Source organism: Cervus canadensis, chromosome 15, assembly GCF_019320065.1.
Source record: "Cervus canadensis isolate Bull #8, Minnesota chromosome 15, ASM1932006v1, whole genome shotgun sequence".
Taxonomy (NCBI): Eukaryota; Metazoa; Chordata; class Mammalia; order Artiodactyla; family Cervidae; genus Cervus; species Cervus canadensis.
The window spans coordinates 43,932,105-44,076,283 of record NC_057400.1 but is presented as its reverse complement, the minus strand read 5'-3'; positions in this window follow the sequence as shown (position 1 = coordinate 44,076,283).

The window sequence follows — 144,179 nt, the reverse complement described above, 5'->3', positions numbered from 1 at the left end:
TGCAGTTCTTCAGGAATGGCCGAAGTCTTCAGGTGTAGCTTTCAAAACACTCTTTTAAAAAAAACTGTCAAAGATGCCTTAACAGCCTGAGTAATTTAGTTCAGATCCTCAGGGTTTTTTATTCCCATGAAATACAATCTTCTCTGGGAGACTTATCACACTGAAATCATTCCTATGAGAGAGAATCCCTTTCAAAATTTTTATTTATTTATTTATTTATTTTGATCTGAACTTCTTGCACAGAAAAGAAAGTGATTAAAAATAAGGTTCTGTGATAGATGTCAAAGTTCTTACTGTCCTTACATATGTATTTTCATGGAGTGATCAATCAGCCCAGAGCAGTCCCTGAAAAATATTTAACCCCTGAAATGACTCTTGAAAGTGCAAAAAGTAGTTGTTCAGTCGTCTCTGACTCTTTGCAACCCTTTGGACTGTAGCCCGCCAGGCCCCACTGTCCATGGGATTTCCCAGGCAAGAATACTGGAGTGGATTGCCATTTCCTTCTCCAGGGGATCTTCCCAGCGCAGGGATCAAACTCGTGTCTCCTGCGTTAGCAGGCAGCTTCTTTACGCTAAGCCACCTAGGAGAGTCCCACCCTGCAGAAATGAAAGCACCAGAACTGGTTATTACTAGATAAAGTTCAGATAAGGTATTCCTTTATTTAGCACTTGGTCACACTCTGCTGCCAGTTACTCTTAGTCAGTGACTCACGTACGAATTTTAGATGCCCATTTCAGAATGAGTGTATAGAGCTGTATGCCTCAGTTCCTGGTCACTACAATAGACCTAAGGTGCTGGTAAGAGATAGACATAAGACAGAATCCGTGGCATTCTACCCTGCTCATTATGGGAAACCAGAAAGTGCTACCTGATGTTGAAGTCTCCTTGCCCACAGGCATTAAAGCCAATCTATTGACATCAGATTTTGGTGAAGGAAAGTGCAGTGTTTATTGCCAGACTCTAAGCAAGGAGGCCAAGCAACTAGCACTCAAAAGGTTCAAACTCCCCTCAAGCTTTCAGGACAATGTTTTTAAATATCAGGTAAGGGAAAGTGTTGCAGCTGTGTGGTCAGCACATGGACATTCTTCTGATTGGTTGGTGGTGAGTAATCAGGAGGGGAAGTGACATTATCAACCTTCTGGTTATAACCTGTCTGAGTTCTACATGCCTGTGGTTCACATTCAGTCAGATTTTTCCACTGGTAAGGGTTTTGTTATCTGCAGAAGAGCTCAAAGGATATGGCTCAGAATATTATCTGTAGTCCTCAAGGAGGAAGTAAAGGTCCTTGACTTTGTTTACAGGCTAAACTATTATTATTTTGTCTTGCTTGCTTGTTTTCCTTGGTTTCTGCATTTTCCCACTTCTCTGATTATATTTATTTTTTGAAACTTGGGGAAGGCCTAGGAGGCTAAAGTTTTTCTACAAACCAGAGGAAGGTGGAAGACCTGGTGTGGGGTCTATCGCAGGAAGGCCTCATAGAACCCTGCTTGCTTACATTCTTTTTGTGGAAATAAAAGCAGGTATGTGAAATATCTCAGCAGATCGTTTAATTAACTCAAACTACAAAACAAGCCTAGCATGGTTGTTGGAAATCCTTCACAGTGAATAACTATCTAAGATGTAGTCTAAATAAAAGTGAAGACAATTTATTTTTAGTTCATGTGACATTTAAAATGTGTAAAACTTTCTAGGTAATGACTTGACCATGCTTCCACTCATGTGTGCTATTTCTCCTGGGCAAAAATTTCAGGAACAAGGGGAAGAAAGTAATTCTCCTAGTGGATCCCTCATTCACAACCCCTCTTTTCGAGACTGTACTGCCAAATTCAAAATCAAGCAGAGAAGTTGAATTTATTATATTTCCTAGCAACATGCAATAAATAATTATAGCAAATAATAAGCTAAAGAAGGTGACTTAAGTAATAGCTAAGAAGGCTTTACTGCTTTTATATATTCCTTCCATCACTAAGATAATTTCCTAGGCTTTCAAAATAGGGTGAGAACAATATCATAATTACTTTTATTTGGCTTGATTTAGATCTGGGGTCATGTAGAAAACTGTAAAAATTACATATATATAATACAAAATGTATATTTATCCACATGTATCAAAAAGAACCATTCACTAAAACATACAGCTTACAGAAAGATATAAAAAACAGTGGGATTTTTATTTTGTCAAAACCTTGTTAGTCATGTTTTGGTTTTGGATTTGCAGTCCATGGAGTATTTTATACTTCTCAAATTTCTTCTGTTCACTTGTGACTCTCAAACCTAATAGAAATCTCTTTTTCCCCTTCAAGTAATACTTGTCTGCTTCTAGAGCTACCAGGGGAATACTTTTTAAAAAATTGTTCAAACCAGCTAGAGCAGTGCACAAATACACACCGAATAGGAACATATTGAAAAACAGCCTTCGAAATAACCAAAATCATCTAAAGGCTCATTGTAAAAAAATACAGAGAACAAAGTAAAAGGAGTGCCTTAAGGGCTTAGTTTCAATTTCTGCTATAATCCACCATTTCAGATAGAGTTAATTCACTAGACTGTGTACATATGGATAATTTAATTCCACAGATAATCTCTAATATTTGTCTAGGGATAAAATGTCAAACTTTTCCCACTAAACCTTTTCACCTCACCTTTGGACAAGTGGTCAAATGGGGGAATTTGTGGTTGTCTTCTAGTTTGCCTAACTCTATGCCAAGGACAATGCAAACAGAGTATGAAGCAAATCTCCCCATCCCTCTCCTATATCAGTTATGTCTTGCCCAGGTTGGGGGAGGGAAGTAAATCATGAAATAGTAAAATGCAAAAGTCAGAGGTTTTTTTTTTAAAGACATTTAATTTATTTTAATAATAGAGGGATTGTTATAATATTTTAGTGTAATATAAATAAAATTAAACCCTTCACATTGAAAGTGGATACCTGGTTGCTCTGTTTAGAAAGGCAATATTGAAAAAAACTTAGGATTTTGAGGCAAAAGTCAGGTGATTCAATCATAGCTCCACCATTTGCTGAGTGACTCAGACAAAGTTATAAAAATCCATGAATCTTATATATTATCATATGTGAAATAGATCGCCAGTCCAGGTTCAATGCATGAGACAGGGTGCTCAAGGCTGGTGCACTGGGATGATCCTGAGGGATGGGATAGGGAGGGAGGTGGGAGAGGGGATTTCAGGATGGGGAACACATGTACACCCGTGGCTGATTCATGTCAATGTATGGCAAAAACCACTACAATATTGTGAAGTAATTAGCCTCCAATTAAAATAAATTAATTTTTTAAAAAACCCATGAATCTTAGTTTTGTTATCTATAAGATGGAAATAATAATAACCTTCTCAAAGTGTTGTTATAAGGATTAAGTAAGGTCACACACATGAAAAGTTGTTTTAAACCATAATTGCTGCATAGTTGTTATCAGTCCATCCTAAAGGAAATCAGTCCTGAATATTCACTGGAAGGACTGATGCTGAAGCTGCAACTCCAATACTTTGGCCACCTGTTGGGAAGAACTGACTCATCTGAAGACCCTGATGCTGGGAAAGATTAAAGGAGGGAGAAGGGGATGACAGAGGATGAGATGGTTGGATGGCATCACTGACTCAATGGATATGAATTTGAGTAGACTCAAGGAGTTGGTGATGAACAGGGAGGCTTGGCGTGCTACAGTCCATGGGGTCACAAAGAGTAACACACAACTGAGTGACTGAACTGACTGAACTGAAAGTATAGAATGTGAGAACTCTAATATTGGTTGTGCATGAGGCCAGGGTGTTTCAGAGTAACTGAACTTCAAGATATTACTGTCAGCAGCAGTCAGTGGAGCTCACTATAGGCTCCTATTTTTATAAACTCCATTATAATTCAACATGTTCTACACATAGTAGTTGCTCACAAAATCATTTCCTGTTAGACAGACTGAAATTCAGGACAGTAACCAAGCATCTTCAATGCATCCTGTTTTCTGGCTGGCTAGGAATGGATAACTAGACAAGAAAAAATAATTTCCTTTTGTAAAAAAAATATGATTTATATGTAAAGTATAAATATATTTATGAATAAATATGAATATATATTTCAAGTGTAAATATTATAATAAAAACAATGTTTAAGTAGTAGTAACTCACTTCTCAACAATCAAGATGCCAATTCTTTTACAAATATCATTTTCTGTGAATTGTTATATGTGGTGCATATACAGAGGCCAAAAGCTGTGGAGTTCTAACTTTATACTTTTCTTCAAAAACCTTTGTATACTCCTGAAATGTGTCCCTAAATTTGGAAGATATATATTTTCCTGGGCAATTTACTTGCTTTATATAAGAAGAGAAAATATGACAAAGTTTAATTTAAAAGAAATTACAAATGGTCTCTTTTTCATTTATTTTGTGCATATTCAAATAAAGGATTTACTTTTTACCTGCAATCAGCATCACCAAAGTGAATCACCTCCAAAGAGAGAGTTGCTAGACAAAAAAAATTCCACACCTGGCATAAATATCATAGAATTAACAAATTACTATTCCTTAGTGTGCTCATCAGATCACTTCCAGTTGCCAGTTGCAAGAATCTCAACTTCAGTGAGCTTAAGAAACAAAAGAAAAATTCATTGGCTGTTTCTACCTCTGTCTGTTTTCTCAGTGTTATTGTTGTTCAGTCCCTAAGTCCTGTCCAACTCTGCAACTGGACTACAGCACACTAGGTTTCCCTGCCCTTCACTATCTCCCAATGATTGCTCAAATTTATGTCCTTTGAGTCAATGATGTCATACAACCTCTGTCACCCCCTTCTTCTCCTGTCCTCAGTCTTTCCCAGCATCAGGGTTTTTTCCAATGAGTTGGCTCTTCCCATCTGGAGGCCAAAGCATTGGGGCTTCAGGATCTGTTCTTCCAATTAATATTCAGGGTCAATTTTCTTTAGGATTGACTGGTTTGATCTCCATGGTGTCCAAGCGACTCTCAAGTGTTTTCTCTAGCACCACAATTTGAAAGCATTCATTCTTTGGTGCTCACCCTTCTTTATGGTCCAACTCTCATATCTGTGCATAGCTGTTGGAAAAACCACAGCTTTGACTATATGGACCTTTGTCAGCAAAGTGATGTCTCTGATTTTTAGTATGCTTTCTACTTTTGTCATAGCTTCCTTTCCAAGGAGCAAGTTTTGGTTTTTTTTTTTTTCCTTTTTTTTTTTTTAATTTCATGACTGCAGTAACTGTCCACAGTGATTTTGGAGCCCCCCAAAATAAAATCTGTCACTGCTTTTTCCCATTCTATTTGCCATGAGGTGATGGGACCAGATGCCATGATCTTAGTGTTTCGAATGTTGAGTTTTAAGCCAGCTTTTTTCACTCTCCTCTTTCACCTTCATCAAGAGGCTCTTTAGTTCTTTGCTTTCTGTGGTTAGGGTGGTATCATCTGCATATGTGAGGTTGTTGGTATTTCTCCCATCAGTCTTCTTTTCTTGAATTAGAAGATACTTACAACATTTTGATGATTTTTGCCATATATCAACATGAACTGGCATTAGGTATACATATGTCCCCACCTGCTTGAGCCCCCACCCACCTCCCCCCCATCCCACCCCTCTAGCTTGTCACAGAGCAGTGACTTTGGGCTCCCTGTGTTATATATCAAACTTCCACTGGCTATCTGTTTTACATATGGTAATGTATATGTTTCAATGCTATTCTCTCATATCATACCACCCTCTCCTTCCCCCTCTATGTCTCCATTGCTGCCCTGCAAGTAGGCTCATCAGTACCATCTTTCTATATTCCATATATATGCATTAATATACCATATTTGCTTTTCTCTTTCTACTTACTTCACTCTGTATAATAGGCTCTAGAATCATTTACCTCATTAGAACTGACTCAAATGTGTTCCTTTTTATAGCTGAGTAATATTCCATTGTGAATATGTACCACAACCTCCTTATTCATTCATCTGTCAATGGACATCTAGGTTGCCTCCATGTCCTATGTATTGTCAATAGTGTTGCAATGAAGATTGGGGTACATGTATCTTTTAAGAAATATCCAAAGAATGAAACTAGAACACCTCTAACACCATACACAAAAATAAACTCAAAATGGATTAAAGATCTAAATGTAAGACCAGAAACTATAAAACTCCTAGAGGAGAACATAGGCAAAACACTCTCCGACATAAATCACAGCAGGATCCTCTATGACCCACCTCCCAGAATATTGGGAATAAGAGCAAAAATAAACAAATGGGAACTAATGAAACTTAAAAGCTTTTGCACAACAAAGGAAATGATAAGCAAGGTGAAAAGACAGCCCTCAGAATGGGAGAAAATAATAGCAAACGAAGCAACAGACAAAGGATTAATCTCAAAAATATACAAGCAGCTCCTGCAGCTCAATTCCAGAAAAATAAATGACCCAATCAAAAAATGGGTTAAAGAACTAAACAGACATTTCTCCAAAGAAGACATACAGATGGCTAACAAACACATGAAAAGGTGCTCAACATCACTCATTATCAGAGAAACGCAAATCAAAACCACAACGAGGTACCATTACATGCCAGTCAGAATGGCTGCTATCCAAAAGTCTACAAGCAATAAATCCTGGAGAGGGTGTGGAGGAAACGGAACCCTCTTACACTGTTGGTGGGAATGCAAACTAGTACAGCCGCTATGGAGAACAGTGTGGAGATTCCTTAAAAAACTGGAAATAGAACTGCCATATGACCCAGCAATCCCTCTGCTGGGCATACACACTGAGGAAACTAGATCTGAAAGAGACACGTGCACCCCAATGTTCATCGCAGCACTGTTTATAATAGCCAGGACATGGAAGCAACCTAGATGCCCATCAGCAGATGAATGGATAAGGAAGCTATGGTACATATACACAATGGAATATTACTCAGTCATTAAAAAGAATTCACTTGAATCAGTTCTAATGAGATGGATGAAACTGGAGCCCATTATACAGAGTGAAGTAAGCCAGAAAGATAAAGACCAATACAGTATACTAACACATATATATGGAATTTAGAAAGATGGTAACAATAACCCTATATTCAAAACAGAAAAAGAGACACAGATGTACAGAACAGACTTTTGGACTCAGTGGGAGAAGGTGAGGGTGGGATGTTCTGAGAGAACAGCATTGAAACAAGTATACTATCAAGGGTGAAACAGACCACCAGCCTAGGTTGGATGCATGAGACAAGTGCTCAGGGCTGGTACACTGGGAAGACCCAGAGGGATGGATAGGGAGGGAGGTGGGAGGGGGAATCGGGATGGGGAACACATGTAAATCCATGGCTGATTCATGTCAATGTATGGCAAAAACCACCACAATATTGTAAAGTAATTAGCTTCCAACTAATAAAAATAAATGAAAAATAAATAAATAAAACTTAAAAAAAATCAGTTATGTTTGATGATTGTAATGGAATCAAACTAGGAATCAATAAAAGAAAGACAATGAAACAAAAAAAAAGAAAAAGAAATATCCATACTAGTCACCAAAGTGTCTGTATCAACTTGCATTTCTACCAACAGTGTAAGAGGGTTCTCTTCTCCACAGCCTATTCTCCCAGCAGTCTTGATTCCAGCTTGTGATTCCTCCAGCCCAGCGTTTCTCATGATGTACTCTGCATAGAAATTAAATTAGCAGGGTGACAATATACAGCCTTGATGTACTCCTTTTCCAATTTTGAACCAGTCAGTTGTTCCATATTTGCTTCTAACTGTTGCTTCTTGACCTGCATACAAGTTTCTCAGGAGACTGGTATAGTGGACTGGTACTCCCATCTCTTGAAGAATTTTCCACAGTTTCTTGTGATCCATACAGTCAAAGGTTTTAGTTAGTCAATGAACCAGAAGTAGATATTTTTCTGGAATTCCCTTGCTTTCTCTATGATCCAACTAATGTTGGACGTTTAATCTCTGGTTCCCCTGTTTCTTTTAAACCCAGCTTGTACACCTGGAAGTTCTTGACTCCCACACTCCAGAAACCCACGCTGAAGGATTTTGAACATTATCTTACTGGCATGTGAAATGAGGATGATTGTACGGTAGTGTCAACATTCTTTGGCTTTACCCTTCTTTTTCTCATTGTATTTTACCCTGATTCTCTTTTGCTGCCATAATTCTGTCTTGGGGTAGGACTGTAACCAGCAGCAGCACAGGATCCACATACCAATACCTCTACTACCAGGAAAAAATAGAATATTCCCTTTCCAGTTATATTTTTACCCTGGAAAAACCTCTTGAAGCCTTAATAGGCACTCCTTGGGCCAGTCTTGGGGTCAAGTGTATATGTGTGTATATTGGGGGACAGAGTCTAAGACCAGAAGAAGTGTGGAAAGTAAAAGAATTCTGGAAAGACAGAATTAATAGCTTTGATATTTAGTATAAAAACAAATTATTTTCATTTGTAAAGACAATTTTAGAAATTCCATTAACTTCTATAATAATTTGAATGAGTATTTTTAGCTAAACAATATAAGAAGAGGAAATGCTTTGAGTTATTAAAACAACTATAATATCATTATAGAGGACAGTACAGCCTTACATATTACTTTAGATGAAGGAAAATTTTTATATATAATTACTGAATTTGAACAAATTCTCTAACAATGAAATCAAAATGTGATATTGAGGGTTATATAGTCCTTTGACATCTTAGAAGACAAACTCCATTACTCCTTCTGAGAAAATTAACTCACTAAAACATTTCAGCATCATATTCCTTAAACATCACATTTCATATCAGCAGGACTAGAAAGACATCCTGACCTCTAAAAAAATACTTCAAGTAAGTACTGTTTCTCCAGATTAAACCATCAAAATATCAAGGAGATGAATATATATCAAACAAAGCCTTGAAATAGAGCTGAGTTGCAACTGCCTCTCTATTTTGTTAGTGGTCAATGGTGGGTCTCTTCTACAGGTTAAGCAAATTGTATTAGTTTCATTACTGGAGAGTTTTTCAGAGACTTTGATGAGCTACCATGTAACATTTCCAAATCTATGTGATTCACAGAGCATTTTAAAAAATTGCCCCCACGCCCAGAATACTTATTATCCTCTTCCATAGAGTGATACTGTTTAGTAACAGGTTCCCATATATTTATGACCTGAAGCTTGCTCATTCTTACATATTTCTTTGACTTTTAAGTAGGACCAAATGTTTAATGAACTTTTATAATTAAGAAAGTCATCTTGTTGAGTCTTCTAAAAAATATTTATAAAATTCATGTGACATGTAATTTTTGAATTTTTAATTTGTGGTTTCAGAGGAGTATAATAGAATATTTAAAATTAGGGTGTGAATAATCTCTACTATTTAAATGGCTAGAAAATATATTGATAATGCTTTTCACCACAACACTCCTCTTTCAGTCCTCAAGTTTGCTGAAGATAAAAGAAAGCTAAGAATTACTATATCTTGCAAACTCTCCTATTCAGCCATCCTCTGGCACGCCCCACAACCAACACCAAAGATACAGTTGACCATAGCATTGCTCGGAGAAACAAGCAAAGAGTTAGAAATGCTAAAATGGTCTCAGACAAGTCAATTAAATCCTTGACTCTTGGTTTTCCACTATTTTAAAAAAGGGGGGGGGGGAGCTTAGAATATTATAGCATTTATTCATCATATTATTATATTATTGTGAAGAATCAATAGGTAACATACAGGAGGATAAACAAGTTATACTATATAGCTAATAATTTTTTATTACTTTGCTACAGTCTATGCAGACTCTCTAACCTTCAGTCATCCTATGCACTGGTGAAGACACACTTCGTAAATTGGATTACTTCTCTGTTGGGACGGCCTGTTGGATGTCTCTGCTTCCCCTCTAGGTTCCCTATCCGTTCTCTCTATCCTGTCCTTTGTCCCAGAGGCTGACCTGTATTGACTACATCAGACTTTTCCCCTGTCCTCTGGCTTCTAGCAGGGTTTGCCAATGGTGAGCACTGATATGGGATAACAGGGGAAGGAATTAGTCCTCTGCTGCTCTGTGCCACAGCCTGGCTGGCCACCCAGGGCACAGGTCCTACTCCACTAAGGTGTTCATGTCAACAGCACCCTCTCTCTCTTCACATTCCATTATCTGCTCACTTCTCAGGCTTGGTCAGTCCATTGGTTGCAATATTCAATGTAAGTGCATCTTTAGATGGAGGCCCAGGGACATCTGCCTTTGGCCTAATGCTCTCAAGAGCCCCACTCTGATTCTCCACATTGAAAGGAGTCTTCAGGGCTAAATAGATGTGGCCTGAGTGGCCTGCTCTTTCCCCAACAAAACCATATACAGAACCTCAGAATTTCCTGCCCACACTGACTTGTGACCATATTTATCCTTTTCCCCGGGTGATCTCTCCCAAAAGCAGACTATGCTGTGGATAAGTGTACCCTAGAGCAAGAGAAATAGCCAAAGGGTGCTGATTGTGAATTGTGGCGGGAGTTTAGACACAAAAGGTAGAGGTGCCACACCAAAGTATGAGCATCTTTTGCTAGTTCTTTAAGGTGCTGACATCTTGCCACGCTATGCATCTACAGGGCCGCATCCACCTAAAGAAAACACTTTCTTCTGATTTGCAGAACTGTGCCATATGAACCAGTAGTAGCCTTGGATCTATTTAAACTAAGATTTAAAAAAAAAAAATTGTGCTACCCTAAACCCTAGGGATTTCTTGCAGGTGTTTTGTGGGATACTGCCTGCTGGATAGAGTTTTCTTTAATCTGAGTGGTAAGGCTCTGATTACTTTTTTAAATTTTATTAGAATAGCTAGTTCTGTACTTAAACAAATTTTTAACAGTGTTATACTCTATAATCTAAAAGTACACCTAAACCTCAATGCCTCCCGTTTCATAAAATCTTGCACAATAGCTACAGAAGTGTCACATTTACAAAAACATTTCAGGTTTCTTGGCAAATTTTTATAATTATCAGAAATTTTAGTAGTCAAATGTAAAGAAGTCCCAACTTTGTAGGAGACATACAATAAAAAATACAAACTAATAAATAAACAAAAAATTTTTATTTTTTCTTTAACTTTAGCTTCAGAATAATCTTGTAAGGCATTACAAAACAAATAATCTGTTGATCTAATGCACCCTAGAAATGTCCAAATTCATTTTGCATCAAAAAGATACAGCCACTCTAAAAAAAGAAGTTTATCAGACCAAAATATTCTAAGGAAAGATAATAACAACTATAAGTGCTCAGGAGCTGTACTTAACAATTGTTTGAAAACTTATAGTTAACCTACTCTGTAACTCATCTCTGGTTCCAAATTGGGAAAGGAGTACATCAAGGCTGCATATTGTCACCCTGCTTATTTAACTTATATGCAGAGTATTTCATGTGAAATGCCAGGTTTGATGAAGCACAAGCTGGAATCAAGATTGCCTGCCAGGAGAAATATCAGTAACCTCAGATACACAGATGACACCACCCTTAGGGCAGAAAGAGAAGAACTAAAGAGCATCTTGATGAAAGTAAAAGAGACGAGTGAAAAAGTTGGGTTAAAACTCAGCATTCAGAAGACTAAGATCATGGCATCTGGTCCCATCACTTCATGGCAAATAGATGGGGAAACAGTGAAAACCATGACAGATTTTATTTTTGGTAGCTCCAAAATCACTGCAGATGGTGACTGCAGCCATGAAATTAAAAGACGCTTGCTCCTTGGAAGAAAAGTTATGACCAACCTAGATAGCATATTAAAAAGCAGAGACATTGCCAACAAAGGTCTGTTTAGTCCAAGCTGTGGTTTCTCCAGTAGTCATGTATGGATGTGAGAGTTGGACTATAAAGAAAGCTGAGCACAGAAGAATCGATACTTTTGAACTGTGGTTTTGGAGAAGACTCTTGAGAGTCCCTTGGACTGAAGGAGATCCAACCAGTCCATCCTAAAGGAAATCAGTCCTGGGTGTTCATTGGAAGGACTGATGTTGAAGGTGAAGCTCCAATACTTTGGCCACCTGATGCGAAGAGCTGACTCATTTGAAAAGACCCTGATGTTGGGAAAGATTGAGGGCAGGAGGAGAAGGGGATAACAGAGGATGAGATGTTTGTATGGCATCACCAAAACAATGGACATGAGTTTGAACAAGCTCGGGGAGTTGGTGATGGACAGGGAAGCCTGGCGTGCTGCAGTCCATGAGGTCACAAATAGTCGGACATGACTGAGTGACTGAACTGAACTGAAATCTCAGATGTTAATAAGATTATGATTTGATTAGACTACCCTTTTTATTATAATCATGTTTAACAAAATATGTTAATTTACAAAATGATAAAATATTTGATAGTAAAATATGTCATTTTACAGATAAGGGTATTAAATCTCAAAGATTTTCAGAATATTTCCTGAGGCCATACACTAAGTTATAAACGGCAAAGCTAATTTCAGCACTCAAATATTCCGACCATGAATTCATTAGATTCAGATCCCAGCTATGACATCCAAAAGCAAGATATCTAGTTGCTTTTCTTATCTTAGAATTGGTTATCAAATTTTACAAGTGGAAATTTATATTTTAATATTTGCATTGCCATTTATTTCAAGTTTTTGTTAAATGCCATAATAAATATGTGACATATTATTTTAAGCAACTTTAAAGAACTATAATATCAATGAATGACTTTACAGAAAGAATTATTGAATAGAATTTCCAATTAATGTTGAAGAAATACCTTGGTTCAGCAACATCCAGTAAGTGAGCACATAAATAATTGCTTATTAAAGACTTTATGTATGGAATATTACAACCTCTAAGTATTAGCAATTCTATAATGAAAACATTATGATTTACTTGCCACTACCATTAGTAATTGACACCATGGATTATATAATATTACTTCCTGCCAGTAATTTTGATTGAAGCCAAGGAGAAGTGGTCATGAAATATACATTTATAACTCTGTACGACTACAGTACAATTACTATGAATGGTTGATGAACTCTTTAACTTTCTGATACTCATTGACAAGCTGTATTAAATTTCATTCTATGGCACCTGTCAAGGGAAATACAAAACTCTATTTACTGGGCCAATTAGAAAGAGAAAGAATGTTCAATCAAATTTATGAGAGGTCTGAATAAGTTATATCAGATTTATCCTTGGATAGGGGAAGAACATGTTCTTAGACTTTTGCACTTTTGATATAGGAAAGAAATTGATTGGGACTTCATGGTAATAGTAATTTTTGCAAGGTCATAACATATTTGGGGCTCCTCCAATGTAGACAACCTGAAGGTCTGACCCCTTGAGGACCACAGGAGCATACGATGGTATTGCAAAGCCAAGGTGATAGAGCCCCGTTTCTTTCATGTTCATGTGAGGACAAGGCTGTCCAGATAAATTTATCCATTAAGGATTCTTATTCATAAATAAACTCTGAAAGCAGAAAATCTATCTCCAATCTAGAATTGTCTAGGTTAGAAACATATCTCTCTCACATGCAAGAAAACAAAAATCTGGCAAATCAACAAACCAAGTGCCATTGCTGAAACTTCTGATATCTCTTACAGAAATACTACTCTCTGGATTATGTATGGTCACTTATTATTGTCTGAACACACACATTTTTAAGAAGGAGGGAGGGGGAATCTATAGCCTCTAAGCACAAACAGAGGTAGAATCCAAGGTATTTCTGAAAATGACCTAAGAAACTAATAGGTAAGTCAAAGAACTGAAAAAAAAATTTTTTTTTGGCCCATGGCCCCTTTAAATTTCTTCCTCAGCTAAACAGACATCTAGTAATTTAGAAAAGAACCCACCCCCTTGTTAGACTAGCTGAGGGACAATCCCCTGTTGTCATTTTTATTGTCTGCCCTGGAGAAGGAGGCAGCTTGGGATGCCTAATGGAATCTTGATTCTATTTCACAGCTACAGAGCACAGCCAGAGGCCCGTGGTGCTTTTGTGAGCCAGAATCCACGGAGGCTAATTTTGGCTGAATAGAGGCTAAAGAGAATTCATTTTTCCTTGTTACATTTATTTCACTAAAATTGTTCAAACTCACGAGATATTGCTGGAAGGACACCAGCAAGCACTTCTTAATTGGGGCCCCCATTCAGCAGCAAAAGTGACTTTGCAGGGACCAGCCACAGAGGTGATGAGAATTTCAGGAGCCCTAAATGCATGGAAATTAACCTGAACACAGGAGACATCAACATTATCTCTGCTTAGATGTGGAATATAATCTCAAGGCTTCTGTTTCACATTCATGCTGGAAACTGTAACCATGGCTCTCCTCTTTCAGTTGCTACATATGAAAGATTTCATGTCTGGAGATCACCAGTAGCTCCTGCTGGGCATGCTCAGGGAGGTAATTTCTATTTGCACCCCCCACCCCCCAACACTGAGAGTCTCCAGAGATAACTAGCAGCAACTGAGTATTAACCAGTTTGCAGTAAACCAAATGGACAACAGAGATACAAGAAGAATCATTTTGCCTTTCTCTCCTACTTCAAATTTTAATGAGTAAGAAAAATCTTACATTTATGTGTTTAAATGTGTGCAGTATTCCAGTCCTACAAATTATCTCAGTGTTATTAGCACAGAATCCTATCCTGAATTTTAATTTTGCACACATCCCGATTACTACTTATATTTCTAACTTTACATGCATTTTTAGCTCAATAATTAATAAGGATAGCCATTAAAGTTGCTAAAATCTTGCAGAACAAAATTCTATAAGAGCTTGCTAACAGTTGGTATTATTCTTGCTATTTTTTACCGGTTCCAGCATCTTTGTTTAAAGGCAGCAGATTCCTCAGAAGGTACCCGAGGAAAAGTATTATAATACACACTTTACAGGTGGAAAAATTAAAGCTTATGAGACACTGATGCAATCAACTGATAGAGGAATTTCTATCTTCTATTTCAAAACTCACTCTTTTGGAATCAGCAACAGAAAATAAACCTAATGTGTCTTTTTCCCAAAATGAATTTGAAACAGAAGTTGAACATGGAAAGCCATATTTCACAAAGGAAACTTGGGGAGAAATGAATCTCCCTGTAACAGGTACTCCACGTTGTTTGTTGTCCAGAGGGTTCTGAGGGTAGTTAACCTAAGTTCACCTGCATTAAATATTGACCCTGAGGGGCAATTTGAGGCCTTGCTAATGGGGCAATTTGGGGCCTTAATGATGCAGACAAAAAGGTCCACAATCCTACTTGATGAAGTGAAGAGGCTCATTAGCATGATTTTCAAGGGTGGTGCTCAAAGAATTAGCTTGCCATCCAAAGCCATGTCTAAACTGGTCAGATAAAGAGCTCTTCATTTAGCTAGAGTGCTGCATTTGACCAGTGCCTCCAAGTTCCAATGCATTTGCCATTCTTTCTTTTTAGAGGAGTTAGTTTTTTTACCTCTACCTAAATGGGCAGATTTTTTTTGTTTTGTTTTGCAAAACTCTTAGAGCGTAAAAAGTGTGCTTTTTAAGCAATACAAAATAAAAGAAGAGTTAATGTAAACTTACCCCAAATGACCAATTATCCCCTCTAAAGCAAAGTTCTGTGGTGAAAACAATGGGATTTTGCTTAAGCTCCTGGATTTGTGGAAAAGATGCCAATTTTCAATACACAGTGAAGGCACATTTAGGAAATAAGGCAAGCCAAATCATTTTTAAATATAAAGCAACTGACCAACAAATACCATCACATACTAATTTCACTGACATGCATGGAACTTTCACAAGTGCTCAGTGAATTTAAATATATAATGTCCTAAGTTGCACACTAAAATACATACCACACACACACACACACACACATCCCTAGAATGCAAACCCACATGTCAATATTAACTTAGTCAAATAGAAAAGCCAACTGTACATAAACTTAGTTCTTCATCATTAGAAATCCACATTCATTGAACAAATATACAGTAAGAATTATCAACAGGGCTGGAGAATTTTCCTTGTTCATAGAAAATGTGTTTAAAAATTCTAAGAAATAGAGTATTCAATGAATAATGGAAAATACCTTACAAATATTTAAGTTCATCAAATAAATATATAGCTGTTTTATTCTTGTATAATTGTCTGTAATATATTGGCACACTGTCTAATTCAATTACCAAATACAAGGATAGGCTGTTCTTTGACTTATTCTTTACTGCTAGACTAGATAGACTGAAACACTCTCAGCTGTGCCCTAGGCTCTTACTGCCTCAAGCTACTGCTTTAGTGATGGATACGAGGGAAAAGTAAAAGAATGAAAATTCAAAATGTGACACTTTTAACTAATCAGCTGCAAGATAATTTCTTTTCAGCACTGGTAAAAGTACCCTCTTCCTATATGTGGGCTCTGTATTTGGCTATAATCTTTAGAACCAGCATGTTTAAAAAATGGAATAATGTAATTATTATCAAAACTAATTTGTACCTCAAACAGCCCAAATTAGATTCAATAAGCGCAGAAGAAATTACAGTGATTTAAGTTCCGCTGTTTCATCCTACTAAATTTTTAATTGTGGCAAATATGTTCTGCTTCTGCGATGTAGAATAAAGAGGGAGGGGGAGTTGGCATATATGCCTGACATTCCTCCATATAAAAATGTTTTTGTAATCACTTTATTTAAATAGTAACATTTTATTTTTTTAAGCACTTAGTTTCTTGATCAGGATCCATATTCATGGGATCTCGCTATAATCCACTTTACCACTTAATGTTGCAATTCAAATGTTCAGTCAGAAGCAAAGCCCTCCAGAATAAAGCATGAATATTACCGTGTGGGGCTGTAAAGAGAAGACTATTAGAATATATCACCAACACACTAGGGGACCATTTAGTCCACTGCTCTAAATACATCATTTAATTACAATGGAGACATTACTTCATGTTTCTACTGATGTAAGTATTATTAGAATTCATGATATTCGCAGGCTACTGTGGGCCATTACATTGGCCATAAGCTATTCCATAAGATTTACTACTAAAGGCCCGCAAGGGTATTTGAGCATTCATGGATTCTGTGGCAGTAGGCTTTTATCTAAGACACATAAGTGAGGGACAACCAAGTTATTATCTCTAAGAAACATAGCTTAATATTTTGGATTCTAAAGGTTAAGGTACCATAAATCCTGAATTACTCTGAGATATCACATAAAAAGACATTTTTATTTTATTTTACTCTATTCTGCCTCTTAAAATATTTTACGATGGCAGTTCCTAGAGCTGTACCATGTTGTTTGCATTCAGTCCCTGGATGCATCAAAGCAGACACAGCAATTCTTCTCAACTGTAGTAATGAAAGCAAAAATATATTTGGGGGAGGGTATGTGTGGGTGTATGTCAAGTTTCTGGCCTAGAAGGAAGGGAGAGGGAGAGGTTAACAGAATACTTCATTTTTTAAAAGACATACCCAATTTCCATTTGGGGAGACCTGCTTTGATTGGTCCTTTTCATGATGGGTGTCCTTGTGTTGGGCTGAGCAGAGCTGATCTGCCTTTGAATGCAAAGCTGGGATCCTCTTCGGCAAGAGAGCTTAAGGAACTATACAGGGAAGACAGGGATGTGCAGAATCCACTCCAAGAAGCAGATTCAGAAGGCTGCCTGCTTTTTAAACAATGAACATTGCAACCAGGAGACTCAGGAAAGACTGATGAAGGGCTTAGTAAGTTTTGTCACAAAAATAAGCAGAGAAGAAAAACTTTCCTTTCTCAAAAAATAGAAACTTATAGATAACTTCCCGACAAATCAAAGATCAGAGGTTTGGGAAAGTAGTGCTTTGAAAAGGCAAGTGAAACATAAAACTCAGCCAAACAATTCAATTTGCCTATGTCATGACAATGCTAGCTTCATGTTTCACATGTTTTTCTTGGTATTGTAAGGCATCTGTTAGGTTTCTGAATCTGAACGCATGAAGTACAACATAGTTGTTTTGTGTTTTCCAGGAAAACTGTTAGATTCGGAAGCAGTGGTAGCCTCATTGAGACATGGTTCTAAAATGACAGAGCAGCAAACAGCTAGAAGGGTCTATTGAGGGTAGAGAATTTGTGTTACTGAGAGACTGGAGGAACCGTTGGTTTGACCGCCAAAGCCAACTGAAAAGGTGGGCAGACAAGTCAGATGTCAGACCAGACATTACAAGACCTGACTTGTAATATAGATGCCTCTCTTCTGGGGCAGATTTTTTAATCATCTACCTTTCTCCCTAACCTCCTTTTCATGCCAAACCAGTCAAGTTCCAGAAGGCCCTTTAAGTCCCATTCTCGGTCCTTAGGATTTCTCCCAATAGAAGGATTTCTACCACTGCTACATAAACTGTCACCAGAAGAGCTACTCACTGGTCCAGAAAAAGTTTCAATTTCTCCAGAAAAAGTTTCAATTTTACCATTCATCATTCTTTTTGCTTTATATGAATTACAAAAGTACTAAAATGTTATGTTTAAGACAATGAAGTAAATAAAATAAGCAGTACTACATTGGACAAAATGGACTATTTTTCAGTTCAGTTCAGTTCAGTTCAGTTCTGTCTCTCAGTTGTGTTGGACTCTTTGTGACCCCACAGACTGCAGCACACCAAGCTTCCCTGTCCATCACCAACTCCTGGAGCTTACTCAAACTCATGTCCATTGAGTCGGTGATGCCAGCCAACCATCTCGTTTTCTGTCGTCTCCTTCTCCTGCCCTCAATCTTTTAGAGCATCAGGGTCTTTTCCAATGAGTCAGTTCTTCGCATCAGGTGGTCAAAGTATTGGAGCTTCAGCTTCAGCTTCAGTCCTTCAGATGAATATTCAGGACTGATTTCCTTTAGGATTAACTAAATTAACAAATAAGGAGTTTGATCTCCTTACAGTCCAAGGGATGCTCAAGAGTCTTTTCCAACACCACAATTCAAAAGCATCAATTCTTTGGTGCTCAGCTTTCTCTATCTTTCATTAAAATCTAAAATATTTAATTAGTTCAATTAAATAAAAAGGCATCAAATATATGCACTAGTATTATTTATAATAGTCACATTTCTACCTTTTTCACCCTGCTGCTGCTGCTGCTGCTAAGTCGCTTCAGTCGTGTCTGACTCTGTGTGACCCCATAGACGGCAGCCCACCAGGCTCCCCCGTCCCCAGGATTCCCCAGGCAGGAACACTGGAGTGGGTCTTTTTCACCCTAGAATGTACTAAAATATTGCCCTTTTTGAACCAAACTTCTAGATTTAAATACTTCCTATTTTCTATAAAATGTATAATGCATAGATTTTAATCTAAAACATATTAAATACAAATGGTACTTTAAAAGCTGAGTATTTGAATTCACAGGTTTATGAGAATAAATAAGTTTTTAAGAAAATCAATGCTATTTTTCAATGAAATTGCCATACTGTGAAGACCATGCACAATTTCTAAATATGCAAATATTAGCCTTTGATATATAGCTATTGATAATAGTCTAGTATTATATGAGTTCTGTGCCCAACTAACATAATAATTAGACTCAGTATGAATCTGCAGGACTCTCTGTGCATTATGAGTATTATGTCATTTAATCCTCAGAATAACTCCATTACACAGATATTATGATCTTGCTGATTTTATGGATGGGAAAAGTGAGGTAGTGAGGGTTTAAGCAACTTGCCCACGGTAACATAACCAATGAGCACCAAAGCAGAGGTTGAACTTGGCCAACTGCCTCTCCAGCCCCATTCTTAACAAAGGTGCTGTACCTCTCACACTCAACTGCATGATCACACGAATGGATAGATGTTAAGGTAAGAAAAGGCAAGAAACACACCATGTTGAGGTCTTCATAGAAATGTTTCTACACATGCTATGCTTTTTTCAATTACACCATTAACATATCTGACCTGTATATGATTCACTGATTTTCTTTTCTGAAGCCATATTTTTCCCTACAGCGTTTTCCAGCTATACACATTCACCAACAATAGGTGATAGTTTTTTATTATCCTTAAACAAATTTCAGTCCCTCTCTTTGTGATGTGTGTGTGAGTGCTCAGTTGTTTCCAACCCTGTGTGACCCCATGGACTGTAGCCTGCCAGGATCCTCTGTCCATGGGATTTCCCAGGCAAGAATACTGGAGTGGATTGCCTTTTCCTCCTCTAGGGGATCTTTCTGACCCAGAGATCAAATCTGCATCTCGCACATCTCCTGCATTGGCAGGAGAGTTCTTTACCACTGAACTACCTCAATCCCTCCTTTTAGAAAGTAGTAAAAATCACCATGATCATAACTTTATCCAGATATTATTCTTATTAAAAAATATTATGGTCTAGGGAGCTGCCTGGGTGTTCATTGGAAGGACTGATGCTGAAACTGAAACTCCAGTACTTTGGCCACCTCATGCGAAGAGTTGACTCATTGGAAAAGATCCTGATGCTGGGAGGGATTGGGGGCAGGAGGAGAAGGGGACGACAGAGGATGAGATGGCTGGATGGCATCACCGACTCAGTGGGCATGGGTTTGGGTAGACTCCGGGAGTTGGTGATGGACAGGGAGGCCTGGCGTGCTGCTATTCATGGGGTCGCAAAGAGTCGGACACGACTGAATGACTGAACTGACTGAGGGAGCTGCTGCCCCTCTTCCTAATTTCAATCCAAGTACCTCCTTTTAGGACCCAGCAGCACCTGTAGAATGGGAGCTTGGGCTCAGGGGAGGGGGTATGAGCACAATTCCAATGGAGAGAGCCAGCACAGGTTTTTGGCAGCCTCTAGGCCAGAGATACTGGCAGCCAAAAGACCAGGGCTGAGGATCAGGGCTCCAAGATTTCTCGGGCTCCAAGATTTCTGATTGGAGAAAATTTCACCCCTGGTGACCTGGGGACATTCAATAGAAGCAGGCTGGGAAGATTTAGGGCTGACCTGGTTCTTAAAGAGTGGGCTGAAGAGGTAGACTGATGCTTCAGTTCAGTTACTCAGTCGTATCTGACTCTTTGCTACCCCATGGACTGCAGCACACCAGGCTTCCCTGTCCATCACCAACTCCTGGAGTTTGCTCAAACTCATGTCCATCAAGTCAGTGATGCCATCCACCCGTTTCATCCTCTGTTGTCCCCTTCTCCTCCTGCCTTCAATCTTTCCCAGCATCAGGGTCTTTTCCAATGAATCAGTTCTTCACATCAGGTGGCTAAAATATTGGAGCTTCAGCATCAGCATCAGTCCTTTCAATGAATATTTAGGACTGATTTCTTTTAAGATTGACTGGTTTGATCTCCTTGCAGTCCAAGGAACTCTAAAGGGTCTTCTCCAACACCACAGTTCAAAAACATCAATTCTTTTGCACTCAGCTTTCTTTATGGTCCAACTCTCCCATCAAACATACATACATGACTACTGGAAAAACCATAGCTGGTGCTTAGAAAGGGTCTGTGTTAGACTGATGCTTACATTAGGCTAGACTAGATTAGATTAGACTGAAGGTTAGAATGGGTCATGTGTGTGTGTGTGTGTGTGTGTGTGTGTGCTCAGTCACATCCAAATCTTTGTGTCTCCATGGGCTATAGCCTGCGAATCTCCTCTGTCATGAAATTTTCCAAGCAAGAATACTGGAGTGGGTTGCCATTTCCTCCTTCAGGAGATCTTCACAATCCATATCTCTTGTGTCTTCTGCATTGGCAGGCAGAGTCTTTATCACTGCAACACATAGGAAGCCCTTATAAAGGGTTAGGATTCCATTAATTTCTTCATCCCATTTATTGAGCAACTGCTATGTGCAAAGGTCTGCTTCAAGTGTCTGGGATACCAGAATGAAACAAAAAAGGCAGAAATCACAGGCCTTTGGGGTCTACAATTGTGGTGGGAGTGGTTAAAACCAAAGTTCATAGCAAGTGCCCACAAAACATATCTCATTGTTCCTGGAAGTATGACTTACTCCCAACTCAGCCCTCCCACCAGATTTTGTCTCCAAAAAGAGCAGCTCCAGTTTTACAGCCTCACAACTTTAGACATTGCCCCAACCCATTCAGACTGAACCCAACCCAGACTGAAGTCCTGGGTCCCCGTATTTAGCTTGCTAAGCTGTCTCTTTGAAGCCACTCTGTCTTTGCTCAAGGTAACGAAAAAGCCCCTCCTATCTCTCACCCTCAGGGACAGGGATGGGAGCTCTGCATAGAAGCTTTTCTTCTCAGCTCTAAAGGGTCCTCTCTTTTCTGGCTGATGACAGCCTAATACCAGAAGGAATGATTTTAACATTCTCTTTGCCTGGAAAGATGTGTTTAGATAGTCTAAAACAGTGCCTTTTGTTTTCTTTCATGTAACCTTAAATTTTTAAATTAGGTAACTTCATGCCTATTTTTAGGTTGATAATTAAATTTTTATCCTATATTTAAATAGCTACAAAGAATGTAATTACTGGCATTAGAACAAAACCTGTTTCATTACTCTTTTAATGCATCCCATGAAATCTGTCACAGCAATTTGATACCCATCACAATCCTTTTAAAATACATGAACAAGTTCTTCTCTAACAGTTAGAAAATTTACATCACTCTTTTTACTCTTTGAATTTAAAGTCCTATCCTAATTCATTCCACAAGAATTTTGACTAATGTATTATATTGCTATGCTTCAAATTATTTTTGCAGTCACTCCAGTGTACTTCTATGGGTCTAAAATAAGTATATAAATAAACAAATTTAACTTTTGTGATCACAAGTTTTCAAATATTTTTAAAAATTATTCTGATCGAGCCCTCATTGCCATTACTGTTACTATGTAATTGATCAAAATAACTTGGATATATTACAAATTTTGTTAAATAAATTTCAAAGATAAAATTATAATTTTATTGGAAGAAATAGTTTGATGAGAGTATTTGGCTATTATTTTCAGATAATTCATGGGTCCCTGGGTGAATATTTCAGCTGGAATGACACAGGATTTAACATCAAATCTATCTATATATTATACATATAAAAATAAGAAAACCTATTCACATAAGCAAGATGATGGTAATGCAAAGACTTTTACAATAGTAATGTTTTTAGTTCTTACAACTCTTAAATTAAAAGTCAGAAGTCTTATGGCAAGCATAACAAATCTATTCTGAATTACAATTTGATTAGTCCCTTCTTCAATTTTATTCAAAAAATAAAATAAAAAGAAATCATCTGTTTTCAAAGGGTGAATTATTTCATTGTTGGAGTAATTCATTTCCTTATTTCTAATAAGTAAACCAAAATTTATTAAATGACAGTCATCCCATTCTTCTTCCACTTAGAGGCATCTGGTTTAATTTCAGATACTCTGAAACAGTTAGAAAAAAGAAAAATACAGTTTATTACATTCCCAAAGTAATTATTTTTGGTGGAAAAGTATTTTTATATTTTTTACATATTTTTATCAAAACCATGTACCTATTGATTTTACTTATTGTCCCTTTGGAAAATAATTGTTTTAAAACTAGTGGCAAAGTGAGTATTTATTTTCAAATCAATCAGACTGACTTTCTATTAAAATATCTGACTTCATTTTTTTATTTCAAATAAATGTGCTAATTTGTGCCACTGTGGAAACCATCTTTCTTTTGAATTCTAAGACAGATGATGGGTAGGTAGGTAGGTAGATAGATATAAATGAATGACAGATAGTAGATAACTAGATAGTATAGTGATTTGAATGGTAGACCCCTAAAGATACCTATGTCAAAACTCTGGAGTCTGTAAATGTAACTTTATTGGGAAACGGGGTCTTGGAAGAAGCAATACAGTTAAAGATTTTGAAATGAGAAAATTATCATCAATTATCCAGGAAGACCCTAAATCCAGTGACAAGCATTGTTGTTATTGTTCAGTTACTGAGTCGGGTACAACTCTGTGCGACCCTATGGACTATAGTCCACCAGGCTCCTCTGTCCATGGGATTTCCCAGGCAAGAATACTGGCATGGGGCACCTTCTCTAGCACCTTCTCCAGAGGATCTCCCTGATTCAGGGATAAAACCTGAATCACATGCATTGGCAGGCAGATTCTTTACCACTCAGTCACCAGGGAACCACCTTATAAGGAATACACGAAGGAAATCCACATAGAAAGACAAGGAGGTCATTACAGACAGCCACCAGAAGCTGAAAGAGAAAAGGAATTGATTTTTTCCTAGAGTCTCTGAAAGGAGTAAAGCCATGCCAACACCTTAATTTTAGACTTCTGCTTTCAGAACTGTGAGAGAAGAAATTTCCTTTATTTTAAGTCACCATGTTTATAGCAGTTTTTTAATAACAGTGATAGAAGATTGATAAAGATAGATAGATAGACAGACAGACAGACAAGTCAAAGAGATTGCTGTATGGATGAAATAAGGCACTTCACTTTCACCTTTTTTGTTTTGTCCTTATTGGATTCTTCATAGTCTTCCTATTCTTTATCAATATTCAGTGGACGGAAGGGGCAATGAATCTAAATGAAAATAATTATCTAAATTTGGAGCCTGCCAACATGGCCAAAATATTCCACTTCTTATGTCATGTGTCACTCCTAATAGAAACTGGCAGGTAATGATGTTAGGAAACATCTAGATTAGAGGATCTTCTCCGAGAGCAGTATTTTATGAAATTTCTTTGTTTGGAACCTGAATATTTTTAAACCCAGAGGGAAAAAATGTCACCACATTAAGATTCAGAACCAGTTATGAGTTTCTTTAGTAAAGAAGGAGAATGAGGATTGCAAAGGAGAAAATGGAAAAGAAAAACCAGCATGACACTTGGGCCACAGTGTATTTTTAGGTAAAATCAATCCACTAAAATAACACACACAGAAGCTGAAGATATGGAGACCGATACTCTTAAAATGATCTACGCTACATAAATACCTCTTGGAAAGTGTTGGTAAAACACATTTAAACTCCTGTGTGAAAACCTCTGGTCTGCAGTAAATGATCCAAAATTTGCACTGCCTAAGCTTAAACAATTCTAGGAGCCCTCTTGAAAGGAAAAGTACAAAGTTTTAGTATCTGTTTAAATATAGGGTCTTGGGAGGTGCTCCTGAGAAACCCTGAAGCTCAAGTTTCTTTAACTTCATGGTAACTCCACCTCCAGACATGTGGCTTCTTAGCACTTATTGTATAGTTGGCCTCTGGGACCTCAGCTCAGACACAAAGCATCCTATTTTAACATTCACTTAGAATTTTATTTCTTTTGTCATTTTTGATATTTCTTTGTGCAGACCTGTATCTCTCCTCTCTTAGATCACAAGCCATTAAGAGTCATTTTTCTACTGCTGAACGTTCTCCAGAAGCCTGAATAACGGACATGCTGAAAATGTTGGTGACCAAATAAACTGACTCCAGCCTTTAAACCTGTAGCCAGGAAGAGCAGTCTGGAGCTATTTCTCTGTCCATATTTTCCAAACATGTCTTGATACTGTGAATGTCCAAAAGACATCCAAGTACATTGTCTCAGATGTGTTCCAGGGATGCATTGCTTGTTCCAGAACCTCAAGGAGAGCACGAGGGCAAGAGAAGGATAAGATGGAGCCTGGACAAGACACGCTGACAGCCCAGAAGCAAAATCAAGTTTTTAACTCGAAGAGTGACCAGGGTATCCTGCAGAGACCTCAGAGGGAATTTCTGGAATCTTGGCAGGTTCTGACATAGAAGTTAGGTGGAGAACATGGTAGCTGGCACTATGCTCTGTATTTTCTCTATCATGATCTTTCTCACAGGTGCTTCTGTTCCCAGGCATAGTCACTCCCAAGGCCTCAAGCCTGGATCCAGAAAGAAACCCTTCTATGAATAAGAGGCTGCTTCTCCTTTTGTTGTTGTTGTTTTTAGTCACTCAGTCTTGCCCAACTCTTTTGTGACCCCATAGCCCACCAGGCTTCTCTGTCCGTGGGATTTCCCAGGCAAGAATACGGGAGTGGGTTGCCATTTTCTCCTCCAGGAAATCTTCCTAACCCAGGGATGGAACTCGTGTCTCCTGCTTTGGTGTGTTTTTTAGTGGGGCTACCTTCAGTGGTCCTATGAGACTTTTCCTTCATCAATGTATACTTTAACATTATGCTATACTATAACTAGGCATAACACTCTATTGGCATTTTATCATCCATCTCCTCTTTTACATGTATTTATGTTCAAATTGTGTCTTTTTCCCTACAGCCTCCTTAAGGGCGTAAATTATATCAGAGCATTTCTGTGTAAACCAATAGCTCTTTGGATGATTCTGGACAAGAAACTTAATTGTCTCCAGGACAGAATTTAGTTACAAGTAGCAATTCCCTAACTAATTAAACCTTCCTTCTTACAAATACATGTTTCTGTTTGCGACACTGAGGAAGCCAAAATGAATATGAGCACTCTGACTCCTCAGCAACATGTCCCTCAGCTTGTATCATATTCCTTCCCGCACTTCCTGACTTAAACTCTTAAGCACAGCAGAGTGGGCACCTCATTGTTAGAGCTTTTATGAATTATGTGTTTTTCAAGTAGATATAGAATTAACAGGTATATCCCCACTTCATCATTTTGGTGGCCCTAAAAGAATTACTGCGTCTTTCACCTTGTGGTTCAAATGAGTTCAAAAGAGGAAGACAGCATTATATGATGGAAACGGCCTCACGATCTCAATTAGATTAATAGACACTCACCTTAATCCAGTCCCGCAGTACCTAACAAGGACTAAGTCTTGCTGTATAAATAATAAAATAGTAAACACAGATCATGCAATAGCCAGAATACATTTTTATTTGTCATGTAAATTCTCAGCTAAAACTGGGTGAAGACAAAAATAGGAATTTTTATTGAATATTTAATAAACATCAGATTCTAGAAATGGATTATCTCATGCTGACATCATTCCTATGAGTTAGATATGCTAATGGTTTCATTTCTTAAAAAAGGGAAAATAAATGTACTGTCTAAAGTTGTATAGGTACATTGATGAAGGAAATGGTAACCCACTTCAGTATTCTTGCCTGGAAAATCTCATGGACAGAGAAGCCTGGTGGACTATAGTCCATAGGGTTGCAAAGAATTGGACATGACTAAGCAACTTAGCTTAAGCAACTTAAGCACACACATATAGGTAGATGGTAAAGGAAGCAGGATTTGTGCCCCTTAAATGTTCCATATTGGTAACTATGACCATTACAGAAGGTTCTGAAAAATCTTCCCAGTTCTGTTTACTCAAGGCTAATTTCTATGATAGATGTGCTCAGTTGTGTCTGACTCTTTGTGACTCCTTGGACTGTAGTCCACCAGTCTCCTCTGTCTGTGGGATTTTTCAGACAAAAATGCTGCAGTGGGTTGCCATTTCTTCCTCTAGTGAATTTTCTTGACCCAGGGATCAAACCTGCATCTCTTGCATGTCCTACATTACAGGAGGATTCTTTACCTCTGAGCCATCAGGGAATGAGGAAGTGACAGAGGGCAAGTGAGAAATCTGGTGATTTCTATTGGCTGTTATCTTCCTGTATAAGACATAATAACAACATCTACGAAGTTCTTATCAACATACAGTATAAGCTTAACTGAGGATCCATGGTAAACCTTGCATCAGAAAGAATATTACACTGTCATTTTTAGTTGGATTTAAGTGCCTCCTCTGGGCTATTGTGGCTATAGTTGGAGTAGAATGCTTTAAAGAAGGCCTTACACAGAAATGTATATATTTCTCTTTCTTTTTGGGGCCTGCAAAAATCAATATCCATGATATATGCAGGCTTTTTGAATATTCCCATTTCCATGGAAAAAGTGGGTGCCTTTGGTAGATTATGCATAGTGAACTGATGGTCTTTTCAATATCTAAATCAATTCAAGGTCACTAGACACAACTCTTAGTAACCATCTCCATGAAAATGATTCCAAAATCCATTGCACAAAGCTTAGCCAAGATAACAGGATGGCTGTCATTTGAAAGAGCAATATAATTTCCATAGGAAAAAATATCATTTGTGGCAGATAACTTTTGTTACTGTTTTGTGAAATGCTTGAATTCCTCAGGAAACTCTCTTACTTCTATTTATACTTTAAAACAAGGTAGACTGAACTAGTCTAAGAAGTAAACCAACATGTTCTTCCAGCATAAATATTTTTCATGATGGTGGCATATCTGTTCTGAGATCGGCAGTACACAGTCATTCAGGACATCATATAATATTTAAGCCAAAATGAAGACATACAAATAATTGTAAACACTTAACAAAAATATCCAGATAGTATACAGGTGTCATTACTAACACAGGAGTCAAATTACATAAATACCGTAGAAGTAGTTTGTTTTCACTTGAACAAATTTGTAATGCTTGTAAAAACAGAGTTGTAGGTTAGTTAAATTTGAAAATTTATATCTACTTCATTTCTTTTTTAAAAATTGATCATATTTCTGATATATATGAAATCTCAAACTATGCTTATGTGATGCGTTAGTTTTTTATTGCTACTGTAACAATTTACCATGAACTTAATGACTTAAAACAACACAAATTTATTACCCTACCATTCTGGGGGCCAGAAATCCAAGATGGGTCATAAACATGGTTAAAATTAAGGTGTCAGTAGAGCTGAGTTACTTCTAGAGGCTCCAAGTGAGGATCTGCTCATGGTGGAAACTTCTACAACTTCTAGAGCATGACTGCATTCCTTGGCTCAAGGCTGCATCACTTTGATATACTTCTATTACCTCAGCCCCTTCTCTTACTCTGACCCTGCTGTCTTCTTCTTACAAGCCTTGTAGGGCCCACCTGGATAATCCAAGATAATCTCCCCATCTCAAGATCTTTAACTTAGTCACATCCTCAAATAAGGTGGCGTATACCATATGCCATATTAGGTAATATACTCACAGGTTCTAGGAATTAATATGCTTACATCTTTTGAGGGAGAGCATGATTTGACTAAAAGTGAAATTCAGGTCTTGGATTGAATCCCAATTCCTTACAACTAGGCTTTGATTTCTGGAAAGTGGTTACTCCTCAGAGTCCTCATGGAAAAGTTCAGTGGAGCTTTAAAATAATTCCTCAAAGTACTTCTCTTCATTCTCATTGGCTAGAGTTGTATGTCATGTCAAACCTAGAACCAACCAGGACTTTTGAGCAAGTGTATCAAATTGGTCTACACAGGAATGAATAAATGAATGAGGGTTCACTTCTAGGCTTGAAGGTATACTGATCCACAAGCTGAAGGAAGAAAGATGAATGACTAAAAAAATTTTTAATTAAAATAAAAATAGGAAAAATAGGGTTTTCTTAAGAAAGAGGAAGTGAGGATAAATGCTGAATAGGAAACTAACAATATCCATTGCTGAGCTTTCAAAACTTAGCCTAAGTAATAATAACAATGAAGAATAACTCTAAACACACAATTGCCTTTATTCTGTTGATACTTAGCATATTTCCTGGCACACAATAAATATGTATCAGCTACAATTACTATTCAATGACTTTATTAGACAGGTTTTTATACATGCTGTGTACAAGTATAAAATAGTTAAAATTTTTAAAAATAAGGACTTAAATAATCCCAAAATATGATAACTGACACTTCAGTTTTGTAAAAGCTGGGAGTCTAGCAAACAGGATTGTCTGCTGGTCATATTATGCCACATGTTGCTCCTTACCCCACGATTCCATGAGCAGTCTCATGGAATTTTTTTTTTTTTTTTCTAAAATAAATTTTTTTTTATTTTAGATTTTTATTTCTATTTGCCCATCAGTTTGTTCACATTAATTTTCAAACTCCCTCTGCATTTATTTCATGCGACAACAGGCTCTTGTTCACAATTGCTTCTCTGTTCTGTATCTCTCAGTGCTCTCCTTGCTACCTGACACATGTAATTCTCCCAGTTTTCTGCTGTTATTTTGCCTTTCTTGGGTGATAAATGTCACAGATAGAAATGCTTGTGGGGCTTCCCCAGTGGCTCAGCTGCTAAAGAACCCAACTGTCAGTGCAAAAGACACAAGAGGCATGAGTTTGATCCCTTGGTTGGGAAGATCCCCTGGAAAAGGAAATGGCAACCCACTCCAGTATTCTTGCCTGGGAAATCCCATGGACAGAGGAGCCTGGCAGGCTGCAGTCCATGGGGTCACAAAGAGTCGGACACCACTGAGCGACTGAACAACAACAAAGAAATGCTTTGTGGCCCACTTGCTCCTGGGATGCTCCTTTTTGCTGCCCTCATTGGCCACTCTCTGTCACTGCAGGAAACCTGCCAGGTCCATGTGAGTTTTCCCAAGAGCAGGCAAACTCTTACGTGCTGTTTAGTATATGAAACTGAAATTCCCAAGCATGAACTCATAATGCAGAAAAGAAGGTCTTCTTCTCAATGTAATGCCACCAAACAGCCTGGTCTTAGTAAAGCAAGAGTGCTGAAAGACCTTAACCCAGCATGTTTTGAACCAGAGTCAGTTCATTTCAGTTGCTCAGTCAGGTCCAACTCTTTGCGACCCCATGGACTGCAGCACTCCAGGCCTCCCTGTCCATCACCAACTCCCAAAGCTTGCTCAAACTCATGTCCATTGAGTTGGTGATGCCATCCAACCATCTCATCCTCTGTCATCCCCTTTTTCTCCTGCCTTCAATCTTTCCCAGCATCAGGGTCTTTTCCAATAAGTCGGTTCTTTGCATCAGGTGGCCAAAGTATTGGAGTTTCAGTTTCAGCATCAGTAATTCCAATGAATATTCAGGACTGCTGTCCTTTAGGATGGACAGGTTTGACCTCCTTGTAGTCCAAGGGACTCTCAAGAGTCTTCTCCAACACCACAATTCAAAAGCATCAATTCTTCAGTGCTCAGCTTTCTTTATATTCCAACTGTCACATCCATACATGACTACTGGAAAAACCATTGAAGGTGGAAGGAGAAGGGGATGACAGAGGTTGAGATGGTTGGATGGCATCACCGACTCAATGAGTTTGAATAAACTCCGGGAGTTGGTGATGGACAGGGAGGCCCAATGTGTTGCAGTCCTCGGGGTCACAATGAGTCAGACATGACTGAGTGACTGAATTGAACTGAGCTGAACTGATAACCATAGCTTTGACTAGACAGACCTTAGTCAGCAAGTAATGTCTCTGCTTTTTCATATGCCATCTAGGCTGGCCATAACTTTTCTTCCAAGGAGCACTCATCTTTTAATTTCATGGCTGCAGTCACCATCTGCAGTGATTTTGGAGTCCCTGAAAATAAACTCTCTCACTGTTTCCACTGTTTCCCCATCTATTTGGCATGAAGTGATGGCACCGTGTGCCATGATCTTAGTTTTCTGAATGTTGAGTTTTAAGCCAGGTTTTTCACTCTCCTCCATCACTTTCATCAAGATGCTCTTTAGTTCTTCTTCGTTTTCTGCCATAAGGGTAGTGTCATCTGCATATCTGAGGTTATTGATATTTCTCCTGGCAATCTTGATTCCAGCTTGTGCTTCATCCAGCCCAGCATTTTGCATGATACACTCTGCATATAAGCTAAATAATCAGGGTGACAATATACAACCTTGATGTACTCCTTTCCTTATTTCTTGTGTTCAGGTTTCACGTCATGTTTGCTTTCAGCCAGTTAGTCTCTTATAATAGGAGTCTCAAAATCAGTAGAATCAACATCAAGCTCTTCAATATGTGAGTGTTTCAGCCATTTTAAAAGAAGCAGAATATTCTCAAAGTTTGGAGTCTAAGTGTGGTTTCACTGGAACCCTTGTGAATATCCTCCATTACAGCCAAACTAGATTTTTTTGTTTCTGTTATTTTTTTAACTGAATTACCAAAGTGCTGAGTTTAAGATGAAGCAACTAGGCAGAGTTTGAGCACTAACTTTATTATGTCTACAAATCTGATAATAAACCCCTTCTATTTCCTGTAGCCTATTAATAGCTGGATCTATACAGAAAACTGAAATAGGTTTCCTAGTCCATTGGATTTCACACAATAGCACTGTGGACAAATGAGTTCTTAATAAATACTTTTGGGGGAATGATGATTTGCTAGTAGGTGTTATGCCACTTTAAAGGGATAGCAACTTGAAAAAGTCAATGCATCTTCTAGTGACTTGCAAGGAAATCTCTAAGCAATGTTGTACTGTATCCATTAAGCATATTATATCCCTGGATGTTTTCCATTCAGAATCTGTAAAATTGTTCTTCACAGTAGGTAAAATCCCCTTTCGTGATCCTCCCACACCATTCTGTTTGGCTGTCCCATGCTCTTATTCAAAACTCCCCCAGCATCTCTGTGATGCCCTCACACTTTCTACCATCCAGTCTAAGCTTACTTTCTTCTCAATTCATCCCTTCACTTCTCTTCTTTTCTGTACATTACCCCCACCTCAATCCAAAAACCTGTTTCTCTAAGGCATTAGTTTCAGATGTTCAAAAAGCACAGTGATGTCTTATGTTTGTAACATGACCTTCTAAAAAAGCATTTCTACATAAAGTTTCCTTATTTGATACTCACAATAATTCTTTTTTTTATTGGTTATGAGTTTGATACTCATAACCAATCCATATTGGTAGACTTGACATTTTCATTCCTTTTACAAATGAGAAAATTGAGGGTCATGGGAATTAAATGAATTAAACTAGGCCAGAAAACAAACAAAGGAGGAGAGGTCTGCTTTGAGACATTTACGTGTGTTTTATGCTTCTAACTTTACTACTCCTTCACTGATCATTCTAAACTCCTACTAAAATACTTAGTTTGCACAGGCATTGTTCAAAACAAAGCCCTGCCTGTGCTTGCATGTTCAGTCATATCCAACTCTTTGCAACCCATGGACAGTAGCCCACCAGGCTCTCCTGTCCATGGGATTTTCTAGGAAAGACTATTGGAATGAGTTGCCATTTCCTCCTCCAGGGGAAATTCCCAGCCCAGGGACCAAACCCTGGTCTCCCATGTCTCCTGCATTATTAAGTGGATTCTTTACCACTGAGCCACCTGGGAAGATCCCCAAAAGAAATGGATTTCCCCCCAAAATGCAAGTCAAGTCACTTTTCCTTTCATGGATGAGTATGGCAATCAGAGTTTTTATTGGCTTGATTACAACTCCTGGGACGCGTAGTCAAAGCAGACGTTTTTGAACCAGATTATTCAGATAATTATCCATATTTGTATGTACATGCCTCTCCCCTTTCCTCCCATCTACACAGGTAAAAATGGGTAGAAATATAAAATGCACTATATGCTTTCACTCAAACAACCAAAATTTGAGGTGTGGTAATTTGGAGAAATCTTCTCTTAAGACTCAAGGGTCTCAAGAGAATTGGTTATATTTGGTGACCTTTAGTTGCAGTGTGTCCTCCTTGGAGAATTGAAATTGATTTCTCCATGTTGATGAGTGAGAACCCAGAGCCGGCAGCCCCTGACCCACACATCGCCCAGGAGTACGCCGTGGCCTCACACGGACGCATGTGAGCACCACGTTTGGGAGTCAAAAACGGTAGCAGCAGGGCTCTCATCCTGCTGCATTGTTTTGAAGTTATTCTTCCAGATTGTGCTTTCATTTCAGTTCATTCTTCTTCGCTGTGTGCTGCAGTATGTGCGGCTCAATTCTACACTTACTTTTTTTAGTTTCTGAGAAACAAAAGTTGGTTATCTACTACCTGATCTTAATGTTATTATAAAAGTCTTAGGACTGAATTTTGAAGCAAATCTGAAGTCTGTGCGGTCCACACTATATTCATTATCCAGTATAAAGTGATTGAAAACATCTGAAGTTGAAGAGCCCTCCCTCCCCCAAGCTTTTGGCCAGCCAAGCTTTTGGAGCAATCAATGGCAACAGAAGCCAGTTTTATACAGGAAGCAGAGAGGAAACTGTGAAACTAATGAAGCTTAAGCGGCAGAGCCTTCCCTTTGCACAAGTGCCTGGGCTTCCCTGGTAGCTCAGATGGTAAAGAGTCTGCCTGTAATACAGGAGACCTGGGTTTAACCCCTGGGAAGAGAAGATCCCCTGGAGAAGGGAATGGCTACCCACTCCAATATTCTTGCCTGGAGAATCCCATGGACAGAGGAGCCTAGTGGGTCACACTCCACAGAATCACAGAGTCAGACACAACTGAATAACTAACACTTTCACTTTCTACCAAGACCCAGATAGAGGAGCCTAGCAGTGTGTGCATATGGTCACATATTATCTCTGAACTTGAAAAACGAAGGCATGTAACTACAATTATTTACGAGTCAGATTTCTCTCCAGTCTCAGTTGGGTATCTGGGTGGCATTGGAAAAGCAATGGGCATTTGATGGCCCGGGATTAAAAGAGGGTGACTTGGAGATACACTTAGTTTGAGCTTACTGGAATACATATGTATATATACATAAAATATATATAATTCTCAGGCATGTCTGTGGTGGAGGTAAGTTTTTGTTGGTGTCCATTTCAACACAGGCATGGCCTCTAGGTGTCCTCCTATGGTCCATGGGCCAGTGCACCTAGTGTTGTGACAGCAAATGTAATGCCAGAGGTTGTATTATGATTGGAAAGTGCCCTTGTGTCTAGCTATGACCAACCTAGACAGCATATTAAAAGGCAGAGACATTACTCTGCCGACAAAGGTCCATCTAGTAAAAGCTATGGTTTTTCCAGTAATCATGTATGGATGTGAGAATTGGAATATAAAGAAAGTTGAGTGCCAAAGAATTGATGCTTTTGAACTGTGGTGTTAGAGAAGACTCTTGAGAGTCCCTTGGACTGCAAGGAAATCAAACCAGTCAATCCTAAAGGAAATCAGTCCTGACTTTCATTGGAAGGACTGATGCTGAAGCTGAAACTCCAATACTTTGGCCACCTGATGTGAAGAACTGACTTATTGAAAAAGACCCTGATGCTGGGAAAGACTGAAGGCAGGAGGAGAAGGGGATGACAGAGGATGAGATGGTTGGATGGCATCACCAACTCAATGGATATGAATTTGAGCAAGCGTCAGGAGTCGGTGGTGGACAGGGAAGCCTGGCATGCTGCAGTCCATGGGGTCACAAAGATTTGGACATGACTGAGTGACTGAACTGAAACTGAATATATATATATAATTTTAGGCATGTCTGTGGTGGAGGTAAGTTGTTGGTGTCCATTTCAACACAGGCATGGCCTCTAGGTGTCCTCCTATGGTCCTTGGGCCAGTGCACCTGGTGTTGTGACAGCAAATGCAATGCCAGAGGCTGTGTTATGATCGGAAAGTGTCCTTGTGCAAAACTGTTATAGTCATAAGATTTATAAATTTGTCACTGAAGAATTAGAATCTCATCAACACACAGTAAATATAAAAGCTATCTCCTGTCAGGAACAGACTTGATGACATTTATTGGGTTCTAAACACAACCTCTATAGAGCTCCTCCCACTTCTTTTGGTGGGAACAACACAAAATAGAATTTATCAGAATTCTTTTGTTTATAGGACACAAACTATAGCAGTGACAACAGAGAGAGTATAAAAATTCACATATGAAAAATACTTGATAACACGTCTTCTTGGTTCCAGAATATTACAAATAATGACTTGTGAGAACAAAATATTTTCCAAACTATTAATATTATGAAAAATTTTTGAATGTTCATGCTATAAGAAACACTAAATAACACTAATAGTTTCTCTATTAAAGTATAAAAGTTTTTTTCAAATGAAGAGGCAATCAAAGAGTATTTATTCAATAACTAAAGGGAAAAACATAGCTGTTGTTGTTGTTCAGTCACTAAGTCATATCCAACTCTTTGAGATTGCATGGACTGCACCAAGCCAAGCTTCCCTGTTCTTCATGGTCACTCAATAAACCAGTGTAAAAAAAGAATATTGTGACTATTTTTCTGGAATTGTGGAAATGTGTATATGACCATTTTTTGAATTTGTAAATTGTTCTAAATTTTCTTTCTCATTTTAAGTAATTTTTTCATTTTTCCATCACTCTTAACTTTCTTGAGAACTAGGGAAGTGTGCAACAAAAATGTGTCTATACCATATTCTAATTATCTAAGTTTTAAACATTCAAACGACTATAAAAAAAATATATTCTCCAAACTTGACGACTCTACCTCCATAATGATAAAGTAACAAAAAATGTAAAAAACATACTGTTTTTAGGTGACTGTAAAGTAATCAACTTTCAATAACTGAAATTAACTATTGTACACGGCTGAGTATTCTACTAAAGAAATGATGTGTGTGTTTGTGTTAATCACTCAGTCATGTCTGACTCTGTGACCCCATGAACTGTAGCCCTCCAGGCTCCTCTGTCCATGGAATTCTTCAGGCAAGAAAACTAGAGTGGGTTACCATCTCCTTCTCCAGTAGAAACATAAAGATGTATACAATTAATGTTATAGGATTTATTGCCTTAATTCTTTTCTTTTATCAAAAGCACTATACATAACAATCAAGTGTTTCAGATGTTTATTTTATTGATAATGATGCCACATTATCAACTTTTTTCCTGTATATAATTTTTGCTGTTGTTCAGTCGCTGTCATGTCTGACTCTGCAGCCCCATGGACTGCAGCACGCCAGGCTTCCCAGTTCTTCACCATCTCCCGGAGTTTTCTCAAACTCATGTCCATGAGACCCCTCTTATCCTGGTTTAAGGGCAACACTGCTATGGTATCTAATTTTGTATTTGTTTATTTTTTTTTAAGTGGGCTCTGAAAATGTCTAAGCTTCAGCCTCCACGAAGTTTGGATTTACCCCTGGAGAGAACTTCTGGACAAATATTGCAGGCTATATATATGTGGTTCCTGCAACTCCTTTCCACTAAAATTCCTAACTAGTGATCTTTTTAAAGCTATAAACCCCTGAGAGAAAATACTAAAAAGGATCAAACAGCAACAAAGTTTAGAAAGCTTAAGAAACAAACAAACAAAAAAACCAGATGCGTGAGTGGTAACTGAATTAACAGACTAGGGAAAATTAAAACTTCAGGTGTCAGCCAACCTTGGAGCCTTTCTCTTTTTAATATCCAGCATCTGTGCCATCCCTTGGGTTTCCCTGGTGGCTCAGAGGGTAAAGTGTCTGCCTGCAACGCGGGAGACCTGGGTTCAATCCCTGGGTTCAATCCCTGGGTCGGAAGATCCCCTGGTGAAGGAAACGGCAACCCACTCCAGTACTCTTGCTTGGAAAATTCCACATACGAAGGATCCTGGTAGGCTACAGTCCACAGGATCGCAAAGAGTCGCACACGACTAAGCAATTTCGTTTTTTCTGTGTCCTCAGACAATTCTGCTGGCTCTACCTTCAAATACACCGAATCTCGTCGCTTCAGACCATCTCTCTGAGTACTACCCATTGTTATATGTCCCCCAAATATATGTTAAATTGTGCTTCCCCAAAAGATACCTTGAAGCCCTAAACTCTGATACCTATACATGTGACCTTATTTGGAAATGAAGTCTTTATAGGTGTGATAAAATTAAAATGCGGTCATACTGGATGTTTTGTAGCAACATGCTGGATTAGGCTGGGCCTTAAATCCAAGGACCGGTGTCTTTTTAAGGAAAAAAAAATGGAGATACAGACACATGGAGAGGGAAGACAACTAAGTAAAGACAAAGGCAGAGATTGGAGTTGTGATGCCACAAGACAAGGAATGCCAAGGACTGCTGGCAAACAAAGATTGTTGGAAGCTGGAAGATGCAAGAAAGAATTTTTCCCTTAGGCCCTCAGAGGGAGCATAGCTTTGCTGACTGACAGCTTGATTTCACCCTCTAGTTTTCAGACCGTGAGAGAATAAATTCTTGTTTAAGCAACCTAGTTTGTAGTCATGTGTTATGGCAGCCCCAGGAAAACAAGTACACCTACTATTATTTCTTGCTTGAATAAATGAAACAATTCTTAACTAAGTATTTTGTTTCTATCCTGGCTCCTCATTCAATGTATTCACAATCCAGCACCAGTGATATTCCTAAAATCTGAATCAGGTCACATCATTTCTCTGATTAACACCCTGTTGTTTTTGTTGCTCAGTGGTATCCAACTCTTTGCAACCCCATGGACTGCAAAACTCTTGGCTTCCCTGTTCTTCACTTTTTCCTGGAGTTGGCTCAAACTCCTGTTCTTTGAGTTGATGTTGATATCCAGCCATCTTGTCCTCCATTGCCCCCTTCTCCTCCTGTCCTCAATCTTTCCCAGCATGAGGGTCTTTTCCAGTGAGTCAGCTCTTTGTATCAGGAAGCCAAGTTATTGGAGCTTCACACATCAGTCCTACCAATGAATATTCAGGGTTGTTTTCCTTTAGAATTGACTGGTTTGATCTCCCTGCTGTCCAAGGGACTCTCAAGAGTCTTCTCCAACACCACAATTCAAAAGCATCAATTCTTCAGCACTCAGCCTTGTTTATGGTCCAATTCTCATATCCATACATGGCTAATGGAAAAATCATAGCTTTGACTATATGGACCTTTGTCAATAAAGCCGTCTCTGCTTTTTAACATCCTGTGCTGGCCTGCTATTTCCTTTGGAATAAAAGCCATTGTTGACACTACAAGCAGAGCATGCCTCCAGCTCCCAACCCTGCCCCGTCTCTGCCTTCCTCGTCACCCCCACAGTCTTCTCTTCACTCATTCTACTCTGGCCACACTGGCCTCTTTGCTGGTCGTCAAACACTACATTCTCACCTCAGAACATAGGCGCTGGAATTTCCCTCTTTTGGCCACACATTTCCCCAGGTATTTCCTCAGATAACTTTTTTGCTTCTATCAAATCTTAATCAAAATTCACACTCTCACTAAAAATATGACTACCTTCTCAAAAAATTGTTACTTACCTGCCCTTTATCTCCTGACACCCCCAGGTCCTTTCAGCCAGTTTAGTTCAGTTGCTCAGTCATGTCCAACTCATTGTGACCCCATGGACTGCAGCTCACCAGGCCTCTCTGTTCATCACCAACCCCCAGAGCTTGCTCAAATGCATGTCCATCGAGCTGGTGATGCCATCCAACCATCTCATCCTCTGTTGTCCCCTTCTCCTCCTGCCTTCAATCTTGCTCAGCATCAGGGTCTTTTCCAATGAGTCAGTTCTTTGCTTCAGGTGGCTAAAATATTGGAGCTTCAGCATCAGTCCTTCCAATGAATATTCAGGACTGATTTCCTTTAGGATTGACTGGTTGGATCTCCTTGCAGTCCAAGGGACCCTCAAGGGTCTTCTCCAGCACCACAGTTCAAAAGCATCAGCTCTTCAGTGTTCAGCTTTCTTTATGGTCTAACTCTCACATCCATACATGACTACTGGAAAAGCCATAACTTTGGCTAGACGGACCTTTGTCAGCAAAGCAATCTCTGCTTTTTTAATATGCTGTCTAGGTTGGTCCTTTACCCTAACTTTTTTTCATGCCTCTTAATGGTCCCCAGAATATTAAACAATTTATTCAGTTAGTATGTGTCTTGTTTATTGACTATTTCTTATATTCTGTAAACTCTTTGAGAAGAGGGAGTTTTGTTTTCTTTACTGTTATATCCCAAGTGCCTAATCCCTGCCTGGCACATGACAATATTGATACATATTTGTTGAATAAATTTGTTGTATTGATTGAAGTATCTCAAACACATGTTAATCTCTATCAGAGAACCCTAGAAATACTAAGGAATTCCTGAATAATGGAACTTCTGGAATAGGAAGCATTTGGGACTGAGACCGGAAAATTATTTGAAAAGTTATGTAAACAGTTAATGGGTATCTGGTTCTTTTTTCTGCCTCCTGAAAAAAAGACAATAGGCTTACTCTCTTTTTTTAATTTTTTAATTTTTTTCCCATTTATTTTTATTAGTTGGAGGCTAATTACTTTACAGTATTGTAGTGGTTTTTGCCATACATTGACATGAATCAGTCATGGATTTACATGTATTCCCCATCCCGATCCCCCCTCCCACCTCCCTCTCCACCCGATCCCTCTGGGTCTTCCCAGTACACCGGGCCCGAGCACTTGTCTCATGCATCTAACCTGGGCTGGTGATCTGTTTCACCATAGATAATATACATGTTTCGATGCTGTTCTCTTGAAACATCCCACCCTCGCCTTCTCCCACAGAGTCCAAAAGTCTGTTCTGTACATCTGTGTCTCTTTTTCTGTTTTGCATATAGGGTTATCGCTACCATATTTCTAAATTCCATATATATGTGTTAGTATATTGTAATGTTCTTTATCTTTCTGGCTTACTTCACTCTGTATAATGGGCTCCAGTTTCATCCATCTCATTAGAACTGATTCAAGTGAATTCTTTTAATGGCTGAGTAATATTCTATGGTGTATATGTACCACAGCTTCCTTATCCATTTGTCTGCTGATGGGCATCTAGGTTGCTTCCATGTCCTGACTATTATAAAGAGTGCTGCGATGAATATTGGGGTGCACATGTCTCTTTCAGATCTGGTTTCCTCAGTGTGTATGCCCAGAAGTGGGATTGCTGGGTCATATGGCAGTTCTATTTCCAGTTTTTTAAGAAATCTCCACACTGTTTTCCATAGCGGCTGTACTAGTTTGCATTGCCACCAACAGTGTAAGAGGGTTCCCTTTTCTCCACACCCTCTCCAGCATTTATTGCTTGGTGACTTTTCGATAGCATAGGCTTACTCTCTTGAAAGAGCCTCCAAGACACTCTGGGGGTGAGAGAAAGATTTCAGGGATATCACAAAAATTTGTTCCATGAACAAGGAAATCCCCAATTCTCTTCTGTTACTTGACTCTAAAAACACTGGCATTCAAGCTCATGAATCGTGGATAGGGGTTTGCAAGATTTCTCTCTTTAAAAAACAAGCCCCAAAGTAAATATTTACTGATATAAAGAGTTGAGGGTGTTCCTAAAGAAATGTCACCTCACCCTGGATGGTGTGAAGCTGCCCATTCATGCTGGGTGTTGAGAAGCTTTATGGCCTCATCCTAAAAGATGAAATGATCATCTTCATGAAAGCCTCTAACTTGAAAGGCTCTACTTGCTGGCTATGGAGTAAGGCAAGTCTATGTATCTCTTAAAAAATATATATAACTTTATATAAGAGCACTAACAAAAATGAAATATTTTATTACAAGGAATATTCTCAATTAAATATATCTGTTGTAAGCCTTAAAATATCAAAAACTTAAGACAATTATATTCTGGTATGTTTCAGAAACCAGACCAATGAATTGTTTCCCAGGCAAGCATTTGAAACCATAATTGATATCAGGCAAAATAAAGTACTTTTCCATGTAGATTTGCCCAGTCAGCAATCTAGTTGTCTGTTTAGACCCTTTTTGTCTAGACCCTAAATCCAAACTACTTTGCACTATTTTTCAATTATTTATCAAGTGCCTACTGTGGGCAAGTCCTTTTTGAGTGCTGGGAGAATATATAATGTCATTATTATTGCTACACTATCACTCTTGAGATATCTAGAACAGGAATCTGTACTTTTGTTTCATGGCCAGAGAGAATTGAAACAAAGAGATTATGTGGTTTAGACAAAATCAAACCACTAGCTTAAAAATCCCACTGTGGCAAGTCTTCCTAAGTGAGTGTGAAAGTCACTCAGTCGTGCCCGACTCTTTGCGACCCCACGGACTATACAGTCCTTGGAATTCTCCAGGCCAGAGTACTGGAGTGGGTAGCCATTCCCTTCTCAAGAGGGTCTTCCCAACGCAGGGATTGAACCCAGGTCTCCCACATTGTAGATGGATTCTTTACCAGCTGAGCCAACAGGGAAGCACTCTTCCTAAGTGGCAGGACACAAATTCATCCTGGAATTTGGCTTTGAAGTTTCTGGTCTTATTGTCATCCAATCAAGCACCTACCTAGAAATTCCCATGGGTTATTACATCAAATAAGACAGATTACATCTGACATTTTTTCAAAGCATTTTGAAATTTCCCTTCCTGCCTCCACCCATATATTTTATCTTCACCTAGTGAAAGGGGGTCCATCAGTTTAAAAGATGACTCCAAAAAGCCCACTGACTTGGGCAATTACTTTATTTCTTCTCCTTGAAAATGTCATGCACACTTTAAGCGAATTGACAAGCAAGCTTGAAATCCTTGTCACATTTAGAGATGCTACAGAATACAGCTTGCAAGGATAAATGGATCTTTGGATTAAAAGCTGTTATTAAGTACAATCTTTGTGACATTTTTTTCAATCTCCAATATAGAAACAACACTCTCCTTTCCTATTCTCCTCTCCCCAAAGTTTTCTGATATTCATTGTAATATTAAAATTTTCTCAACTGCAAGCAGCAGAAACCCATATTAAAATTGTCTTAAACATTATGGACATGAATATTTTCACTTTACTAGAAACCCAGTGGGTTCCAAGAAAGTGAAGTGATATGCCCAAAGACATTATCATCTCTCTGCTTTTCCATTTTTGAAGGTATCACCTTCCTTTTATTACTGGCAAGATGGCTACAGCAATTCTAAAGAGGCACATATAGGCATAAGAACAACCAGAGAAAGAAAAGACATAGAGATTACTTCCTCTTTGACATCCTTAGGAGAAAAACAAAATTTCCCAGAGGCCTCTCTAGTCAGCTTCAGTTTGCATAGAATTATAGGATCACAAGTTAATTTATAAATAGATAAGTATAGATTACATGATATTAAAATCTGGGATGAAACAGATGAAATAGATGTTGGGGAGTCAACCACACTGTATTCTTTTTTGCCTTTCAACTGTTTCTGACTGGTCACATATTTTTTTCTTTGGTTTGGTACTTCTACATTATGGATTAAATTAATTTAATGATTCAGAATGTATCAATACTTGTTCTAAGTCATAGCACCAAATACATGAATTTATTGTTTCATCTTTATTAATTTAAATGCAATGATAAGGGACTTCCTTGGTGGTCCAGTGGTTGAGACTCTATGCTTCCACTGCAGGGACCTGGGTTCGATACCTGGTCCAGGAACTGAGATGCTATGGAACACTGCCAAAATAAAAATGCAGTGATAATCACAAAGTTATTACTGTGTATTATCAATTCTTGCATTCTACCACAAAAATCTTCATTCATAGCTAATTCAGGATGAATAGAGTAACAAAATTTGAGTTTTGGTCTTCTCTTTTTCATTTACAAAGAGTTTGTCATTAGACAGATTACAATATCTGCTTATCTCAATTCCTGCATCAGTCAGTTGAGTTCAGTCGCTCAGTTGTGTCCAACTCTTTGTGACCCCATGGACTCCAGAACGCCAGGCTTCCCTGTCCATCACCAACTCCTGGAGCTTGCACAAACTCATGTCCATCAAGTCGATGATGCCATCCAACAATCTCATCCTCTTGTTTACCCCTTCTCCTCTTGCTTTCAATCTTTCCCAGGATCAGGGTCTTTTCCAATGAGTCAGTTCTTTGCCATCAGGTAGCCAAAGTATTGGAGCTTTAGCTTCAGCATCAGTCCTTCCAATGAATATTCAGGACTGATTTCCTTTAGGATTGACTCTCAAGAGTTGTCTCCAACACCACAATTCAAAAGCATCAATTCTTTGAGAACAAAGGTCCATCTAGTGAAAGCTATGGTGTCTCCAGTAGTCATGTATGGATGTGAGAGTTGGACTATAAATATAGCTAAGTGCCAAAGAATTGATACTTTTGAACTGTGGTGTTAGAGAAGACTCTTGAGGTTGGTCATAGCTTTTCTTCCAAGGAGCAAGTGTCTTTTAATTTCATGGCTACAGTCAGCATCTGCAGTGATTTTGGAGCCCAAGAAAATAAGTGAAAATATTGACTTCCTTTATATTATTGAGGTCTGGTGGTTTTTTTAGGAATTGTATTCTAAAGCCATGCTGAAATATTAAAGATTATACAAAGCTACCATTATTGAAATTTTTAAATGTTTCATATTAATTACTTTAATAAACATTTCATTTCACCTGTATAATACTTTTATGAAGACATTATTATTATTCCTTTTTTATATATGAAAAAAATTGAGACTCAGAGCTTAAGTGACTTGACCCAGTAAGGTGCAGAGTTGGTATTTTAACTAAACCTATGCTTGTATGACCCCAAAACTCATGCACTCAGCTGCCACATGCTACAATATGCAGCATTGTTATTATTATTTCTGAAAATTCACTCATACATAGCTCTATTACTTCCTCAGTTATGGGCCTACAGTACATTAATCAATGAATATTTATTGAGCACATACTGTGTGTTGGATATTAGGCCAGCAGAAAGAAGGAGCTAGATAATTATTTGGCATGCTTCCTGTTTCAAGATTACAATCTAACCAGAGAAACTAAAATAATGGACTATTCAAAGCATATGCTGTAAGTATGAACAGACCAGCATGGGAAAAGGCTACTGCAGAAATATATGTCCCATGAAAGAAGTGGAAGGGTCAAGAAAGTGGGTAGACTTGAGACTTCAAAGAGAAGTGGGCTTTATCTGGTCAGGTAGAAATAACGTAGCTATTGAGGATGAGGAAAGATATTCCAAGCCATTCAGTATGGACCATGATAACACATAGACTAGTGAAAACTTGTGGGTTTCAATAGATACAGACTACTATACACATGCAACAAGATATATGGCATAGCATAAGGAATTGTTATCTTGTAATAACCCATAATGGAGTATAATCTGCAAAAACTGAATTACTATGCTGTATGCCTGAAATTAACATAATATTGTAAGTCAATTATGCTTCAATAAAAAGAGAAGAAAAAAAAGAACTTATAGGAAGAATTAAACTAAACCATCTGCCCAGTACTAAAGGGTCTGTGTAAAGAAACCTGAAGGTGGATGTTGATGAAGAAAGATTGTAGTAATTCTGCACCTAGGAAGAAGTTATTTTCTCAGGTTGAAGAGTTGGGGTGGGAGAGACTGAGCCAGGTAATGAGTAACAACTCTCCTGACAGGGAAATGGTGGGGTCAGATTTTATCATTTTCAGATTCGATGAGAGTGTTTCTCTAAGCTTATTCTCTGTCCCTAAAAGTCTCTTTGTTCCCACATATTTTAATACTTGCCAAAGGAATCTTTATGGAAAACATTCGGGCTTTCTTGAAAAGCAAAATTTTAGAAGTTATAAAAGAAAATCCTTTCCCCTAAAAGTGTCTTCTCTTAAAAAAGAGCCTGTGGGACCTTTTCTCTCTTCCACAGTCTCTTCCACCCTTTTGTGTGCAGGGATTTATCTCAGTGTCCTTGAACTTTCCTGGATTAAATAAAGAATCTTTTACAACTAGAAGCTCAGTTCTATCTGTCAGGATATTTAAGATTCTCCTCCTCCCTCTATCCTATCCCCACCTCTACCACCATCCCCACCTTCATCAAGCATGCGTGCGCGTGCACACACACACACACAAAATGTTCAAGGATAGGAAATAATTATCCCTCACCTCATATTTTGCCTTGGAAGTCTCTTTTTAGACATCTACTACAAGTCATATGACTAGTAAGTCACATTAGAATTCCTTTTTAATTTTTAGCAACTTTGTTGAGCTATAATTTATATACAATAAATAACATATATTAAAAGTGTTCAATTAGATGAGTTTGGCCCATGAAACTACCACTGCAATCAAAATACTGAATGTTTCCACTATGTCACAAGGTTTCATTATGCTTCTTTTGCAATCCATCCTTCTTTATACTCCTGTCCCCAAACAACCTCTAATCTCTTTCTATCACTCTAGATTAGTTTACCTGTGCATTTTGGGTCTGAATTCCTTCACCCAGCATAATGATTCTTTGGGTTTATCCATGGTGTCACACGCATCTGTATTTGCTTCTTTTTACTAGTGAAGAGCATCTTGTTGTATTGTTATAACACCATCTATTGACCCATTCACCTATTGCTCTACTTTTGGTTTATTTCCAGTTTTTGGCTATTACATTTGAATCTGCTATGAACATCTGTGTACAAGCTTTTGCATGGGTATATGTTTCTAATCCTTTACATAAAAACCTAGGAATGAAGTGACTAAACTTTGTGGTATTATTCTAAGAAACATGTAAAGAAAACTGTCAAACTATTCTCCAATGTGGTTTTTCTATTTTACATTTCCACCAGCAAGGTATCAAAATTTCCATTTTTCCACATTTTTACTATGTTTTTCATGGTTAGTCTTCTTTATTCTAGCAACTTTCTTGAAAGGGTAACTTGGTTGCAGCTTTAAGTTGCATTACCTGATGAATAATACTGCTAAGTATGTCTGTATTTATTTTCCATCATATACTTTTACTGGTGAAATATATGATCAAATGTCTTGCCCATTGATTCTTGTTGGGTTATTTATCTTATCATCGAGTTGTAAGAGTATTTTGTATAATTTGGATACAAATCCTTTCTCTAATATTTTTGTTGCAAATATTCTCCCAGTTTTCATGTCCTTTCATGTTTTCTTTGTAGAGAAATAAAAGGCCATTTTAGCATTGATAAAATTTAATTATTTTATTTTTTGTGCCCTAAACAAGAAATCCTTGCTTAATCCAAGGTCATAAAGTCCTTTTCTTTTGTTTTCTCCTAAAAGATTTTATGGGTTTTGGTGTTATCTTTAGATTTACCAGAGCCATTTGTAAAGAAGACTTGTCTTTCTCTCTGGAATTGCCTAGGCAACTTTATTGACAATCAATTGACCATACATGTGTAGGTTTATTTTTAGATTACTTACTGAGTCCCTTTGATCAACATGCTCATCTGTTAGCAAATCAGAAACTACCTTGATTATTGTAGCTTTAAAAGTTTTAAAATCAAGCAGTGTTAGTCCTTCATCTTGTTTTTTTTCCTTCCAAACATTATTAGTTGTTTGGGATAATTTTCATTTCTATATAACTTTTAAAATCATTTGCCAATTTTTACATATTTTATTGGGGTTGTGTTGAGTCAATCACCATCTTAGTAATATTCAGTCTTCCAATCCATCTCCATTTACTTGGTCTTATTTAGCCTCTCTCTGCAGTAATTTAAAGCTTTCCTAATAGTGGTTTCTTGCATGTCTTTTGTTAGAGTTATTCCACTGTATTTTATGTAGCTGGGTACTATTTAAAATGAAATCTTATTTTTAAATTCATTTCCAATTGTTTGTTGCTAATACTAAAAAAAAAAAAAAAAAAAAAAGATGCATTTTTGACCAAACTGAGTATACTTATGTGACATAGAATTTCTAACTTGTCAATCAAATCTAGTTCTAGACTCAAATTAATTTACCTCATATTAAGTTATACTAAGTAAAAGCAGTAAATGTTAACCCACCAAAGACTGTTACAGTACTTTACATAGAACTATTTTTTAGTCTTCCAACAATTTTGTTTTAGATATTGCTTAATCCCCATTTTACAGTTATAGAAATTGGAGTAGTAATTAAGGAACCATATCACCTTCCCTAATCAAATAATCTTCAGAGACTATACTTAACCAGTTTTTCTTAATACTTCTTGAAAAATCTTGTTAAAATCTCTACTCTTGAGTTGAAACTAGCAAATTTATGTGTTCTCTTTTGTGAAATATCCTAGGGTAAAGCTTAAATACCCTCTAATGAGAACAGCATTTCAAGAGTTTGTTCTTGGAGAATGCTTTTCAAGAGGAAAAATATATTGTAGAAAACGGAATGTTGGAAAGGATCCTGGGCTAAGACCTGATGGAGGTTAAAGCTAAGTAAATTTTGAGGTAAAGTGAAGGGAAGTACTAGAGGGAAGGACCTCAGATTTATTTAAGATGAAATGAAAAAGATGCCTAGGATTTTATTCTCACTGCTCCTCTGGGAGAAGCAATGAGATCACCATTACTTCTTTTTTATTTTATTGCCCAGAATACTGTGACACTCAGAGGGTAAGTGATTTGTCCAAAGTCTCCTGGTTAAACAGTGTTTTAGGAGTGGGAGTTCAAATCCAGGACAATTTAATTCCAAAGCTCAAACTCTTTCCACAATACAATTCCTCCTTCTCCCCATTCTCAACAACTCCCATCTCCTTTCAAGGATTATCTTTGGAAATGAAACTGACTAGGGTGAAAAGAAGGATGAGCAGAGACAGAAAAGATTCATCTTAGAAGTGCAAAATCAATTGAACAATGAAGTTTGGGACCTGCCCCTGAAAGGTTGGCGTAAATGAAGGGAGAAGAATAATATTCCCAGAGTTGAGAAGACAGAGTCGAGATTACCTTTTTCTTAGATGTTTGGAGGTCACTGGGACTTTTGATGATGGAAACAGAAAAAATATCAGGGTAGGTCTCAAGGATACCAAGTTCTCAGAACTTGAAAGAAAAAAGAAAAAGCCTCAAAAAGTACTAAAGGGAGTCTCCAGTTCTTTTACTAGTGCTTTACCTAGGTTTTTTTATCCAATTAAGTAGGGAAATAGAAATTCATGGCTCCCTTCCCCCTCAAAGTCTAAACCAACTTATTAATTTATAGCAAAAATTTAGGGGTTCTGAAGTAGCATTTTAAATCTATTTGCATTTTTTGAAAGTAAATGATTTGCCTACCATTAAATTTCAAACATTCTGAAAGAGTTACAAGAGGAATCTGGGGGTTTTCTTTTCCCAGGAATCAATGTGGAAGACCACATTTTTTTTTTTTTTTTTTTTTGGAGTAAAGCTGCTTTAAACCTAAGGGATATTAAATTTATTCACTCATTGGCAGTTAAAAGAGATACTTAATAGAGTTCTCCCTATCTAGTCAGAGAGCATGAAGTGGTTCTAACTTAGAATTAAGGGGCTGTTGGCATTTCTACTTCATGGTCCTATTTGCTTTACACTGTTAGGAACAGTTTCTATTAATGAACTGAAGCAGATGGACCTTGGCAACCAAGAAAAGCTTTGTTTTCAAAACGCTAGAAAAAAATATATTGACTAAAAACATCATCCAGAATTTTAACTAAGTACAAGCCTTCTTCTTGGCCATTTAACATTCTAAGTATATACTTTAGTGAAACAGGTTTTGTTGATACCGTTAAGTGCTAACTTAGGAAAGCAAGGAAAATGAGATCATGCGTCTATATTTTTTTTGTGGTAAGAGTATTATGGTAGCTAGTTTTCAGTCCACTTTGCTTCCGTGTTTACACAGAGCAATTAAGGAAGTTAGAATGCTATGCAGTTTTCTCATAAGCTCATGTTGTTCACATTAATTTAAAAAGTGATGCTGAGGATGAAAGGAGGAAAACAATTTTTAAATGTATAGGAGATTCTACCAGCTTTTTCACTCTATAAGTTCATGTAGTCCCTGCTATACTCTCAGTCTTGAGAGCGTTGAAAATAATTCTGAAATATCCATATATTCCTTAGAAATTATCCACATAACAACTATTTTATATATACACGAAGCCATGTGCACTCTATTTTACAGATAATTAAAGGTATTTTCAAAGCAATGTTTACTTTAACTGATTTTGCCTAGATATTAACTCATCAGTTCCCATGTGAATACTGGTTGAAGTGAACATGTTAATCACTCAGTCGTGTTCAACTTTGCAACCCCGTGGACTATACCCCAACAGGCTCCTCTGGAATTTTTCATGGCAAGAATACTGGAATGGGTTGCCGTTTCCTCCTCCAGGGGATCTTTCAGACGCGGGGATCAAACTCACATCTCCTGCATCTCCTGCATTAGCAAGCAGATTCTTCATTACTGAATGACTTGGGAAGCCCTCATTTGACACATATTTACTCTTAAAAGCAGGATATTGTTTATGTGAATTCCAACCTAGTTAAACATTAGAATCACACACAAACTGCTAAACATGCCCGTGCAAAGGGCTGTTTGTCAGAGACTGTGACTTAATTTGGTCTGTGATGGACCTTGATCATTGCAGAATAACTTAAGCATCCCAGATAATTCCAGTGTACAGCCAAGTGGAAATCTACCGCAAGATCTCAATATTAGTTCCGGACACTAATAGAAGCTACCATATAAAATTAAGCATGAGGAGGCAGAGAAATGTAACATAGATTTAGTATTGTTGTCTGTATGACTTTATAAGTATCAGATGCCTTGATACACAGGCTTTAAACAATGGCTTTAAAATATACATATTAATTGGTTAAACTCTACAGATCTACAACTACATAAAAATAAGCATAGCAATATTAACAATATTCACTGAGCATCTAAGATGGACAAAGAACATGAAAACAGATTTATACTAAAATTATACAAATGATTACCTGAAGCTTGGTATAAACTTTCAGTAAAGTCATTACACAATAATGCTAAAAGTGATTCATAGCAATAACATGAAATATGCCTTATGCTTCATTGCAACCTCTTTATGGGTTACACTACAGCCCTAAGAAATGACATATATCTATATGTAATATATATTATATTACAATACTATGTTGGCTGAAGCTTAGATATTACATAATTACTTAATATGCTTTCTCATGGTAATTGACTAAGGTGCACAATTATCTATGCAAAATTAATATCAATTAAAATTATCAATATTTTCTTTTCACACCCTGAAACATTTATTTCAAACTAATATTTTTTGCCACTATATATTTTGTGTGTTTTTTGATGATTTTAAGTGATCCACTGCTAAAGAGTTTTAGACAGCTAAAAATGCTAAGCACTTAATTTTCCGATTTTATGTTGAATGATTGGATGAACGGAGAGCATAAGGACTGCTTTTTTTATTTTTTATACATGAAAACGGAGATTTGTTTCATCACTACACTATGTAAGTGACAGAGAAGCATCTGAAAGTAAATTCATTAATGTAGCAAGAACTTAAGCAAATCTACTCTAGTCTTTTTACACCTTGTTCTATTTCCCATGTCCTATGAGGGACTAAAAGTCATCTAATAATACTAGTAAACACATGTCATGCTATGTGCCAGACACTATTCTAAGCATGTTGCATATATTAGTTCATTTAAGAACCCCACGAGTAATGAGGCTTCAGTTTATTTTATATGGATCATCATTAGTTGTAAATTCTAAAGAAAATGTTTTTAGGCAGAGCTTATTAGATCCAATTGGCTTCTAGGAAATGTATATCAAAAAACTGAATCACTAATTGCATTTTAAATATTCAGAAGTGGTTTGTTGAACAAAAGTAGCTCCAAAGATGTTATTCATAATGATGCTAACCCTTTTGATGAATTCAAGAATGACTCTGCATTCTAATCTTTGATCTCTGGATTTTTCTCATTCTCCTAGTGTTTTTACCACCTACTTCAATGATTAATTTTCAATAATGAGGCCAAAGTTGACTTTTTATACCTGTTGGCTTTGGCTAAACCACCTACTTTCTACAGTCTCAATGGTGTCTTGGATCAGAACCCAATTACCATGCAGTTGATTCTAAGCTTTTCTAAAGACTGTCCTGGCCAACTTCGTGTGCTTTCGTTACTTCATATCCTCTTTATTGACTATCCCTTTCTTCTATCATCACATCCCATTTTTCTGACTTTCCTCCAGACTGTCCAATGAGGCTAGTTATCTAACTACTTCCTTCTTTAGCTTAGATAAAAAGGCTGATGAAAGTCTTCCTTAGTATTAATAGGAGAGCTATGTTTATTTCCTTTAGCTTCTTTCTTACCAGAGAAACTGTTATGGGTTGAAATATGTCTCATGCAAAATTCCTATGTTGAAGTCTTAGCCCCCCAGGACCTCAAAATGTGACCTTTCTAAACACAGGGTTGTAGTTGTTATAACTGATTAAGTTGAGGTCATACTGGGATAGTGTGGACACCTCCCAATCAATATGATTGGGACACATACATGCACACAATGATACACCTACAGAGAGAAAACATCTTGTGAACATGAAGGCAGAGATCAGGGCAATGTATCTACAAACCAAAGAATGCCAAAGACGACCATCAAATCACTAGAAGCTACAGAAGAGGCATAGAACAGTCTCCCTTACAGCCTGCAGAAGAAACCAACCCTGCTGACTCCTTAAGCTCAGAAAAATGAGACAATAAATTTCTATTGTTTAAGACACTCAATTTGTGGTAGTTTGTTATGGCAACCCTACTAAGCCAATATGAAACTAAATACACAGTTGACTTTGCTACTGTACCTGATACTTTTCCATCTCTCTACATTGCACGGGGCTTTGGACCAACACTCTTCAGAATTGAGTATAATGAGAACACTCCATAACCTACTGCTTTGGAGCTGAATAGTTGGATGGACAGAACACTAGATCAAATGGCAGAGAAAAGTAGCATCAAGCTTTCTTTCCCCTGACTTCTTGCCATGTTAATTTTGAAGATCTTTTTTTTTTATTATTATTTTTATTAGTTGGAAGCTAATTACTTTACAATATTGTAGTGGTTTTTGTCATACATTGACATGAATCAGCCATGGATTTACATGTATTCCCCATCCCGATCCCCCCTCCCACCTCCCTCTCTACCCGATCCCTCTGGGTCTTCCCAGTGCACCAGCCCTGAGCACTTGTCTCATGCCTCCAACCTGGGCTGGTGATCTGTTTCACCCTAGATAACATACATGTTTCGATGCTGTTCTCTTGAAACATCCCACCCTCGCCTTCTCCCACAGAGTCCAAAAGTCTGTTCTGTACATCTGTGTCTCTTTTTCTGTTTTGCATATAGGGTTATCATTACCATCTTTCTAAATTCCATATATATGTGTTAGTATACTGTAATGGTCTTTATCTTTCTGGCTTACTTCACTCTGTATAATGGGCTCCAGTTTCATCCATCTCATTAGAACTGATTCAAATGAATTCTTTTTAATGGCTGAGTAATATTCCATGGTGTATATGTACCACAGCTTCCTTATCCATTCATCTGCTGATGGGCATCTAGGTTGCTTCCATGTCCTGGCTATTATAAACAGTGCTGCGATGAACATTGGGGTGCACGTGTCTCTTTCAGATCTGGTTTCCTCAGTGTGTATGCCCAGAAGTGGGATTGCTGGGTCATATGGCAGTTCTATTTCCAGTTTTTTAAGAAATCTCCACACTGTTTTCCATAGCGGCTGTACTAGTTTGCATTCCCACCAACAGTGTAAGAGGGTTCCCTTTTCTCCACACCCTCTCCAGCATTTATTGCTTGTAGACTTTTGGATAGCAGCCATCCTGACTCGCGTGTAATGGTACCTCATTGTGGTTTTGATTTGCATTTCTCTGATAATGGTGATGTTGAGCACCTTTTCATGTGTTTGTTAGCCATCTGTATGTCTTCTTTGGAGAAATGTCTGTTTAGTTCTTTGGCCCATTTTTTGATTGGGTCATTTATTTTTCTGGAATTGAGCTGCAGGAGTTGCTTGTATATTTTTTGAGATTAATCCTTTGTCTGTTGCTTCGTTTGCTATTATTTTCTCCCAATCTGAGGGCTGTCTTTTCACCTTGCTTATAGTTTCCTTTGTCGTACAAAAGCTTCTAAGTTTCATTAGGTCCCATTTGTCTATACTACCCAAAGCAATCTATAGATTCAAAGCAATCCCTATTAAGCTACCAATGGTATTTTTCACAGAACTAGAACAAATAATTTCACAATTTGTATGGAAATACAAAAAACCTCGAATAGCCAAAGTAATCTTGAGAAAGAAGAATGGAACTGGAGGAATCAACCTGCCTGACTTCAGACTCTACTACAAAGCCACAGTCATCAAGACAGTATGGTACTGGCACAAAGACAGAAATATAGATCAATGGAACAGAATAGAAAGCCCAGAGATAAATCCACGAACCTATGGACACCTTATCTTTGACAAAGGAGGCAAGGATATACAATGGAAAAAAAGACAACCTCTTTAACAAGTGGTGCTGGGAAAACTGGTCAACCACTTGTAAAAGAATGAAACTAGAACACTTTCTAACACCATACACAAAAATAAACTCAAAATGGATTAAAGATCTAAATGTAAGACCAGAAACTATAAAACTCCTAGAGGAGAAAATAGGCAAAACACTCTCCGACATAAATCACAGCAGGATCCTCTATGACCCACCTCCCAGAATATTGGAAATAAAAGCAAAAATAAACAAATGGGACCTTTGAAGATCTTTTGACTTCACTGTGTTGATTCTCCCATTTGTAAAATGAGATAGCAATACGAATAGATAAGGGAAGAGTCTGGACCTTGGAAGTGCTTGGTTCCTAGTCAGCTCCTCTATTCACTGCAGGTGTAACCTCAGGAAAGTCTTGAGATGGTCAACTCTTTCTGCAACAGAATTCAGTCCCTTGACTGTGGGTCTGAGCACTAGACTTAGCCATAGTAGTTGGCTCACTGATGAGCATGAGTCCCAAGCTAGGCCAATAGTTAGTAGTATATATGGAGCAATTATTAGAGGGAGGGTGCCTTTTTTCACTCTTTCTTAGTTGGAAAGACAGCACAACCATCTTGAACTATTGGATCTTGAACGAGTTCTCTCACCTCTCTAAGCCTGTTTTCTTTTTTTGTTAAAAAATAATGGAGATAAAAATAACTAGCTCTGGATTCCCCTGGTAGCCTAATGGTTAAGAATCTGACTTGCAATGCATGGGACACCAGTTCAATCGCTGGTCTGAGAAGATTCCACATGGCACAAGGCAGCTAAACCCATGTGCTACAACTACTGAGCAGCTCTACAGCTCTTGCTCTGCAACAAGAGAAGCCACCGCACAAGGCCACAGACCGCAACAGTAGCCCCTGCTTGCCGCAACTAGAGAAACCCTGTGAGCAGCAATATAGACACAGTGTAGCCATAAATGACACCACATTTATGGCAGAAAGTGAAGAGGAACTAAAGAGCCTCTTGATGAAAGTGAAAGAGGAGAGTGAAAAAGTTGGCTTAAAGCTCAACATTCAGAAAACTAAGATCATGGAATCTGGTCCCATCACTTCATGGCAAATAGATGGGGAAACAGTGGAAACAGTGGCTGACTTTATTTTTGGAGGCTCCAAAATCACTGCAGATGGTGATTGAAGCCATGAAATTAAAGGACACTTACTCCTGGAAGGAAAGTTATGACCAACCTAGACAGCATATTAAAAAGCAGAGACATTACTTTGCCAACAAAGGTCCGTCTAGTCAAGACTATGGTTTTTCCAGTGGTCATGTATGGATCTGAGAGTTGGACTATGAAGAAAGCTGAGCCCCCCAAAATTGATGCTTTTAAACTGTGGTGTTGGAGAAGACTCTTGAGAGTCCCTTGGACTGCAAGGAGATCCAACCAGTCCATCCTAAAGGAGATCAGTCCTGAATGTTCATTGAAAGGATTGATGGTGAAGCTGAAACTCCAATACTTTGGCCACTTCATGCGAAGAGTTGACTCTTTGGAAAAGACCCTGATGCTGGGAGGGATTGGGGGCAGGAGGAGAAGGGGACGACAGAGGATGAGATGGCTGGATGGCATCATTGACTCTATGGACATTAGTTTGAGTAGACTCCAGGAGTTGGTGATGGACAGGGAGGCCTGGCATGTTGCAATTCATGGGGTCACAAACAGTCGGACACGACTGAGCAACTGAACTGAACTGAACTGAACTGAATAGCCATAAATAAATAATTTTTTAAAAATTAACTAGCTCTTAGGAACTTTGTAAAGTTCTTAGCACACATAGTGCCTAAAATAAACTATTAGTTATGTTGTTATTTTGTGTCTTCCGAAGGTTGCATGTTGGAGATGGCAGGAAAAATCTTTCTCTCAGATTAGAGAACTATTAGGACATGACTCCAGAGATGCCAGTGACCATGACACTAGCACCCAGAGATAGGCAGAAACAGAAAGAATAGGAGACAGCTGACAGGAGGATCCTGGCAGTGGCCCATCCTCCATTACAGTCCCTAAGGTCCTCTTGCTTCAAATCTGTGAACTCTTCTGGTGTCTGCTAATAATTCTCAAAGTTAATATATGTTCATATAATCAGCTCATGACATTGGCCTCTGTATACCCAAGTTACCTGGGAGCTGAAAGTCTGAACACACTACTCTCTGGGCAGTGAGTTTGGGTAGGTTATTTCTTGAAGCTGAACCCATGTTTTTCAGCTAGGTTAGCATATTTATTCTCAGTTTTCCTGTGACCATGAATAAGAAATACAAAAATGCAATAAAAGTTTCATCTCAAGAAACATTGCTAGCAAACCTCACTAGGAACACTAAATGAGGCATTTCTAGTTGGGGAGCAAATCAATGAGTAGAGAAAGGACTGCACTGGATGGAAAAAACAAAAATCCTACTTCATGTTCTGTGTTCAAATAGAATGAAAGTTATCAATAATAATCTTTTCTTTTCTTATAAAACCTAGGACTTTCTCAATAGGTGAATATATAGATGATGGCACTTAAAGGTTTCTGTCTAAGTGTACAGCTCAGTGATTGTCAAAAGAAAAAGTTACTTTAAAATGGAACACTGTTCACATTTTCTGAAGAAGACACTATCTAGCAAAGAGCTCAGGTCATCACTTTTGTCCTGAATTTCAACAGTTAGTGTGAACATGAATTCCCCCCTCCCATTTTTTTTTCCTCTCAGGTAATTGAATATATCACCCTGCCCTTTTCTATTATTTTTTTCCTTTTGAATTTAAAAGTATGTTAGTTAAATATAATGTCAAAAATGGAAATTGAATTCAGGCCATTACTGTTACTTTCTAAAGAATTATAAAAATCTATTTGACTTTATAAGGTTAAAAAGTAGTAGTATGGATAATTAGAAAAGCTGAAAATAAAAGTTTACATTAATCTCTAGGTTCAGAAAAGTACTTAGAGAAGCAGTGTAGTGATTAATGTTATTTAAAATACTTAGGATATTTAACTTTATTTTGTTGTGAAAATATGATCAAGAAACTGAAAGTTTATAGCATTCTTCTTGGTAATACCATGCTTAATTTTTGTAAACTGCTTTATTCCTATCTTACATGTTAATGTTAATTTTTCTGTTGGTAAATAATACATTTGTTTGGTTTATCCCTTCTGTTCTTCTATGTGTATGGTTGTTTTAAAATATTTTATTTTTTGCCTATATGTTTCTGTGAATACTGTGATTTAAAATTCCCAAAACAAAGAAATATTTTCTTTATTATATGACCCAGAAATCCCACTACTGGGCATACATCCTGAGGAAACCACAATTCTAAAAGACTCAGGTAACCCAACGTGCATTGCAGCACTACTTACAGGAGCTAGGACATGGAAGCAACCTAGATGTCCATCAACAGATGAATGGATAAGGCAGCTGCAGTTCATATATACAATAGAATATTACTCAGCCATAAAAAGGAAGGCATTTGAGCCTGTCTAGTGAGGTGGATGAACCTAGAGTCTGTTATACAGAGTTAAAAGTCAGAAAAAGAAGGATACAAGTGTTGTATATTTAATGCATATATAAAAAATGGTACTGATGAACACATTTGTAGGGCAGGATAGAGATGTAAACACAAAGAACAGACTTGTGGACACAGCGAGGGGAGAAGAGGGCGGGATTAACTGAGAGATTGACATTGAAACATATACATTACCATATGCAAAATAGCTAGTGTGAAGTTGAGCTAGTTGAGTGGAAGCTCAGCCAGGTGCTCTGTGACAATCTGAGGGGAGATGGGGTGGGGGAAAGAGATTCAAAAGGGAGTGGACATATGTATGTTTATGGCTGATTCACATTGTTGGATGGCAGAAACCAATAGAACATTTGGTAAAGCAATTATCCTCCAATTAAAAATACATTTAAAAAGAAAGAAAAGCTGAAAAGGAAAATGCAACACACAGTTACTTTTGGAAGTATCTTTCATATTTAGATGTGTGTGCCACTGCAAGTGGTCTTTTCAGATCAAAGCAGAACCTATACCATCAAACACTTTCTGAAGAGTAAGAACCCTTGTGAATCCAAGAGAACCCAGATAAAACTCACCAAGGTGTGGTCCATACTATCTCTTCAGTACTAGAGTTGCTAATTCTCTTTACTCGAGACTTTGAACTCATGGTAGATTCCTAAAGCAATAAAGATCCCCACTCCAGTTGCTACAGCCAAAAGATTTGAGAGGAACAGAGGAGTGTGATGTTGGGAGACCAATTTATCATTAACTTTCTTTTAATACTATACAAGGATCTGGGAACAAATAACATTCTCAAACAGAAAAAAATATTGAATTTAAGGTGAGAATGAGTTAAACTCTCTTACTGTAATTTGCAGTTATGGTACTGAAAAAGATAATATGTATTTTAAACTTAACAAATGCATTAAAAGAGAAGAGTTGATAAAACACAACTTCAGCCACAAAGGATAAAGGTTAGGATAAATAGCACAACAAAGGCTGAGGTTATACCTATAGATGTATAATTAAATGAGCCTGGAGAATGTGACAAAATATCAGGACATTCTCTCTAATCCTTGTTCATTGTTCTTGTCTTCAAAATTAAGTATCTGATATAAATTCAGCTGTTCACATTTCAAGCATTTTGGAGACATGAAACTGACAAGAACATTTTGAAAAAATAAAAACTTAGGAAACCTTATGTTTGTAGCTCCACAACATTGTAAATAGGCATATGGTTGGCAGCAGTGTAATTAAAACTTTGTAACAATAAAAAGTGAATCAACTCATACCCAACATTCTCAGCTCTAAGATCACAGAAATCCCAAAGGTAAGAACTAACAACAACTTAAAAACCTTAAGTAAATCTTGTACTTAATGGAAGGAAAAATAAGTTTTATTTAAAACAATAATTGTTTTCCAGTGGGGTAGAGGTCTATTAAATAGGAGATATTCTGATCTTACACAGCATATTAATGAATTGGGTTATGCAATGATCAGAGTGGAAACAGCCACTAAAGGTTGTTTAGTTGCTGTGCATACTGAGATAAATTTGATGCTTGAGGGAAGCATATGAGGAGGAGGAAAGATGAGAGGAAACGTGGAAATAGACCAACCAGTCACTTCTTTCTTGAGTCCCAGTCAGTGTGAATTATCACAGGACAAACTTTAGTCATAAAATAACCTAAAGAAACAAAAAAGTCTAATATTCAATTGGAAATTCTTTAATCTATGAAGTGAATGTGGTTTTCAGAAAACCTTGGGTACTTAACACATAGGTCTTTCCACAAGATTGCCTTGGGAAATTGTATCTGATCATATAAGTGATCTAAGAACAAGGTCCCTTCCTGGTCATGCCTTCAGATGAGACCACAACCCTGCTGACAGGCTGCAGATTCATCAGAGAGCTTGAGCCAGAAACACCCAGGTGATCTATGCCCATAGGAATTGAAAGATTTTTTTAAAATGGTGTTTTAAGTTGCAGAGAAATTTATTGCACCATGCATATGTTAGCATGTGCATAGGTAACTCATACTCCAACAGAAAGTAAAAGAGATGGGGTGGAAGAGAGGCTCCAGAGAGAGGGAATACACACACACACACACACACACACACACATATATATAGATACACACACACACACACACACACACACACACACACACACTTATGGTTGATTCATGTGGTTGTACAGTAGAAACTAATAAAACATTGTAAAACAATTATTCTCCAACTAAAAATAAATTTAAAAAAAATAAATAGAAAGAGAGTTTTGGAGTGTGGGGCATTACTCAGAAATCCTCCAGTCGTGTGTATCCTCAAAATGCTAAATCCTGCATAAAATAACTATCATATCTCTAGTGTTAAACCTATCTCTTTCAAGTTTCCAGGGTGACACACAATTGATTAACTTCTTCAAACATTTGGAAGATGACACCTTCGGGCTTCCCAGGTCTCTCAGTGGTAAGGAATCTGCCTGCAAATGCAGGAGACACAGGAGAGGCTGGTTTAATCCCCAAGTCAGGAAGATCCTCTGGAGGAAGAAATGGCAACCCACTCCAGTATTCTTGCCTGAGAAATCCCATAGACACAGGAGCCTGGAGGGCTACAGTCCAGAGTCGCAAAGAGACATGACTGAGCGAGCACGCACCTATATGCACATGACACCTTCCAAAATTATATGAAGCATCTAGAAGTGTGAGGCCAGGACGTGGAAGGAAAAGTTGGAGTAGTAAGCAAAACTGTGATTAGTATGCACCAGACATTGTTCTCAGTGCTTTACGGACTAATGCATTTAATCCCCACAGCAATCACTGAGTAGGTGTTTTTATAACCCTCATTTCACAGATGCAAAAACTGAGGCAACATGAAAACCAAGTAATTTGCCAAGGTTATACAATTAGTAAGTGGTGAAGCTAAAACCATATAAGAAACTACATTCTCTTCACGAAGATAAAAGGAATGTGATACTCCTGTTTAATCTTTTGTTCCCATGGTTATATTTAAGAATATTTTACCGTTTGTGGTACTAGTTACTAAGAATAGATCTTTATTTAAATTCTTTCTTATGGTATGCTGGTGTCCTTCCTTGGCTTTAGGTGAATGATCAGTCTATTCCATTTTTCTGAAAAACTCATGAAAGTTCTTTTCTGCTATTGTCTAAAAGGAGAATTATGACATCAAAGATGGAAGGAGTGGTAAGACTTCTGATATTTTGCTAATTAGTATGGACAAGTATATGGATACAAAAAAAACCCTGCAGTAACAGTATTTCTCACTCTATCCAAAGAATATAATACTTCAAGGGCTCACAGTTAGTAAGAAAACCTGACTTGTTGACAGCTGGAAATATCCGTGAATGTCATTCCTATATTCTTTCTACTGCGTAGATAGTGTTTTTTTTAACACTTAAATGTCAACAAGTCTGATTCAGTGTAAATAGGTTACCTCCACATCAGTCAGTAACAGCAAAACCTCACGATGTTAGAAGAAAGAGACAAAAGTTGGAAACTTTTTCATGTTTTTGCCAAAAGCTCATTTTTTCATTGTTCATTGCTAATAACTCACAACAAATATCTCATAAATGCCAGAAGGATTAGTAAGATGCCTCATAATTACTTTTACCCCAGTGATAAAAGATTTACTAATAACATGGAGCCTCCCATCTAATAGCCCTCAGACTCCATAACCTGAATTGTTCTTAGAAATGAGACCAGTGTATATTGACATCCTTCTGTTTGTCTTCAACGAACTCCTACTGGAAAAACCAAAGCCATGGACACATCCAAGGCTGAATTCTGACTTTTAACAAATTGCATTATAAGGAGATGAAACTAAAAACAGTGACATTGTATGTGGGCGGACTAGCCATGTCCGACTCTTGAGACCCTGTGGACTGTAGCCCACCAGGCTCCTCTGTCCAAGGGATCCTGCACAATTATGAGTACTGTTACCAAAAACAGCAATAGCACTATGATGTTTGAAACATTTAGCTTTGTTGCATTTTCAAGAGAAATCTGAATCAGCTTTGGAATATTTCCAATATGAACAAAGGAGCCGGAAGCAGAATCCCTGTCTACCGTGAACCACAGCAGTTCTTTGGCCCCTGGAGACGATTCCTTTCCAGTCCACAGCACTGGACATGTAAATAAAAGAAAAATAATGCAGGTCAAGCTTTTCAGTTATTCTTTCTTTTAAATATTGATTTATTTTTGGCTGTGCTGGGTCTTCGTTGCTGCACAAGGGTTTTCTCTAGTTGTGGCGAGTGGGGGCTTCTCTTTAGTTGCAGTGAGGCTTTTAATTGCCGTGGCTTCTCCTGTTGCCGAGCACAGGCTTTAGGCACACAGGCTTCAGTAGATGCAGCACGTGGATTCAGTCATTGTAGCGCGCAGGCCTAGTTGCCCCTAACATGTGAGATCTTCCCGGACCAGGGATCAAACCTGTGTCCCCTGAGCTGTCAGGTGGATTCTCAACCACCAGAACACCAGGGAGGGAAGTCCCAAGGCTACTAAGCTCTTACAGAAGTCTTAAAATAAGAGCCTGCTAACAAAATTCTCTATGCCAAACTTTTCTTTGTTCATCTCATCATATTTACTTTTCTCCATCTGTCACCTTTATACATGACCCAATGGTTTGGCTTCCCTGGTGGCTCAGATGGTAAAGAATCTGCCTGCAATGCGGGAGACCTGTGTTCCATCCCTGGGTTGGGAAGACACCCTGGAGGAGGGTATGGCAACCCACTCCAGTATTCTTACCTGGAGAATCCCACGGACAGAGGATCCTGGCGGGCTATGTCCATGGAGTCACAGAGAGTCAGACACGACTGAATGACTAAGCACAATGGTTTATCAATCAACTCATCCTGCTAAGTTGTTGTCTTAAAACATTTATTAATGTCTTTCAGTTCATGTTTTTCTTTTCTTGATGTATCTGAGAGAATTGTTTTTAGCAGATGATATAATTTTTCAACATAGAATATGTATCTATGCATATTTTTTTGTGGTTGACTAGAGGAGACATCCTAGAATGTGAAGTCAAGTGGGCCTTAGAAAGCATCACTACGAACAAAGCTAGTGGAGGTGATGGAATTCCAGTTGAGCTATTTCAAATCCTAAAGGATGATGCTGTGAAAGTGCTGCACTCAATATGCCAGCAAATTTGGAAAACTCAGCAGTGGCCACAGGACTGGAAAAGGTCAGTTTTCATTCCAATCCCAAAGAATGCTCAAACTACCACACAATTGCACTCATCTCACACGCTAGTAAAGTAATGTTCAAAATTCTCCAAGCCAGGCTTCAGCAATATGTGAACCATGAACTTCTAGATGTTCAAGCTGGTTTTAGGAAAGGCAGAAGAACCAGAGATCAAATTGCCAACATTCGCTGAATCATCGAAAAAGCAAGAGAGTTCCAGAAAAACATCTATTTCTGCTTTATTGACTATGCCAAAGCCTTTGACTGTGTGGGTCACAATAAACTGGAAAATTCTGAAAGAGATGGGCATACCAGACCATCTGACCTGCCTCTTGAGAAACCTATATGCAGGTCAGGAAGCAGCAGTTAATACTGGACATGGAACAACAGACTGGTTCCAAATAGGAAAAGGCTGTATATTGTCACCCTGCTTATTTAACTTATATGCAGAGTACATCATGAGAAACGCTGGGCTAGATGAAGCACAAGCTGGAATCAAGATTGCCGGGAGAAATGTCAATAACCTCAGATATGCAGATGACACCACCCTTATGGCAGAAAGTGAAGAGGAACTAAAAAGCCTCTTGATGAAATGAAAGAGGAAAGTGAAAAAATTGGCTTAAAGCTCAACATTCAGAAAACTAAGATCATGGAATCTGGTCCCATCACTTCATGGGAAATAGATGGGGAAACAGTGGAAACCGTGTCAGACTTTATTTTTTGGGGCTCCAGAATCACTGCAGATGGTGACTGCAGCCATGAAATTAAAAGACGCTTACTCCTTGGAAGGAACGTTATGACCAACCTAGATAGCATATCAAAAAGCAGAGACATTACTTTGCCAACAAAGGTCCGTCTAGTCAAGGCTATGGTTTTTCCAGTGGTCATGTATGGATCTGAGAGTTGGACTATGAAGAAAGCTGAGCGCCAAAGAGTTGATGCTTTTGAACTGTGGTGTTGGAGAAGATTCTTGAGAGTCCCTTGGACTGAAAGAGATCCAACCAGTCCATCCTAAAGCAGATCAGTCCTGGGTCTTCTTTGGAAGGACTGATGGTGAAGCTGAAACTCCAATACTTTGGCCACCTCATGTGAAGAGTTGACTCATTGGAAAAGACTCTGATGCTGGGGGGGATTGGGGGCAGGAGGAGAAGGGGACGACAGAGGATGAGATGGCTGGATGGTATCACCGACTCGATGGACATGAGTTTGAGTAAACTCCAGGAGTTTGTGATGGACAGCGAGGCCTGGTGTGGTGTGATTCATGTGGTCGCAAAGAGTCGGACATAACTGAGCGACTGAACTGAACTGAACTGAACTGAGAGGAATGAATAGACAGATAGCACCAAATAATTGGTTTACCAAAGTAAAATGCTAATTGTCAGAAACGCAAATAAGAATAAATATTTCTATTATCTTCTTAATCAGAAGAATAACCCGTTGAATATCTACATTTCTTGACAGAGCTTGTCAAGAGAGCTCATTCTAGGTATGGTTTACTATGGGGTAATTTTTTGTAGCTTTTCTGAGGTTAAATTAACAACTAATCTTGCAATATATTCAAAGCATGTAATATGACCATACTAGATATGTATGCATTGTGAAAGAAAGCTTATACAAACAACATATTCATCACCTCAAGTATTTATTATCTTAATCTGTTGAGAAAACTTGAACTCTTCTTTCAGGGAATTTCAGGTATCCAATTCAGTGTTATCAATGGTAATCACCATGCTATACATTAGATTCTCAGACCTTTATTCAACTTATAACTGAGAGTTTGTACCTTTTACCAACAACTTTGCATTCTCCATGCTACCATCCCTTGGCAACCGTCCATTATCCTGCTCTTTGTTTCTATGAATTTGCCTCTTCCTTCCTCCCTCCCTCCTTCCCTCTCTCCCTTACTTTCTTTTTTTTCAGTCTTTCTTTCTGCCTCTTTCTTTCTTTTAAATTATCCATTTAAATGATAGAATGAAGTATTTGTCTTTTTCTGTCTGGCTTATTTCGTTTAGCATGACATCCTACAGGTTGAGTTCATCCATGTTATCACAAATAGCAGAATCTCCTTTTTTAAACTGGAATAATATTCTATTATATATGCTTACATATAATACCACATTTTCTTTTTCTATTCATCTGTCCATGGGTGTTGTTTCAGTACCTTGATTATAGTGAATAATGGTGCAATGAATATGGGAGTAAAGATATCTCTTCAGATATTTACTTTATTTCCTTTGGATATATACCCAGAAAGGATTCCAAGAACATATACCCAGAAAGGCTAGTGGTAAAGGATCGGCCTGCCAGTGCAGGAGATGCAAGAGATGTGGATTTGATCCCTGGGTTGGAAAGAGCCCCTGGAGTAGGGAATGCAACCCACTCCAGTATTCTTGTCTGGAAAATTCCATGGACAGAGGAGCCTGGTGGGCTACAGTTCATGGGGCCACAAAGAGTCAGTCACATGACTGAGCAACTGAGTACACACATACCCAGAAGTGGGACTGCTGGATCATATGGTAGTTCTATCTTTAATTTCTGGAGGAACATACATTCTGCTTTTCACAGTAGCTGCACAAATTTACATTCCCACTAACAGGGCACAAGGGTTCCCTTTCCCCCGTATCATCACCAGCATTTATCTCTTGTCATTTTGATACTAGACATTCTAACAGGTGTGAGGTGATATCTCATTGCAGCTTTTATTTGCATTTCCCTGATGGATACTGATGTCAAGCAATTTCTCATGTACCAGTTGCCCATCCATTTTTTTGTTTTGTTTTGTTTGGGGATCAAATCACTTTATTAAGGGGCTTGAGTGAGGGGACAAAGAGTTGAGAGGACAATGAAATCTGATGTCCTCAGCTGGGCCAGGATCTCCCTCACCTCAGTTCAGTTCAGTTGCTCAGTCATGTTTAACCCTTTCCGACCCCATGAACTACAGCACGCCAGGCTTCCCTGTCCATCACCAACTCCCGGAGCTTGCTCAAACTCATGTCCATCAAGTCAGTGATGCCATCCAACCATCTCATCCTCTGTCGGCCCCTTCTCCTCCTGCCTTCAATCTTTCCTAGCATCAGGTTCTTTTCTAAAGAGACATTTCTTCAAATCAGGTGGCCAAAGTATTGGAGCTTCAGCTTCATCATCAGTCCTTCTAATGATTTCCTTTAGGATTTCCTTTAGCGTTGACCGGTTTGATCTTGCACTCAGGGACTCTCAAGAGTCTTCTCCAACACCACAGTTCAAAAGCATCAACTCTTTGGTGCTCAGCTTTCTTTATGGTTCAACTCCCACATCCACACATGACTACTGGAAAAACCATAGCTTGGACTAGACGGACATTTGTTGGCAAAGTAATGTCTCTGCTTTGTAATTTGCTATCTAGGTTGGTCATAGCTTTTCTTCCAAGGAGCAAGCATCTTTTAATTTCATGACTGCAGTTACCTCACTTAAAAAGTCACCAGAAACCCTGCTAGCCTTTTGAATGTCTTCTTTGGAAAACTGCCTAATTTAAGTCCTCGCCCATTTTTAAACTGAATTGTTTGCGGGGTTTTTTGCTTGCTTGTTAGTTTTTGCTATTAAGTTGTATGAATTCTTTGTACAATTTGGATTTTTTATGGTTTTATGATTTCTGATCTCATGTCCAAGTCTTTAATCCATTTTGACTTGATTTTTGTGTACAGTGTAAGCTAAGGGTCCAGCTTCATTCTTTTGCATGTGGATATTCAGTTTTCCCAATACCATTTATTGAAGAGATTATCCTTTCTTCATTTTATATTCTTGGTGCTTTTGTCAAAAATTAATTGAGCATGTAGTGTGAGTTTATTTCTGGGATGTCTATTCTGTTTCATTGATCTATGTGTCTGTTTTTATTCCAGTTTCATACTGTTCTAGCTATCAGAGCTTTGCAACATGGTTTGAAATCAGGAAGCCTGATATTGATAGCTTTGTTCCTTCTTCTCAAAATTGCTTTGGCAAAAACCTCTTTGGGGTCTTTTTTGATGCCATATGAATGTTATACTCTGGAGTATTTAATTGTGCCCCATGATCCGGGAACATTTTCCATGCATTTCTCTAACTAAGATTTCCAAACACTTACTTGTGCCAGATCTTGCTAATAAGAACCCCATACTCTGTCCACATGGTCACCACTTCCTGACTTTCTCTTTCTTGTTAGGGTTGACTGTAGGACTATTCTCTCAAAATATCCTTTACTGGATGCACTTTGTAGGGAGAAATGTCAGAGTTACTCCAGTTCTGGGGCTGCCTCTCACCCCACAGTTCCCCAGTTCTGTCAGCACCTTGATTGTGTTTCAACACAGCAGGAATAGGTAGGATTACTATTTAGCATCATAGATTTACCAGTTAACACGTGTTAAATCTGCTACTCTCCACCTTCTATCTTGGAATACTTCTTGACAGTGAGAAGCATTTAGACCAGAGAAAAGTGAGAAAGAATTACATCCTTGCATATTTGATAGGGGAATCCTTGGTGGCTCAGATGTAGAAATCTGCCTACAACGTGGGAGACCTGGTTCCATCCCTGGGTCAGGAAGATCTCCTGGAGGAGGACATGGCAACCCACTCCAGTATTCTTGCCTGGAGAATCCCCATGGACAGAGGAGCCTGGCGAGCTACAGTCCATCGGGTTGTAAAGAGTCAGAAGTGACTGAGCAACTAAGCACAATTTGATTGAAATATGATTTTCTTAATTACATACCAAGATATCAAATATGTATAAATAAAAATATTTTATAATTTGATTTTAGCATTAAATTTATTTTGGTGAATGACACAAGACAGATCTTAGATGCTGGTGTTGAGACGACCAATGAACCTTGGAAGTGACCTACCTTTAGGAATTTTGGAATGTGAAATAATATATGTCCTTGTTGATTAAGCCACTTTTAGTTGTATTTTCCATTACTTTATGGTGAAAACAGCCTAGAAAATGCAGAGATATTATCATATTCACGCCTTTATTATAGTGATTTAGTTAACTGAACAAATGGGGAAGACAGAGGTGGGGAAGTAGGAAAGCATCAGGAAGTGTCTGTGAAAAGGACTACTTAGGGGAATTTAGAGGACTGCTGACTGTAATAATCCCCAGCTCCATAATTTGGCCTAGGATTAGTTTTATTATAAATTTCTGATTCTACAGTGAATTAATGGATGTTAATGGATTGCAAACATCTGTTCCTCCAACAAGGTGATATTTTACCCCCCCCCCCTTTTTATTAATTGCTAAAAGATAGGATTACTGTCACTGTCCTCAAAGTTATATTAGAGAGCTGATAAAGAGCTAACATTTTAGGATAATATCAATTACTGCTAAAAAACTGGAAATTTTAGGCACTGATTTTTTTTCTCAAGATATTCCAGGTAATAAGCAAATCCAAAACTAAAATTTGTCTGATTTATAAAAACTCTCGATTGTTGATTCTATCTGATACTAGAATATGATTTCATTGGACACATATAACTGCCTTAAAGAAAAATAAAACATTTTTTTTTTACTTAAGAAACAAGTTATTGTGGTTTCCTAAAACTGCAATGCAATTTGCAGCTCATAAAATTCTAGTGTGTGTACATGTGTGTGTATATGTGTATACATGTATAAACATATATAAGTATATGTAAGAAACACATAAACACATCTTAAATTACATTTATTTAAAAACAAATCTTATTAGAGTTTTTCTATATGTATATCTGAAAAATAATCCACCTAATACCTAGAACTGATCTTATCCCCAGTTAATACAAATAAGCAAGTTTACTTACATGACATATAGATGGGCAAACAAAATGATTTAAGGTTAAAAACAACCATCTCAAAGATAGAAAGAGCCCATTCTGGGAATGAAATACCGGACCTATCAATCTACAAAGTTAACTTTTCCTTCCAACTGATTGATTTTCTCTTAGTATATCATGGTCAGTCACAGCCTTTGGGTTTTTTTTCCCCTATTTTTTTCCCTATAGGAGTGGCTTCTCAGACGATTGTCTGGCTCCCCTTTTCCTAAGTTTCCCATCCTTTTCAGAATTGTTGCTACATACTTTAGCTCTTAACAACAATAACAGCAACAACAAAATTGAAGCTAAAGTGTTCTTTAGGCAAATGAGACAATTCAAAAGAGTCTATAATATGAATGCCCTGTCCATTCCCGCATCATTTGTTAATATGTGTTGGGCTCAAATGTTCAAATTTGCCAGGTCAGTGTTCCACATGCTGATTGGAAATATCATCTAATGTGCATTATATACAATAAAGTCACACTTCAATTTCAACACAGGTTTTACGTTTTTATGTTTTTTGTTCCCGCTCATAATCTAAATAAACATAGTGTTTCTCAGCTTACATTTATTTCAGGCATGCTTTCTCCAAAGGATTTAACATTTTAAATGCCTTCATGGCAGAATGGGAATGTTTATGCACTTTGAGATGCTTAGGAATATAAGGAGTAATCATCTTTCTTTTCTGTGCAATACAGTTTTTGAATAACAGAAGATCAGATGATGAACAGAGAAGATCATTTTGAACTATATTTAACAAGTAGCTTGTTTCAGCTTCGATATTAGCTTGATTTACCATCTGCAGAATTACCAATAACATGATGCATTTATTACCCGTAAAAGCTATTAGCAGGTCATTTTGTTCAGTTCATCATATGTGTCTTGAGACACAATCTGGCGTCTAACAGATTTTCATACATTGATGTCGCAGAGAATCAGACTGTTCTTTAATTGATTGTTTCTTACTAGACTCCTTTTGATTAAAACAGGTTATGCTAGTTGCTTTTAGTTCCACATTTCTCCACTTCAAAGTCTAGCTACAGAAAGCAGAAATTATTCTCATTTCTCTGGATTCTTTTAATTCAAAGTGAATGTATATATTTAAAAGTCTGCTATAATCAAGGGTTTTAAAAATGGCTTCAGTTTTTCCAATCTGTAAGTCCGTCAACAAGAATACAATCCTCACCATGCCTTTAAAAAACGGATTTATCTTTTCCTGCCAAGTCATCAAATTTTGCACCTCAGAACCTCAAGTGAGTACAGATCACAGGGACCAAAGGGACCGGGAAGGGCTCCCTCAAAGCACTCTTTCCCTTACAATTTGCAAAGACCCCGATGAGCAAAGCTGAATCGTGGTGATAATGTTGTGTCCTTCTCCAGAGGGAAAAGAAAAAAAAGAGTCTTTTGCTAAACTGGTTTCAGAAGGACTAACTCATATTGTTCATTTAAGCAAAGAAATTGGCAAGCTCCTGAGACACTCCCCATCCCCCCGAAAAAGGAAAAATCCAAAAGCTATGTGAACTCTGGGAGGATAAGGTCGGTGGTCTGGTCTCAGGCCTTCTACCCACATTTGCAGGCACAGTTAACACCATAAAAATAAAAGGGCTGCAATAAGATCAGTCCTCATCAATAGGAATGAGTAGCAGCTTGCAGGCTCAAAACAAGAGCCTAATTCAGCATTCAAAAGGTTTTTGTTTGCCTAATGTCAGAAACAAACATAAAACTTTCTATCATGTGACATTCATGACACTAGAAGAGAGCAGTCACCCTGCCCTCAGGCTTCTGTCTGCCACAGACAAAAGCCGTCAATAGCTCCTTTGTGGACTACCTCAGCTCTCTGTCTTCATGGAGTTGGCCACTCACTCCCAATTGTCATCTGCTCTTTCCAGGTGAAATTCCCAAGTTCCCAGTCACAAAATCCCATGTCCCAAGGATGCACCAGTTCACATAATACCCTAGCCAGTAATATTCTTAGCAGATCAAAAGTTATATCAGGATACAGGAATAATCCTAATTCTTACCAGAAAATTTTTGAGTGTTTTACTTGTTTTTTATACAATATTGTGAAATACCTGCTAGTTTAAATTATTTGCAGCAACCAGAAACATGTAAGTATACCAAACTTATTTTGTCCTTTTTAGCACCAATTAACTCCTTTGAATTTACACCATATTTATATACAAAGTGTAGCCGCCTGAGGATTCTAAAAGATTTTTAATGATTTAAACTTGAAAGCCACTATTCAGAACCAATGATGCATTGAGGAAAATTATGTAAGTTATGTCTTAGAAATTACTTTTACTCTAAAATTTATTTAAAATCGAGTTGTGCTGATCATTTAAAATATTGCACTAAATTTAATAGAAAATCTCTTGGTGGATGTTTAGGGTAAATTGAAAAGCTTAAATGGCTTAAAAATAGCTTTGAAACATTATGTAGACAGATGAGGCAGTTATCATGTTTAAATGATGGGAGTTTAATGGTCTTCTCATACATTAACCCTCCACTCTGACCGTGAGAAATGCCTTCATCTTACTCTAGAAATGGATAAAAATAAACATTTAGATTTAGTAAATCTAACAATTTATTTAGAATCCCCTTACCTATTTATAATATTTTTGAAATTCAGTGAGGTGAAGTTTTATGGCTCAGGGTTCATTAGCTACAATGGAACCTTCAAATATATAATAAATAGTATTCATTTGGGACAACTTACTGAGGTATAGGTCTGTTTCCTTTCATGATATGCACCAGTCTGTATTAAGTATGAAACTAAAAAACAGCAATGCAACAACAACAATAGTATTTTACTTGATGGAATACTTTTTAAAATTAACACCAAGAAATACTATTCAACTAAAGTGCTATTTGTTAGTCAACTCCTAAGGAATAAATAAATGTATCCTATTGATGGAACTATACCCACCTCAAAGGCAACAGAAATGGTTAAAATGTACCATTGTTTGATCTAGAATGTAAAATAAGTCACATCTTTTCAATGAATCTATTATGATGAAGTATATTACAGACACATCATTGGCTTTAGAAAGAATTGTATGAAAGTTTGTATTTAACACAAATGTGGGCAGCTAACTAATGGGTTTAAAATATATTTATAAAATATAAAATATATATTTATATTAAATGGTGAGCTTCTCTAGATGAAAATATGAACCTTTGCCAGAATCCTTTTGAGAGAGAGAGGGAAAAAAAATAAAAGCAATGTTCTTTGAAGTACTCTTGAATGTTATCTGTTCTAATCTGAACTTTAAAGTTATAAAATCTGTAGATTTCATTTACCAGTTCTGTACCAGTCATTCAAGCTGATAAAAAGGATTGGCTAAGGATATTAAAATAATAGTTGTATCCTGAATTGTTCCCTCTAACATGTGAAGCAATAGATCCTTTTATTAGTATTAATAGCATCTTGAACAGAATTCCTATGCAGGTAAACGTAGATATGGCATGAAAGGTAATGCACTGCAATTTTATTTCATTCTAAGGCTTCCCTAGTAGTGAAAATTGAGACCAAGTAAGTTGTCTTAAATCCTAAATAATTTTACTTTGAATAGACTTCTATCTCTAGCTTTGGTAGGATATTCAATCATAAATACTTTCTAGGGATATTAACATTATTTTACAGAGTTTTATTACTATTTCCACGTGTATATAAAGAAACTGAGCCTTGAAGATGTAGCTAATCTTTTCTCTTTTTTCATCAAAAAAGTCAGACCTTTTTCTTTTTACACTGATTTGCTTTATTCTCCTGGTAGGAATAAAGTCTGTTCCGTTTTATGAATACAGGTGATTGTGGAGTAGATGAGTAAAACTTGGCATGATTTCTTACTTCTCTTCTTTGGAAGTGATGTTCTTCTAGCAGTAAACTGAGGTAGACATCACTCTTCCTCTTATCTGCTGCTTACATTGCTTTTTCTTCAACACTGTATTCTATGCTATGAAAGCATACCCTGGGGGTTGAATGCATGAGACAGGTGCTCGGGGCTCATGCACTGGGATGACCCAGAGGGATGGGATGGGGAGGGAGATGGGAGGGGGGATCGGGATGGGGAACACATGTAAATCCACGGCTGATTCATGTCAACGTATGGCAAAAACCACTACAATATTGTAAAGTAATTAGCCTCCAACTAATGAAAAATAAAGGGAAAAAATAAAGCATACCCTGGGAACACAGACCTCGCCATGCCAACCATCGTGATAGCATCTAGAGGTCAGGCAGCACAAACGGTCTCTCAATGGCCCCAGAATGGCGCAGTGGAAAAAATATTAAGCTGGGGACAAGAGGACATGGCGACTAGTTTCCATCAGCAAGATTCTAAGTAAATGCAAGCCTGGACTCTGCATACTCATAATTACATCATTAACTGAATGTTTTAATGTATGACACACTCATCTACAATCTTTGATTTCTTATCATATTTAATTACTACAAACCTATGAAACATATTATTATACACACCTCACAGATAATGAAATGAGAAGTTAAGAGAACCCAGAAGATAACCCAGAAGATAAGACAGTGAGAACTGAGATTTGAATGGGATGCCAGAGTTTTACTTTCTTTGGGGGGAGGGGTGTGTACCACCAGAAGTGCAGGATCTTAGTTCCTCAACCACGGCTTAATCCCAGGCCCCTGCAGAGGAAACAGAGTCAACCACTGGACCACCAGGAGAGTTCCCCAGAGTCTTACTTTTGGCTACTATGCCTGTCTCCACATCCCCTTTCTGCATTATAAAAGAGTTAAACAGGCATATGGTCAAAGTTCTGTCTTTGTTGTACAGTCTGTGATTAACTCAGTCTTTTTCCACTGTGAATTAAACACCTACCTGTTCATTTAATCATGTTACTTTTTATTTATACGCTTTAATTTGGCCTCCAGATAAGCTATCCACACTTGATCTAAGACATAGCTCTTTCATTCACTTTTTCTCTCTGTCTCTGTTTCTCTATATGTATGCAAATATTACCACTGATAATAAGAATCAACTATACACACACACATGGTTGATTCTTATTATTCACAATAGTTATGTTTATAAAGCCACTGCAGAACTGAACTAGGAAATACTGAGTCAATGCTATCAAGAGATATACAGGGCTCAGTTCCTGTGAGCCTCTGGTTGCAATACTTTTGTCAATACATCAACACATAATCTATCTTATGTGTGTTAGTCTTTATAGATGCCTGATTCAATACAGACTGTTGATTCATTAACATCGAATTCATAACCTACAGCTTATAACTCATGCTTAAGTGGAATATCTCATGTTCATATTTTCTCTGTGAGGCACATCACCCCCTTCCTGCTCTTAGGAACACTAGACAGCACTCCAGTGCTATGCCTGTGGGCCATTATAAATAGTTAATCACAAACAAAAAGTACAAAAATATACCACTAAATATACCACAAATAGGACACTTGTTTACAATATGACAACTGAAACAAGAAGGCAGAACATCACCTGTTTAGCCTTTTCTGGGAATGTGAGTGTCCAGCAACTCAAATTTTTCACTGTTCTTACGTATATACTTGAAAATGATCATAAAATTGCCCAGAATGTTGATTTTGGAGTTACAAAGAAATTTTAGTAAGTAGGCAAATTCACAAACACAGAATCCATAAATAATGAGGATGGATTATGTGTGTGTGCATCTCATCTTTGATCTCTGTTTTTCTGCCCATCTCCTTTCCCACTTCCCCATGGTCCTGTCTTTAATCTTCTCTAGATAAAAATACAAGTAAAATTTTTTTTAAATTATTTTCTACATTGTTTCTGCAGTGTTTGTTTTCTTCTGCTTTTCAAAAACTTTAGGGCTACTTTACACATACACACACACAATCTTTGATTCCAGATCAATTCAGCACACATCTATGTTCACAACAATGTAGTGGCTGCTTATAAAGTATAATTGTTCTATATAACATGATGTCTGGTTGACAAATGGTCTTTAAAATGTACCTAATATCTCAACAGAGACTCAAGGACAGGTCCAGGAATTTTTTACTTTTTCTTTTCTTTCCCTGACCTTTGTATCACCTCATACGATACGGGGCAAGAATGTCTATATTCCTGATTTTTTTTAAGCTCCAAATTATTTGCGTTTAATTTACCAATCAGTTCTTCACTGGAGACTGGTTGAATTTACAAAAGCAATTACACCCGTTTCCTGTGACTTTGACGGATATATATAGTTGTGTTAATTAAGCAGAAGAAGAGAATGTGGATTGCTGGTGATTTTCCACTGGAAAAAACAATTGTCATCATCTGTGCAGCATTAATTGCTACATAGGGTAGGAGATTAATATTTTTTAACATTTTAAGTGGTTTTGCATAAATGTTAGCAATAAGCAAGCCATTTCATGTCTTATTGGTTTGCATTTTTAATAATATTGGAATGTTAGCCTTCCCATAAAGGGAAGATTGCAACAAAACTGAAATAGTGTTAAAACCTCGCTCCTTATGTGCCAACTGACCCTATGTACCTCCATTGGGGAACACTCAAAGACAAGGGTAATGTTGAAAACATAAAAAGAGGAGGAGGTAATTTGTTTTTAATTTTTCTTACATTTGTGAATTTAGTGCCACAAAAGACCAACAGCACTGGCCAAGGGCTCCAAGGAATAGACACCATGAACACTTCCCATATCTTTTTGTGTATTTATTTTTTTACGTTAGATTTGTCCGTCTTTTAAAAGCTCATCATTATGTTGGTAAAATTATACCAAAATGTAAATTGGTATACTTATTTGTACAAAGAAAACTCAACCAGATTCTTCACTATTATTTAAAATGGAAAAAGAATCTGAAAATGTAGAGATCGGGAGGGATTTCCAGCGGTGGTAAGGTAGCTGCCAGAGTCTGCTGCAGGTTTGGGATTCCACTGATAGAATAGCCTGGCTGGGACAGAGCAGGCACCCAGGGAAGATGAGGCTGGAACAAACAGCCAAAGCCAGATGGTGGAGGGCCTTGCATGCCACGGAGAGGACACTGGATCTTACTCTAGGTGCCACGGGAAGCCACGAGACAATGTAAGCCGGGAAGCGCATAATCTCATATTCATTCATGAAATCTCACAGCGAGGAGAAAGAAAAGGGGGAGGGCGGTGAGAGGAACGGGCAAATGAGTTGGTAAAACTTTATTCACTCTTTTAAGCCCAGCTTAAACAGAGGCAGAGACATTTGGTCCTTTCCCTATGCTCTCAGAGGTTTTTTTAATTAAAAATTTTTTTAATTTTTTATTTTATATTGGAGTATGACTGATTAACAATGTTGTGATGGTTTCAGGCACACAGCGGTGACTCAGCCATCCCCATGTGCATATCCATCCTCCGCCTAACTCCCCTCCCATCCAGGCTGCCACATTGAACAGAGTTCCTTGTGTTGAACAGTGCTGTACCGTAGGTCTTTGTTGGTTATCCATTTTATTTTTTTAACTTTTTATTTTGTATTGGGATATAGCTGATTAATAATGTTGTCACAGCTTCAAGTGAACAGGGATTCAGCCATACACATATGCGTATCAAGTCTCCCTAAAACCCGCCTCCCATCCACACAGCCACATAACCTTGAGCAGAGTTCCCTGTGCAATACAGTAGATCCTTGTTGGTTACCCATTTTAAATATAGCAATGTGTACATGTCCATCCCAAACTCCCCATCACTTCCCCCATCCTTTCCCCCTGGTAACTCTAAGTTTGTTCTATAAGTCTGTTTCTGCTTTGCAAATGAAGTTCATTTGTATCATTTCTTTTTCAATTCCACATACAAAGGCGATCATATGATAGCCATTCTCTTTTTCTGCCAGTTTTGTTTTTTTAATTGCACTTTCACCAGGCATGAACAGAAGTTTATCACTCCCATGCGGAACTGAGGAAAGACTAGACTCAAAGCCCTTATTTTTGGCACAGACCTCAGAGCATAGCTGATGCTCAAGTGTACTTGCTGAACTGAAGTCAACCAGATGAAGGCAGTGACTCACTTCAGTCTGAACGTATGAAAGACAGGTTCTTAATACTAAGACAACAGGCAAGAAACTGATGGCTGAAGGTAAAGAGAAATCTCCCCAGATGTAGATGAAACTTCATAATATCAATAGTATTGAAAGTCATCTAATTGTTGTCTTAAATGCAGAATCTCAACATGTTGAGGAAAAATACCAGATTCTTTATTTTTTTATTCCTATTAAGAACTTGTTTGAAATAAACTCTCTATTGATGTATATTTAGACAATAGGAGTACCTTTCTTGAACTACACATCAATAAATGTTAGGGCTCACTCATCGTTGACTTTCAAATTTTAAAAAAAGTTTAGTGATTTTTTTTTACATCACAAAAGGAAATTTTGTTCATCAAATCTAGAGAAGTAACTTTGTGCAGAGCTTGGTTTGAGCATCATATTATTTTAGGGACCCTCACCAACACACAGAAATCACTTTCTGGGCCCAAATTTATTAACTCATTTTTTATCTCTGAAATAAAAAATTCATAAGTCCAAGTGTTAGAAATCACTCTAGAGTTATTTCAACAAAGATCCTTCTATTTTTATGTTTTTGAAAATTTAAAATAAAAATCACACTCCTTTGATGTCTCACTAATGGAATGCCTTTTGTTTTTTAAAGTCCAGGTAGTTGAAACCCACCTTTTTGGTTTGTACAGGCACAATCAAAGGTTCAGGTGTGACCAAGTTCTGTGGCATAACCTGATGTCTACTAAGAGGTGAGGTGGACCAACACCCTCTTTAAAAATATAATTAAATTGATAGTGATGACATCTAATTATAATTTTTCCTATTCTTTGGGGCACTAAGAAACACACCTCTAATAGAAATACTATCAAGTATATTGCATGCATAACTCCTCCAGATTGAAATATAAAATATTTCTATTCTGTAAACTATTCCTTGTTTACACTCTTTCCTGTGGTGTAATTTGTAACAAATTACTCAGGTTCTTGAAGGACTATACTGTAGAAGTCCCATGGTCATTTTATCCACCTCATCACCTCCTAGTGTAGAAAAATTATCATATGAATAAAGGCCAAGAGCTCCCTCTCCAAATTAGTTTTCTATTTAGAGTTTCTCCCAACCAAGGTTTTTCAGTAAAAGGAAGGAAATACAGTATACAAGACATGACATCTGATCTTATGAAGGGCAGTTCAGCTATGAATATCTCCTTTTAATATGCTTGCTTATCAGTTACCTTATAAAAATGCAGCATTACTCTGTTAACTTGAAATCATAAATGACTCACAAAAACTTCAGTACATCATCTCTGTTGAAATATCTTGGGCATAATTTCTATCCTGAAGCTGCTCATAGACCATAGTTGGACTAGTTATTTTAGTACCCAGTTTTTACCAAGGTTATAAGGGGAGGTAGAGCTTTTCTGAGTGTTAATTAGTGCTACACGTATGAAAATGAACAATAGACTTAACAAATAGGTCACTTTTTTTGCCTCTGAGGAAAGATGAGCTGATACCAAGTTTCTGGGGAATTCTAATATTGATGCTATGAAGTTCCTCTATTTGTCAGTGCAAAATCTAAGAGGAATCAAAAAGAAACTTCCTCATTTTGTACTTAGAGAATACACAGTACTAGAAGCAGAATCAGATTGAGTAGGCTACTTAAAGAATAATTAATTCTGTATTTAAGGAATATAAAGTATTCTCAAGTCCATGATACTGTTGTACACTAATTAACACAGTCCTTGTGACCAGTGACAACTCCAGAAATTTTGTGCAGAAGGACTTTTGAAGCTGCATTTAAATTGCAAGAACTGTGCCTTTTAGCTGGCTAATTTAGAGCTGGCTGGTAAGTGGAGGTGGGTGGGGATACCCATCAGGGTCTTTCAGAGAAACAGATTCAATAGGAACTATATAGGTATGTAGAGAGACACATACACACACACACACACACACACACACACACACACATATGTATGCATCCATGTATGTGTGTGCTTGTGTGTGTATGTAGAAATTTCCTGTAAGGAACTGGCTCACATTATAGGAGCTAAGAAGCCCCAAGATCCACAGTTGGCAGTCCAGAGACCCAGGAGAGCTGATGACAGAGTTTGAGCCCAAACCTGAAGGGCTGTGAAGCAGGAAAGTAATGGTTCCAATCCAAGACTGGAGTCTGAAGGCAGGAGAAGACCAACGTCCCAGTTTGAAGACAGTCGGGCAGTGAATGAATTCTCCCTTCATCAGCCTTTTCGTTCTAATTAGACCTTCAATGGATAAGCTGAGCACCGAAGAATTGATGCTTTTGAACTGTGGTGTTGAAGACTCTTGAGAGTCTCTTGGACTGCAAGGAGATCCAACCAGTCAATCCTAAAGGAAATCAGTCCTGAATATACATTGGAAGGACTGATGCTGAAGCTGAAACTCCAATACTTTGGCCACCTGATGCTAAGAACTGACTCCTTGGAAAAGACCTTGATGTTGGGAAAGATTGAAGGCAGGAGGAGAAGGGGACAACAGAGGATGAGATGGTTAGATAGCATCATGAACTTGATGTTTATGAGTTTCAGCAAGCTCCAGGAGTTGGTGGTGGGCAGGGAAGCCTGGCGTGCTGCAGTCCATGGGGTCGCAAAGAGTCGGACATGACTGAGGAACTGAGTTGAACTGACTGGATTGAATGCCTACTCACCTTGGGGAAGGCAACCGGCTTTACTTGGGTATGATTGAAATGTTGATCTCAGTCAGAAACAGTCACAGATGCACCCAGAATAATACTCAACCTGGGCACCCCATGGCCCAGTCAAGGTGACACACCATTTCTCAGTATCTGACATAATTAATGTCTTTTCGATAGTCTCATGACTGTGATAGCTGGAATCATTTAATATCTGAACTGTACCTTCTCATCTGTAAAGTGGGGATAATACAGTAAGCCCTGTTCTCTACCATTACAAAGTTTATGAAGTGACTACTGAGCCAAATCAGTTAACCTGGAATTTCTGGGTCTAGGAATCTACAGTCAATCATATTATATATGAATTTGTGGTATCATGAAATTTTACTGTAAAAGTACTTGCTTCATTAAATTGTTTGGAAGACCAGATGGAATGATGCATATAAAGCAGGGGTCCTCAACCCTCTGGGATCTAATGCCTAATTATCTGAAGTGGAACTGATATTAGAATAATAATAGAAGTAAAGTGAACAATAAATGTAATGTGCTTGAATCATCCTGAAACCATCCTTCCCACCCTGGTTCGTGGAAAAATTATCCTACATAGAGCTGGTCCCTGGTGCCAAAAATGTTGGGGACTGCTGAAAAGTACTTAACTGAATAATACAAATTGTTCTTTTTCTTTCTTTATTCCCTGCCTCCTCCTCTTCCTTCTCTTCTTCCTCATCCTTGATCTTCTCCTCTTTTAATTCTTATTCTTCTACCACGCATATCTAATACTCTTGATCATTAATCATTCTGGAAACATCTTATCACATTTTCCGTAACACCACATTCTGATCAATCTTATTTTACCTGTCTGACATTTCCTTCTCTGTCTCTTTAGAGTACTTCTATACTTGATGCTGTTCTTCAGTAGATAATATTGCTCAGGACCTGATTCTTGGCCCACTGTTTATGTTACTCCATACACACTCCTCAGGCAAATTCTCAATGGTCCTGGTTTCACACTGCACTGTGAATATGAGATGCAGGAATAAAAATGTTTTGGCTGAGTTAATGAAATCAAGGCAAAATGAATCCTGAAGAGATCAATAGTTCCTCTCAATTTATGAAGCATAACAAAATCAGCAAAAAGATCTTTCTAAGTTTTCATATTTTTCATCAATATTCTCAGAAACTTAAAAGATTTGCAAAAAAACAAAGCAGAAGCCACAACTCAAAACTATGTATGTTTAATAAACATTTGTTTATGCAAGTAAATGAACAAATTATACACTGAGTGGTTTCCAAATAATGTCCTATAATTATTATGAGATTGCTATTTTGTGCATGTTCAGAAGATAAGAAATTAATTTCTTCTTAATCTCCTAAGGACATCTCTGACAATTTAGTTCATCATTCAGACTTAAAGCTTAAAGGCTATGAAATGTGGCACTCAATTCATTTTTACTCAATTCAATTCATTTCAAGAAATATTTATGAAATGTCTTTTCTGTGTAAGAGCTGAGTTAGATCTCTTTTTTGACATCATGATGATTAAAATATAGTTTCTGGCCTTGAGGGGTGTACATTATTGGAGGGATGTTTAAACAAATGTGCACATATCTATCGTGTAAAGCACAGCAAGCTAAAATCTACAGAAGTGTCATAGAGAATCTGAGGGAGTATACTGAATTAGTAGGGTTAGAAAGGACTTAAAGGAGGAGCTAAAATGAATCCTTAAAACCGAAATATAACAAAAGAATATTTACTACTTTGAGTTTCATTTTAGGTTATTATATATGAAGTCATCAACAAAATACACCTTAATTTTGTGCAGTAATAACAAACACACTTTAACACTATTTTTGTACTTAACAGTTGTATCATTTGAGAAGAAAACTCTCTAAGTTTCAGTTTTTCAAATGATGAAAATAACATCTGCCTTATACTCGTCATTGTAATGGGACACCAAACGAATATGTTTAGTACTTAGGAGACATGAGGATTAAATGATAGGTATTTCAGTGATTGGTTGAACAACTGTACCTCAGTTGTTATTTAATGGACGGTTATTTAATGGTTATCTAATGGATTGAAATCACTCTGCAACAAAGTATCTAACAATCTGCCACATTTGGGTTTATATTGTTCTACCACTATTTGGATTGGAGACACAGAAATCACTATTAGGAAGTTTAATGACAACAAAGGTGATTACTACCAAATCATTTCCAGTAATTTTAGAATCAGAAAAGATCTTATAAACCATCTTGTTCAGCATCCTTATTTTACAGCTAAAAAACTGAGTTTATTATAAAGTGGTTATATCGTTTACATAAGTTTTATATGATCCAACAACAAAGCTTCACATTTGTTTTGTATTCATTATAAAATGTAGTTATCTCTGCTCAGCAACATCTACACTACCACCTCATCTTCAGAAGGAACTGACAAGCCCAAGGTACAAATCAGAAGCTATCATGATGGAAGAGGGCATGGAAAATGATCATTGACCCTGTTGAAGGCATTGGAGTTGTTCAGTGTGAAGAAAAAAATTCATGTAGACATAATACGTATTCTTATTAACTTTAATGGAAATTATGTGGCAAATCTACATTGTTTCAGAAGAAGCAGTGGACCTATGGGAAGACATTACAAACGGGAGAATTTTAGTTTGAAAACAGGAGAAATCTTTTAAACATTAGAGCAGCCCCAAAATATCTGTCTTGTAAAATCATTGTACTAGACTGTCTTGTAAAATACCTTCTAATTTCTCAATATCCTAAATTCCTCTGGATTTGCAAAAAATGATAAGTATGGGATTAACTATTCTTGATGCAAAAGGATTTAATTTCTTTATTTTTCTCATTTCTTACATCACTAATATGATTTGATAACATAAATATGACTTATGAATTATCTTTAAAGAATTTGTTATCTCACAAATTTCTTTTAAGGCTCCATTTTACTTGAATTAGATTGTCTTCTCAACAACCACCAGCTATCCTTTTATTCTTTTTAAGTCTGAATATAGGTAATCTTTTATTTTCTGGGCTGTAATATCATACTGTGGAAGGGGAAAATGTAAGCATCAACACTCCCCCTTCCAAGTTAACATAAAATATGAAGAATTTTAGAAATTGCATGCCATTTATATTTTAAAAATAGAAATTATTTTACTTGGGTTACCAGTGAAATAAATGGATAAGAGGTGTCAGGAAATAGATTAGAAATCATCCAAGATATAAAATATAGTTTTATAACTATATAAGTTATATGAAGATAAGTGAAGAAGACCAGATGGAGATCTTAGGAAGAAATTTTATGGAAGAAAACTGAGAAGTCTGACAGTATTTCCCAATATTGGTCCATCTCAGAGAATCAGAAAATTTTGAGTTCTGACTTTAATACCATAAATTATAGGGTGACCATGGATAACTGGATAAATATTTCTAAACATTTTCTTTAAGTTTAAAGTGAGGGAAATATGTAACCCAGTGTTATCTGGGGGCTCACAAATAATTTTGGCAGGTATTTTATCAACAATACATATATATCTTACCCTATAATAATTTTTTTTTCTTTTGCAGAGAAGGGATTTTATATTTTAAAAAGAAAGAAAAATCTAGGCTTTTCTACAAGTGCTTCATTTTACACTGTCAGTTTGATTTGGCTATTTGTCAGAGAATCTTTGAGACATTATATCTTATATCAGAACTGTCTTGGAGAATAATTGTTTGCTTTGGGGTCTCATGGCAGTAATTTTAAAATCTCTGGAGGCAAGGTTATTTACAGAATAAGGTGAGAAAATTTGGGACATTGCTAAAAACAAACACTATATCTTTAAGTAACTTTGGCAAGCACATCTAATATTTGCTACAAAATGTATAATCAGTATTGAGAACTGTCATTATATATACTTACATTACTGAGAGTCAGTTGCACTGAGAAAGAAGAAACAGAGGAAATATTTACAATAGTGCTCCAAAGACATTGCAGTTTGAACTTGGTATGTACCTTAAAATCAGAATAAAATGGCATCTTTAATACAGCACCTAGCACAAAACCAAGCACTCTTCTAGTACTCAATAAATGTTTGTTGAATGAAGATCCCATATGATCAATCATACCAAGAGTTGAGAAATAGAACAAATTTAGAACAATAATACACATATATTCTAATTATTTGGGAATGGTAAACAGAAGCTTTGAAGATTTCATTTGGTGATCAGAAATGTATAATATAGTCAGAAAAAAATGTACATTTTATCATCAATAATAAGCTGTAAAGCAAAAAAAGTTTATTACCATTTAGAGAAACCAGTATTACTAATAAATATTTACTGTGCAATGTTAATCTCTGTTTGAAACACTCAGGAAATCTTTTAAAGTACAAGGAAATCGAAGATATGTTCAAATTGTTGCACTGATAATTAGACAAGCATGATTTACAATCAGGTTTCAAGACAAACAAAAAATCTGCTCAGTTTTGCCATATTTCAGCCCCACGTAAGCCCCATGTAAGAAGAGGCTGCCTCTGAAACATGAACAGATACTCTACTTAGTGAAAATCAAAAGAATGTACCGTATGTATCACAGACTCTTTAATAGATAAAACTGGCCTTATAAGGAGAGTTTATATATATATATAAATCTATATATTTATATATATAATTGACTAAATTTAAGATGATTAAATAAAAATGAGTTAGAAATCCCCTTTAAATTTAGAGTTTGGCTCCACCCCATCCCTACCCAATAAAAGTCCCTGGACTTTTATTTCAGATGAGCTGAACAGAGCTTTCAAAGACAGAAGATACACAAAAGCACAATCTTTTAACATAAGCTTCTGCACTTACTAATGCAGGTTCAGCCACCTATTTTACAAGATACTTATTAATGAATGTAGAAGAGCAGGATAAAGTGATGAGAGTTTAATTTATTTTGGAAGTAATGGTTTGTACAGTAATTATCGAGAAGCAGCCACTTGTCAAATGGAATCAGTAACAAGTGCAGTTGAGAGAGCTTTTCTGGTACACAGGCATTGTGAAATGTTTTACTTTGCAATGAGAATGGACTCCCTGACAATAGTTTATTTTGCTTTAAAAAAAAAACCTGTAAACCAATTGTATTTAAGAAACTATATATGCTAGCATGTTTATGAAGATTAATTCATTCTAATCTGTTTCTCTTTGTTTATTAAAAAACACATAGAAGTTTTCAGTGATAGGTAGTATCATTGATTTAATATTTAACTTTAACTTTATATTTAATATTTAACATTATCCAATATTCCATTAGGACTTCCTTGCTAGCTCAGATGGTAAAGAGCCTGCCTGCAACACAGGAGACCTAGGTTCGATCCCTGGGTCAGGAAAATCTCCTGGAGAAGAAAATGGCAACCCACTCCAGTATTCTTGCCTGGGAAATCCCATGGACAGACGAGCCTGGTGAGCTACACTTCATGGGGTTGCAAAGAGTCAGACACAACTTTTAGCACGAATTTAGCAATTAAATAACAACACCAATGTTCCATTAACCTTTATTAATTCTCACAGGAATTGACGTTGATCCAGAAACACTGATTCAGGTCTGTGGGCAGGAAAGATGAAAGGTCGCAGAGTTCATGGGGCAGGCACATCCAGAGGATGAGGAAACTTGAGGAACAGTCTAATAAAAATTTAAGCAGATTACCAAGAATATATAATCCCCCGGTGGCACATAGTGGGAGGCATTCATTCCAGAGAAATCCTTGGGATAAGTGATGAGGAAGGATGTAATCCATAAAGGAAGATCTTAGGAGTAGTTACTGGCTAATCAGGATGCTGGAATATTTTACATGGGCAATCATGACCCACAGTTTAACAAGGATGAAGCAGATAAAAACATCAATGGAAAATATACCCTGAAGTAAATTTTTAGCTGCTAAGAAAAAGACTAAACAAAAAATGGTACTTTATATTCCCTTCAGAAAATGAAAGAAAAGTAATAATTTGGACTTAGAATTTTTTGGGCCTCCACTAATATACTGCCTTTGATAATTCTTCAGGATTCACCAAGCTCTGTATTTTTGCTTATATAAAGTGTATACTAAAAAGACCAGTGGGTTCTTAAGAAACTAATCAGTGGCTCAGTCAAAGCAATCAATTATTCCATCTTGAAAATGAATACAAGTTACTCTCTTGTCACCTTGTCTATGTCACATTTGCATTCAAGTTAACATTCAGTTCAGTTGACATAGTTTAAGAAGTTTGTAGTAATAAATCATAAAGAAGATCTAAATACACCTATCTCTGGTTGTTGAGGCATCTAAATTAATTGATTAAATATCAAGTTGTAAGATATAATGCTCAGGGAGTTAGTGAACATGAACCCATTTTTAATTTATACCTCAGTTCAGTCCAGTTCAGTTGCTCAGTCATGTCTGACTCCATGGACTATAGCACGCCTATCCAACACCGACTCTCAGAGCTTGCTCAAACTCATGCCCATCGAGTCAGTGATGCCATCCAACCATCTCATCCTCTGTCATCCCTGTTCTCCTCCTGCCTTCAATCTTTCCCAGCATCAGGTTCTTTTCCAAAGAGTCATTTCTTCAAATCAGGTGGCCAAAGTATTGGAGCTTCAGCTTCAGCCTCAGTCCTTCCAATGAATATTCAGGACTGATTTCCTTTAAGATGCACTGGTTTGATCTATTTGTAGTCCAAAGGACTCTCAAGTGTCTTTTCCAACACCACAGTTCAAAAGCATCAGTTCTTTGGTGCTCAGCTTTGATATGATCCAACTCTCACATCCATACATGACTACTGGAAAAACCATAGCTTTGACGAGAGAGACCTTTGTTGAAGTAATGTCTCTGCTTTTTAATATGCTGTGTAGGTTGGTCATAACTCTTCTTCCAAGAAGCAAGTGTCTTAATTCCATGGTTGCAGTCACCATCTGCAATGGTTTTGGAGCCCAATAAATTGAAGTCTTTCACTGTTTCCACTGTTTTCCCATCTATTTGCCATGAAGGGATGGGACCAGATGCCATGATATTAGTTTTCTGAATGTTGAGTTTTAAACCAACTTTTTCACTCTCCTCTTTCACTTTCATCAAGAGGCTCTTTAGTTTTTCACTTTCTGCCATAAAGGTGGTGTCATCTGCATATCTGAGGTTACTGATATTTCTTCTGGCATGCAATCTTAATTCCAGCTTTTGCTTCATCCAGCCCAGCATGTCGCATGATATACTCTGCATATAAGTTAAATAAGCAGGGTGACAATATACAGCCTTGATGTACTCCTTTTCCAATTTGGAACCAATCTGTTGTTCCATGTCCAGTTCTAACTGTTGCTTTTTGACCTGCATACAGATTTCTCAGGAGGCAGGTAAGGTATTATCATCTCTTTAAGAATTTTCCAGTTTGTTGTGATTCACACAATCAAAGTCTTTGGCATAGTCAGTAAAGCAGAAATAGACATTTTTCTGGAATTCTCTTGCTTTTTTGATGATCCAATGGATGTTGGCAATTTAATCCCTGGTTCCTCTGCCTTTTCTAAATCCAGCTTGAATATCTGGAAATTCTCTGTACACATACTGTTGAAGCCTTGCTTGGAGAATTTTGAGCATTAATTTGCTAGCGTGTGAGATGAGTGCAATTGTGTGGTAGTTTGAGCATTCTTTGGCATTGCCTTTCTTTGGGATTGGAATGAAAACTGACCTTTTCTAGTCCTGTGGCCACTGCTGAGTTTTCCAAATTTGCTGGCATATTGCAGGCAGCACTTTCACAGCATCATCCTTTAGGATTTGAAATAGCTCAACTGGAATTCCATCACCTCCACTAGCTTTGTTCACAGTGATGCTTCCTAAGGCCTACTTGACTTAACATTCCAGGATGTCTGGTTCTAGGTGAGTGATCACACCATTGTGGTTATCTGGGTCATGAGGATCTTTTTTTGTTCAGTTCTTCTGTGTATTCTTGCCACCTCTTCTTAATATCTTCTGTTTCTGTTAGGTCCATATCATTTCTGTTCTTTAGTGTGCCCATCTCTCAGAAAACATACAAAACTTAACTCTAAATGGGTCATATACCTAAATGTAAAATCTAAAATAACAAAATATTTAAAAGATAACATAGGAAAAATCTCATGGCCTTTGGTACAAAAATTTGTTAGCTGTGACACCAAAAGCACAATCTGTAACAGAAAATGTTGATAATCTGATTTTATTAAAAGTTAAACTTTTATTTTATTAAAATGTTTATTTTATTTATTTATATTTTATTTTATTAAAATTAAAATTGCTTTAAAATTTCTTCATAATGATTTTAAGTACTTTAAAATATACTTTTTGAAGTTAAATAACAGGAAGGGTGGAAAAATTGCAAATCATACACCTGATAAAAAACTTGTATCTAGAATATGTAAAGAATTCCCAAAATTCAATGATATGAAAACAAGTTAATTTTCAAAATAAAGGCAAATTATGTGAAACATTATTTCACCAAGGAAGATATATTGGTGGCAAATAAACTCATGTAAATTTGCTCAGCATCACAAATCTTTAAGAAATTGCAAATTAAAACTACCATAACATGCCACAGTACATCTGTCAGAATGGCTAAAATTTTAAATCCTGATCATATCAAGGGGTGTCCAGAATATGAAGCAATAGGTACTCACACTTCTAGTACAGCCACTTTGAAAACCAGGTAGACAGATTCTTAAAAAATGAGAAACCTATAACAATGACCCCATAAGACCTGAACAGCCCACTCCTAGTTATCGACCCTAGTGACAGTAAAGCATACGTCCGTTCAAAGACAAACACCTGAACACTTATAGCAGCTATTATTTCAATGGCCCAAACTGGGCGGGGCCGGGGGCGGGGAATGCAAAATTTCCTTCAGCAGGTTAATGAATAAGACAATTGTAGTATACCCAAATAATAGAACAGTATTCAGCAGTACACAAGAAAGAACTCCTGATACATGCAACATGTTTGACTTCCAAACTAATTATGCTGAGTCAAAGAAGCCAGATCACTAAGAATCCATACTGTATAACTCTGTTTACGTAAAATTCTAGAAAAGATGAGCTACAGCTGACCTTGAACAACTCAGAGTGTAGGGGTGCCAATCCCCCTACACAATTGAGTATCACATTAAGAATCCGACATCTGTATCCGAGATTCTGCAGATTCAGGTTTAACCAACTGTGGATCATGAAGTACTCTCAGTACGCATTTACTGCAAAAAATCCTCCTATAAGTGGATCCCCACAGTTCAAACATGTGTTGTTCAAGGGCCAACTATAATCGGTAATAAGAGTGGATATGCAAGGGAATGCAAAGCATCAGAAGGAGGCCTCCAAGGGTGGTAGATATGGTCCCTATCTTGATTGTAGAGATGGTTTCATGGGTGTATTTACTTATTTCAAAATTTTTCAGATTTTACATTTTAAATTGTGGTTTATTTTATGCCAATTATATACCAATAAAACTTTTTTTTTTTTTTAAGAATTAGCTTTTGGAAAATCACTGCTATAGTTGCTCTAATTTAGAAAATCTTTTATTTGGTTATTGCTAGGTACAATCTACCGACCATTGAGTTTGTCCTTCACAGTTGTCAAAATTTAATTTGTGATTCTACTTGGCCTCCATCCTTCTCATGCCTGTTCTTTGTTGAGCTTTGCCCAGAAAATTGTCCATGCCAGGAAAATTGTCACAGTCTGGTCCTCTAGCTATAACTCCCCCTCCAGGCAATTTAGCTGTTATATCTTTCCCTTGTTTCCTTCTTATTGAATGAAGACAGGTGATATTACACTCTCTCACTCAGCCTACCAGTCTCTCAAGTTATATATCAATTTCAATCCATGTTACATAAACCATACATATACCCAAGTTCATTAGAGAAAACGCATAGAAAATGAAAGTTTAATAATGCTCACTAAAGAGTAGGGTCCCAGAAAGGTCTGCCACTGGTGCATCTCAACTTGGTTTTAAGATATTGAATATTACTTGTTTCACGGTGTAGTTAAAACCAATCTCTTCAGACCACGTTTATCTACCTTCTAGCAGCCCTGATTCTGAAGCATTCCCAGTAGGAGAGTGATTTGTCTCCTGGAAAGAATTCACAGAAATTTCTGAGATTTCTATTCATCCTACCAAGAGTCAAAGGAGAAACAACAGCTGTGTTAAAATTCATCTGAAGCATTGGTATTTAAATACTGGTATTTCTTCTAACCGTATAAAATATATATATTTCACCATTCCCTTAGGAAACATATCTTAAATAGGTCAATCGCCTGATGAGTTGCCTGGCTTCAAGTTCCTTATTCCTTAATTTTTTTGTTTTCTTTCTTTAAATAGATATTAAAATGTTGAATTAGTTAATTTAAGCATGCACCATTAAATTAGCTGATAATGTTTAATTAGGTAATTATGAATTTTACATAGCATCTAATTTTTTATATCATGTTTTTGCAAAATTGTAAGAATGGGGCAAGTTAATTATAAATCTAAAAATTCATAGGATTTCAAAGTTAAAGTATTAAAGATTACCTAGTTCAACTGAATATGTGCTTATGACTTAATTCATGTGAGATTCAGTTTCTCCCTATCAATAATAATAACTCCTGCTTGCTAAAACTTGACATGCATCTGGTAATATGCTAATGCTCTTCTAATATTATATTTAATCTTATAAGAACATGGTGAGAAAAAAAAAAAAGAACACTCTGAGGTGACTCTTACTATGATTGTTTTGCAAACTAAGAAAGTGACATCTAAGTAGTTAGGGACATTTCTCTCAGTTGTGCAGCTGATAAGGGGCAGACTTGAGATTCAAGCTCAGCTCCATGTGATGACCCAATCTATGTTCTTACCCACTATCAACCATTTTGCGTGCCTATAAAGTAAGTATGAAAATTGAACGCAACTAAAGGTGAAAGTGGATAGTACAGTGCCTAAGAAACAGACTCTCAGAAAATGATAGTTTTCTAATGCTATTTGAGCATCCCTCAACAGGTTGTCAATTTATTCTCCATTGGAATCCTTTTGGTGACAGAAGGTTGACTATTTTACATTCTGTTCCATTTCTGGATAATTCTAACTCATAGAAGATGCTTTCTTATAGTGAGCTGAAAACTGCTCCCCTATAGCTATCACCTCCTTGACCTATTTTTGCCCTCCAGTTGGAATATTGATCGCAATTTCATTAAATTTAGAGCTTAATTTAGGGAGAATTGGCATCCTTACAATATCGAGTCTCCTCCTATTCCAGAATAATTTGAAGCTCTGATTAATTCAAGTTTTCTTCAAAGATGTCCTGTGCAGGTGATTTTGAATAGTCTATACATTTTGGTGGTACTATAGCATAATGGAAAAAGAGTGCCTTTCATTTCAAAATTGTTCAGGTTTAAACTCTGGATCCAATGTTTATTTAAGGAGTATTTGACTTTTCTAAGCCTGTTTCTTAATTGATAAAATGGAAATAAAAATCATCTACCTCATATAGTTGTATGCAAAATGCTTTGCACAGTGTCTGGAACATAATTGATATTCATTAATGTTAGCTACTATAATTAATATTGATCACCCAGCCAATTTTCTCACATTTTAAGAAAAGATTTGACATACTCTTTTGGAAATCTATACTAACATGTCATAGACTTCATTATGAAAACATTCTTCTCAAAATATTGATAATAGACTAAGTATTTTGCATTATCATAGTTTTCTTTCAGAAGATAAAATATACTTAGGATAAGGATTTTGAAAGTGCAGGATTTTGAAACAGACATACCTGGGCTTCAATACTCACTTGTACACTTATTAGCTGCATATCCTTGGGGGAGTATTATCAGTGGTTAGGCTGAGTTTCCTTGCCTATTAAAATCAGAGGGAAAATACAGTACCTGCCAATAGAGCTCTTTGAGGGTTAACTGAGACTGACATGCTAATTCTTGCTCTGTGAGTTAAATGAGATAATGTACATTAAAAGTACATAGTAATCGATATGTAACCAGAACTACTGAAAATTGTTATACCAAGTCAAATTTGTAATAGGATATGTAAAACAGATTTGTGGAACCTACACGACAATGGCTTGCTCCCTTGGTGTAGTCTGCTCATTAGGAAAGTCTACTAAACCCCATGACTGAGTTTCTCAAGAGTACTGTCACCCGCTTTTTAAAGTCCATTTCAAGATAAATGTATGGATGTGAAAGTTGGATGATAAAGAAAGCTGAGCACCGAAGAATTGATGCTTTTGAACTGTAGTGTTGGAGAAGACTCTTGAGAGTCCCTTAGACTGAAGGAGATCAAGCCAGTCAATCCTAAATGAAATCAGTACTGAATAGTCATTGGATGGACTGATATTGAAGCTGAAGTTTCAATACTTGGACCACCTGATGTGAAGAACTGACTCCTTGGAAAAGATCCTGATGCTGGGAAAGATTGAAGGCATGAGAAGAAAGGGACGACAGAGGATGAGATGGTTGGTTGGCATCACCAACTCGATGGACACGAGTTTGAGCAAGTTCCGGGAGTTGGTGATGGACAAGGAAGCCTGGCGTGCTGCAGTCCATGGGGTCACAAAGAGCTGGACACAACTGAGCAACTGAACTGAATTGAACAAGATAAATGTGTTTTTTTTTTTCTCTATAAGTCAGAACTGGAAGAAGGCAGAGAAACACATCAAGAATCTCATCTTTCTACCAGAAATAGAAATTAAAAATCAACCCCATTTACCATTGCAGCAAAAAGAATAAAGTACCTAGGCATATAACTGCCAAGGAGACAAAAAGGTTGTATACAGAAAACTATAAGACACTGATGAAAGAAATCAAAAAGATGACATAAATAGATGAAGAGATATACCATGTTCCTGGATTGCAAGAATCAATATTGTGAAAAAGACTATACTATCCAATAGAGTCTACAAGTTCAATACTGTTCCTATCAAACTATCAATGGTATTTTTCACAGAACTAGAATAAAAAATTTCACAATTTGTATGGAAACACAAAAAACCTCAAATAGCCAAAACAATTTTGAGAAAGAAGAATGGAGCTAGAGCAATCAATCTTCATGACTTCAGTCTATACTACAAAGCTAATCATCAAGACAGTATGGTACTGGCACAAAAACAGAAATATAGACCAAGGGAACAAGATAGAAAGCCCAGAGATAAACACATACACCTATGAGCACCTTATCTTTGACAAAGGAGGCAAGAATATACAATGGAGAAAAGATAGTCTCTTCGATAAGTGGTGCTGGCAAAACTGGACAGATACATGTAAAGAATGAAATCAGAACACTTCCCAACACCATATAAAAATATAAGTTCAAAATGGATTAAAGGCCTGAATGTAAGACCAGAAACTATGAAACTCTTAGAGGAAAACATAGGCAGAACACACTGACTTCAATCACAGTAAGACCCTCTATGACTCACCTTCTAGAGTAATGGAAATAAAAACAAAAAATTGAAAGTGGGATCTAATCAAACTTAAAACCTTTTGCACAGCAAAGGAAATCACAAACAAGATGAAAAGACAGCTTTCAGAATGGGAGAAAATAATTGCAAGTGATGCAACTGACAAAGGATTAATCTCCAAAATATACAAGCAATTCCATAACAGAAAAACAAACAACCCAATAAAAAAAAATGGAGAGAAGATCTAGATAGACATTTCTCCAAAGACACATAGATAGCTAATAAACACATGAAAAAATGCTCAGCACTGCTTATTATTAGAGAAACACAAATCAAAACTACAATGAGGTATGATCTCACACTGGCCATCATCAAAAAGTCTACAAACAATAAATGCTTGAGAGGATGTGGAGAAAAGAGAACCCTCCTGCACTGTTGGTGGAAATGTAAATTGATACAGCCACTATGTAGAACCGTATGGAGATTTCTTTTAAAAACTAGCAATAAAGCTATCCAACAATCCTACTACTGGGCATATACTCTGAGAAAATGACAATTCTAAAAGACGCATGTACCCCAGTGTTCATTGCAGCACTGTTTACAATAGCCAGGACTTGCAAGCCACCTAGACATCCATTGACAGATAAATGGATAAAGATGTGATACAGATATACAATTGAATATTACTCAGCCATTAAAAGGTATGAACTTGAGCCAGTTCTAGTAAGGTGGATGAACCCAGAGCCTGTTATACAGAGTGATATGTCAGAAAAAGAAAAACAAATATCCCATATTAACAGATATACATGGAGTCTAGAAAAATGGTACTGATGAACCTATTTGTAGGGCAGCAACAGAGAGGCAGACATGGAGAACAGACTCGTGAACACAGCAGGGGAACAAGAGGGTGGGATGAACTGAGAGAGTGACATTGAAATATATACGCTGCCATATGTAAAATAGATAGCCAGTGGGAATTTGCTGTATGATGCGGGAGCTCAACATGGTGCTCTGTGACAACCTAGAGGGCTGGGCTTGGGTGCGAGTTGGGAGGGAGCTTCAAGAGGGAAGGGACGTGTGCATATCTATGGCTGATTCAGGTTGACGTATGGCAGAAACCAACATAACATTGTAAAACAATTATCCTCCATCTAAAAATGAATTTTAAAAAAGTTTTCTTAAAAAAGGAATCTCATTTTTCCAGCAACATAAGGGCGTTATTTCCTGGGATGAGTCTAAGCAAAAAATTATAAAGCAGATGATGGCTCAATCCCATCTTCTGCGTCCCTTCATGCTTATTTTATTGTCTCTTTTTTTGTGCTGTGTGCTAAGTGACTTCAGTTGTGTCCAACTCTTTGTGACCCTATGGACCACAGTTCACCAGTCTCCTCTGTCCATAGGATTCTCTAGGCAAGAATACTGGAGTGGGTGGCCATGCCCTCCTCCAGGGAATCTTTCCAACCCAGAATCAAATCTGCATCTCTTGTCTCCTGCATTGACAGGTGGGTTCTTTACCACTAGAGCCACCTGGGAAGCCCTCTCTCTCCTTTCTCCCATATTATATCCCTTATGACCCTATATTCATACTTCATCTGTCTGAGTACTGTATCAATGCCATTCTTTCTTTTCAAAAAACTCTAAGCGATTATTATTTTTTTTTTTTGCAGAGAAGAAAGCACTTAAATGAGAAATTAATATCAAAGATACATTAAAAACTACATGTATTTGGAAATTAAGTGTCCACTTTTAAATGATGGGTGTATCTAAGAAGCCATAATAAGGAAAATTAGAATATGTTTGTAGCTGGATAAAAATGAGAGAATTTACCAAAATTTGTTTCATGCAGCTGAAGCTGCTCAATGCAATTAAATACAATGTGAAATTGTGAGCTACAATTCCATTTTGAAATCAATGATTTGATAAATGAGCAATCATCAGAATGTCTATAAATATTTAGGACTTCTTTCATTTAGAAAAATAAGGAGAAACAAGAGTATTGCTTAGTCAAAGCCTTGATTCAATAATATGAATGTTTTAGAAGTTGCAATAAGAAAGATAATTTTGGATGGCAGCATTTTAATCTTATTCTTCAGGGTAGCTCTGGACTTAGTGGCTTGGATGATAAAGAATTTGCCTGCACAGCAGGAGAGCCAGGTTTGATTCCTGGGTTGGGAAGATTCCCTGGAGAAGGGAATGGCTACTCACTCCAGTATTGCCTGAGAATCGCATGGAAAGAGGAGCCTGGCAGGCTACAGTCCACCGGGTTGCAGAGTCGGACATGACTGAGCAACTAACACTTCCACTCTTCACATCTTCTGGCAATTTGCCAGAGATCATTCCTGCAGAATGTAAAAGTGAAAGTCTTTCATACCACAGAAGTAAAATAGTTTACTTTTTCAGCAAATGTGGGCCTACGCGATGCTCCTTTTCTTTTATGTTCAGTGAATACTTTACTTGAAAATGGGGAAATTTCAAATGATTAGTTATTAAGTACCAGTCTTTGTAAGATAGGGACAAATGGCTATTATTTTATTTTTTATGTATGAGAGAAACCTTTAAAAATATCATTGTAGCTACATTAATTTGTTAAATATAGTTATTCCAAGCTATTTTCCAGAGCTCCAATCTCTGTTTCCAGTTGCAGGTTGTTTGTTCCTTATTGTAGTTCATTTGAATGTTAGAATGGGCTTGCAGTCATTTCTCTTTGTGATAAAGGAAATATTTCAGAATTCAGAACACAATGAAATATGCAGAGCCAAATAACCAGAATATAATTAGTATCTTTTGTGTTTTTATTCTAATAATTATTAAATGCCTACATGGTTACTTTAAAAAATAGCTTCGTTCAGATTTGATATTTACTGAAACAACTTATTGGAAGCTGTGGGAAATTCAATTATTTTCTTTTTAAATTAATTTATTTTTTTAATTGAAGGATAAATGCTTTACAGAATTGTGTTGGTTTCAGGGAGGGAACACATGTATACCTATGGTTGATTCATGTTGATGTTTGGCCGAACTCAATTTTTCTGACTGAGAAAGAATACACGGAAAAGATTTTCTTGTTTTTTCTTGTTTGTTAGTTTTAAATATTTATCCTCAAGGAAACAAACAAGTAGAGGAGAGTAGGTTATTGAAAGAAATGAGTAGCTCTAATGACAAGTTATTTGTGGTTTTCCCTGTATTATTCCATAAATTGTGAATTTGGCTAATGTGGAACAAAGTTACAAGTTTCTCCTCTTCATCAGTAAAAAATAGAGAACTTCATTCATCTACTGGTGGGACTCTCCCTTAGCTGGTTCCCAACCCCGAATCTTAACTTGTTCTCAATCTGAATAAATAATAAGATCTGAGTCCAATCCTCTCCTTATACACAAGTAGTGAATTATATACAGATTTGAAAAGTGAAAGGCAATCCACTCCGGTATGCTTATCTGGCGAATTCCATGGGCAGAGGAGACTTGTGGTCTACTGTCCATGGGATTGCAAAGAATCAAGCAACATTGAGCAACTAACAGTTGAGTAACAACAAAAACAAATGATTGTAGTTTAGAAGCAGTTAACAATATCTTTTTTATTTCAAAGTAGAAATCAAATTGTCAAAAATTCACAGTTAACTGGCACAAATTTGAGAGCACATCTATCACTTTCCTTTTTACAATTTTTAATAGGTGAAATTTATTACTAAACAATTTTGTGCAGAATACAAATTTAGTAGGTATTTTTTTCCTCAATAAAAGTCACAGTTTATATATTGATAAAAATCTTTAGAATTCCATGAAAAGGTTGTGCTTACAAATAGCTAAATTAAAATCAGGCTTTGAATTAAATACTGAGTAGAAATTCAAGGTCTTATTCAAACGCATGGTGATATGTTGCCTGTACAAAAAACAGGGAGGGTCCGGTGAACATAGCTAATAAGCTACATACCAGGTTTCAAGTACTATACTAGATAATTTATTAATTCTATTTCATTATATTCAAATAATGTCTCCTTATGATTAACATCATTTTACAAATGAGGAGATTAAGGCTTAGAGATCAGCAATATGCCCAAATTCATAATGTTAGCAATAGGTAAATTTGAAGAAGTAGATAATGCATATGGTTTGGTCTGACTCTGATGATGTTGTGTATTCCAAAATTGCTCATTTATTCAGCAAGCATATGATGAGTGCTTACTATGGATCAGCACTCTACTGTTAATATTAAGCCATGAAGATTTTTGGTTTCTTTTTTTTTTTAACAGTAAGAGAATTCCAACTGAATAAAAAGGAAAAGGAGCAAACAGTCACACCCACATGAAAGCCTACTACACAAGAGCAGAAGACATGACAAAACAAGTGATATTAACAACAGAATTTTATAAACTGGAAAACAGATCAGTGATAACTGACTTAGGCTTCGGCAATTTCCATTCAATTAAGTTCCTAATTGTTAGAGATGTTTGGAAACCCTGGAAGTTTTTCTCTTAGCATTTCTTTGACCCCCCCATCTCTTTCATTTTCTCTGTTCTCTCTCTCTGGAACTGGAACAAATATATTCATTAGAGGCTGGAACTAGTAAAATTATTCTTTATCTGATCTTGCTGTTACTATTTTCCTTTCTAAGTTATCCCTTCAGCTTTAACTTCACATGTTTTAATTGTGTTTTTGTTGTTGTTTCATATGCTAACACTGCTTTATTGTCTCTAAAATTTCTTTTCTTCCAATAATTTCTGAACTTTTGTCGATTTTTCGAATATTATTTTTGTAAAAAATAGCATTATGTTCTTTTATAATGAGTTCAATATTTTCTGTTATTTTTCTGAGGATATTACTATAGATTGCTATTTAATTGATTTATACAGTTGTGTAATGCATCTATTGATTAATTAATGAGGTTGCTTCTTTCCCCACAACCCAATTTCATAGTTGAAAAGAGCATATTACGTCTGGCTATTTTGTTTTCTGTTACTATTTCCATGAAATATTATCATGTTACTCTTCCTTTAATTTACAAATTCATTGCTGAGCCTCACTACTTCTCCCCAGAACAAAGGCTGAGATAAGTCTTTACCTATTTGGGAGAAAATCTTATTTTTTTCTTCTTTCATGGAGAAGACTCTTGCTTTAGATAGCTGGCAGGTGGGAAAGATACCTACAAGAGGTGAGGGCACAGATTCCCTGAGGGAGCCAATTCATTCCTCCAGTCATAACTAGCATGTACTCAACTATGTGCCGGGCAGTGTTCTGAGTGCTTTGCATTCATTATCTAATCCTTTTTAAAAACTTTTTATTTTATACTGGAGTACAAGCTGATTAACAATATTGCAATAGTTTCAGGTCCACTGCAGAGTGACTAGCCACATATATGGGTGTATCCCATCTCCCCCAAACTCCCCTCCCATAATCTAATCTAATCCTGATTATGAATAGAGATAAGGAAACTGAGGCATGGCTAGGCTTAATAAAATATGCAATATTACATGGGAGATAAATGGCAGAGCAAGGATTCAATGTTATTTCTAAATCAGTTAAGAGGCAACACTCTTATTAACCTAAAATATAATACTACCTCTTTCTTTTACCAGAAAGTAAAAGGAAGCAAGGCTGAAGATGTGCTAAGCTCATCTCACTACTGTTCCTGAAAAACACTCATTCCTTGAAAGGTAGGATTGGAAAAGAGAATAAAAAAGATAAAATGTTTTCTTTTTCAAATGGAACAAGGGTAATAATCAGAGGGACAATATAAGAGCTCATTAGCTCTTAATGAGAAACTCTGATTTATTGGTAATGAAGGTTGGCCTCAGTATGTCCAATGTCTTCTAATGTGCAAATGATACTGAAATGGCAATGAAACCTGGTCAAAAATTAAGTTAAAACAGACACAAACAGAAGTCCACATACAAAAGAAAATTGAATAAGTGATGGTTCACAGCTAGTAAATAAAAGAAGACGATGTTAGAATGATTTAACACACTCTTTTTATGGAGGGTATCACCAAAATGAACCAGTACATAGGAATTAGCTTTTTTAATTTTTATTTTTGCCTAGGTTAGGGTAATCAAGACTTTTTAAAATGATATTCTTATGGAATAGAAAATATCACAAAATGGTGGCTAAATATGCATTACAATCAGAAAAATAAGACAGTAAAGGAACAGAAAAATTATTTCCCATTAAACATTCAGTTTATAGAAACAAGATTGTGCTAGTAAAAAATGTAAGTTAACAATTAATTATAGAAGTTAATATTACCTTTAGCTCAATTTGAGAGGAGGAAAACATTAACTCTGAGAATTATAATTCTGATAGTAAGTTTATTATAATTCCAAGACTCTTTTTAATAGCTTCAGGCTTTGTCCCCACCTACATCTCAGTAGCACAGACTGAGTCAATATTAATATTTTTGATAAATCATGGTAATCATTTAAAGAAATAATAAAATTAGAGAATTTTATAACTGGAAAAGATTCCCTTTTGTCCACATTGTTTGCAAAAGAATAACAGGGTTTTGCTTTCAAATTGACATTTCCTGATTCTGCTACTACTTTCTAGCTACATGTTTTAGTATACATCTTAGCCTCTACTTTTTAACCTATAGAATAGGATGACACATTCTTCATAGAGTTGTTGGAAATAAAATATAGGAAAAGTGTTTATATGTGGCACTTAACACTAAATAAATATTATCTGTTACTAATATTATGGGAATTCACATTTTAGTATTCTCTGTTTTAATTATCTTTACAATCTATTAAAGTTCTAATCCTAAATTTGCCAAAAATATATACATCTTCTACAGTCCTTTTTACACAGCAGAATTAAGTAGATAGATAACTAGACAGATATAGACAGATCTCATTTTATTGCACATGGCCCATACATAACCATTTATGTATAATAATCATGATTTCCCAGTAATTGAGGGACATTTAAAATACCAGTTTTTTGAGTTATGGTTTGCTTTTAAGCTATTTTCTTGTAGGGTCCTGGGAATAGCTATCTTTAGAGCTGTAAAGGGAAATGTTAGACAGATATGGTTTAGAAATTAAACAGAGACCTGAACCCTCAATGAGGTTGTCTTGTATTAAAATAACTGTTACTTCGAGCAAGCTACTGAATGTCTCTAAGTCTCAGTTTTCTTATTTGCAAAATGAAAAGTAGAATATAAGTTTTGCAAAGTATTTTGTTGATAAATAAGATAAAGTGTGACAGACACCTAGGATGGTTCTAAATACATACAAGGCCCATAGGAAACAATAGCTGTGCCCTACTTAGCAACTGACGGTATGGTCAGTGCTCTCAGAGACACATTTTGTCACAGGTAAGACAGCACAAATGTTGAAGTCAAACTGCTAAGGATCATATATGCCTCTGATATTCACTAGCTATGTGACTTTGAGCCACTTACTTAATATCATGTCTCAGCATCCCCATCCACAAAAAGAGAAGAAGAATAGTATTAACTCCATAAAATTATGCAGAGGATTCAATGAGTTGATATTAATAAAGATCTAATAGTGCCTTATAAATGCTGGGAAAGTTTGTTAAATACAATATCTTTTTACTCTAATCCATAAACCCTTTTTAACTATAAAGTAAACAATTATATTAAACTATTCTTCATTTTAAACACTAGATATCTCCTCTATATTATTTAAGAAGTGGTTCTCAAGCTTTCTGTTATTAGGATCCTTTTAGACTCTAATTATCGAGGACTCCAAAAAGTTTTTAATACAGATAAAATTTTTGAGATTTACTGTATTAGGAATTAAAAGAGATAAAGCTCCATTATTTATTTATTAGAAAAAGACATAATGAACCCAATATATGCTTGCATAAGCAACATATTTTTGTGAAAAACAAATATACTTTCAAAAAAAAATCAGTGAGACGAGTGACAATCTTTACATTTTTGCAAATCTCTCTAAAGTCTGGCATAATGAAAATCAGTTGGAATCTTGAATTTGTATCTTAATCTAATCTGCTGAAAATATGTCATTTTGGTTGAAGCAAATCTGGCCACACATAGATATATCATTGGAAAATGGAGAAGCATTTTAATAGCCTTTCCAGATAATTCAGAATATTATTTTTTGATATCTCACCCAAACTGACAAAAGGTAATTTCCTTAAGAAAACAAAAAATCTAGGAAAAGAAATGCCAAAATGTTTGTTATAAATATTTGAAAAAAGAGAATAGATTTGTTTATCAATTACTGGAATCTTATAGCCAGGACTTAGATTTTATCACAGTAAATTCAGAACAAATAAAAGTAGGCTTCCCAGGTGGTACAGTGGTAAAGAGTCTGCCTGCCAATGAAAGAGATTCAGGAGACCCAGGTGTGATCCTTGGGTCGGGAAGATCTCCTGGAAGAGGAAATGTCAACCCACTCCAGTATTCTTGCCTGGGAAATCCCATGGAAAGAGGAGCCTGGTGGGCTATAGCCCATGGGGTCGCAGAGAGTTGGACATGACTCAGAGACTAAACAACAATGACAAAATCAAAAGTAATACCTTGGCACATTAAGTGCTAAGTAAATGGAACCTATCATGACAAACAGTAGTATACGTTAAAAATACAGAGAATCTGCGAATAGTTTTAGTTAAATTCATAGCTAATAAGTTAAGAATGGATTGTGACAGATATTTGGGATTTATTAAAAAGTGCATTTAGTGTCAAGAGTATATCAAAGATGGCAGTTTTCAGTAGGATATTCTTGGGGGCATGTTTAGAGTCTGGATATTGAATTGGACTAAAGAGCTGACCAAACATGGCAATTTGTTTGTCCTTAATCAGAAAGAAGACAACAGCCATGGGTCCTCTTCAGTTAAAAGGCCACCCAATTTGAAAACTGGCTAATAACCATGTATAGTGATGGTGGTATCAGGGGGTACTACCATTGTTTCCAGATCAGTTCTACCTGTGAATAAGTATGTATAGGAAGTCTTTGGTATTTGTTGATTTCTATGGTATAACTTATGCAAAAATGGAATGACCTAGTAGTATACAGATATTCAATGGCAAAACCTCTCTTTGGGTTATTTTATCTTCTTTAACCTTTCCTGAGTGGGTCTATTTTTCCTCTATTATATGTTTGTCATTACTATTGCATATGCCCTAATATTCAATCAGTGCATATTTCACGGTGGTGGTACTACATTACTGACTCTTATTCACCTTCCTAAGAGCCCCAGGTCTACTTTTGGCCACTCATTCTGGCCATTCCCATCTTCTATCAGATTAATGATAGTCTAAGCCTAATACTTGTTTTGTACTTGCCCCTTTCTGAACTTGTGTTGACAGGCCATTTCTTATTTGTCAAAGTCCCCTTGAATTAATTTCTTCTTTTTTCCTCTCTAACTGGGTTATTGGAAAATTTAATAAGGATGCTTTGTCTTCCATCATTCAGAGCATTGATAAACATTACTGGAATCAACCTGATCCCAAAGGAACACCCTGCTATATGCCTGATCTTCCTTTCTGCTGCTTCTCCTGTGATTGCCACATTTTTCCCTTTGAGGAATTATTATTAATGGGCAGTTCAGTCTGACAATGGCTTATTAGATGGTTTATAGTATGAATTCAACTCTTTCAATTACCCTTCCCTATCCACTGGTGTTCCTCAGTTTTTGACTTATGTAGAAGCCAGTACGTTTATGAATGCTGTCCACATAATTTTGCCCATTCCCAAGTAAACATAGAGATCTAGAACTTCTTAAGAAACCAAGGTCATCCTTAAGATATGTAATATGGTATAGGATTGATCAAATAATTATTTCTATTTGACCACTATGCAACCTGAAGATTCTAATTGTGCAGGGAGATCAAATCAGTCAGTCCTAAAGGAAATCTACCCTGAATATTCATTGGAAGGACTGATGCTGAAGCTGAATCTCCAATACTTTGGCCACCTGATGCAAAGAGCCAACTCATTAGAAAAGACTCTGATGCTGGGAAAGATTGAGGGCAAGAGGATAAGGGGGCAACAGAAGATGAGATGGTTGGATGGCATCACCAACTCAATGGACATGAGTTTGAGCAAGCCCTGGGAGATGGTGAAGGACAGAAAGGCCTTGCATGCTGCAGTCCATTGGACAGTCCATTGCTGTCATGTCAATAGTCAGACATGAGAGTGACTGAACAACAACAAATGTTTATTTTACAGATGGAAGCTCAGCAGTTAATCAAGTCATTCTTCATTGGATATGTAACCAATTATGGTAAAACTGGGATCTTAAACATCCCATCAGAAGTTTGTGGTTTTGCCTTTGGATTACACAAACTTTCTAATAAATTAATAGGGCACTTGCTTTAGCTATTGTTTTAAAATTCACCATGGTCATATGAAACAATTTGAAGAAAGTATTATGTGAGAGGTATCTTTAATGTTGGGTGTGATGTGATAAGGCAGAAATTTAAACGTTAGAAAACAAAGGTCTGTCTAGTCAAGGCTATGGTTTTTCCAGTGGTCATGTATGGATGTGAGAGTTGCACTGTGAAGAAAGCTGAGCACCAAAGAATTGATGCTTTTGAACTGTGGTGTTGGAGAAGACTCTTGAGAGTCCCTTGGACTGAAAGAAGATCCAACCAGTCCATCCTAAAGGAAATCAGTCCTGGGTGTTCATTGGAAGGACTGATGCTGAAGCTGAAACTCCAATACTTTGGCCACCTCATGTGAAGAGTTGACTCGGAAAAGACTCTGATGCTGGGAGGGACTGGAGTCAGGAGGAGAAGGGGACAACAGAGGATGAGATGGCTGGATGGCATCACCAACACGATGGACATTAGTTTGTGTAAACTCTGGGAGTTGGTGACGAACAGAGAGGCCTGGCATGCTGCGATTCATGTGGTCGCAAAGAGTTGGACACGACTGAGCAACTGAACTGAACTGAAATATAATAAAATTAATGTGTATCCGCAATGCCTGTTTCATTCAGAAAGCACTGAATGTATGTCTCTGTTTGCCCTGTAGTTGACATTCAGACTGGAGAGGTACTGAATAATTCTGCTGAGTAAGAAAATTTCTTGACACAGCTAAAAAGCTGATATTTAAACAAGAACCTATGAACATTTTTGAGTTACCAAGGAAGGAGAACATCTTCAGAGTTTATTCTTTTATGATATTACTGAATTAGAAATGTTGAAAAGCTATACCACACTAATTTTAATAGCAGCAACATCAATGCAACCACCATATATTCCATATATCAGTTCTTTAAAAATTATTAAACCTCCAGACAAACAGGTGAACTGATCAGTATCTCACACAAATTCAGCCTGGTGTGCCAGTTGTGCTGTGTGCTATGCCTGGTTTCTCAGGCATGTCCAACTCTTTGAGACTGGGTGGACTGCAGCCCGCCAGGCTCCTGTGTCCATGGGGATTTTCCAGGCAAGAATACTGGGGTGGGTTGCCATGCTCTCCTCCAGGGGATCTTCCCAAACCAGAGATCGAACCCAGTTCTCCCACACTGCAGATGGATTCTTTACTGACTGAGCCAACAGGGAAGCCCACGAACACTGGAGTAGGTAGCCTAACCCTTCTCTAGGGGATCTTCCCCACCCAGGAATCAAGTTGGGGTCTCGTGCATTGCAGGCGGTCTCTTTACCAGTTGAGCTACCAGGGGTGCCTGCTGGGTATCATATTAAAAATGACAGCGGAATATGTCTTCCAAAGAAATCACAGTCACCCACTTCTAAGTATGGTGGTATAGGAGCTTTTAAATGTCAACCCTCAAATTGGGATTCTAAATTTTTAATGGTAGCAATATGGCTGAATGCTCTTTTTTTTTTTTCTTAATTCTGAAATTACTTAAGGTAAACATTAGTTCCCAAGCATTTGTTACATTCAGTACTATTTTAAAGGCTAAGCATTACAGAGTTGGCATGCTATGAATTAATACAAAATAATATGAAGAGATAATGAATATAATTTTGACTATTAAATATCTTCAGGTTTATTTATTTAATGAACATGTGTGTAAGTACTTTCAAGGTGGCAGGCACTGTTCTAAGTGTCTTACAAAGATTAACTTATTTAATCCTCAGAGCATCCCTATGATTGATGTATCATTATTATCACTCTCATTTTACAGATGAAAAAATTGAGGGACTAAAAGATTAAATAACTTCTCCAAAGTCACATTACTAATAAATGACTGAACTGGGATATGAACCCGTATAGTCTAGCTCCTAATTCTCTCCTTTTAAGCACCATTCAAGTCTATTAAATAAAAATGGAAGGTTTATAGCAGTTGCTAAATCTCTCATTTGTGACATTATAATTGCTAAAAGTTTATACTACACGAAACATGATTCTGACACCATGTACAGTATACCCACAACTTTATTTTCGTGCTTTATTGTATAAAAGATAATATTTTCATACAATTTTATAATGATGGAGAGCTTCATATTTGGGAGAAAAAAAAATCCAAATTAGAATAGTAGGTTTTTTTCCCATCAAGGAAATCATTTAGACTATCAAAGGCCAAAATGTGAAACAAATATGATCACCTTTCAAAAAGCCGTGTTATCACAACACATAATTTTTAAAAAGTAACAAATCTTAAGTCTCTTCAGCTCTGGAATATCAAATACTGGCTGTGTGCACAGGCCCAGGGTCAGTAAATATTTGTGATAAGTGGTGCTTTTTGCCATCAGATCATCCTTCCTTAGAACATGTTTATATTTTTATCCCTAGAGGTAAATGCTCAGCTAAATTGTTTTCCTTCTGGTATGTCCAATCAGAAAAGTACATATATTTTGGTAAACAGAGCCCATCACAGAATTTTTCTTGAAAAAAAAAATGACTATAATCTGAGCTGGGTAAAGGCAAAATCATCTCGTTCAGGGCCTCCCCTTCCTAGCCATTTTCCAAATCTTCTATTAAAACTCATCTCAGGGAATAGAAGGATAAGTTCATTCATACTGATATATATATATAAACAACCCAGACAAGTCTGGCATCACTCTATCCCAGGTGTATTTAGATCATAACAGCAAATATAGGCAATAGCCAGTTGGGCTGGGGAGGTATCTGAGAGTAAACATCTACAGCTCCTCCAAAATCATTTCATCTGTGGACTCTTATAACAAGAGAAACTTCGTTCCTCAGCATTTTACCTGTGACTGTTGTAAAGAGGGAGTACAATGGAGATCCCAGCTGGTATAGAATCAGTAAACCAACTCCTAACACAAGGTGGACAGAAAGGCCACATCATTCTCAGCACTCCATTTCTTATGAAACTAAATGATGGTTGACAATGAAATTCAAGCTACTGATTCTTATTAAGGCTGACTATTGAAACTTGATTAGGCCTATAATTACACACTGCTTGAATCAAGAATGTCAAATAATGGGGCAGGACCTCTATAGCTAAGGAATCAACTTACAACCTAGGTTGTAGGCAGCACTCAGTCATAATCTGTCCTGAGTTTAACCTGGTAAGAATTATTGGGAAGATACTTTCTGTCAAGTACCCAAAACTGGATTCTTTATTTCTGAAACTCGAGCTAATCCTGGGCACCTAAGAAAGAGAGAAAGAGAGAGAAACAGACAGATGGAGGCTACATACAGCCAAAACGGCCTGTAATTCTGTGGCTAACAAGTAAGACTAAAATTATTAGATTTTATCAAAACTTAGATTTATTCAAAAATTTATTATGTGTAAGTATACAAACCTAACCCATTTAATTTAAATTGTTAAAATTTAATTTTTTGTTGCTGATTGTTATATGAAAACTCAGCAAGATAAACTTTTTATCCTTTGTTTTGGTAGGGATTGAAATTTTAATGTGCTATTAATACATGTATGGTGTGAGTTATCTAAATGTATAGATTTTTAAAAATACATTATTCTCTATTTATTTCATAGAGCTTTAGTAGAACCTAATTTAGGAAAATATGAAAGAGCATATGCTCATAGTGTGATATGTAATGTGTGTTAAAAAAACAAAAAAAGTCTGTACTTGTACTGTGAGAAGTTTCCCTAATTCTTATTTTTAAGGAATTTCACAGTGGTTATCAGTTACATACATCCTGTTTAGCTATAGCAGTATAGATACTACTATAACATAGTAGCAGATCTGGTTGAAGAGATCACAGTGTGTGTCAATGACAGCTTGAAACTGGAATACATTCAAGAGATGTAAAGCATTCACATTAAAAGGCAGCAGCATCATAATCTTGATTGCTTTTTCCAGTCTGCCCTATAAATTCTATGACCATGCTTACCTCATTATTTGGTTCCATCTCAGCCCAGTTGACTTTGACTTAACTCCTTCCTGACTGCATTAACTTGGGGTTTCTGGTAGCAGAAATTAGTTCTGACCTACAGGTTAAATATTTTGCTCTTAGTTTTGCCAAAAACTAGTGGTGTGACTTTGGTAAATTATCTGAGTTTTTCTATTTCTTGGATTAGTTGCTTTGAAATGTTATGGGTAGGATTATATAACCATTAAGATCACTTATAGAAATTAATGATTTCATTTTTACATTACTTGGGTTAATGCTATTATTTTATCAATACTGAAGGTAACAAACTAAAAGTATACAAAGACTAAGTATATTAGAAGGTGTAGTACCAATGACAATATTTTAAGAAAATTTAGGAACTTGATGGTTCAGGCATTAACTAAAAGCCAACAAATACTTGTATGCACATGCATATACATATAAAAGCATAAACTTTTCTGTATTTCCCTGGAGTATACTTTTATCATATAATTTTCAACCCTTCCATTTTCCAGGTTCTGCTAGATCAGCTTGATTCAGTGAGATGTTAATATCATGCTATCTGCATTTTTTCAACTTTTAATTCTCAAAATGTCTACAAGTAAAATGATTGTTTTTGACATTATTTGACTTTCTTGATTCAAGTGGGGTGTAATTATATCCCTGATCAAGTTACTGTAGACAGCTTGAGTCCAAAGAGAGATGCCACATATGGAAGCATTATGGTTAATCACAAACAGATACAACTGGATTTTTCTTACCACACTTCGTATGCTTAAGGTGATATCTACTTTTTACATTAAGTACAATAAAAAGACTTCACATAAGCATATGCTCATATACGGTATTTCGATTAAACTTGAAGTTTAGGAAGTCAGTGGAGATTTTTAAATTTTACTCCAAAATTTGCAACATAGTTTTATGAAGACTTTTAAATTGAATTACTTATTGGAATAATAGCACATGTATTTATTTGCTACTCAGATTCAAATTGATCATTCTCAATGGGATCACAAAGAGCTAAAATATCCAGTCATCTCAGTTTAAAACATTTTAAAATTTAGTTTAAAACCAACCTCAAAAAATTACAGAAAAAAATTCAATTTTTTGGCTCATGTAGACATTTGTATGATAATTCTTTTAATCCCATTTACATTGGCTGTACAATAACAGCTATAAAATATTTATCTCACAAAATCATCTCAGGGAAAGAAAAGCTATAAATTCTCATACATACTATTACTTTATATTCTTATCTATTATAAACTATCTTCTGAGATTATCTTCATTCTGTCCTCAATTAACAAAATGAGGTCAATTTCTAAAAACAAAACGAGTATTTAAATAAGAATCAAGGAGACCAAATAGAATTATCACTGTGCTAAAAATTTGTTATTGTAAGCAAGCAAAGGTTGTACTCCTTCAACTTTGGCTGAAATGTGAAAAATTAATAAATCATTTCAGTGTTTCATAAACAAGGGGTCAAAATTTTACAATTTAAAGATTTGTAGCTCAGCCGGTAAAGGATTTGCCTGCAATGCAGGAGACTTGGGTTCAATCCCTGGGTCCAATCCCTGGGTCAGAAAGAGTCCCTGGAGAAGGGAATGGCTTACCCACTACAGTACTCTTGCATGGAAAATCCCATGGAGAGAGGAGCCTGGTGGGTTATAGTCCATGGGATTGCAAAGAGTCAGACACAACTGAGCAACTAACACACACAATATCTGTATATATATAGATAGATATAGATAAAAGATACTGTAATTACCTCTAAAACATATTTATTGAGGCTCTATTAAATATAAATATTTTAAATTATAGAATATTTTATCAGATGATACAGAAAAATGAATATGTTGTACAGAAAAGACCCATTAAAGGGATGGTTCAAAAGCAAATGGCCTTCAAAGGAGGAAGATTGGAGCCTCAAAATCTATTTTTCAAAGAATTAGTCTAGTAAATTATAAACAAAATATTATAAACATAGGAAGTTTGCAATACAAGTAGAAAAGCCCACTACATTTCTGGCTAAAATTACATGATTGCTGAGCAACAGAATTTTTTTTTTTTACTTAAAGACACTTTTAAAATTATAAATTTTGTATACTTAGTTCTTAGGATTCAACCCTTTATCACCTCCATCCCTGTTATAGCTTGAATTAGGTCCCCTAAACAATTCTAACCCCAGATGCCTGTGAATGTGACCCTATTTGGAAACAGGGTCTTTGTAGATATAATCAATATAAAGTATGGTCATTAGGGTAGGTCCTAATACAATACAATAGGTATCTTTAAAAGAAGTGGTAAATGCCAGATGAAGATAGAGACCAATATGGACAGGCAAAAATTGGAGTGATGTAGCTGTAAGACAAGAAATTCCAGGGATCAGTCGCCACTACCTGAAGCCAAGCAGAGACAAAGAAGGATTCTATCCAGAGCCTCAGAGGAAGCATAGCCCTGCTGGCATCTTGTTTTTAGACTTCTAGGCTCCAGACTACAAGAGAATAAATTTTTGTTGTTTTAAACCACCCAGTTTGTGGTACTTTGTTACAGCTAGAGACGAATATAGTCCCTAACCAACGTTCTTCATATTACTTTGGTTGTAAAGGAAAATGTGAACAGCATTAAATATAGTGTGATATGACAGTATCTTATCAGCCTCTCTGCACTCATGGGCGACAGCTTTCAATTCCAGTGTTTGACTGAAGACAGCCTGAGGTTTAGATGTTATAAGGCATGGTATTTTAAAGATATAAAACCAGCACCAGCTTGGAGTATGACATCCTATTTTTAATTTGCAGAAATAAATTTTCTTTCTAAAAGGCTCATGAAGAATTTACACACCAAAAATAAATAAAAATGTAAGCAAAATTAAAAGAAATACAAATACCTAAAAAAAGAATTTACACAAAGAAGTTTCATTTTGCAAATTTAGAAACAATTCATCTTTGGTGGAAGAAAGCACTTGATAGTAGTTGGTTAGGGCATCTTTTTTCTGTTTTCTGATTCTTGACCAGTTCTCATTTAAAATGAAAAAGAGAAAAACAACCCCATTGATCTTGCAAGCATATTTTTATTTTAATGAAGCTTTGAAAGGATCCTTATTGTATGTTTATTTATCTTAAAAAGTGAAAGAGACATAATTAATAGTAAAAGTGGATTTTTATGAATTTTAGCTGTGATTTTAGCTGACTTGATTCAGTTAAGAGGTGATCAAAGTCAATTAGGCAAAATGCAGATGCATTCTAGGGGCCTGGGCAGTTCTTACATGGACACTAAAACTACCAGCAATTAACTATTTTTAGAAAAAAGCCTTGGTCTTGGTTTTTCATCTACATGATGAGAAAGCTATATCAACACGTGCTTACAAGTACCACTACTGTCTCCATCCCTGTTTGGAGTTCTACAGATAAAATTAAAAATGAACAATTTATTTCCTGTCTCTAAGAAGTTTAACTCTACTTGAGAAGAGAGAATATACAGTAGCTTTATTAAACAATAGAAAAGAATACAGTAAAACTCAGGTTGAGCCTCAGACTGTGTGTGAATGACAGCTTTCCATAATCACCATTTCAAAGACAAATACTGACGTTAGCCCAGCATTTACATAGATATAATAAAGCCTGGAATTTGGTAAGGAATACCTGCAATGCAGGAGGCCCTGGTTCAATTCCTGGGTCAGGAAGATCTGCTGGAGAAGGGATAGGCTACCCACTCCAGTGTTCTTGGGTTTCCCCTGTGGCTCAGCTGGTAAAGAATCACCTGCAATGTGGGAGACCTGGGTTCAATCCCTGGGTTGGGAAGATCCCCTGAAGAAGGGAAAAGCTACCCTTTTTAATTTTTTAAGATGAGGTCTTCATAGTATAGATTCATGTGGAAGTCTGAGTTGTTGAATCTGGGCAGGCAGGATGTATGGATAAGCCTCCTTAGCACTAAAGAAAGTGATGGGTGTAGACACTGGATAGAAGAGAGAGACAAAGAGGCACCACTAGAGGGTGGTAACAGGAGTTGGGTCTAAAAGATTATGCAAAATAACAAAAATAGAGTTGTATGATAGAAGGGCTAACATTATAAAGCAACTAATATTATAAAGACATCAATATTATCTGAAGCCAGATGAAGTTGGAAATAATAAAGATGTTTAGACTCAGAAAAGAGTGAAACAAAAGAAAAGATTAGGTCTCCAACCACACAGGCACCCTGAAGAAGGGAAATTTTATTTTTCCAGAATGATCAGTCATCACTCTACCAAATGTCTGCCCCATCTACTCTCCAAAAAAAAAAAAGGAAAACTTGTCTATTAGCACATTTTTTGTTTGCTATTCTTGTAAATAGTTTGTCCTTAACTCCAATTTTTTAGATGTAGCAGACATCACAGTGGGTGTTATGAAATATACATATGGATGCTGGAAATTAAGACTACCAAAACTGTGAACTGAACATGAGATTAAACACATATCATTTCAAATAGTTTCAATTACCTTATCTTCAACAGAGAAAAATAATATTCCATATCTGTATTTTTACCCTAGAAATATGCTTTTCTGTTTTCTTTGTAGATATACAGTGCATTCCCCCATGTGTTACTTTATATATTAATCTAATTGTAACCCTCTCAAAGGTAATTGTATGATTGGAAAGCAGAGTGGACACAAGAATGTTTAAGAGCTAGATCTGCTCAAATTTATTGTATATTTGATTGACTGGGGAAATGACTTTCAGTTGACATCTGAGCCAACAAGTTAGCTGAAATAAAATTTTGCTTAATACCTTTGCATCAATAATCTAGGCACAGCCTCATTGATTGAGAAAGTCTGATCAATAGAGTATTACTGGCTGCCTAACTGTAACTTTGCCAGACTTTTTTGCTAATTCTGCTGATGACCTTCTTACCACTGCTTCTCAGGTTCACCTTTTTTCCACTTTGAAATTCAATTTGCTCCATTTGCTGTTATTTAAAGAATTTACACATCCAATTGATTTTATCCACCTGCTATAGTTAGCATATAGGATGCAAAAGCTTGCACTTGATTGTGGTGAAGCTTTGGAACTGCCAAAGTACTCAAATATTTAGTAAGCATTTTCATATCAAATATAGCTGGGAAAAGCGACCTAGATCAATCAATCATGGGGCTGAAATAATGAACAATGGAATATTCCACTTGTAATGATAATTCACTAAGCAAAGGATCTAAAAGTATTAAAAGAGGATATTGTCAAACTGAGGGGGCCAACAAGAAATAGAAATAAGATAAGGTGGCTCTGGTTTTCAGGAGAGCAGAATAAAAAATAGAAGAAGAAGAAGACAATAAAACACCCTAACAGAGAAAGAAGGCTCATAGAATATATTACAGCCCAGTGAAATTTAGAAACAATTGACAAGAATCATGAGAGTCTGAGATTTTAGTCTACATACAGCTAAGAAATTAACCTACCACCGTTTTATGAACTCTAACCAAAGACACAAAAACCCTGGATCAGAGACAAAGAACTTTATAGCTCACAGCAATAACACTGGCCAAATTATTAGCATCTGTGCTGTTCCCTAAGCCTTAATTCCCAAGGTCAGCATGAAGATGACCAAGTAATACCTTTATATGGGGGTGTTGTGTTACAGAAGAGAAACCCTGAACTTGGGTACCCTAACCTTTTATAATGAACAGTAAGCATACCTGCTGTTTACTCAAGAGGGAGACGCTATCTGTATCATATAAGACTTTGCTCTAAAAGCATCTTTGAAATGATAATCCAAAGCGAAAATCGTCAGTGTCTCGGTTTGCAAAATCTGCAGAAATAAGACAGACTCATGGAGAACTGTCTCCCAACAATGATCTGATAGATCTGATATGAATCTCTCATTTTACAGTGATTGAAACTAAAACAGACTGACAGCTAAAGAACCACATTCCTCCACTAAACCCCACAGCCCTAAGTTTCTTGACCTCTTCACTTCAGATGACCTTCTCTTCCACTCTAATTCAGCCACTCATTCTCATAGCCCACTGCAGGTTTATCATGACCAAGACCTACTCTATCTCCGGAAAACTGAAATTAAATGCAATCCAATTGCTGACCGCAATGTCTTCCACTTTTGGCCCTCTCACTTAGTGACTGCACCTATTCTCTAGGATCTTCATCCTCTGCACCCATGTACTCATCCTGAGCTATCAGCAGCCATTAATTAGTCTTCACATACTCCCCTCTCCACCTTAGGTCCCACTGTCCCTCCCTTCAACTGCTCTCATGTTAAAACACCTTCAACTTCCTCATCCCATTTGTCTTATTGGCATTTTCCCAATAAAGCCTCAATTTTGAATAATATTAACTTCCACCTTTTCTCTTACATACACCTAGGCTGCTGGGCACTGCCAGCAAAAATTCCACAGCCACGCAGGTTGGTTGCAATATAAATTCATGGTCTTCAATTCCAACCTGACTCTCAAAATGGCTCTATCGCTCTTTGACTCAATCTGAGCCACATTTGCAACAAATGGCATCATTTCCTCAGCACAGGAAAAAGACAAGTGTAGAACCATAAGATAAAAATTCTCTCAACTTCTTAACACCAAATTTGCAAAAATAGCTATAATCCCATCCATCTTGTACTTATGCTCAGCTGGAGGCAACGTGCCTCCTGTCACCTGAGACTAAAGTTAATTTTGCAATCTGTGCTTTGGAGTTGTGTCAGAGTCTGCTAATTATGCCCCAATATGTATTTCACCCTTCTTGTGAACCAACATAATTGAAAAATTGTAGCTGCACTTGTGACTATTCAGAACCAGTATTATAATTCTCATCTATAACTTCAGTTAAATGTGGCCATGGGGTGAAAACAAAGAACGTATATGACTTCTGAGAAGTATACTTAAAAGAAGTTGGTATAACCTCTTCCCTCCTTCATACTACTGTGTGGAATACACATGTAAAGTCCAGAGAAGCGATGTCCAATAGAAATATAATGCAAGCCATGAATGCAAGCTATAAAAGTAACTTTAAGTCTCCTACTAGCCATATTTAAAAATAAACAGAAAGAGATGAAATGGCTCAATAATACATCTCAGTTAATCCAATGTCCAAATTCTAACTTCAATATTTAATTTATTTAAAAGTTATTAATGAGGTATTTTGCATTTTTTCTGGTGTGTGTTTTAACAGCTGCTGTACACTCAGTTTGGACTAGTCACATTTCATGTGCGCAAAAACCACACACATGGTTGGTGGTTACATACTGGCTAGCACAGGCATAGAGGTCCACTTCGAGGATTTCAGCCATGCACAATGAAGCAAAAATATGGAAAGATAGTCAATTCCTCACAAAACAGTATCACATCAGTGCCAGACTGCTTCCCCAGCTCTCTGGATGACAGAAAAATAAACTTTCATCTTAAGCCAAAATTATCCCTCTTCTGTCACTTGCAGCTGAACCACATCCCCTTCTGTTTCATCAAGAATGCCTGTCCTTGCACTGCTACAGTTTACCCGATCCAGCAGAGTGAAGGAAAGGCAACCTAGCCAAGGGACGGTGATCCTGCATAGTTAAGAGTACAGACTCCAGGGCCAGGCTGCTGCCAGTTTCATTCCAGCTCCACAACTTACTAGCTTACAGCCTTAGACAAGATACTTGGCTTCTGTGCCTCAGTTTCCTCATCTTTAAACTGTGAATAGTAATAGCAATAGGCTCACTGGGTTGTTATGAGGATGAGAAAATGTTAATATATATAAGCTACTGAGAATAGTGCCTAGTACCATAAGTGCTAAAATGTTAGTTATATAAATGTTAGTTATATATGTAAGTTATATAAATGTCAGTTATATAAATTGTTAGATATATATACTGGTTATATAAATCCTCATACACCAATCCTCCTAATGACACTTAAATATTCAAGATCCTTTTATCTTAAAGAAAATTAACAGTAACATATCCCTCAACTGCTTGTCAGTTACTCTTTCATGGCTAAATTAAGAGTTGTCTGTAGCCACATCTCTACTTACTTCAGTGTTTCAATCCACTGCAACTTGGCTTCCATTTCCACTTCTCTGGAGCTACTGTCATCTCTCTTGCATTAGACAATTAACTATTCCCCATTTTGAAATACTCTCCTCTCTTGGTTCACTGGGGTTTTTCTATTCCATCTTTGGCCATCTTTTCCCATCACCTTTGTGGGCTCTCATTCTTAGCCTCCTAATGCCTCAATTTCCATCTTGGGCTTTTTGTTCTCATTCTCTCTACATGCTCCCTGGATTATCTCACCATCCCCGTGGTGCTCACAGTATCTCAAAACCTTTTAGCTTTCCTGTGCTCCACACTTGTATTAACATTTCTATTTGGACTGCATCATCTTAACCTCCAAATCTTTTCTCCCTTCTGATATTCTAATCTCAGCAAATGGCATGGTCATCTATCCAACTGGCTGAGCCTAGAATATGGGCATTATTTTAAATTCTTCTCTCTCCCTCAATCCCACCAAATCAATTATCAATATATTTCCATCACTTATTCAAGTCCTCATAATTTTATACTTGAATTAAGAGTCTCCTGTATTTATTGTCCCTCAACCCACAGTCCAAATTTTCTTTGATTCATTTTCCATACTAGATTTCACATGTATGATTGTTGACTTCCTTGCTAAAACAAACAAACCAAAAAGACACTTCTTTCCTCACATCTCATGAGGAAATCTAAGCTCCCCATTTTTCAAAACTCTGTGTCATCTGATTTTTGCTTTCTTCTCTAATTGCAAACTTGCCATTCCCCATCTCCAGCCTCCTCAGATTGCTGTATTTTACTCACTGAATTTATTTCAGTTCCTTGGCATCACTGACTCAATGGACATGGGTTTGGGCAGACTCTGGCAGTTGGTGATGGATAGGGAGGCCTGGCATGCTGTGGTTCATGGGGTTGCAAAGAGTCGGACACAACTGAGTGACTGAACTGAACTCAACTAAACATAATATGCTGTTTCGCATCCTTTGGCCTCTAGTGGGCACTATTGGTTTCCTACCCAGTATCCCTTTATCCTTCCCTCTACTGTGTAAGCAGCTTGATTTCTGGGTGCTACTGACCTTACTTCACTCCTGAAGAACATTTTGAATGGCCAAGCCATGCAATGTGACCCCATCTCCCATGTCTCAGTCACTGGTTCAGATATAAGCACATGACCAAGTTGATCAATCATAATGAATTCCCAGATTTTTGGTTTGATAATTAGACATAGGGAAAGCTTTCTTTTCCAATTTGGTGCGAGGCCTACACTGATATAGTAGTCATTTTAATATGATGAGGAAATCCATAGCACAAAAATCAAAACAGAGCCAACAAATGAGAAGGAAATCAGATTAGAGTCCTGATAAAGTTCATCTGAAACCTTCCCTACCTCTGAAAATTTAACTTACGTGTGCTAATAAACTGCCACTTTTGTTAGCCTATCTGAGTTGGGTTACCTGCAAAAATAGTCCTGACTGAAAAGGGAAGTTTCGCTTGTTGGTTACTCCACCTAGAATATGTTTCTCTCATTTCTTCACCTAGTTAACTCCTATTCATTTCAATCTGGTCTCAATGTAGACAGTACCATCTGCAGAAAGTTTTCCCAGACTGGTATAGGTGCCCCTTCTATGTACCTTCACAGCACCTTGAATCACCCTGGTCTCAACAATTCAAAATTGCTTGTTTCTTCCTGTCCCTTATAAGATTAAAAGCTCTGTGAGTCTAGATACTACACTTTAATGTTCATAATTGTTTTCCTGGATTTTAATCCAGCACATAGTAGACGCTTCATAAGTATCTGTTGAATTAATTATAACTAGCATTTAAGCCTGGCATGCTGCAGTCTGTGGGGTCACGAAGTGTCGGACACAATTGAGCGACTGAACAATAGCAACAACATTTATAGAGTAGTTTTCCATGTTAGTCATTGTGTTAAGAACTTCACATATTTTATCTTATTTAGTGACTGCCTGAGCATGTACAGTTATATTAACTCTTATTATTCGTTATTTTATAGGTGAAGAAATTGAGGCTTAAAGGAGTGAAACAGCTTGACCTTCACATACTTACCCAATGTTATAGCCAAGTGGTTTGTCTCTATGGTGTATGCTCTTGGTCAGTATATTATACTGTCCCCATAGGAATGAAAATACGTTAAGAATCATATTTAGAACTCTGATCATCTTTCTCTCTTCATTGTTTTTCCAGCATGCCACTGCTTAAAAACTAAGACTCTCCCCAAAGTTCCCTATGCCAGATAAAAACCAAGGAGCAAAGTGATCAAAGTTTCAGCTTAATGAGGAATGAAGGAAAATACAAAATTGTGACTTGATGCTTTACTTTCAGTGAAATATTCCATCTAGTACATTGATAAGCTTACGTGTAATCTCAGTGTTTGCAATGCTCTGTATTAACATACTTCCTTCATATTTCTCTACCCAAAGAAAATTTATAACTCCAAATAAGTTGTTTTGAGAAGGAAATTTTTCACAACTGTGAAATTTCAGAACACTGAACTGGTGCTTTCAGCTACAAAGCTGAGAATACAAGATGGACAGCATTATGGCTGCATAACATTCCTGACATAACTCAATGTTTATTTGTATTTAGAAACTAATGCCCCAGAATATTCTCATAGGACTAAAAATCCCCTTTTCGCTTTTTCCCCCTAGTTGGCAATTCTTAATATCCATTATCCAACTACAATGTGTAAAGTAGGATGTATTTTGCTTGCAGGAAAAAGAAAGAGAATGGTTCACAACTTCACTCAGTTTCTCTAGCCAACATAATTAATACTTGTTTCAGGGTAATGTATTTGAGTACTCACAGCATGCTTGATGCTTTGAAGAAGCAATGCTTTAACCAGATCCTTGCTTATTTAATATGTATAGTTTCTAATTCACTCTAGAATTTTTAGGCCATTATTTGAATCATTATTTTAGGTTTGAACATATACTTTTAGCCGATTTAGACTTAAACTATGCAAAATTAGGATTTTTTTAATTTATATAAAGTAACCATGTTCACTAGAAAATGAACATGTAGAAAAATTAGAAAAGCATGCAACAAATATAAAATAAAAATAACCCATGACTCCAACACTCTGAGATGATAATCACTTTAATTATATTGTGGATGTCCTTCCAGACTTCTCTTATGCATAAATACAACCCCACAGTTTTTGTTAAAACAAATATGGAAGTTTAGTCTATATGTTGCTTGGTAAACTGCCTGCTTTATTCAGCAATAATATTAGTGTAGCATTAACTTGGGATTTAATGATAAATTTAGTCGATGAACCCTGGTAAACAGATTAAGAACTGACTTTATCTGGCCTTAATATAGGATCAGTAGCAACATGATGAATATCACACATTTGCTTCCTACCGATTTGTCAGAATTTTGACTCTTAACTCTGACTCTAGAGACTCTGACTCTAAATCAGAAAAACTTACTCAAGCTCTTTAAGCAAAGCAGAGAGAATATTTTGGATAATTATCAGGAAGGTTTATAGTTTTGGAAAGCTAAATGTCTAATTGAAGAAATGTATAATTGAAAAAAGAATTGAAGCCTGAGGGCTTATATTATCTCAATTACATAATTACACCGATCAAAAGCACCAGATTCATTCAATAATCTACCTAACTCTACACAGAGCCTAACTACAAGTCATTAAAGAATTATAGAAAAAATTGGAGACAAGGGCTTCAGTTTTAACATATGCAGATAACTAACTGGCCGAATATTCACATTTCATTCACATGATCTGCATGGGGAAGACACAGACCTACTATGTTCAGTAAAAAATATATATATAATAAACCTTCTATATTATAAGCAGTGATTCACATCATGTTTCAAAAGATTTTAAAAATAGTCAGTGTGTGAAGGACATTTGGAGATTTAAGCTTTCCCTGCTGCATGGTTCACTGCTAATATATCTGGGATATATCTATATTGGCACAAACATAACCAGTGAAATAATGCTTCAAAGATGACATTTTTAATGTGGGAGAGAAAAGTGTGACCTAATGTTAATTACAGATGTCAATTATATTTGTGTTGTTTAGAGAACATTATGTCATTGGCAGTGTATTAAAAGATAGGCAGCCATAATTTGAAATCATCTTGGCAAGTTACTGTCTGTAATGGAAAGGAACAGTGGCTGCCATCTAGTAATCTCCCAGGGATATCAGAAAGCTTAGTGGCCCTGAAAATAAATGGTGTCATTAGAAAAAATAAAAATCTATGAAAAAAAAATATATGAATAAGTTGTGATGACTTCAACTGAAAACGAAAAAAGAGCATTAGATAGTTTTATTATCTCTGAGCTTAAGGAAGATGATCATAAAGAAGATGGTGACCAGCTGTTCTTCAGGGCTACAGCAGGAAATGGCTTAACTTACAAGACAAATTTATGTTGACATAATGTAAGAACTTCTTGACAGCATTGAATTTTAATCACTTAAAACAGGCTCCTAAGGACAGCTGAGGGAAATGTCTGCTTTGAAAATCTTTAACGTTATGATTATGATAAGCATTACAATTGGCTGCTGGGGTTTAAGTAAGGTCCCATCTAGAAGAAGAAAGCTGGTTTTAGGTAGGATTACTAATTATGTCCCAAACTTTCCCTGTCTTACCTTTTCGTATTGTCTCACACAACACCAATAGAATCCCAACCAAATGATCAATTCATTTCTTAGTCCACTTCAGTTTTGAGCATCTACTCCTCGCTCCCATGTATGTATAAGTAAAGAGGTTGCTTCAATTTATTTGCCCAAAATTTATAACATTTATTCATTGGATCTGGTGTTTACACAAGGCTTTTTGTTAACTGTTATTTCTTAGTATGTGCTTTCAAATAATATATATTATATAATATGTAACACGGGCATCACAACACTATAATGTACCAATGGTTATGAAGATGTTAAGAATAAAGAATGTGTTTCTCTGACACTGTGTGGTAACAGATAATGTTCAGAGCATGTAGTATTTCAAGCAATATCCAGAGGGAAAAAAGATACTCTAATAAATTTGCCTCTCTTATAACTTAGAAGTTTATATTTGTTTTTAGATTTTTTAAAGGAAACCTTCAGTCAGGTTTAAAGAAAAAATCCTTATGTAACATAAATGCTATTCTAATCATGATGTCTAATTTCTAAGATGAGAAGATCACCATACACAGCTTAAAGGACTATTGAATTCAGTGGGAGATACATGTGAGCACCTAGGACTTGGGCTCTCAAATATAATAAAACAGAATAACTAAGAGGCTGGTAGCCCCTGACAGTATCAAAAGATGAAGTAATTCAAGGAATGAATTAAATGATAGATACTGGATGACTATTTACCTAACAAAAGGGGGGGTGGTGGTGGAGAGTTCTTAAGAAGGGAAAAAGAAATTACACAAATTCAATTAATTTGATTTGAAAGGGAGTCTATCCCACTCAGTATTTCAAGATTCCTTCTGGAAGCTGCAAGGCTCTCTGATTCCCCATTTCTTTATATCATGAAGTCGATTCTTTCAGGCCTATTCAGCCTCATCAAACTGGGTCTCCCACTGAGAAGCATCATTAAGATGGCAGTTCCCCCAATCTTCCACCTGAGAAATGGCTGTGGAATTCACAGATTTTCATCCCCCACTGCACTCCCTCACATCCAACTGATTTCAAAGGGAGCTGTGTATATCGAAGACAGATTCAGGGAGGCAGAGCAGGTTTGGTCACTTATATTCCTAAAAGGAAGTAGAGTTGTACAAGAAGGATCAGTATTTTTCTACATAATTTGATCAGATGAATTGTGCATAGCAGAGTTTATCAAGAAAGAATGCTGTATTGATTCATTTTACTCTTTTCACTTCTCCTGCATATTAATGTTTAGGTTCCACAGCCAACATCCCATAAGTTACACTTAACCAGGCTACAGTTAGATTCCTTAGGACAATAGTATATACAACATATCTATTCTCACATAATGTTGCTTCACCTCAGGCAACAGGTATAAGCCTGAAAATTTTAGCAGCGATTGAATTTTGAGGGTTTGGGGAGATTAGGGGGTTTTGTTTTGAGTATGAGTTTTATTGGAATATAGTTGATTAACAATGTTGTGTTCATTTCAGGTATATAGCAAAGAGAAGCATTTATATACATAAACATATTATCCACTCTTTTTAGATTCTTTTCCCATATATACCATTACAGAGTACTTCATAGAGTTCCCGGTGCTATATGGTAGGCTCTTATTAGTTATTTCAGATATGAATAAAGTGAAAGTGTTATTCATTCAGTCATATCTGACTCTTTGCATCCCCATGGACAGTAGCCTACCAGGTTTCTCTGCCCTTGGGATCTCCCAGGCAAGCATACTGGAGCAGTTGCCATTCCCTTCTCCAAGAGATCTTCCCAACTCAGGGATGAAACCAGTGTCTCCTGCATCGGCAGGTGGATTCTTTGCCATCTGAGAAACCATTTTAGTGTGTATATGTCAATCCCAACCTCCCAGTTTATCCCTCTCCACCTGATCTTGCCCCCTTGTAACCATAGGTTTATTTTCTGCATCCATGACTCTATTTCCATTTTCTAAATAAGTTCATTTGTACTGTTTTTTTAGATTCCACATTTAAGTAAACAAATCTGTCCTAAGTGACCTCAACGTCCTAAATGAAATGATATTTCAATGAAATCTAGGCTGACTCTTTCTTAAAAATAAATAGTCCCTTGGAAAAACAAGGGAACTTTCCTGTGCAATAGTTGATATTCTGTGTATATACTTATCTTATTATCTTAAAGGAGTATAAACTTGAGAAGTTTTTACACACATATTTACATGGCTCTAGTCAGACACTGATTTGATAGGTATCTACTTGACCTTGCTAATTTATCTTCTTTCTTAATGTCATTTCTGTTATATTGGTCAATACTAAATTCAATTTGGCTAATGATTAAAATTAGTGATATTCAACTCTGTTACTAACTGGAATATTACCAATTAAAGAGGAAAAAAATATTTCATTTCAAAAAATTCTAGTACTTCCATATTGAACACCTAAAACTTTTGTCTCTTACCTAGTTTCAGTATCCATTCATATCAATGTCCAGACATTATAATGTATAGCTTTTCAATAATATTTTTCTGCTATTGCTATGCAACTAATTATAAATGCATTCTTATATACTATTCAAACAATACAGAAGACCTTCAAATCCATGTGCTCGCCACTCCCCCTTATCTGCAATAACTCTTTTATGTCATTCATGTGCCAGTTCAATTGTCACCCTCCTCTGAGATGCCTTCACTGACAACTACCGTATATTAAATTATATTGTTATTTATTATCTGTCCCCAGTGGGAAGGTAAGCTTTAAAAAAAAAAAAAAAAAGTGGGGCAGGGGATGGGTGAACAGGAAAGGATTTTAATTTTATTCACTCCTATATCCCCAGTCCCAAGAATAGTGCCTAGCACATATTAGATACATGTCAGTTTTAGTTCAATAGATTAATTAATGGAAGACAAATGAAATAAATGCATTTCAAACATATTTTAGAAAGTATTACTGAGATAGAAGTTCAAGGATTCCATATGTTTAAAAATAAGCAACCAATCTCAGGTAACTCTTTCAATATTAACTCATAGGTCTTAAAAGCACAAAAAGCATTTAAACAGACCTTGTATCACCTGTGTTCTGTCACATGGTTCCAAGTCAAGTATAATCAACAAAATGTCACTTGAGATCAGTATCTCCAAATTGAACAATGTCAGGTCTGAAACTTCAAATGCAAAATGTATAGTCCCAGGCAAGGATAAATCATATATGATATTGGTTCAAATCATTGTTTTTATTTGTCTTCAAGTTTATAGTTGTCAGTGAGTCTTTCCACAGTTAAAATGGTTGTATTTATCTCATATAAGAATCTCTGTGAATACTCATGAATTTAACGTTTGAAGCAGGATAAGGAGCCTGCAAATGAGTGAGAAAAATATTTTTTAGGTGAAAAAATACTATTGTTGGCTCTTTGTAATATCTCACTGAAACAAGTAGTCCTTATCACAAAAAGTTTTCTAACATTAAAACTGTCCATACATGAAATAACTTTCCCAGACTGATACTCAGTTTCCCATTTCCAAATTATAAAATCATAATTTGAGTCATCTTTTGGGACATTGCAGAAGCAACTGTTGAATCTAATTGTTGAATCGGATCAAAGAATTACTATTTTATAATAAAACTATGTCATGTGGTAGGCTAATTCTTTTGGATATTAATATTAAAACAAAAAACTTTACTTTTTTATAAAACTCCATATTGTAGATAGTGTGAGGTAATGTTCTGATTCCATTGTTTTACATGTAACTGTCTAGTTTTCCTAGAGCTATTTGTTGAAGAGACTATCTTTTTTCAACTGTACATCCTTGCCTCCTTTTTGTAGATTAACTGACCATGATGTGTGGGTTTATTTCTGGGCTCTGTTCTCTTTCATTGATCTATGTGTCTGTTTTTGCACTAGTACCATACTGTTTTTGATGACTGTAGCTTTGTAGTATAGTTTGAAACCAGGAAGTATGCCACCTCCAGATTTGTTGTTCTTTCTTCAGATTGTTTTGGCTATTCAGCGTCTTTTGTGTTTCCACAGAAACTTTAAAATTCTTTGTTACAGCTCTGTTGAAAATGTCAGTGACATTTTGAACCCGAGGATTGCCTTATGTAGTATCGTCATTTTAACAGTCCTTCCATTCCGTATCTTTCCAATCTGTTTGTGTCATCTCTAACTCATTTCATCAGTGTCTTAGAGTTTTCTGAGCATAGGTCTTTTACCTGCTTAGTTAGGTTTATTCCCAGGCATTTTATTATTTTTGATGTGAATGTAAATGGAATTTTGAAAATGACTTTCCTCTCATGTACTTATTATCATTATTATACTCTTAAACTCTGGTTTTTCTTTATATTTTCTCTTTGTTAAACTTCTCACCGTGCTCATCTATTCTTCTCCTGAGTTGAGAATCTTTAAGATCATTACCTTGAACTCTGTTTATCAGGTAGATTACTGATCTCCATTTTACTTGTTCTTCTTCTGGAGTTTTATCTTTTTCCTTCATCTGGAATATATTTCTCTGTTGCCTCATTTTGCCTACTTCATTGGTGTTATTCCTATTTGGTAGATTTAATACTTTTCCTGATCTTAGTGGGATGGCCTTATGTAGGAGACATCTTATTGGGTTCAGCACTGCACTGTCCTCTGGCCACCAAATCTATATGCCCTAGGGGGACCATATCTATTTGGTCTATGCGAGCCTTTTTGTTATAGCATGCTCACTACTATGGGCTCAGTGGTAGATGTGGCTACCCCCTAGTGCAACTGGTTGTCGGGCTCAGCCTTGTGCACAGGTTGCCAACAACAGATCAGTATCACTTGGTGCTGGTATAGCTGGCTGCATAGCCAAAGGAGTCTCAGTCCTGATGAAAGCCTGCTGGTGGGCAGGGCTGGGTCACCAGGAACTTGCTGTGGGGCCCCAGGGGACTCTGGAACTAGTACTGGTCCACTGGAGCTTGGAGCTGTGTCTTGGGATGACTAGCTGCAGGACCAGGATTCCTAGGGCTTGTGTCAATCTGCTGATGGGCTGGGCTAGTTTCTGACATGGCTGGCTGTGGGATCTGGGTTGTCCAGACATGGTGCTGACCAGCAGGTAGGTTGTGCCAGGACCCAGGGCCTACCAGAGTGGTTCTCCTCAGAGTGGTCCCAGGCTGCTGGTGGTTGGCCCAGGTCTTGAAAAGTGATTGGCTGCAGTGCTGCAGATATCCTGGGGCTGGTATTCAACTGCGGGCAGAGCCAGATCCAGGGAGCTTTGGCTGTAAGGCTCAGAGGTCATGGTGCTGGTGCTTGCCCACTAATGGGTAAGACCAAGTCCTGGGCTCTCTGGTGGGTGAGACCAGGTCTTCAGGTGTTTGGACGCAGAAAGTCCACCAGGAACTGACTTGCTGGTGGGTGAGGCTGTGTATCTGTCCCTCTAGCTGCCTGGCCTGGGCCATCCCAGGATTGGTGTCAGCTGATTGCTGGGAAGGGCCAGGTTTGATCAATAATAAGCTAGAGAGAGAACCCAAAACTGCACTTTCAAGTATCAGTGTCCTTGTAATAGGATGAGCTCCCCCAAAACAGCTGCCGCAGTGTCTACATCCCCAGGTTGAGTCCTACTGCCTCCTGCCTCTTTGGGGGTCTCTCCAAAGTCATAATGGGTCTGATGTAGTCCCCCTCCTAATTACTGCTTCTGCCTTGGTTCCAAGAGTGTGTGAGATGTTCTGTGTGTCTTTTGAGAGTGGAGTCTTTATATTCCTCAAGCTGACGACACTCCCAAAAGTAAACTCCACTGGCCTTCAAAGGCAAAAGTTTTGGAGGTTCATCTTCCCACCACAGGACCCCCAAGTTGGGGGGGGGGGGGGCTCGATGTTGGGATTGGATCCCTCACTCCTTGGAGGAAACCTCTACAGTTGTTAATTATTCTCCCATTCGTGGATCACCAACCTGACGATACGTGACTCAACTATACTATGTCCCTACTCCCTACTACCCATCTTGTTGTGGTTCCTTGTTATATCTTTATTTATAGAAGATCTTTTCTGCTAGTCTTCAGGCCATTCTTATCAATAGTTCCTCTGTAAATAGTTGCAACTTTGGTGTGCCTGTGGGAGGAGGTAAGCTTAGGGTCTTCACCATCTTGGTCTCCTCTATTCGCCTACCCCTTAGAGCCCAGAGAACAAGGTGGTTTTTAAGCATCTGTATCTCTGAACCATCCATCCCATTTCAAGCCAAGCCACTTTAAATTTTATCTCTTTTGAGTATTGAGTATCTGCCTAAGATGTTATTCAAAAACAAAAATGATTTGACAGCTTAAAATAAGCATACAATATCTATAAATATTTTCTTTCAAAATCACCCAACAAAATTGCATTTACTTGTCATGGCAGTGTCAGTTTGTTTTTATGCTATTTTACCTGCAAAACACATATATTTGAAGTTGTGCTGAATGATTTATATTAAAAAGCTGCTTTATAGTCTAAATCTAGAATATATCCATTTATGTATCTTCTATTAAACTAATCATGCTTCTTTGACTCATTTGTAACCTTGAACTGATGACAAGAATATCCTAATTTTAATTATCATAAGTATATTGATTGATAAAGATTTTGTGTATATCATGTTTCAATAATATATGTATTTTTGAAATACTTCCTTATATAGTACATTTTTAAGAACAAAGCAAGGCAAATAAATCTGACAGGAAGGTTTCTCTGCATAGGTTACAAATAGACTATGTAAACTTATTAAAGCCTTTAAAATGAATATTACTTGAAATAAAAGTTATTTTTAATGTCAGACTGCTAATTAAAATAGAAAAACCAAATAATGCTCTAACTAATGAGTAGAAATGTGAAAAATAAAGCGACAGTATTAGACAGCACACACTCTAATGTGTTTCTGTGTCCTAAGACCTCACTACAGTCTAATCCTGAGAAAATGGTAAGATACAGCCTAATTCAGCTATCCCAAGAATAAGTAGTGAATTACAAATGTTCATTTTTAAGTACCTGGGAGTAAATACAGAAAGTGCAATCATGTCATTATTCCTTTATAAAAAATATGTGTAGTGGAAGTAATAAACATGCTGAGGATAATTTATGATAATGACAATTAGTAAGTTAAATAGAGATGTTATGAGTAGAAGTAAGGCTTTAAGAACCAAAAATCTATCTTAAATACAATATAAAAATGAATGGAAAAAAATGCATTATAAATAAGCTTCTTTTTCCTCATGTTTGCTCGCTGGTTTGTAAAGTGGTATGTATACTTGATGATCAGACCATATCATAGCTCCAGCAATGTAGCACCTAACAATTACACAAATTTCAGTATACTTAGCATTCAACTTGGAGAAGGAAATGACAACCCACTCCAGTATTCTTGCCTAGATAATCCCGTGGACAGGGGAGCCTGGTGGGCTGTTGTACATGAGGTCGAACAGAGTCAGACATGACTGAAGCGACTTAGCATGCATGCATTCATTGGAGAAGGAAATGGCAGCCCACTCCAGCGTTCTTGCCTGGAGAATCCTGGGGACAGAGGAGCCTGGTGGGCTGCCATCTATGGGGTCTCACAGAGTCAGACATGACTGAAGCGACTTAGCAGCAGAAGCAGCAGCAGCATTCAACTTAAGTAAAAAGGGACCCAAATCACCAGCTCCATTTAACACTTTAAAAAACCAATACGTAGTTTGGCAATGTGAAGGTTTTCTTTTGTTTTGCTGTAACAAAGTGATCAACAGAATGTTATTAGTGCAGTTTACAGTCTCCCAACCATTGTGAAAGATTTTAGGGTAAAGGTATTTTTAAAATATAGGTCCTTCTTTACCCCCAACCAAACAAGGAAGTTAGATCCTTAACTGAAGTGGTTATTTATATTCAATATTACTATATTTATGGCTAAGGTTTTATTATTTCTATACAAATAGCCTTGTGTCAAAGAATAAGGAATTATGTTTCCAAAAAAAAAAAATGATAAATTTAAATGTGAGATACTCAAAGTGTTTTTAAAAAACGAATTTTCTTCAACTCACAAACATTTAAGCAAAATAATTTTCAATTAAAGATGCATTTAAAAGTGGAACAAGAGAATTCCTTGGCAGTCCAGTGGTTAGGACTCTGTACTTTCACTGACGAGGACCTGGGTTTAATTCCTGGATGGGGAACTAAGATCCCTCAAGCTGTGTGGAACAACCAAAAAAAAAAAAAAAAAGTGGAACAATACAAAGATTTGCTAATCTTTCTGATATTTGAGAAAATTACCCAATGCTGATTAGGTATACTTTGCAAAATATATGATAATTTGTTTATACTTGTTCCAGAACTTCCTTTGCTATAGCATGTCAATGCTATCCACAGATCTAGAGAGAAACAGATGGAGGAAGAGAAAAATGTGGTATGGGCTTACCACTAAACCATTTGGAGCATCCACCCTCTCAATCTGTCAGGCTCTGGTTTAGTAGTTCTCTACCTTCACCTTAGACTGAGCATATCCATTTATGATCTAGGGTTGGTGAAAAGGGTTAAGAAGAAGCTGAAAAGACAAAGAGCATAAAAAGAAGATTGGCTGATTGTCTTCCTCTGTCAATAGCATCAGCAAAGTTGGGCACTGAGTTAGCATTGAGACACTAGTGAAAGCAAGAGCACCCTAGTTTTTCTTCTAAAAAAGTTTAAACTATTCAAAAGTAAACTAGACTCACTGTCTGGTCACATTATACCCCCAAAAGTCTCAGACTCAACTCCTCCTTCTTTCCTTCCCGCCCCCCTCCATTTTCTGTATATTCATCCCAGGGTAAAAATCCCAACCACCACTGCCCATACAATTCTCAAGACAAAAATGAAACCCACTCTCAGAAATGGAAATGTATGGAGGTTTCCAGAGGTATCACTGCTACCATTCAGTCTTAGTGTTTTGAATACTGTCATTGATTTGAATGGAAATGGTCTGAAGTTGATTCCCAACCTTCCCATTAACAGTAAAAGAAACCCTTAATGGAAGTCGGTTTATCATTGGCCTATTTCTGTGTCAACACAATTCCTTCAAGTTAAAGGGAATAGCAACAGAATGCCAACCTCAATCAGATTGATTCTATAAATTTAACTACCAGTTTATAGTAAATCAAAAGATTAAAAAAGCACGTTCAATTATATCACAGGGATACAGCCAAATACAGATTGTAAATATTGTAAGACATGAAAATTGAAAGAAAAAAAATAAAGAGGGTTAAGAAATTATTCTATGTAAAACAAACATTTTTATACACACACACACACACACATATGTAGATGTGTATTAGGTTGGCCAAAATGTTTGTAACATCCTATGGAAAAACTTGAATAACATTTTTTAGGGTTAGAAATATTACTAAAAAAACCCCACTATTTTCTGCTTACATTATTTTCCTTTACTAATTTCACCAAATTTATACTTGGACACTTCTTTTTTTCCCCTGTGATTTTATATCTGTCCTCTGAGACATTGACTATACTCTGGATAAAATAGACAAAATTTGGGGGGAATGCATCTATATGAGGCAAAAAGATTTCCAAAGCAAGAATACATTTTTGTGGCTAGCCCAATTCCTGTGCAGACAACAGGGTACTATCAGTGGCTGATCTTTAGTGGTAAGGCTAAGCCCTGCATTTATATAGCTGTGAATTCCCTTTATAATTAGCTGGTTTGTCAGGGTTTGCCCTACCATTAATCAATTCATTTCTGATCAGAGAGAAAGCATGGGATTTAGATCAAGGGGGAGTACATTACTGATCCTTCCATTTTTAGCCTAAGTATTCTGGATATTACATGATCACTTATTTTACCATTTCTTTCCTGTCTTCAAAATTTTTAGGGATTACACTGAAATATATCCTACTTCTGTGTAAATTTGCTGTATTTAGCAATAAGGGTAGAATCATGCAAATACAGACATAAAATAAAATTAAGTACCCACAAATATGTGTGTCTGTGTGTACTAAGTCACTTGAGCTGTGTCCAACTCTTTGCGACCCTATGGACTGTAGCCCACCAGGCTCCCCTGTCCATGGGATTCTCCAGGTAAGAATACTGGAGTGGTTGTCATGCCCTCCTCTAGGAGATCTTCCCAACCCAGGGCTGGAACATGAGTCTCGTAAATCTCCTTCATTGGCAGGCGAGTTCCTTACCACTAGCACCACCTGGATACAAGATGTAATTTAAGCATTATTATTTAGAAATTAGCTATTCAATAACCTGAGTACTTGAGAAAAAATTTACACTTCCATTTAGCTGTTATTAATGGTTTTCGGTTAATATGGTTTTTGTTAATTATATGAATGGCTCTGTGTCTTTCCTCAGAGTAGTAAATATTCCTAAGTAACAATCTTCCATACCATGTATGAAAATCAACCAAATAACTACATCATTATGATTCATGCTTTTATTTCTATATTATATTTTTTTTTTGGTCTCTTGGCATTCACAAGTTTATGGGTAAAAAGTGAATATTAAGTATATACCTTAATTTATTTTATTTGGATATTGTTGGCAGTTACTATTTTTAAAACAAAGTCTTATTCTTCTCTTTAAGTTTTCCTAAAATGTGGGAAACCCTAAATCGTATAGAAACAACTACAATGTGTTTGTTTCTTCCAATAAGTAGGTGGCTTGAGTTCCCAGAAGGAAGGCGGTGAATGCAGGGAGGAAGTGAGGCAAGACTTTGTGGGAATTATCTGAGCCTTAAAGAAATTTAGAAGGTTTGGGAGTTAAATACGGTTCAAGGTGGCTCTTATTGTGAATGTCTAAACTGTTTTGCCCTTCCATGGTGAAGTGCCATAAAGTGAGATGTGAATAGACTGTGAAATGGGCTTTTCCTGTGCAGCAAGCTTCAGCCAAATGGTTATCTCATTTAAATACATATGTCAGCATTCTGTTTGGTGAGAAAGTTTTGTGTGTAAACTGGGGAGCTGATTAAATGGAAATAATTCCTAAATTGTATTTGAATTATGGGATAATCCTTAATTATCTAATGATATTAAGGCTTTACTTCAGTCTCAATCAATGAAACTTTGAGAGTTGACAGATATTTGTATATACATATGTACACGTATTTGGGTTTCCCAGGTGGTGTAGTGATAAAAAAACTCTCCTGGCAATGCAAAAGTCACCAGAGACATGGATTTGATCCCTGGGGCAGGAAGATTCCCATGGCAACCCACTCCAGTATTCTTGCCTGGAAAATTTAACTAACAGAGGAACCTGGTGAGCTCAAGCTCATGGGATACAAAAGGTTGAATATGACTGAGCACACACATATACATGTATTTAAATACATTCATAAAAGAAAATATTTTAATTTAATATAAGTTAAAATTTTTTAAGTATTAGTATACCTGCAGAATAAGAATATAAAATCTAACTACTAATAGAAAAGCATCAAAATAGACATAAAGAATTGAGTATGCATAAATGAGTAACATCACTCATTACAGAAATGAATCATTATACAACTAAGATTGTCACTTTCACTTAAGAAAACAAAAAGAAAGCAAAAATGAATGTTCATAGGAGTTTTTAAGTACATAATTCTGGTTGGGGTTTCTATTTTATAAAATGAGCACATGCTTATAAAAATACAAATAAAAGCTATAGTAATGATAAATGACTTATATACCCTAGGTGCTTTATAACACTGAATTAATTCTCAAAACCACTTTATGAGTTAGTTCTATAATTTATTGTGCAAAGAAATAGAGGAAACAATAGAATGGGAAAGACTACAGATTGAATCAAGAAAACTGAAGATACCAAGGGAGCATTTCATGCAAAAATGGGCATGATAAAGGAGAGAAACAGTAAGGACCTAACAGAAGCAACAAGAAATTAAGAAGGGGTGGCAAAAACACACAGAACAATACAAAAAAGTTCTCAGTATCCTGGATAACCACGATGGTGTGGTCACTCACTAGAACTGGACATCCTGGAATGTAAGGTTAAGTGGGCTATAGCAAGAGTTACTTGGAACAAAGCTAGTGGAGGTGATAGAATTCCAGACGAGCTCTTTCAAATCCTAAAAGAGAATGCAGTTAAAGTGCTGCACTTAATAGGTCAGAAAACTTGGAAAACACAGAAAACTTGGAAAAAACAGGAAAAGGTCTGTTTTTTATTCCAATCCCAAAGAAGAGCAATGCCAAAGAATAATCTAACTATCATACTGTTGCACTTATTTCACATGCTAACAAGTTAATGCTCAAAGTCCTTTAAGCTAGACTTCAGTAGTACATGAATCAAGAACATCCAGATGTTTCAAAGAGGAAAGGTACCAGAGATCAAACTGCCAACCTTCACTGGATCATGGAAAAAGCAAGGGAATTCCAGAAAAAAACACCTATTTCAGTTTCATTGACTACACTAAATCCTTTCACTGGATCACAATGAACTGTGGAAAACTCTTCAAGACAAGGGCGTACCAGACCTGTCTCCTGAGAAACCTGTATGCCGGTCAAGAAGAAACAGTTAGAACCAGACATGGAACAACAGACTGGTTCAAACTTGAAAAAGGAGTATATCAAGGCTGTATATTGTCACCCTCTTGTTTAACTTATTTGCAAAGTACATCATGCAAAATGCTGGGATGGATGAATCACAAGCTGGAATCAAGATTGGAGAAAAATCAACAGCCTCAGATATGTAAATGATACTACTTTAATGGCAGAAAGTGAAGAGGAACTAAAAAATGTACAGTATTCTTGCCTGGAGAATCTCATGAACAGAGGAGCCAGGCGAGCTACAGTCTACCGGGTCACAGAGTCAGACACGACTGAGTGACTAACACTTTCATTTTCACTTTCACTATGAAATGGTATTTATTATTCTTTTAACTTAAAAGTAATTTTTCTCATGGTTCTCCCTATTCCCGCTTATGAATTATCTAGTGGGAAGTGTTGTTTAGAAAAACTTTATCAAATCAAGACATTCCAATTCTTTGTTGAAAATTCTACTTTTGGAAACTTTGAGCATCTGTGAGAGAAGATAAAATTGCTGATTTTTTTTCTTTCTCACAGATGCATTTAATGTGTGTTTAGATTTGTGTTAAAATATAGGCTGGTTTCTTGTTTGACCCATTTTATGGATCTGTGTCTATTAATGATGTTCTTACCAGTTTGATTAAAGATAGTCTAGAAATAGTACGTAACAATGAATCATCAGATTTTATTTATACCTTGGCCTTTATTTTGCATGTTCTGCCTCTCCTGGATTTTGCCGATATTAGCTCCTGAATTTATACCCTCCACAAACCCTGTAAAGAACATTGGGTTTTTGCTATACATTAAATGTTGCTTCTTGGATATTCAGCAGAATAAACAATTTGGGAGCCACAAGATTGAACTCTTTATGCTTAAAACATTTGATAATTTCTCAAGCCCAGCTCTTACCACACATTGTTTAAACTTGAACTGTTCAAGTTTAGTGTGATGGTAAATATGGTGAACTGATTCTTGGTCACGGTCCACATAAGTCCACTTGAAGCTGATTGGAACTCTTGCCAGAATCACTCAGGATCAAGGAGATGCTAAAATTCAGAGATAGGTCATGAGAAGTTTGAAAGTACTTATGTGTTTTGAAGAAAGAACACTTTTTGCTTTCAATACAGGTTTCAATAGTATAGCACTGATGCCTGTGAAATCACTTTATGAGAGAACAGCCTTTCCAACCACTTATACTTAATAAAGGTATGTAGATTTGTTTTGTCTTAACATTTGTGTTTTCTGCTTAAAGAAACACCCAAAAATTTATAACAAGCAAAAATCAAGAAAACTGGAGGGGGAAGCATTATTGTATCAAACATGGTTTTCTTAAATTACATCAGATTTTTTTCTTTACTAGTAAAGTTTTCTCTATCATATCCAACAAAATCAAGCATTTCTGATGCAAACGTTAATTTTTAAAATGAGTACAACTCTATTTTTCTGGAGTGAAAATATTAGCATATATATATATATATATACATTTAGCATGTTCTGCCTCTGTATTTATATAGGACTTCCCTGATGGCTCAGATGGTAAAGAATCTGCCCACAAGATTCCACCCCTGGGTTGGGAAGATCCCCTGGAGAAGGAAATGGCAACCCACTCCAGTATTCTTGCCTGGAGAATTTCATGGACAGAGGAGCCTGGTGGGCTACAGTCCATGGGGTTACAAAGAGTTGTACACAACTGAGTGACTAACATATAGCAGGTATAATTTTCTGCTGTAGTCACTGTTGTATTCCCAGAACTTGGACCAGAGCCTGGAGTATAATAGGTGAGGTTTCTTGATGTGTGCTTAGTCAAGTCAGACTCTTTGCAACCCCATGGACTGTAGCCCACCAGGCTCCTCTGTCCATGGAATTCTCCAGGCAAGAATACTGGAGTGGGTTCCCATTTCCTTCTCCAGGAAATCTTCCCAACCCAGGGATCGAACCCAAGTCTCGTATGTCCCCTGCATTGGCAAGCTGGTTCTTTAATACTAGTACTACCTGGAAAGTGTAATAAGTGCTCTGTAAAACAAAACGCAAAAAAGCTGTATTTTTCTGGAGTGAAAATATTAGCAAATAGCGGTAGGAAAAGTCAAAGGCCTCAGCCTAAATTCTACTTCCTCTGCTGAATCTTGAGGACCAACAAGACAGTAGTCTACTTTATTTCCCCCAAATGGTAAAGTCAGTACAGTCTGCTAAATTTTACAAATGTTATAAGGGATACGAGAAACAAACCTGTCAATTTTGTGATCAAGGAGAAAGATGGTTAGCACTCTTTTTATTGGGCTCAAATTTTTAAGAGAATAAAATGAGAAAAAATAATGGTAATAATTATCTCCATTGATTCCAGCAGAAAATCACCATACCTTGCAATGTGCATGCATGTCAGTCATGACCCACTCTGTGACCCTAGGGACTGCAGCCCGCCAGGCTCCTATGTCCATGGGATTTTCCAGGCAAGAATACTGGAGTGGGTTGCTATTTCCTCCTCCAAGGGATCTTCCCAATCTTGGGATCAAACCCATATCTTCTGTGTCTCCTGCATTGCAGGCAGATTATTTACCACTGAGCCATCTGGGAAGTCCAACTGTATCATGGATAACTCCCAAAGCATGGCAAATGAATACATGAAAGAGCTGATCTCTTCTTTCTTTCATTTAGCCTAAACACCAGTCTAACACTTGTGCTGTTTTGAAATGAGAAACTGAAAAATCAGCCATTGGTTGATGGACTATGGTTATAAATGTATTGAATATTTAGGTAAATGAACATTTGGTTCTCTTTCTTAATTTTTCAGGTTTTGTTGGCATATTCTATTTCACATTAGCTAGCCATCACTTCAGAGCAGAAATAAATACAACAAGACAGGGAAATGGAAGCGCCTACTTTGGAAAACTAATAATGTCACTAATTGATGCTGTAAGCCCCTCTTCATTCACTCTCCCAGACAGGACTTCAATGTGAATAGAACATGCATATTCAACTCCCCTTATTCTGATAGAAATAGCCTATCGCTGAAGAATGAGGGCAGAAAAAGAGCAGAAGCCACTTTCTATGGGTTTATATAATTGTGATTTCTGACCAGCACGAAATTAGTGAGTGATTTCTTCTTCCACTCCAAATTTCATACCACATTTCTCTTTAGAATCCCTGACATCAGGATTTTACTTTTTTACATACTTTAGAAAATTTATCACTTTCATTTTTATAAGAAATCAAGTAAACATCATACATTTCATATCAGTTATCTACTCTTCTGTCTTAGAACATGTCCTGCCAAAATATCTGTATGAGATGTTTTCCTACATGAGAGACTTAGATACATGAATTCCACTGATGGCAAATGTTCTAATTCTAATAACATCTGTCATAAAAAAGTAAATGTGTATTAATATGCACATCAAAACAAATATCCAGATAAACACATTTGTCTTTGTCTGAATTATTGTCTTTATTACTGCCATTATATCTATTGTTCTTCTGCACTATCGTCAATTCTTTTGTATTGAGAGATATTTTATAATTTAACCTGCCATTCATGCTAAAAACAGAAAAAATACCCCAAATTAGAAGAGAGGAGGATGTCAGTTTGATCACCAAATCTTATGATGTATGCCACTAGAAATTCTCATTGATTAATTTTTATAATTAAAAGTTATCATGATGACTGTGACATATGTAAACAATATGTAGTTTACTGAATGCATTAATAACAAACTGGGCTTAGCCTTATATTGTTTCTATTTTTTTTCTGGACTTACTGACTTTTATGAAGGGGAAGAATATGGGAAATAAATGTAGTAAAGATGTTTTTACTCACTGTATAATTTTTAAAAATTAATCTTTTAATAGAAAATACCACATCATGAAGGGATAGTCTCCATTAGTCACTCTGTTAACAATTTCATCAGGTATCAGAGTCCCACTACAAATTCAAGGCATCCTATTTGCGACAGATGAGCTTCTCCTCTTTTCAACGTGGATTCAATCCTCCTTCTCCTACAGGTGGTAAAATTTACGGTGAGCAATTGCTGCCTTAAGCCAGGATGTGCATAAGCCAAGTGCAGAGTCAAAAATAGGACACAAATCTCCTGACCCCTAACCTCTTCCTCCATCCACAGCACTGATTTTTCTCCCTGCTCCATGGTGGCAATAGTGGGCATAGCCAGATGCCAAGGTTTTGTTCCTTCTGTCATCAAGAAATAAATTTCACGGTTAAGGGAGCTCAGCCAGTCCCTGATTGCAAAGCACTTTGAAAATGAAAAACCAAATACAGTGTAAGTGCTCGGTGCTGCTATTATTCAGAAGGTAAGCGGCTGAGTACAGAGCTATCACTATGATTATTTGGAACTGGGATATAGAAGAATTTGGGAAGGGAGGCAGAAGGGGCCATAGGTAGTATGACTGGACAACATGAAGAAGTTTCACTAAGAAAATTTAACATATTTTCTGAGGCATGACACCCTGAACTAACATCTGGGAGCTTTGATTATATTAACAAGTTAGTAGCATTCTGCTTCCTAAACATTTACAGGGAATAGCAGAGCAATGAGGAACACATAGAAAGTTTATTTTTCCCATGTCACATTACAAACAAACACACTTATGAGGAAAGAAATGCGGTGATCCTTAAGATAGAAACTCTGGTGAAGGAACTGGCAAATGTTGTAATGAATGACTCAAAGTCCTTAAAAGAAGACATTTAGACAAATTCCTCCAAAATTCTCCCAATGAACACGGAACCTCTTATTTAGGGGAAATTGATACTACTATAACATAGTCATAAATAAATTTTCAGACAGCCAGCTTTAACACCCTTAGCAAAGGGAATAAGACAAGTCAAAAGTGACAAGTCATTTTCATCTTAATCTCTCAAGTTTTGTTTATATTACTCCCTTTCAAGCATGACCTCACTCTTTAATTCCATCTACCTAACTTTGCTCCAGTTTTGAAAGCCCAACCAAAACCTCCAAATCCTCAAAGAAGTCTTCACTAATCAGTTTAATACAGCAATGTCTCACTTTGATTTGCTGGTGGTGGGCAGTGCCCAATATTAAAATATTTTTCAACTTTTTAAAATAATTTTTAAACATATAAAAAAGAAATGAATAGTTCAGTAACTACCCATATATATTTTCCACCCAAATTCAACAATTTATGTACTTTCTGTATCATCTAATTTTGCTAAAATTTTTCAAGATAATTTGCAGGTATAATAATACTGTAAGTAGAGCCGTATACATCTTCTAAAAATAAACATATTCTACACAGTTGCAGCACCATTTTCATGCTTATGAAAATTAAAAATGATTCTATAATCTAAAATCGTCTAAATTGAAATTAGTGCCATTTTCACAAATAATATACCTGGCTTTGTTAAACTAGAGGATCTAATCAACGTTCATGCTTTATATTAGGTATTTTGTTGTTATATGTTTTTAGGGGGGTTTTTTGGTCAAAAACTGTTTACTACTTTTAAAAATCTTTTTAGAGATATTCAAACAAGGATGTTTAAAAATAAAAATTATTTTTAAAATTGGCAAACCTCTAGCAAAAATGTCTAAAATATAGAAACATTTACTAATATCAGCAATGAAAGAGAAAGCATCTTTAAAGACCCTTCAGATACTACAATTAGTAGAAGAATATTATTTTAAAAACTGTATGCCTATAAATTCAATGGTGTAGCTGAAATGAATCAATGTCTCAAAAGATACATACTACCAAAAGAAAGAAAGAAAGTGAAGTCACTCAGTCGTGTGTGGCTCTTTGCGACCCCATTGACTGTAGCCTGCCAGACTCCTTCATCCATGGGATTTTCCAGGCAAGAATACTGGAGTGGGTTGCCATTTCCTTCTCCAGGGGATCTTCCTGACCCAGGGATCGAACCCAGGTCTCCTGCATTGGCAGTCAGACTCTTTAGCATCTGAGCCACCAGGAAAGCAGTTCATACAAAAAGAAATATATATGAAAATATATATGGATTAATGAAACTTATGATAGTTAAAAACGTTTCAAGAAGGTAAATTCTAAGCCTCAATAATAATACAGAAAATTCAACCAAACATTTTAGAAAGAAATAATGTTAATTCCGTATAGACTCTTCTAGTGCATAGAAGAGAAAGAAATATTTCCAGTGAACTTTATGAGGACAGCATAATCCCAAGAAAGGCATTACAAAAAAAGAAAATTATAAACTAAAATCATTCATGAACATAGACACATGCATACTGGGAAAATTAGCAAATCAAATCCAGCATTATATCAACAATATATTAGCACTTATGTTAGGGGAAGCACACTGACTGAAACCACCCACCCTGGCCAGGCACCATAGTAACCATTTGCATGAGTTGTTTTATGACAGGTGGTCCTGGTAAGGAACAGGGAACTAATAAGCCACCACCAACCGGAAGAGTTCAGGAAAGGTCAAAAGGAGACACCACATGTCCGACCACCTCCCAGAATCCTTCTTGCTGGCATCCATCTTGGCTGAACAAGGCGTGCACCACCAGGAAGGACTCTGAGTCAGAATGATCGGCTAAAGACAACCCAGAAACTAACCCCATCACCATAAAACCCGAGACAGAACCAGATGGCAGAGTTGAGAATCCTGGGTTCCCTTACCTACTGCTCTCCACCCGGGCGCCCTTTCCCAATAAAATCTCTTGCTTTGTCAGCACATGTGTCTCCCCGGACAATTCATTTCCAAGTGTTAGACAAGAGCCCAGTTTCAGGCTCTGGAAGGGGCAACTTATACTGCAACACTTATACTAAATGTAAAATATTGCAATAACTCAATTAAATGACTAAGATTGTCAGACTTGCTTTAACAAATAAAAAGTTTATATGCCTCTTATAAAAAAGACATCAATAATACATGACACAGAAATTTTGAAAGAGACTTCTCTTTCAAAGAGAAAATGAGAACTTGGAAATAAGAACTTCATGCAAACAATCTCCAAAATAAAGCTGGTGCTGTTATATTAGTGGCAACAAAGTAAGCACGATGTATGGCTATAAAAACAAGAGCAAAAATCACACAATAAAAGGGTTAATCCACCTGAAGGTATAAAAATTCTGTATTTTACTGCACCAGTGTTATGGGTTCAAAATATATAAATAAAAAGAAAAGGAGACAAATCCATAATTACACTGGGGACTTGAACTCTTTGTTTTTAATACCTAGATAAAGTAGAAAAAACCAGAAAAGATATAAATGATCTAAACAAAACAATACAAAAATTGCCTTCATTTTCATATATAAAACACTGAAGACAATAATAAAGAACACACATTCTTAGCAAATGGCCCTATTTGCTTAGATATTCATTCATAAAGCAAGTCTCAAATGCTTTTTTTAAAAAATAAATGCATTCATAAGATGTTTTTGACAACAGTGAAATTAAGTCAGGTATCAAAACAAAGAAGAAATACAACAAGAAACAAACATGCACATCTTTTGGAAATAAACCAGGCAGCAAACAATTTTTTAAAAACAAAAAGAACTGGAAAATGTTCAGAACTATATGATAATTATGGTAGTATCTATACAAATTTTTGGAATGTAATGAAAACAGTGCTTAGAGAAAAATATACAGTCTTAAACGCATATAAAACAAAAGCTTGAAATTTTACAATCAAAATATCCATCTTTGAAAGTTTAGAATTTTTTAAAAAACAGCAAATTAAACCCAAAACAAGTTAAATAAAGGAGATAATTAACATGAGGGCACAGACTAATGAAATAAAAATAATAAGCATTCAAAATACAAAAATGACAAAAGTGTGTTCTCTACTTTTAAAAACTAATAAAAATTAGGCACTCTCTCACAGGATTATTCAACAATTTTGTTAATAGTAGGAACTAAAACATATCATTATAAATCCTCCAAATACTAAAAAGATAGAAATTAGGCTTTATTAACAAGTTTATACCACTAACAAAAAAGATTAACTCCTAGGGAAAAAAGCATTCAAATATAACCAACACAGTAAGAAAGAGCATCTATAATTTTAAATCTTCCTAAAAAAGAAATCTGGCTCTTGGACCAAAATTTTAAAACAGCAGTCTCACATAAACTCTTCCAGAATAAACTTTCCAACTTTTTATGAGTTGAATAAGATCTTTATAAAATATTTGACATTCAAGGAATGAAAACTAGAGAAAAATGTCTCTAGTAAACATAGATGAATACTCTTAAAAAACAGCAACTTAATGTGGCAATTTATTGAATGGATAAAGCCACACAATGAAGTGTGACAGTTCTTGGAGTGTAAGAATGGTCTAATATTTAAATTCAATCTGTAATTCACTACAGTAGCAGAATAAAGATGAAAAATCATATAATCTTCGCAAGAGATATAGAATACATCTTTCATAAAAGTCAATACCATTTTAACATGTAGCAAACTAATCAAAAAAGGGAACCTACTTATTCTGATAAAGTACCTTTCAAAAACTCATATTCAGTGATGAAATATAGAAAATTCTCATTCTGAGATTCAAATTAAAAGAAGAATACTACCATCATCCCTTTTATACAACATTCTACTGGTGGTACTAACAATCAAAGGAAGAATTAAAAGTAAATAAAACATATTAACATTGGGAAAGCAAAGATAAATTTTCCATTATTTTTAGACAACATGATTTTATATCCCAGAAAATCCAAATAAACCCAGGAAAAAAATCATTAAAATTAATAAGAAATTTAGCAAAGTCTCTGTATACAAAGTCAATATTAAAAAAAAAATTATGTTTCTATATACCACATATATGTATATGTGTATATATATGTATATTGCAAATGTATGCATATACTACCTGTGTCCATTTCTGTAGGTCTATTCCTGGAACTAAAGAGCCTCTTGATGAATGTGAAAGAGGAGAGTGAAAAAGTTGGCTTAAAACTCAACATTCAAAAAACTAAGATCATGGCATCTGGTCCCATAACTTTATGGGAAATAGATGGGGAGACAGTGGAAACAGTGTCAGACTTTATTTTTGGGGGCTCCAAAATCACTGCAGATGGTGACTGCAGCCATGAAATTAAAAGATGCTTACTCCTGGAAGAAAAGTTATGACCAACCTAGATAGCATATTAAAAAGCAGAGACATTGCTTTGCCAACAAAGGTCCATCTAGTCAATGCTATGGTTTTTCCAGTAGTCATGGATGGATCTGAGAGTTGAACCATAAAGAAAACTGAGCACCAAAGAATTGATGCTTTTGAACTGTGGTGTTGGAGAAGACTCTTGAGAGTCCCCTTGGATTGCAAGGAGATCCAACCAGTCCATCCTCAAGGAAATCAGTCCTGAATATTCATTGGAAAGACTGATGCTGAAGCTGAAACTGAAGCTCCAATACTTTGGCCAATCGATGTGAAGAACCGACTCATTGGAAAAGACCCTGATGCTGGGCAAGATTGAAGGCAGGAGGAGAAGGGGACGGATGACAGAGGATGAGATGGTTGGATGGCATCACTGACTCAACAGACATGAGTTGAAGCAAGCTCTGGGAGTTGATGATGGCCAGGGAAGCCTGGCATGCTGCAGTCCATGGGGTCGCAAAGAGTTGGACACAACCGAGCAACTGAACTGAACTGAATTTCTTAACGAAGTTGATCCGTAAAGTACATAACTCTAACACCCTAAGTCCCTGGCCCTCTTCCCTTTGATCTACTGCTATGCCTCCTGTGCAGATGGCCATCAACAGAGTAAGTCACTAGTCCAATATACGTGTTTGTTCCCAGGTCTCTGAGTACTTCTGGAGCTAATATTACAATCCTTGCTCTCCAAGTCATCTTGGCCTCAGCTGGGCTCAACAATGCCCACAAACTGGCTGTCTTTCTTTCTCTCTCTCTCTTTTTTATTAATTTCAAATTATCACTACCTTAACAAATTCACTATGCTATCTCTTCTTTTCTTATCAGTTCATATTGCTTCCTCTGCTTTTATAAAACAGAAGCACCATAGAGACCTCCCCACATCACACTCAAAACCAGGAAATTAAGCACAGAAATCCCACCTCTGTTAGCAGGAGATACCAGGCTGAGGAGAGCAAACTATCAGTGCATACCTCAAATTCCTCCCTTATCAGGTAGTATATGAGTCTTTCTTTGACTGTATGTGAGCAGCAAGATTCAACAGGGATCCCACCATAATTTAAAGGACTTGGACAAATAGTCAGAAATAAGCAATCTCGCCCTTTCCTCTTCTGGTTTCAGAGTCAAAAAACATATTTACTTTCCTGCTAATCTTTTCCCCGCTAAAATCTTTTCTCCTTTGTAAGACAAATGCTTTACCTCTGCTTTAGATTCACTATCCCTCTCGTGATCCAGGATTATCCTTCACTAATGATTCCCTACTTGCCTTTTATCTTCAATCTATCTCTTGTACAACTCAAAAGGCAAGTATGCTTATTCCACTCTCAATTAAAAGGAAAAACTCTGCCTTTCTGTCAATAAAAGCCTAGCTTTTATCACATGCCTGAGCTTCAAATCTTTTCATCCAGTACCTACTAGATATGCTCAACTTGTATGTTATAAAGGCAACTCAAACAGATCCATTAGAAATCCCTACAACATCTTTGTTTACCTACTCCATATAATGATTCCCATTGCTCTGATGGGAAGTCATCCTTGAATCTCCACCTGATGCAGTCAAAATCCTCAGGTAAAGTCAATTCTATCTCCTACAATCTCTTTCAAATACATCTGATCAACTTCATCCGCTACTGCTTTAATCTGGATCTTGTTACCTTTAAAAAATTCAACTGAGCTGAAAAGAAATCTAGATACACTGTTTTTAATATACAAAATGACTCACAAAGTTTGAAAGTTAAAAAGGGGCAAATATATGACAGTCTGTACTGTACTATATTCTTACTACACTGTACTTTTAACATGGCATATTTAATTGACATCTGTCAAATGAAAAATAGTACCTTCTATCAAAGGTTCATAGTATAGTTACCAAAATGGATTAAATGTTAGATCAAAGGTTAAAAAATATCCTTTATCATTTTCAAAATATAAAATCACATGTGTCCCTTTGTATGCATACAATAAAAGAAGCAGAAACAAAATAAATTTTAAGTAAACCTTATCAAAAAAAGTCTCATGTAAATAAATCCTCAGTGTCAAATAAATCTGTATTAGAGAACACTTAAAAATAATTAAAAGTAGAGCACTACAAATCAAAACACAAGACAATGTAAAAGCAGACAGAAGCAAATCTTAACAACGATTTTCAATGTCAAATGAAGAAAAAAAGAAAATTAGTGAACTGGGCATTCAACTAAATAATAAACACAACATAAATAAACCTGAAACAAAACTAAAGAAAGCAAGAATTAATACAAATAAAAGCATTTTTCTTAAAAGCAGAAAATCAGAACAATTGGGGAAAAGAAGACTAACAAAAGTAACAATGGCTTTCCCATTTACCATAAATAACTATGTAAAACATAATGATAAAATATCTCATTAATAATAGCATCCATAGAATCTAAATTATTCAGATAAACTTTACACAAAATATAGGATATTCATGTTAAAAACAAACGCTTGGCTTGAGGGGCATGGAAGCAGATCTGAATCAAAGCTGTGGCATATTATGTTCTTGAAAGACAAGTTTAGTATTTTGATGATGTCAGTTCCCTCTTTATTACTTTTCTACTGTTGCTGTAATAGATCGCCACAAATTTTGTGGGTAAAAGCAACGTAAATGGATTCTCTCATAGTTCTGAAGGTCAGAAGTCCAAAGTGGGTTGAAATCAAGCTCTGCCTCCCTTCTAGAGGCTCTAGAGGAGAATCCATTTCCTTGCTCTATGCATCTTCTAGTGGCCTCCTGCTTGCCTTGACTTGTGGCTCCTTCTTCCATCTTCAAAACCAGCAGGAAGACATCATCAAATCTCTCTCCTCTCTGTCCTCCGCTTCCATTACCTTCTCCTCTGTCTGTAACACTGCCACTTCCTCTTTCCCTTACAAGGACATTGTTATTGCATTGGACTCAGTTAAGACATACTTATTTAGATGTCTGATACCAGTCAATACTGCCTCAATTTGACAGAGTAATTCTAAAGTATAACTGCAAATTCAAACAGATAAAACTAACTTTGAAATTTTATAAGAATAATAAAAGGAGAGGACTTTCCTTCTCAGAGATGAAAACAAGGTGGTGGTGATTTAGTCGCTAAGTCATATCCAACTCTTTCGTGACCCCATAGCAGGTAGCCTGCCAGGCTCCTCTGTCCATGGGATTTCCCAGGCAAGAATATTGGAAATGTTGCCATGTCCTTCTCCAGGAGATCCTCCCAACCCAGGGATTGAACCCGCATCTCCTGTATTGCAGGCAGTCTCCTGCACTGCAGGCAAATTCATTTTTTTTTTTGCAAGTGAATTCTTTACCGACTGAAGCACCAGGGAAGCCCATGAAAACATATGGCACCATAATTATAAAGACAGTATAGTAATAGAATAAGAATAAATATATCTTGGAAGATCATTTTTAATATATATATGTAAATAGTTTTATAATACACAATAAGAACTGACATTTAAGATCCAAAAGGAAAGAGTTGATTATTTGGTAACTTATACTTGGAGAGTAGGTTAATTATTTGGGGTAAAAAAAATTAGGATTAAAGTTAGATCTGTACTTCCACCACACATCAAAATAAATTCATGACGGATAATGCCTTAACAAGCAAAAAAAAAAAAAAATTAAACCATTAGATTGAAAGTAAAATATAAATGTTTATCTTTTTCTTTTATTTTTTCCCACCTAAAAAGGGAGGCAATAAAAGAAAATATGATAGCTTTGACCATATAAACCCATAGACACACAAAGTTGCAAACAGCAAAAAAAAAAGAAA